This window comes from Anguilla rostrata, chromosome 8 (assembly GCF_018555375.3).
Source record: "Anguilla rostrata isolate EN2019 chromosome 8, ASM1855537v3, whole genome shotgun sequence".
Classification (NCBI taxonomy): Eukaryota; Metazoa; Chordata; class Actinopteri; order Anguilliformes; family Anguillidae; genus Anguilla; species Anguilla rostrata.
In genome coordinates this window covers 15,615,644-15,759,822 of record NC_057940.1, presented here as the reverse complement: position 1 = coordinate 15,759,822, position 144,179 = coordinate 15,615,644, and the positions used below count along the sequence as shown (strand labels likewise).

Here is a 144,179-nt window from a genome sequence, read left to right as displayed (position 1 = left end):
ATGGCATTCAACTTATTCAGCTTTATTCATTATAATGTATTGCATATTTTAATGTATGGCATTATATCACTTTTTTAAAATTGACATTTTAATCCTCATCTTCTCTAACATAATTCATTATATTGGATAATGGTTCCTAGGGAAAGACACAATATTTGAGGAATATTTTAATTTTGGATTACCCCCACACACACACAGCACGTTGTCTAATACTTGAATCCCTCAGTACTTCATTCTAATTGACAATGGATATAAAGCTACTCTTGGATGCACTACAAATGTGAAAAAATCAATTCATGTGTCAAAGGGAAATGTCAGACCTAATATTATACTGGTGTTGCTGCCACCTCATCAAGTACCCTGTTGACATTTTGTAGAATATTAGGCAGATCATCACTGGTAATGCTCACAGAACCATGACATTTGCATGTGCAGGTGCATATTAGCATTTTAATGTGTATTAAGCGACTCATGGGTAGATGGACACACCTGAAATGACCCAAGAATGAGGTCAAACACCAGGCGCATCTCAGAATTCATGTGATCCGGGATGAAGGCAAATATTATGTAGTTTATTCCGAAGAGCGGAATTAGTAACAGGGTGGATTTTGCCAGCCTCCTGAAAATAAGAAAATATATAATAATAAATATATGAGTACAATAATATATGTACATAGAACTCAATTCAAGGAATCCATATTTGATTTTCTAAAAAAAAAATGCACTCACGAATACTGGTTGGATTCATTTCGTCCTATATCTGGACAGTTTATCTTCTGGCGAAGTATTCGAATGATGCAGATGAAGAGGATGAAGTTCATCTGATATAAGAGAGAGGCACAGAGACACATTAGTGAGCATGCACTTTGCTTCATTTTGCCTATTACGTTCTTGACTGGTTAAAAAACCGCAAATTTTTTTTCACAATTTTCAGTTTTTTTTTTTCTTTTCTTTTTAGATATTATTTTGGAAACACTTTCTTTCTAATTCTCCAGTGTCCCTGTAAATCTTTACCATTCTTGCAATGTCCTCCAGCCGTTTCTCTAGAGCACAGACAAGCCCACGCTGTCCTCATGCATTAGATGCGTTCTGGAGGTCACTACTTCCCTTCACAGTGGACTGCAGCTCACTGCGTCGGAGGACTGCACTGCATGTGCAGTTGTGTCAGGCAGCTGAGCAGTCACTGTGTAGCAGGGCGCAGCCTGCTAACGGAACCACCACCTCCTTCCCTCCGCCCATCCCAACACAGCCCACAGCCAGCACCGACAGGACCCAAATCTGATCTAAACCACGATGAGCAGCACCGCACTCAACACAAGTGTCTAAAAAGGAAGCACCCGTTAGGAAACTACACTGAACAGAGTTTTTTTAAACTATCAGACACACTGGCAGAACACACTGGAGATTACCCAGCAGTCACAGGGAGCGAGACACAGAACGGAACTATGTGACCCCTCCGCTGGCCGTAAGACCTGTGCCCCACAGAGAGAAGTAAATCCAGATGGAGCCCTTACAGAGGATGACCTGTACCTAATCAGGACATGGCTGAGCTTCATAGGCTCCATCCCACTGTATCACATGAGGAAGAGGAGAACTGTGCGGTATTGATTTATATGTGTGCGTCAGGAGGGGGGCTGGGTTTGAGGATTAGGTGGAATTCATGGGCATGCACTCCATCAGAAGCCATAGGAAGCCGACTCTAAAACTTCACTGTGGATCCATTCGGTCTGGTTTCAGCTGTCGGGAGCATCGGTGTAGCACAGCGGTTAGGGTAGTGGGCTTGCAGCTACAAGGCAGTAAGGTTGATTACTTGGTGCAGCACTGCCAGTGTACCCTTGAGCAAGGTACTTAACCTGAATTCCATCACAAAAAATATCGGAATGTATAAATGCATAAATGTACAGAATGAATGTAAGATGTTTTTAGATTGTCCTCTTTGAGAGACAGACGATATAATTTAATCTGGAGAACTTGCTCATAGTTCATGCAGAGTCACTTTTGATTGCATTTTCTGTTTGGCATAAGAATGCTCTCTCTCTATCCCTTCTCTCCCCTCCACAAACATCAAAAGCCTAACAGCTGGAATCTACATTTTTAGAAGCAGTTCCAGTTTCAAACGAAAACCAACCTGGTATGATTTGTTTTTGTTACAAAGAAAATATTTTGCCTGAAGGTGGAGATTACTACTGGCTTGTTTTAACAATTATTTGTCTACAAATATCACCTCTGTTGTTAGAAGCAGAAGTAATTTTTTTGTGGTATTCAGTAGCTGAGTTGTATTACCTCCTAGCGTAGTCATGTTAGCATTGTCATGTTTGGTCTTGTTATAAAAAGGCTACAACCATGAATGTTTTTTTTATAATATCATATTGCTTAGCCCTGCTTCCAACAACATAAGGAAACTATAAAAAGTACATTTTCTAGCTTTCAGGTAAGACAGTCCTTGATTCACCTCTCTCCCACACCTACACCCTTCCACACCTCACCTAATCAGTGCAACCATGCTCCTGTAATCATTTAGTATGCATACGCCAGGAAAAGAGGGGGTGTTCACCCCTCTCTAGCAACTACATAATATGCGGTCCTCTCTTTACTTTATGAACACCATTTGGTGATTTACATCATCCAGTTAACTTGCTCTCTGACTTAGACGCTGATTTCACACATTGCCTGATTCAATCGCTTTCCACATCGGGCAACTAAAATCTGCGCTGTATGGGGTTATTGGCAGACATATTATAAACCTGGGAGCAAAATGGCAGAGATTTCTCCACTGTTTGTCACTCTGGTGGAATGGTGCTAAATGAGGCAAGGTCAGTGAATGTATCTTGCTGAAGGGCACCACCACAACACTGTCTCATATGGGATTATGAACCACAGTTCCCTGGTCACAAGCCCAGTCCCCCAGCAATTGCCACAAATGACTGTCTCATATTCATTAATAACATCTTCTCAAATGCACACATGTTTAACACACTTTACAAAACATTTTTCTAATTAATGAACAGTAGAATCTAAAACAATTAAAGTGACATGCTCCAAAATCATCTTTATTCGCACTCTTGCTATCTTTCATATTTTTTTATTAGCTGCATTTTCCGGCCAATTAATTTTAGGTCTAACTACTCCTACTGTTTTTGCACTATATTCAAACTATTCACACCAAAATGACCCGCTAGTTCCAGACATTGTTGCTTGTATTCAAATTTTTTGAAATATTCAAAACTTATTGAAATATTCTACTTTTTGTGAGCAATTTTTGTGGTCACTCCATAGAGGGTCACTCATAGACGTTTAGTGGAACGCTTTAGTAGGACGCATATGCAGGTGGTCACTCACTCACTTATGGACGTTTAGTAGGACACATGCACAGGTGGCCACTTACTCGTGGACATTTAGTAGGACGCACTTCCCACGGCACAAAATTTTTAAGCACAGCTTTATCGCCTAACGTTACTTTACCTTACCCTAACATGTTAGCGTTTCGCCTACTTTAGTTAACCTAGATAGCGTGTATGGATGCTATCCTGTACACATGAGTAGGAGCTACGGACACACAGCTACAACCCGTGTATGGATGCTATCCTGCACGTATGAGTAGGAGCTAATGACACACAGCTACAACCACCGATACACATGTATGGACACACGGATGCTACAACCACCGATACAGATCTATGGACACACGGAGGACAACAAATAACGTTACAGAGGTGAGGACCTGCCATAGCTAGCTAGCTATATAGTTAGCCAAGTTTTACTCATGACACTTTTAGGATATGACTAATCCCTGGAACATAATCGCTACTTGCTGATCCCCATCTGTATATGTAATGCTACGGTGTGCCGTGGGTCTGGATGGTTTCGTGCTTCTTCTGAGCTATGCGCCCTCATTGAAATGCATTGAGGCTTGAGGACAGTGCCAGTTGGAATTTGAAGCAAGCCCACACAATTCCTTCAGGAATTGTAACCTTTCTAGTTATTATAACTGTAGTTCACTTGACAGTGATCAACCACAAAGGTATTTTATGTCTGCCAAATGAATGTCTTCAGGATTCAGATGGCAAATTATTGTTCCCTCTCCATTAGCGGCATATGAACTTACGAGTATGGAGGCTAGAATTGGGGTCTTGATGATCCACCAAAAGTGGTCGGAAGTTTCAATGATATCCCAGCATCTATAGTAGAACACATTTACAGAACAGTTTACACCATATTTTTCACATATATTTTGCACAATATTCATTCTGACTACAGCAATTATTGTTGTAAAAAATGTATATTATTCGACCAATGCAACTACATTAATGCATGAATGCAATTATGGTTTTGAATCATGCGCATGTTATAAATGAATAAAAAAAACTGAAGATAGAATTTATGATATCCCACACAGACGTACATAGTGTGGCTTTAAATGCATAGTGTGCCAGCAATGCCAAGGATCTTCAACACCATCCAAAAAAAAGTGCAAAGAGTGATGTTTTTCTGTCTCTGTCTAATAAAACCAATTTCACATCTCAAAATACATTTGGCATTTAATGAAATTGGTGTACCACTCATGTCATGAAAGTTAAAATACTTCAGGGATTTTTCCAAAGGATATCTGCCAATTGCACAAACAATCAATTGCTTTTTAAAGTCTCCACAGAGACATTGTGTTCTCCAACACAGTGGAAAATATTTTATCCTTGGCCGTTATCTGTCAGTAGTTGAAAATGCCTTTACAAGAGTATGTTCTATCACGACATACTCAAAAAATCACTCAGGAAATAAATAAATAAATAAATATATATCATTAACACATTGAACAATCGCAAATCCTAAAACCCATGACTCATACAGTAGAGTCATCTCTATACCCACGAATAAAAAAAAACATTGCTTACTGTAAATCACCATTAAGCATCCAGGTAAATGAGAATTTTATATTATGCATTGATCATGAAAATTAACATTCCAGGTTCCATCCATTAATTCTGAGAGACCAAGAGCTCCAATTCATTTTTTTGATAAACTGGAGTACGAAACAACAACAGATTAATTCAGGTGGCATGAAATATTTTCTGGGGCAAGGAAGAGGCCATGCTGTACATATTAACTTACCCAATATCATTGAAGTAGGCCTTTGCAATGCTCCAGGCTGTGATAAAAACCGCTGGGCCTCCTGTCAGCACAAGACACCATTCAAAAATCAATCAGCATTGCCAGGGGAAGCCAAACGATTACCTATCAGTGTGTGCTCTCCAATAATGTGCCCTGAGTACAAAAAATATTTTCATGATGCACAAAAAGATGCATAATTTCAAAAGGAAGAAGAATCATAGAGGTACTCACCCCAGCCAATCAGAATGTAGCACCAGAAATATTTCCTCTCTGAGAAGAAGGAAACGGCCAACAGGGCGTGGAGATACAGGCCCTCTACTAAGAGCCAGAAGAAACTAGCCATGACGCCATATTGGAAGAACACCATCACGACTTTACACCCAACCTAGAAGAGAGATGGAAAACACATAAAACGGTTTGAGTGCCTGGTGATGACATGGGTTGACCCAAAATGTGAAAAACCAGAACATGGCAGGCAAAAACAAGCAAGAACAGGTTCTAACGTTTCCCTTGTGGAATACTGGTGGTGCTGGATTCAATCCAAATCTTCCCAGTCATTTTAATTAATTTAGTTATCTTAAATATATTTCTTTCACCAATCACAGGTATGGGCTGCAAATTAGGCACTAGAAGAACAGCAGCTGGGATGTTTTCATTCCTATGCCAAGCAGAACTGAGCCTGTATGCTATAGGTCATATTTCTGACCAATCCCCAATTGCTGCCATTTAAATATCTGTACAAGGGAGCCAGATAATAATTTTTCAGCAGACATAACTGAAACAGTCCACTTAAACTAAATACAATCCTGCATGATGTTGCCGTCAAATTAAATTAGCACGCTAACACCAGGGAATAAGCATGTGGTTTAATTCTCAAGATGCAGCATTGTCAGTGCCATTTACATAAGAGGAAGGTGGAGTGAAACCCTTTATATAGTGTACAAATGTATTGGTTTCTTTGGCATGTATATTGGTTTGATATGTGTATGTATTCGTTTGTCATTGACTCATCTACTGGTTTGTCATTTATGCATACTGTACATCAGTTTGTAATTGGTGCTTTTATTGGTTTAATTGTCATGCATATTGAATTGCTTCACATCCATACTGGTTTGATATACACACGTATGGATTAATAATTCACACACTTATTGGGTAAGCCATTTACATTTGTATTGGTTTGTCATTGATGCTTGTATATTGATTTATTATTTACACATCTATTGATTTGATTGTCATGAATATTGGTTTGCTTCACTTATTTATTGTTGTGCTATATGCATGTATTGAGTCAAAATGATCATAAAAAATACATACATTTAAAAAAAACATTTAAAAAATGGTTAATGTTAAAGGTTAAATGTATCCATTTTCTGCATCAGCACATTGATATGAATGGGATATCTTTATTAATAGCCCCATGAATGTATTCCTTTTTGGATGAACAGGACGAGAATACACCATCAAACTTATAGCACTTACAAGTGTTATAGTAAACATATTTTTGTAGAGAGACAAAACCATTTTCCTGATAACAGTAAATTAGAGCTCCTCAAGATTAAAATATCATTATTTTTTCTGATGGGTGAACCCCCATGACGAGGTGCCTCTGTGGCAGACTTCATTAATTTTCTTCCTGTATTCATTCATACACAAACAAAGCCTGGGCAGAGGAGGTTTGACTCTTACCTTGAGGCTGATTGACAGGTTAATTCTACATCCCTTCCAAAGTCATTCAGTGTTTGACACAATGCCTCTTTGATGAAGCACTCGTTCGGGTCATGGTTCACTTCTCATTGGATACCGTCTGAAAGGCTTCGTAAATGTTTGTTTTTAATTGGACCGTTCGGGTCTATTCAGATGCTTTAGGGTACGTCATCGCAGGAGTGCGCAATGACGTTCGCACAACCATAGAGGTTATTGCCCCGTCTTCGATTATCTAGCGGAAACCCGCGTGGTGATGAGACCAAGCGCCACCGACTGTCCCGCTTGAGCGGTGTCACGGCGGCGTTCGGAGACGGAGGAGCCGGGTCACCTGCCGACGGGACTCGGGAGCGGAGACAGCGGGAGAGCGAACGCGGAAGGGAAGAAAAGATTTTGTGAAACACAATCAAAGCGGAGGCTAAGGCGTCCTGGAGAGACGCAGGCCTAAAGTGGTGCCCCCGAGGCGAAGCTCACCGTGCGTGGTCTGCATCTCAAAATTAAATTAAGAATGTCTGAAGTTCTGGGCTCTGTCACTGAGAAAAAGACATAGATAAATCAATAAAAAAGGCCGAGCTGATATCTGAAGCTCAGTGTGTGACACACTGTAGACATTACCACTCAAAGGGCTTGCACCTGCCCCAGGGTTGCAGACTCACTGAGTGGACGCCTGTCCAGTGTGTTTGATCTAAACCCCGTCCATGCCATTAAAACGGTGGCTTTCAAGGGTTTTCAAACTTGAAGACTGGCAAAAGTGCTTTTAAAATTGAAACCTAAATGGACTGTTCTAGAAACACTTTTGAAACTAGTTCTTCTGCACATCTTTCAGGCTGTGATGGACAATGTGTTCAGTTTGAGCCAACTATGCACATTAAAATATGAAACTGAAAATCTACAAATGAAATACTGTATGAATTGAAGGATTTAAAAAGGCTGGCCTTTCTTCTTCCTCATCTTTGGTTGATGTGTTAATCCATAACTTTCACCACTTACTACTGTAACTTCTCTCCCATCACAATGCCACTGTGTTACAGTATGTATAGATAACATGCCATTTGTTCACGTTAAAAACCACAAAATGTCAAAAATGGCAGCATAGCCGCCATACCTATTCAACTGCATAATGAATTTTTGAATCCAAACACGCCGCTCACGCAGTACAACAGGCGTAATAAAATCGTGCATTTTACATCCTTTGTGCAGGGTGCATTACGGGAATGGATTCGCCTCTGTTCCCCGCGAGGGGAACAAATCAAGCGGAAATTGCCGGAATGGTGTTATCCGCAGAGCTTAATGTGAGAGAATCGCCCCTGCACTGCCCTGAGAGCCTCCGGGAAAAAAGGAAAAACAAAAAACCCTTCCCGGCCCCGACGGCAAAGCCTGTAGCGTGAGACTGATAAAAACCTCTCAGAGTGAGAGGCTAGCCTGGAGGGCAGGCAACACTGATCCAATGTCCCCATCGAGCGAACAAGTAAAGCACTCTCCGGTACTTCATTTTACATCCAATATATAATAATCTATCAGCGCGGCGGCTAATGTACCGCATTGTTCGCAGGGAACATGTTTGATGAGGCATGCACCCTGTGAATCCCCTGTTTCTCTCACCCTGAATACTTGGGCGTGTATTCAGGGTGAGAGAACGAAGAGATCAGCAGGAACTCTCACAGGCATAGAAGCCCACTGCTTCATTTTACAGAGTAGCACACTGAATTCACAGGCAAATTGAGCACCGGATATGAGCAAGCCTTTTTTATAATTATTATACAATAAATATTTCATACATGTGATTAAAAATTTGCCAAGCTTTTTAAATTGGGTTTGATAATGCAGTACGTTCATAATTAAATTCTGTTGAGGCCCTAAGAATTAATGGAAAATAAATGGTACATGTTGTAGCAGCTTATAATTGTTAAAAGGGCCGGATCACAATTATGTTCACTATTTGTTTCCAATTTAATTTTAATTTTAAGAAAATTGATTTGTGCTTAATTTAAAAGTAAAAGCTGTTAAAGTTAAACCAAGTAGAGCCAGTAATTTATTTTCCTGTGCCTTATAGTACTCATCCGCTTCCAAGAGTCTTATTTTGCAGAATTTTGATGAGATATACGCATTATTTTATTTTCAAATTGATGTAAAAACTGCTAAACTTTGATGCATTAAAGTTCAATGACAGCACAAATAAAGGAAACAGATTTGAGACTTTTTTACTAATAAATCTACTAACTATGCATGAAGAAGGCACAATTTTCAAAGTTTCTTCTTGAAAGTTTTGCTCAAGCTCTGTCAAGTTGGTTGGAGATGTCTTGTTGCAGATTTTCAAAAGCAAAAATAAGAGGACATTGACTAAACACCTCAAGGTCAATTTAACTTTATAGTGAAGCCACTTCAGTGAAAATTTGGCCTTACACGTTGGCTCACTGTCCTGCTGAAAGATGGATGATTTCCCTTCTACAGGTTTTTAGCAGACCAAAGCAAGTTTTCTTTTACTATTTGCTCCATCCATTTCAACCCCCGTTCTGGCAAGTTCCCCAGTGACTTCCGCAGAGAAACATCCCCATTACATTATACTGCCACCACCGTGCTCGACAGAAGGGATGGCGTTTGGTCGAGCGGTTGGGTGCCACTAATGCTTTGCATTTAGACAAAAAACAAAAACGTATATCACCCGAGCACAACATTTGCAGTGTAGCTTTAATGCTCTGTTTCAAACACAATACACAGAATTTGAGATTTTTTAACTCTCCATCAAAAGAAAATGAGTAGTGCTCTAGATCATGAGCGATTTGTGCAAGCTGAATCAGTGAGAGACATTTCTCTGCAGTGCACAGCACACGTGGGTTTGACTTTGGCGTGAAGAGTGGGGCGTTTAAGTGGCAAACGGGCAGATAGTCACGGTTTATGACATTCGTGCTACGCTACGGCGTCCACTCAGTGTGATTACAGGCCGGGTTCCAGCTGCTACCCCTCAGACAAAGGCACGCCTCTCGCGATGCTCGTGGACGAACGCTGGCCGGACGGGACTCTGCATTCTCCCTGGGCGTAAACATGCTGTCTAAGACTCCCCATCTGCCAAATGTAATCTTCCTGCACGTACCATGCTGAGCCTTCCACTTGCTTATTATGTTTACAGTTGACTGAAAGCCACTCCAAAGCACACATACTCAGGCCACAGTCCAAGTTTAAAGATTGCACAATGTTTTCATGCTGTAGTTAGGATCATTATAGAAAACAAAGGATTAAACAGCTGTTGCGTTTATTTTGATTTGTTTTTAAGTATTCCCTTATTTATCAAAATGAGAATCACAAATTTTGATCACACGCATTCAGAGCAAATGCAGTCCAAAGTCAATTGTACTGGAAAAATATTGTGTAATCCTCCCGGCATTGTCTGACTGCATCAGTCTAAAAGCCAAAGGATACATTTTCATTTATAAGAGACAGACTCTCATATATTTCATATATACTGTATTATCAAAATTTGATTTCATGTTACAAAAATGTTTTGAGACAAATGTGAGTGCTTTGCAGAAAGGTCTGCATTTTGTAGTTGTGTGTCCTGACATGATCATGCTTGTAGTCTCGCTTTCATTCTCATCTCTTTATTTCCAAATAAAGAAGCAAATAATTCCTTTTTTGCCAAAGAAATTTATGACAAACAAAATGCACGCAGAATGGCTAACCTTGACGTGTAATATTGCGTTACAATTCTATGTACGGGCAGATGAGGCTCTAGGACGGAAGTAGTTCACAGTATTCCGTGTTCACGGTATTCCGAGTTCACGCTGGGACCAGGGTCAAGGAATCGGCGCGCCATCTGAGCAGGGCGGGTGTCAGAGGATGACAACCGATTCTACGGTTCTGATGGATGCAAACATCCCTCACCACAACCACTGGGCCCTTGAGTACAAGCAAGGAGTTTGGAACTGGGTGGGCGAGCTCGGCGGGGATGAACCTGCGCAGGTGCGTAGAGTCCGATGATGAATGACGGGCAGGAGATACATGCTCAGAAGGCTGATGGGCAAACGCCAGGGCCTTGGAATTTAACGCAGGCTGCAATCCGTCAGGAGTGGCAAGTCATGGCAGCGGAAGACACAGAAGCGCGGGGGGGGGGTGGGTGGTTAAGGGGGGGGGGGGGGAGCAGGACATCGGCCCAGCAGCTGCGTTCTGAATCAGGCCCTGCAGCCCCGTGGTCCCGGTCCGGGAGATCGGCCCACAGGGGGGTTTCGGGTTCCAGGAGATAGCACAAGGGTGCGAAGCAGCAGCTGGGGAAACTACAGCCCTGAACCGGGCAGACGTCTCTGTCTTTAATCATAAACTGAAGTGCTATCAGACCGTCTTTAATCATATACTGTAATGGTGCTCTTTTATCATGAGAGGAATTTGTACTTCGTGCCACATTTGTACATCATTTACAATCTTCATTGCCAATAAAAACAAGAAAAAACAGCCGTGTCAAGAGCACAAAATAAAGTTGCAGAACAAAAATACATTCTAATCCATTCCATCTATACACTCAGTATATGGCAGTTATACTGTGCGATTTGGGTCTTCATAACGACTTTATCAGCATGAACAATACTCCAGGGACAAATCTATGATTAAACACAATAAACCTGAGAGAAAATGCTCGGATGGTCCCAGAAATGTACCCATCAGGCTGGTAAGACAATTCTCACTTTGTTCATTTCAACTGCACCCTGACTGTACATTCAAAAAATATACTATAGCAAGGCAAACTTGCAGTCATATTTCAAAGAAACGTAAAAGGACACATTTAAATGATCTATCTCTTCTGTGACTAAGCATCTGCTTCTCAACCTGACGGTGCCCAGTGCCCAGTATTTGGCAAACAAGCACTCCTTTAGTTTCCAGCTGTATAAATTAATTAGCATCAGTCCCTTTGAGGTTAAGAACTTGATAAATATAGCTACACCCTTTAATGACTTTGCATGAAAAGTGCACTTGAACATTTATCATGGGGAAAAAGTAAACTTGAAAAATAACAGACAAAAGCCAGTAATGTCTCATGGTAGAGTTTATCTACGCTGGTAAGGGTTCTTAGTTCAGTGGTGAAGAGTGTTGTATATCTCCACATCAAAATGTAGGCTCATACATTGAAAGCACGGTGGAGTACTTCTGAAACGCAATGCACATCTACTGTAAAATTACTCATCTAGTTACAGCTAACTACAATTTAATAGACAATGACCTCAAAGGGAACATATTCACAAGCATGGATTTACAGTACTATTGCATTTCTAAATACAGAACAAAGCAATGGTCTCTAAAACAATATTTTAAATGAACCATGAAATAGTTATATAACAAATTAGTAAACTCATACTGTACATCTAGAAAAATTCAACTCAAATAGGACATGATACTATTGGGGTTGTACCTGCATAGTCAGATACTATCTATAACCACACTTATGGGTATTGACCTGATGCTAAGATTGTGGCAGATATGTATTTCTACGTTTGGTACTGTAATACCTTTCCTGGCTTATGTTCTCTGCTTAATAACAAATTAAGCAAAGTGAAATATTTTGTTATGGAAATAAAAATGTGTAAAATGTTCACGCCTGTGCTTCGCTATCTCTTCCATGACTCTAGAAAGTTGGTTGCATTTGTGCTACAATGTAAACCAGGGAGGCATCAGACAACACGACCAGAAAAATACTGATTATTGATCTCGGCCCCAGATTTTCCATATTACGCACCCGTAATATAATGCATTGATTTATTATTGTTTCAAAAGGCAATAATTTCATAGATTAAAATGACACTCATGAAAAGGAGATTAAGTGTTTGAGAAGCATAAGAATCCACCAATATGTATTAATGGATTATGAATGCTTAAAATCATGCTACATACTGTCTGTAATAGCGGCACAGAGAGCATCAGCTTACTGATTCCGAAGAGCAGTTCTCCGACTCTCCAACCTCGTACAGCACGACATCCTTGATGAAGACAGTGACGGCTTTCAGGATGAAGGACACAAAAAGGTGCATGTGGATGTAGTTCCTTGTGCAGTGCAGCTTCCTGTGGATGAAAATGGGGACATTTAAATCAGCATCTGACAGCTGCAAGGGTCAACTGCATAGCCAACGTGAAATTACTGCACCCTTGCTGCAATGCAAACGAAATGTGATAATGATTCTGCACATGGCCGACTTGAATTAAACATTTATTCTTGATGTTGACACATAATCAACAAAAGATAAAAATGGTAATTGCACTAATATTTATTTGCAAGTCAGAGTTAAGGATAAATGTTCCCCAACTCCAGTCCACAATGTTTACACAGTGTTGTGATTCAAAATGAACAATTATGCTTTTACATTTTGCCTGTGGAATTAATCATGAAAAAATTCCAAGCAAGAAAATTTAAATATTGTTTATTTATTAAAATGTTTTGGCATTTAAAAGACATGGTCACAGCTCCCTTGGAAGCCATGTAATGATACTTGGCATCAGTTCAAACAGATGACAGTGTGCGATATTTAGCCTTTTTTTTTTTTCAAACCCCAGCATTAGGTTTGAGAGAGCCCTTGGGTTTTGTTTTATGAAAGTCCCCAAGCCCTGCGTTCAGCTCTTCCCATTTTAAGTTTCCCCTAATGTGCCATACACAGAGCCATAGAACATGGCTAAAACTGCCAGGGAACTGATGTTATGGACACGCTACGGTGTAATTCTAAGCGAACCAGTTGCCTCAGTGTTCCAGGCAGGACAATATCCAGTATCTCATCTCAATCTGCTCGAGTGTCCACACCGCTTATGATATCCAGGACCAGTCACGTTGTCCTGGAGAGTCCGGAACATAAACATCACACGCTTCTCCAGGCCAATCGCAACAGGAGTGGAGCCAGGAGCAGAGTGGGCCTGTTTATTCCACGGAGCGCAGAGTGGATGAGCATTATCTCGTAGCATCAGCCCGCTCTCTGGCTCTGTATCGCTCAGCCAATTCAGCCTCACGAGCACAGTTCACTGTCATGTATAATGACAGCTGACAATGGAAAGGGCGATGACTGAGAGAGTGGAGACACTGTGGCACTAGAAAAACATTTAAAAATGCATTTTTTTTAAAGAGCTGATGGTTTAAAGATTACAACAAAGGAGTTAATTTTTCCGCATCAACACTGCCGGAGTGGAACGCACAGGTGACGAAGCAGCGTGGAGCTTTTACAAAAGCTTTTGAGGGATGAGAGCCATTTATGCCCACTCACCTCTCCTCTCATGGGCTGGCTAAGACACATCCTGGTCATAAAGCAGTTCAGTTGTGACACTTTCATGTGGCGGTAAGATGGAATTCAAAGCCACAAAAGGGGGTCATTCAATCCCTGACCTTGTGTTCAGCTAAAGTTTTTTTTATTTAATTTTTTTTACCTTCAGTGTTATTGTGTTGCTCAAAGGATACTCATTACATTGTGGGTGGCACAACTGCTCAGTGGTTAGGGTACTGGACTCAACCAGTACAATGCAGTTCTTAAGATGAGATACAGAGCTTGTGCCCGTAATGGAGGATTATATCAAAAATGCTTGTTTTATCCTCACTAAATAATTTACCTAACTGAATAGATGGACAACACAAAGGATGCCCACTAAAAAAATCTTAAAGGGCTAATAAACACCAAATTACACGTTTTGATTTCTAAAGCCGAGTACCATGTCTCCATCAAATCACATTAGTCCTATAGTAAAAGAATCAAAAATCTAATTAAGCCAGAGTCAAAAAAGAGCCATGCACTGCTAAACCAAAGGAGAAAAGTTTTGTTTCGTTTCACCAAGAGCCCAGCCCAATTCTGCGATGTAGAAGTAGGTAAAAGCTTGTATGTATTCACACCGTTCTAATATGACAGCACAAATTGCCTAGCTCATTTCAAACCATCAGTGCTTGAGTTGTGACAGCCTGGACAGTGATTTCTTTCTCTTTAGATTAGTTTAGCTTGAAATCCTTTTTAGTCTTTCCTTGTACCATTACAGTTCCTTTTTCTATATTTTTCTTTAGATCTATATTTGACATTTTATTAGTTAATTAGTAGTAGTGAGTATTTTATAGTTCATTCATTGTTAAGATTTAGGTAGTTAAGCTAGTTTTTATAATTGTACATGGCTTTTCCAATTGAAACATTAGCCTTTTCTAAGTGTAGTATTTTCCAATTTTAGTATCAAGTAACAATTTCCGCAAGTAGGCTAAGTCCAGCTGTTTTCTAATTTTAGCTGAGATAGCTAGCACGGACTTCGCTTGTTGCGTCCACGGCTGTCAGTGCACCACCAAGTTAATCACATTGTTGTGCTTCTGCAGCTGAATGTTCAAAGTGAAATCGTTTGATTATGGTGACCAGCTAGCTAATGTTAGTCTACTTTCCATGGTCATGGATCATAATGTAGTTGACATGGTTTCTTGCCGGTGCAGTAAATAAGATAAAGGATGTGAGGGAATGATAAAGTTGGATAATTTTCAAGATAGTAAGCAAATCAGGGCAGATGTGGCCCGGAGTCACTTGCTATCTGGGTTGTCTACTCTGTAACCGCATAAAGACAGCATTCGAGTCATATTCAGTTTATTTTGCCGAAATACCTTTGCTGGTTTTTGGGAAACAATGATTCAAAGTCATTTGCAAACATTATGACAGCAAGTACAGCTAGCTTGAACAACAGTTTGTCCCTTTTCATAACAGTGACAGAAGCAGGACTCTTTTTTTGGATTGTTTTCCCTCTCGTTGGCTTCGCCTACTAGCTTATGACATGTTCTATCGCCCCTCCCTCCTTCCTCCCTCTCTGCTCTCACTCTTAACCCCAACTCCCATATTTAAAATTGTGAAGTGGGCAAAGACAGCTCAAAAGCTGATTTTGCTGTACACTTTAATATATTCATGTTTGAATGTTTCCTTTTAGTAAGATAAAAAAAATTTCAGTCAGGAAAATGTCCTGATTCTCCAAAGTGGAGCAATGAAATGAAAAGAACTTCATTCGACAGAAAGTCCATTTACACTGTAGAACTGGTCTGATATTTGAATAATAATATCCTCATCTCAGCTGAAGTGAGGGGCCAAAACAGAGCAATTTTTCATGAGGATAATAACCTGGCAAAAGCTACAAGCGGAAACAATACTTCACATACATTATGTGATAAAAAATCTTTGAGTTTTTTTTTTTTTTTGGCATTTTCAGACATGTAATTAAATGGAATTGTGTACACAATATTGTTGTGTCGCTTTTACATTATATTAATCAAGTAGAAGCACATCATGGCTCATGTACCGTATGCTGATTCATTGTATGACTTCTGTCCCGTTACTTTCAATGATTCACTTACAGCTCTGAATTTGAAGATGCCACAGTAGTCTTCACCCCCATTTTAATTCTACATGCATCTTTCATGAGAATGCACCCCTTACATATCATCCATTTACCTTGTGGCATGTGCACCAAAAATTAAATTGCTTATTTTTAATCACTCTGCCCCAAAAATGAATAAAAAGGAAGCAAGTGCTTTGATTAATCAATAAAAAGTGAAAACAAAATTTGGATATCATTTTTTATACTTATAGTTACATTTCTTTACTGAAGTTTATACATATCACTGTCAACTGAATGTTTTATGCATGTATTTCCTGTTCACCTGAATATTTTAATGCATGTGTTTCCTGTTTATTGGAAGGTTATTATGCATGTATTTCCTGTACACCTGAAGGTTTTAAAGCATGTATTTCCTGTTCACCTGAAGGTTTTAATGCACGTATCACTCATTCACCTGAAGGTTTGATGTATATATCACCTGTTCACTGGTTGATTTAGTGCAGGTTGAAGTGAAACTTACCTAAAAATACACAGAATGATGATGGCTGCTGTCAGGGATATCAGAGAGACGCTGTGGCCGATGGTGTAGCCAATCCTCACGGACAACAGAAAATTCCCCTGAGAGGTAGAAACAGCCACCAGTTATGTACATTACTTATCACACAGCAAGCAGTCATACAGAGAGAGGATGTATCTCTCATACTGCGAGTTTCCTGGAGACCTGCATATGCAAGCATCAGTCAGCAAACTACAAACCTGAACCTGACAGCCATCTAGCGAGAAACACAAAGGACAACTCTTTAAGGTTTGCCGTCTGTATTTATTGAGATAAACACTAATTCAGTTCTAGCCTTTTGCTCTGGAAAATATATCGAGGGATTTTGTAACCAGAAAAAAAATGTAAAAAAATAAATAAATACGAAATGAAATGAGAAAAACGTTTGATTGAATGAACCAAGAATTTATAAATAAGCCTTTGCACTCAGCATATGGAGCTGAACAAATTCCCTGCAGTTAAATTTGTACTTTTTAAAAACTTTAAAAGTAAACTTTTAAATGAAATAAATCTAAGATTAGATAACTTAAAAATTCCATTCAACATGGAGAACACGACACAGGTAACATCACAGCAACAAATACAGCTTGATATAACACCATGAGATCTGTGCAGTATTTTTTTAGTCAGAAAGCAATAAATAATAAGTAAATAAATGAAAAAATAAATAAATGATTAAAAACTCTTGCTTTGTAGTAACTATAAAATATTTTATATATTCCCTGCTGACTTCTGATTTAATCTATCCCCAAATCTTCACAGGCCACTTCAATGAGAAAGTAATGTCACATGTTTGATAAATGACTGTACCATGTTAGGATGAGAAAGGGTCCAAAGCTTTGCCGTAATCTCTGGAGATTCTGCTAAAGATTTATTTCAGAGCATCCAGCTCTCGGACAGAGTCAGGGTCAGAGCACAAGGTTTACTTCCTGCTCTTTATTGGGAAATTCCTCAATTTACAGGTCTCTTCTGCCAGCGTGGCTGAGGAGTCCTTCCCTTTACTGATCCGCAGAGGATTAACCAAGTTTTCCAAGTTTATGACCAAAGCTGGATCAAAGCCAAACTCTGCGAGTGTCCATTCAATGACACAGTGACTACTGCTTATGTAAGATAACTGCCACGGTATTCCTTTTTGCAATGACGGGTTAAGCAAGCACTGCAGTCAGATACAAAAGGACCATTGCTACAGCATGGTGAAAGGTTGCAGCCTTACCGCATCATCGCTGCTGGTATTGTTGAGATTGTAACCACAGTTCAGGGCGTAGCTGGTTGGATGCATCTCTGTCCATCCATCGCTGGTGCACATCTTTGAGAGATTCCCTGAGGGACAGAAGGAAATATTCATGCTCTCCATTAAAAGGTTAGAAGAATGCATATTGTAAAAATGCAAAAAAAACAAAACAATATTTTGGGAGTTGGATGGGGCTGAGGTCAGGGATGTGTGCAGGCCAGTCAAGTTCTTACACACTATTCTCGACAAAACCATTTATATATGGACCTTGCTGTGTATTCGTGGGAATATTCATGCTGAAACAGGAAAGGGCCTTCTCTAAACTGTTGGGGAAGCATAGAATAATCTAGAATATCATTGTATGCTGTAGCAATAACGCTTTCCTTCACTGGAATTAAGGGTCCTAGTCCAAACCATGAAAAATAGCCCCAGACCAAGGGGCAGCCAGATACTTTTGCTCATATAGTGTACTTGAAACCTTGTTAGGTTTTGTGCAGATATAACTCAGAGATGCCAAAGCCCTGGGCTTGCATTTGAATGTCTGCCCTTTGAAGTAAACTTCTTCAGGTCCTGAAAAAGCCAGAAGTGTAAATTTGAGTCAAAAGTTCCATGCCTTCTAATGAACTAATTAAAGTAAGTTTGGAGCTCCTCCAGGAATGCCCCGTCAAAGAAACGATTGATCCCCAATTCTGCGACTCTCACTTCAAGCAAACGGAAATCATTGCCACCGGGCAGCTGTCCCTCAGTCCTGCAGACTGAGATGTGATCGTGCCCCCGGGGAGTCCGACCGCTTCTCATGGGACACTAATTAGCTGGGTCCATACTATATGATGAAGGGAACTTTATTAAAACAAGCTAATTTTACTCTTACCGGCTCTTTATTTATGTATTTGTTTTGGGGGGGGTGGAGCCAATGATGTACCATTCCATGGATATCCATACATAATTGACAAAGGGGGAGTAGAACCTCCAACCTTGAGTTCTGCCAGCACTCCTTATTGCAGAGCAATGAATGTCAGCCTTTTGGGGAGCTGCCCCAAGAACGCATACCCAGCATGAACGTATCCGCAAGCTGGGAAAGCCAGCGGGTGAAGAGCAACTCTGAAAGGGATCAATCACTGCGGCAAAAGAAGGGCCAGTACCACTGAATAAAAAACATGGGAATAGGAGCTAGGCTCTCCTGTGAGAAAATAATTATTTCAATAAGTTATGAGATCGGAAATATACTGTAATCATTGCATGTTTGGACATACTGTACGTCAGAATGTATGAGACAAATTTGAAATTCAGTTCAGACCACACCTATATTTGTATCTGTTCACGTATACTACACAAATTATACTGTGTGTGTATATATATATATATATAACTGTACATTATACTTACAATTTACATAAACGTTCAGTATCAGTCATCGGCATATTCAGAGAATCCTAAGAATTTTTCCTTTGGTATTAACCTGGGCAAAACCTAGACAGACGTAGACACAGCAGAACACCTAATCTACTAGACAGCAAGCTGCAGGATAGACCATTTATACCCTCGGAACAAACAAAAGAGCTAAACGTTCAGGTGCTCAGATTATACTCCAATTAAGGCTGTTGTAGCGATATGAAATGGGATTGCCATATTGATTTAGTTCCTGCTATTCATGGAAAAATTAAATGTAAAATGGATGAGTATTGACCCGGGACATGGAAAGTGAGTCATCCTCAGAGAAGGTTCCACAAAGTCACTTTGGTTAATAACATGTTCAACATGCTAATTTTGCTGAGTGTAATTTAGCACACAAAGAATGCCCTGTGAGGCCTGTTTTTTTATTTTTTTATTTAATGCCTGTATCAGAGGTGTGACCCTTTTACAGTAAGCGTGAAATGTGACTGCGTCTTGAATTTTTGGTTTTTCAAACCAGCTCCAAAAATGAAAACATCAAGGTGTCGGTACGCGTCAACGGGTGGAATGGGAAACACCGATGCACAACTGCTGCTTATTATACCGATTAGTATTGATTGATTCAAACCCTTCACAGCTCAGCTAATTAAGGTATACAATGCTTTCGGCATGAAATTAATCAGGTCTGAGAATTAAGAAGAGGGATGATTTTATTGGAAACGTGCAACATCAGAACTGAGAACAGTTTGGGTTCCTGGCTATTGAGCAAACCGAAAAACAATCCAACTCCAACAGCTGTGAAACCAGAAATCAACGTGAGGCTTGGAATTCTGGGCAGCTCCAAAATGTAGAAGACCTTCTGTATCAGCTGCTCACCTGGAACTATTCATGCTTAGCTTTACTGAGCGCTGCAATATTCTGGAAACAGTTTTTCACACTAAAATGCTTTTGATAAGATACGTAGTTTAGTCTCCAGAGCAGGGTTGAAGGGCATACCATATTGATGTGGGCCATGGCCACATGCAGGGACATACAGAAGTGCCTTTTGTGTTGCAGCTTGCCTTGTAGTAGCTAGTAATTTAGATCAGAAAAGAAACTTTCGACACATATCCAGAGCTGTCTCATTCCTTTTTAGCTGTATCATTTTTCCTTTCCTTCTAAGCGCAGAGGTGTCATGGAAATATCCCTCACCTGTCAGACGGGACCCTTAAAATACTCTGCAGCTCAAGACTTCTACTCAATCAGACAATAAGCACAATGCACTCATTTCCTTGAATATATTATTTGGAGGTAAATTAATTCCCTTTTTCTTTCATGAAATTAATCCTTAGGATTTTTTGTTCTGTGAATTTTACCAGGCACACAAGGTAGGCACTGCTTAACCATATAATGATATTTTTGATACTGTAGCTTGGCACAAGCACTCACTTTCCTCCCTTTGGTTTGTGGTTTCTATTTCTCAGAGATATACATACTGTATATATAAAAAAAAAAAAAACAAACCCATCACTGGCACAGATGGATCCCCCAATATACAATGCAACATCCAAGGAAGCCCCTGCCCCCTCAACCCACCAGTGACACAGTGCAAGCGGAGTATTACACACTGCAATGTCATCGGAAAGTTCTGAACTCCTGCACATTAAATGTAAGTCAATGGCAACAAGTTTTTTCTTGTCTCCCAATATGCTGATTTGTTAAGTTATTGTGCTATTTGGACAAGCCGGTGAATATTTTGTGGACGAATCCGGGATTCACTGTATCACATGCAGTGAATCCCGGAACTACCGATTCACTGTATCACATGCACTTCGTGGACAACTGGACCTCAAGTCCCTACTGCACAATCTCTGGCTCCAATTTGTACAACATGACGGCGTCCACGTACTACACCTCCCGGGCTTCAAAACCATTTTCACCAAGCCCATGAAGAGTCAATGGGTGGCGTGACTCCATATTTTTCTACAGTCTATAATTGAAACTCAGTTTCATTAGTATTCAGTTTTCTAAATCAGTTACTAAAATGTGAATTTAATTAAGAATGTCAACAGTAATAGTCTTCTGAAAATTAAAAGACCATCCAAACAGCTCCAGTGGACTACCTGACTGAATGAAAATGACACAGCCCTGGGTTTTAGAGAGTCTGGCAGGACCCTGGAGCAAGCCAGACTCCCTAAAACCCAGGGCTGTGTCATTTTCATTCAGTCAGGTAGTCCACTGGAGCTGTTTGGATGGTCTTTTAATTTTCAGAAGACTATTACTGTTGACATTCTTAATTATTTAAAATGCCGAGGCTAAGTTAACGCCAGTGGAACCACACTCAAGGAAATTAGTGTGGCGGGCGGGGTTGGTGCATACAGGGGAAGAAAACCTCCAGGACCGTGCTACTTTATGAACCTGTTACTCAGGAAAGCGCTGGAGTGTTTGAGTTGAATCTCGAGCACTGCCTTGCCTTGTGCTCTGCAGCTGGGGGAGAGTGTTTGGATATGACTGATAATAGATCATTGACCTTGCACAAAACTTTGGAAAATGAGTTTTAAATTACTGCGCATACAAAAACTAGAATAATCTCAATCTGGCCACGTTAATACCGCTCTCATGTTAAAAGTTTATTTCCTAATGCTATAACTAAGGAGTGTGTCTACCACTGTCCAAATACTTATTGGTTGAACTGTAATTGCATATGTAAGTTCCCTTTTAAAAAGAGCAGTCAATCTCAGTGTGTTTTTCTGGCTAAAATAAAGGATAAATAAAATAAAATATCTGGGTTATATCCGTATCGGGAGGTAATATCTTAGAACGTAGCACAATGCTGGCCAACAAGACAACGCAACATATATGCACCAAATATGCTACACATTTAAATCACAGCTGATGAAGTGAATAAGTCATGATAAATGTAGTATTTCATAATACATATAAAATCTGTTATGTTTTTCCTCTATAAATAGACTTACATGCTCATCTACTTCTTTCATTAACGTGGAAACTCAGTTTGCATTTGTCTTATAACATAAGCCAATATGGTCAGATAAACATTGATGATTGATACCAGCCCCATATTTTCCATATTGTTCACCCCTAAAAACAGCAATGACGCTGAGAAAAATGTGAATATTAAGGAAAGCATAACAACGAGAAGAATCTGTCCAGTCAGCCTCCTTCCACTTATCCCATGACTCTACTTATCTGACTCAAACTGAGAACTCATCCCACAGAGATAATTCCCAAGGCTGGCTATGCCACTGGAAGATGAATTGCACAAATTACTCATGATTACACATAAATTACAGTGTGTGCTGCGCATATCCCACTGCCAGTTACCCGAGGCCTGAAGCAGAGCCCTCGGCAAAATGGCTTCTCATCAGCAGTCATCTTAATAAAAGGAGAGCTGCTGAGGGGGTGGACGGAGGCCAGTGACCTGAAGAAAGAGCATAGCCTCGTGTTTTTACTTACAATTCCACTACTCAGCAACAATGCAAATCCTACTTAAGCCCTTTCCGTACAGGCAGTTTGGCACTTGCATGATCTTTGAGATTTAGGGGGCGGGAAAAAAAAGTGACACATCAATGCCGGCAACGCCTCCAACCGCATGAGTACCTTAGATCAAATTTCTTTGTGTTCAAGTGATTTTTTCTCCCAGGGCATACATCCCTCACACTGCATATTTTTCTTCATTTTGCACATGAGGCATTTGAGTGCAGTGTGTCTGAACACACAGGCTTGTTATAGGTATTTAGTATGTGATGGTTAACATTACCAAACATTCTGACTCAAACATTTTGCTTGAGTGCAAAGAAACAGTATTATCATTAATCTTACTCCTGGACTAATATTGACTTTCAACCAAAGCCCATGCTGTTTATTTTCTGATAGATACGCCTATTTTGCCCTGGTAGAACAGTTTCTTCAAATATTCTTGCAGTCGTACACCTCTGGTTCTTTTCGGCACCTATGAATCCTTTGGTTCTTGTTTTCTCTGCCCCCTTAAGTTGAGCAGATCAGTCAGGATGCAAAACATATCTGGAATTCCTGCGGTAATCATCCTCCCTTAAAATCACATAAAAGAATGCCCTTCCCATGACTACCCGGTGTGCTTTGGATAATGCATCATGGTCAAGAGTTAATTAAACACAGACGTTTGCCATTACATCACGGTCATGGCTTCCAAAATCTTGATTTAAAGATGTGTTTTTAAAAACATCTCATGGATGTGCAGCTAGTTTGTCTTTGGCGCGATAACAGCCTACCAAGAAAAATACCTAAAAGCGAAGGTTAGTCAAACTCTGATCTTCACGTTGGGAAAAGTCCCAATTAATTTCACTCACTTTGGGATGAAGGGCTCAGTCAGAAGAAAGACAACCTACCCGTTACCTGAAGCATTCCCTCACCGCTCTTGGACTGCCAGTGTAAACTATACCATGGGGAAAAAAGAATCAGGCCAAAAGCCAGAGTGGAGTAACAGGGGGAAAAAAAACAAAACACCACTATTGGTAAGAAGGCAAGAAGGGCCGGTCATCACACTGCGATGTACAGTCTAAAAATGAGCAACATACAGTGGCAGGCATACATGATGACTGAATACATGGACATCTACAGTATACTGTAAGCATATACAGTAACTATAAGCTCATCACCACTATGTGAACACCAGTCATGCCAGGGATTTGAATGTTAATGAATAAACAAACGGTGTTTTGATACATTTATATATGATATAAGAATAACATATATAGCCAAACAAGGTTATTTGCATCAGTGGACTAGATCTAGATCCTGTTTGATCTCAAGCTGGCAGGCTAGCTAGCTAAATTTACAGTTCAGTAGTTCAGTATGACTAGTGTTGTCTTTGCACTTTGATAAATTACAAATAAGAATTCTACTTTTGTGTTGCAGATCTTTCTTGCAGTGATATACATTATGTCATGCCTTAGGAAAGTAATGCGTGTTTACTCGTGAGTACATAAAATATGTAAGTGCACATATTTAGTGCCATATAAACACAAGTACAAACATTTGGTACATCACTCCCTTTGACCTTATGACTTCATGTTTATGTAGAGTGCATTTATAGAACTTCCTGATGTTTCCCCAAAGAGGTTATCATTATTTGACAATATTTTTACATCAAAGTGCCAGTACCTTTGATCTTCTTTTCTTTTTTTTTACAAAAAGCAAATCATGCACTTCCTAAGAGGCTATCAATATGTCTAGTAATAATTCTGGTGGAGTATACTAAGAAAAGAAATTAATTAAATAACCACTCATGTTGGTCTACAAATTCTTCCTTTGCCACTTTGATCTGAATTTAAAGTAGTACTAAATCTATCAATAATTATGGTGCATGCTTCAGTGTAAACTATGATTTTCTGTACTCCAAAGTGCACAGTAATACTTACGTCAACACTGATTACCTTACAGTATATTATTTTTAAAATTACTTTTCAATATGGAGTGCTAGGCTTTTTCTTACTTGTGCTCATAAAACAATTGCCACAATGCCACTCATGCTTATTGGCTGTAGCAGTGGTTGAAATGGTCAGTATACATGTTCTGCTTTAAAAAAACTGTTAATACTTTAAAATGTAAAAGTTGTTGCAATAAAGTAGGTAATTGACATAATGGAATTAGGTGTGAAGGCTTCCACAACTAACAAAGAAAAATAATTTTCAAAAAGGGATAAAAAGGTTAAACCCCTTTCTGGCCCCAGTTTGACAAACTATGTTTGCTCAGAACAAGGCAAACATAGTTCTTTATTATTATAATAAAGAAAACAGAACAAATTTTCATATTGTGTATAGTATATCAACGGTATGTTGAGTTCTTATCCAATCTTGGAAAAAGGTTCACTCAGTAATGAGGGGAGTATTTTTAAAAATCTTTTACAACTTCCCTGAAGAAGAGGCCCTCTCTCATAGGAGCACATTTTCTTTGCTTTGCTCCAGAGTCATTAAATCTCAGACACATACTGAGGTAAAGGCTTTAGAAGCCTTCAGCACTTCCATACAGCAGAAACTCATGGTGTACGGCTTCAAACTTGAGTCCTGAGTTTTTATAAACCATTAGAAAATTCCTCCCCATTTGGTGATGGGAAGCCTAGATACAAAAAATACCATTAATTTTGCCAAATAAAATTTGCATTAAACAGGATTAGCCTTTTCTGAATTTTTCCAGAATTCTCTCAAATATGACATCATTGCTTTAACCACATTTTATACCCGGGACCCAGAAGGTTCTGTGCCGAGTTTGTAGGAGAGACTCGTCCAAAGGTAGTTGGCAAGCAACATCAAAAGCTAAAACATTATGACCGTGTGATAGACAGCCTGCCCTGTGTCCTGCCCTGGAGCATCAAGCAGTTTCAGCCAAACAGATGTCAGGGTAAGCCCAGGCCCACAGACCTTCAAGGAGTGGGTATGCTTTCATCATCTATAAGCCATGGTGCAGAACTCAAGCATTCAGCTGCACTTAGAATTCCACTATCCTTGCAGCCATATATAACTTGAAAATCATACAGATACGTTTAAAAATATTTTTTAAAACTATATTCAGGCCGATATCAGGGAATGATTCATAGTCTCTGAAGTGCTAATTGGCTTAAATCCAACACTGCTCAAAAGCAAAGCATGACTTGCATGAAAATGAACAGCTGTAAAGACCAACGAAGGCCATATTGCCCTTGTCATCTGCGCATAGGGTGTGAACAACCCAAGCGGGACCGTTATAACTCCTCATTTATAGGGTCATAAAAATGAAGGATCGTCACTGTAAAACAAACGGTTTCACACCTGAACAGTAAACCCAGCCCAAACCTCAAAATAAAAGCCACAATAAAAGCCCATACCAAAATGCAGCAATATGCTCCTTGCTTCCTTTCTTGTTCCAAATTGTACGTCCTTAGTGTGTCTGGTCCCTAGGAAACATGCTACATGCCCTCAACTCCTGATCCAGGTTCTGATTAGCCACGTCTAATCATGGCTACCATCACTATATCAAAAAGCTTGAAGCTGATCTGGGGTCTGTAATTAGTAGATCCCATTGACACCACATGAAAATCCAGAGGAAAAGCCAGAGGACAATTAAAGACTCTCAGCAGATACCACATGACAGGTTTATCTATCACCTGATCACATGATGACTTCAGTCAGATGATAGGGCTTCTCCCATGGGATTCTGGGTAATGAAGTGCGCAATTTACTAGCCCTTTCGCCCGGTAACTACAGCTGCTGAGTTCATTCCTGTTTATTGTGCAGAAACTCCATATGAAACTGCAAATTCCCAGTGGAAATGAGTTGCCAGTTCAAATGGCCAAAACAATGAAGCCAGATTCATTGTGCAACACAAAGAAAAAGATGAACTGAATAACTAACCTAAAAAGTTAATGCAACTCACGCAACTAAAGGCAAGCCTAAATTAAGTGTTGTTTTTCTGAATATTCCAGAGACAAAAAGACATGACATTTATGTAAACCAAAAACTAAGGCTGTTAATGTTTAGCAATTACTACCCTTATGTACCAGTGAAACACCTGTATAAAAGTGACAACTGGTGCAAGCAGACTGGCAGCGCTACTGCTCTCAGTGCAAGTTCAGCATCTGTGCCCCCATGAGGTCATGTGCTCCATGCAAGAGAGGAAAACAAGCGGACTGCTGATCAGTTACTGCTGAGGCTCATGAATTTTATTTTCAGTTCATTTCATTCTCCCTTCTTTAAATTGAATTGCTCCATACGATGGCTCACTGTCTGTCCTTCATATCGCACGTGAACCTGCATTCGTCTTTAAAGGGGAGGTGATCTATCTGTCATTTTTAAGATACCCAATGTGCGCTTTTTGGTTCAGTTCCTTTCATGCCTAATTGAACCGTTTTGGTCACGGGCCAATCTCCACGTGTGAGTTCTGCCGCAGTGTCACCTGTGCCGGTGCAGCCGTGTTCATTCGGCGGTGAGGTTCCGGCTCTAATCGGACAGCCGATTGGCTCGTAAGGTTCAGGTGCAGCAGCAGCCGAGCAGAAGGGAGACCGCAGGGATCGTTTTCAAATGGCACAACAGAGAGGCAACAGACTGCCAGCATGCAAAGACACCTGCCAGCTTTTGAAAGCTCAAATGTTACAAAACAAGGGAGGTGGTTTCATAAACAGGGATTTACCCATTTACTTTATGCATATCTGCCACGCAATCACAATTATTTCAGCAAAGCTCCTTGGCAAAAAGAACTGAAAACAAAAAAGACAAGAATAGTCTCCTGAAAGTACTATCACCATGACTGCTAAACAGTAGTGTAAATCAGATAATCTGCCCAAAGGGTGATTGCATTTGCAAGCTGTGGCTAGGGGTTTTCCAAAGTCGTTAGCCACTCAAGATTTTCACCAGCCAAATCCCCTCTCCTTAAAAAAAGTGAAAATTATAGGTAATTGGATAATGTAACTGCATGCATTTGTTTGGGCATAACATTTTATATTTTATCTGAGAAGAAACCATTACAGCTATCCAACCTGACTAAACTGTGTGTGTGTGTGTGTGGGTGTATGGATGTGTGAGTAGAAAAATCTACCCAACGGTCACCCACCAAAGTGGCTAGTGAGGGCAAACAAGTTACATGCCACTGCTGAATTCTACCCATATTTGGCAGGTGGTGGGTATTAATGTCAAGCCCTGCCCATCTGACTGTGAAATCTGCAACGGGGGACGGGCTGAGGACAGATAAGCTTTGTGCGTTTTAGTCCATCTTGTCCATGTGTGCCATGAATACAGGATTGCCCAAAGAATGCTTTCATCAGCCGGCGAAACGAGGGCATGAGGATTCTGACATTCTATGTGAGGGCCGGGCGGCTCAGAGGAGCTAATCACCCCAGTGCGTGTTGTTTCAGAGCGTTCTCCTGACACAGCAGACCGCTGATCCCTGCCAGTTTGATGGTTTAATTAGGAATTTGTTGAACAAATGTTGTTTCGATGAACGCCCATCACAAGCGAGAGCAATTACAATGTCAAGCTCAACCAAAGGTCAGAGAAGAGTAGCATTTAAAGTTTGGTAGCACCAAACTTTAAAATGCCTGCCAACTCTCAATCACAGCATAACAGCTTCATGGTCCCACCATGTCAACATTACTGTTTTTTTTTGTTTTGAGGAGGATTTAATGTGGTAACTAGTTATGTGCCCAGTGTCCTATGCAGAAAAATGTACAGAGTACTGTACAGAAATTGAATGCAAGAGTTTGAATATATTGTGCAAGTCTTTCCTTGGCAGAAGTAACTTTAAAGGAGAAGATTTCTGGCTGATACGGTGACATTTTGAGTTCTCCATTTGTCACGCACCCTGTTAAAAGACGGAGCTACTCTAATCAGTGAGCAGCAGTTCTGTTATGATAAGCAAGCCAATTTCAATCCTGTTTTTAGAATGTGCAGTCAAACTGAACCCATTGCACCTACCCAGTCCTTAAATACCTCCATGCACAGTTATTCCCATCGGTAGCAACAGTGCGTAAAAAACAGGGCGGTAGGGGTGGTCTTGTGTTCATCTCCCCCCCTCCATGCCTCAAACTGGTGCATGTACGAGAGTCAGTCAATGTCAACCTGCATTAATGTAAACAAGCCCTGAAACCAGAGAAGAGCAGAGTGACATATAAAGACAAGAACAATATAACTCAGTTGAGGAGAACAGATGTGGCAAAGCCACCTTGCTCCAGATCATGAGGTAAGAGGCAGATAAGAAGAGGGCTCATTGCTATTCATCAAACTGAGCCCTTTTATTCCAGCTGTGTTTTGCTCTCACCAAACTAGCGTTATGTTGGGCTCCACGGACAGAAAGCACAGACTAAATGGGCTGTGATAAATGCCTAGATAAAGTGTTACTGGAAGAATGATTTGATTGCGCTTTAATTGATGTAATTTAGTCCTACATCCTTTCTCCTGATGGAGGTGGTTGGTTGGACCTCATCTCAGGACATATTTGCTCACTGACGCAAAGGAAGAGATGAGGCAACGATTACAATCAAAGTTTTTTTGTTTGTGATTTTATTTTCTCCAGTGTTTCTATTGGAGAGACTCCAAGTTTCGGAACAGGGATGTGTAAACAGGAAACTGTGCCAGAGTAAAAGTGCAATGTAGTTTTGTCACAAATGAAACAGAATTTTACTGCATCACAGTGAAAAGGCTCCTTCAGCCATAACAGCTGGTATTAATATTGCATTGCCATCCCTACTACTACCAGCACCAGCACAGCTACTCAAACAGTATGGTTAAGCATATTCTCTAATTGGAATTGTTAAAAAAATCCAATATAATTTTATTAAACTCAACTCTGTTGCAATCATAAAAAATAAAAAGTTTTATTTTTCCATTTCTGAGCCTCTCAGTACCTGGAGTATCTATGCATCCATCAATGTTTGTTCTGACTTCTTGAAATTGATTGGAAATTACCCAGAAATGCGCATAGTTTAAAAAGAAAACTGGCAGGCGGGCAATGTGACTAATGAGGGGTGTCAGATTGTCACCAAAAATAGAAAAATAAGCTCTTATTTGCTAAAGTATGTGGAAAGAGAAGTCATGGGGCCAAACCCATGCACTGCTTACAATACACCACCTGCCTTCTGTGGCACAGCCATTTTCCATGCCAGAATCAAGCGGGCTCTTTAGAAATATGGGAATATGTAACGTCCTTTACATGACCACATGTATTTGAAGTATTTGAGTCATAAATAATAATTTGGCACTTTCATGATTTTATTGCAACACTGACAGCACGCCAAAGGCTGATACATTTTTCTTAGAATGTTAATTATTGTCTTGAGTAGAGGGATTTACATTGAACTGCGTGCTTACATGTAGCATAGCACATTAACTACAAAAAATTGAGGCTTATCCTTTCTGAGAAAACAGAAGCTCTGAAGCTCTAGATTAACAACTCATTACCACAGCCCCTGTGGGGGGAGGGGGGGGGGGGGAGTGGTACTCCTTCTCACATACAGACATACAGGCCTATCCTCAGCCCATGCTTTTGTTTAGTAGCTTGATAGACTGATGAATGAATGAGTTCTGCAGCCTGTTAAATCTAACCTGCGGGACCCGGTAGCATCTGTTAGATGGCATAAGATGCTTCTCTCCAAATAAAACATGGGAGGTGTCAGATGAAATACCACCAGCTGGCCTTAACATTCTTTTTATGTATGCAGCTTGAAATACTTGAAATACCTACAATCTTTCAATGGCTGGACAACCCAACTTTAAGCTGTACAGAAAAATAGCTGCACCAAACAGTGAACTTATATTGCATGATACTCTCTATGATGGATGAAAAAATGTAAATATATAAAGAGTAACAAACCCCAGGCATTGCCCATTATTGTGATATTATAAAACTATCATGATGCTTTAGTGTAACTATCATGATGTTAAATCAATCTGGAAAACATCTTTACTGGCAATCCTGTGCAAGCACTGGTTGCTCCTGGAGGGCTACGTGAAGGCAGTATTCATCATCTGATTGGAATTCTGGTTACATGGCTCAATCCAAGCCATGCAAAACAACAATTTAGAACCTCCCAAAAGCTTAACATTGCATTCTAAACCAATGACCTTCTCTCGCCTTCTGTTCATTGTAATCATCCTTCAAATTACTCACCTCCTACGATGGCGTTCTCTTGAGACACCGCACCAACACTGACACAAACCGCCTCCTCTCTAACTCATTATCAAGGGGGCTCTACTCTTTCGATCATTTCTCGAGACATCTCACAAAACAGCTTTAGCTCAGACATGCCGCTCTTGTTTATAGTTCAACACCGTTTAACTGGCAGACATTTGTCATTTTTAAATAAGTAGAAAAGTGAGAAATTTGCTTTTATCTCAGAGTAATTACTAATGTTCTGATGGCTGTACTAGTGGATTCAGGGTCCTGATGGTAATCTCTGAACTATGAATATATTTCCAAAAAAAATCCCAGGTATGACAACCCCAGCTGCTGTAACTTTATTTCAGAAAAAAATGGTAAGTGGTTTTTATTTGATCCCAAGTTATGGAACTAGACAGAAATATTATAAACTTTGTCATTACAGAAACAGTTGCTTGGGCTTTTGCAATTTCTGTAGCACCATAAACATTACGAATGTTCTACTGGTAATGAATGGTGAGTTGCAAGATTTCAAACAAAAAGGCTCCTAAATCATTAGATCAGTAGAAGAGTCGAATACCCTAGTGATACATTCTGTTGACAGTAAATTACCAGCAAGAACATAAACACCATCCATCCATCTATAGAACATAAACACAAATAAGATCTTTATTGCAGTTTAAAAAAAAAATATTTTGTATACCTTTCATCAACACTGTAAAGAAAAAAACAAGGACTGGGCTACTTTTGAAAAATTTTACATACAATTACTGTGAGATTTCAAATATGAAATACCCAGGGAGTGTTTTACTGTAGGTATTCCTCTACCCCGGTGACAGGTCAACATATAGGCATGGCCCAATAATCTGCCATGAAAGCCAGTGTAGCGTTAGGTAATCTCTTCTTTCTGGGTGTTTGGCTTTTAATTTTTATTGCAGCTGTGATTTGTCTCCTTGTTCAGGCAATGTGTTTTATGGCCATTTCATTATGGAGAACTATTGCAGTAATTACTACCTTGTAATTTATGATTGTTTTATTTTACCAATAACTCATTGCAAAGTAGCAGTTTCTGGACGTCTTACACTACGCCAGGGGTGTACACTGTGTATCACTACTGTGAACACTGCCTCCTGCTTTTAAAAATAAAATAAAAATGAAGCCATTATATTTAGACCTTGAGAAAAGTAACCACAAATTTGCAGCGAGAGCCAAAATTTTTATTTATTTATTTATTTATTTATTTGAACACCATGTTACTACACAGTAAAATGTTCAGTGTTAATTCAATTCTAACGGTGTTAATTCAACTCTTGACAGATAATTGGGACCAAATAGATAATTGGTACTATCTGTTAGAACTGAATTAACACTAGACATTTTACTGTGTAATATAGCATTCATTATGCCTTATCCTTACGCCACAGAGTACGGCCTTACTGAAGCAGCTCTTCACATGAACATCTAAATAGAAAACTAAACAGAAAGACCAATTTCCAGCTTATTGTTAATAACTGCCAGCTGGGAGCAGGGAGTGAGATGTGAAAAGCATTTGATCAGTCCCTTTTCTGGATGCTTTATTGGGAGATGAGGCGTGTTGGCACATTGAACTCTATAATTATTCCCTGTGCAGTGAAAAATGTTTCAAAGCAACAGCACATCTGCATCCCTGCTCACATTTCTGTGGCAAGGCTGGAGTCTAGAGTCCAGCTGAACCATCAGCTCATTTAGTTCCATATTGGTACAACAACATCATCCAATCAAATGTGCAAAAGTGCAAATGCAACATTTGGAAATCATGCACAGTCCATGAGGAAAGTGTAGAGTAACCATTTAAAGAGCAAGAAATCCATTTTCTTTACTTTTGATATCTAACTAGGACTTTTTGCATGACCGCATTGCACACACGTACAAGAATAACATTGACAAATGCTTTTAAAAAGCTTCTACCTTTATGCTGGCTGCTGAAGTACTTGAAGTAGTCTGGGCAGGGTATTGTCACCACCTCTCCAACCCTGGCAGATGGCCAACAAGTGATAATGTCCCACGTCCCCCTGCAGCCTGCCAGCAGAGGAAACACACAAACAAAAAATGTGGTAAAAAAATACAGCTGTGAGTCACGGTTGGTGAAAAAGGACTCAGATGGAATGATTTATGAATTCTCATTGGCTCAGAAGATAATGTGATATGATTAGATATGATTATTCTAAAGGTCTCGTCAGTGTCTGATCTTGACACATGGAAATGTGGATCTTCAGAGGTGATCAGGTCATTAATTTTCATTACCCTCCCACCCCGCCCCCCCCATTTTCTTTCATTCTATTGCATGTTCAGAAACTCCTAGCTAATGTTGCCGTGAGCAAACTAGCAAGCCAGATTAACATTACTTCTGCCAAGTTGCCAACTAACAGTATAGTAACATTAGCTGTTAATGAAGTGAGTCATCTTTGACAAATGTTAATTAATTTATGTGAAAAAAGTAAAATTAAAAGCATTATTCTTTCCTGTGCTGTACACCCATTCACTAAGCTTTATTAGTTTTGCCTACGTCATTGCTTGTGGACTGTTTGTTGGTTGTTACTATGTACATTAGTATATCAGTGACGTATCTTCATGGCATATTGTTAATGCTAGGACAAAGCATTCTGCAACAAAAGCCATTATATACATACAGTATGTACGTATTGGAATATGTGGGAGTGTGTGCAGTGGTGTGTGCGTGCAGTGTTTCCCATGTGTTGAGAATGTATTTGTAGTGATCTGTGTATGTGTACGTGTCCGGGGGCAGGTTTATGTTGTTTGTAGTGTTTATTAAATTATGTTGTAACTATGAAGAGGTTACTAAATTTTGTTCACATTTTGTGCTTGGGCACTTTATTTATTTATATTTTGTGTTCATTCATTTATTGTTTTACTGTGGCCGTATCTCCACATGGAAATGAAATCTGTACGGCACTTATTGCGTCAAGTCGTACCAGTGACAACAGAGAATAAACAGAATGCAAAAAGAACACAAAATAAAACATTTTTAGCAATAATGGTCGCAGTTACTGACGTACATGTATGTATCAATCTGGAGGATAATATAATCACATACAAATTCCAAACATAAGTTAAGGGCTTTAGAGTCCTGGGTCCCTATTATCCAAAATGCCCTCATTTCAAAAACAATGATTTTCATCAATTTCAATTAGAGTAAGTAGGCCTAAGTGTTAACCGTAACTATTACAATAACAGTAATGTTATGGTAAGCTATCCGTGGTGCAGTTTCTCTCTCCTTCTCCTCTAGTCTTCTTTTTTGAAAGAAGAACTTTTCTATAGGATACTCATTTCTGTCAGGAGTGAAAAGTTCATGTTTTCATTCATCCAGCTATCTAACCTAAAATTAGCAGGGTGAACACTCATGCGTGCTAAATGCTAGCTAGCTACACCTGTAACATTAATCCAAATAATGTTGATAACTTTGCCGTCTTGGTAAGGGCAGAGGACACGAAACAATGCATAAAAACGGCAAAATTTTACCAATTTTGAAAAACTTAAAATATTTTGTTACCCGGCACAGATACGGTCACACAACTGTCCTTCTAATTATGTTCACTTTCAGGCACTGATCTGTCCTCCCTGCTCTGTTATACTTATGCCGGCTACGAGAGGGAGTGCTGTGTGTGTGTGTGCGTGTGTGTGTATTTTTGGAAACCATGGCACATAAGCAATATCATTTGGTTTTGACCCACTGGAGCAATTTAAGTTGACTGCTTGATGGAAATGACCTAACAGAGGGGAATAAACAATTTCAGGGCAGGACTGGCTGAAATAAAAAAAATCAACAGATAGATAAACTATTTAAGGAGGCAATAGCCTGACTTTCCAGCAATACTTCATATTTCCAGATACCGGAACACTTCTATTTTATTTTCAACAGAAAAACAATTGCCAGTGCTGAAAACCATTTGGCTCAGCAAAATGTGATCATACCCACTATGGAGGTGTTTCTTATATTAACCTTTGCATCCTTTTTTATAAACCATACAACTTCATTCTTAGATGCAATAGTTCAAAGAAAGTTTCAGAGGCGATAAAACATCTTTCCAGTGTTTTTTAGGTGTCATTCAATCCTATTCTCTGTGGTACAGAAGTAGATGCAAGAACGGAAGTTTACATTAAATGTCTGATTTGCTGAAGGCATTAGCACATGTTAAATGCTTTTGCACTTGTAAACCACTATCTTGACCTGTTCAATTTTACACATGCTAAAATCTATGGAAAACCTGGCCTTCAATGCATAACATTGCTTATTAACTGCGGTACAGCACAACCGATCTCAAACGATTGATCTGCACAGACTGAAAATCACACGTCGGTCACAAATGTCTTGTGTCAGACGAGCCCTGAACTTTACCCAGCTTGGGCTGCCCACAGCCGCAGGGCCACCGCCCAGATCCGGGAGGTTTCTGCCTCACCCAGGCACCACTAAATCTCATTCAATTAATCATCATATTCACTGAACCGTAAAATGACCCTGTCCAGTTCTGAAGAAGGCGCTGAGAAACCTGCTGGACTGTGGAGCTCAAGGCTTAAGGCTTCTTAGCTCAGTTCTCCAGCCTCAGAAAGATTACATTTCCCTGCCACAGGTGGAAATTCACATCAGAAATGAAATGGGCCTGAATTTTAAATGACATTCAAAATGCAGTTTTTGGGTGGATTTTCACTTACGTCATGCTGCAATTCGGTCTCACTCCAGGATCTCAGCATTACGCAAAATCCAAACAGCAAAACTACTGTAATTTACTTTGATTTTGTTTATTTTTTCAATCCATTTGAACCCAGTCATGAAAAAAAATGTATATTAATAGCATTTGGGTTTGGACATCAAACATCAGTTTTGTGCACCTCTGAATTTTTTTTTTGTTGCGGGTGACTTGAATTAATACATACCCTGAAATATAGGTTTTAATCCAAGATGTTATGCTCATAATTTAAAATACGACGGCCTTACACACTGCCTCCCCAAGAGACCACCCCCAAAATAACTCAATAAAATATGTCATGTTGCTTTGCTCACACTCCAACCATCATTTCTCCACATAATTAAAGACATATGGTGGAAGAAGCCTTTTCACTGAACATATATGTGTGGCAACACTTTCTAAGAATGGGCTTTCAAATAACTCCTTCACAAGTATGACATAACACCTCTAGCAGTACCTAAAAAGAGTGCTTCTGTCAATAACAATAAATAGGCATAAGGTGCAGTCATGTTATGTCACCACCAAAGCAGCAATTTGCATTACCATGACATGCCAAGTGGCACGCCGTAATTTGTGGTTATTGACATTTATCAATGTCCATGTGGTGCACAGAGCAGAAAATGTATTAAACCATAAGGCCTATCAGTGAACAGACATTGCGTGCTGCAGAGGAAGCACAGCGCCTGTTTGTACATCAACCACTAGCCCTCTACCCAACCAAAACCGTATTTATCTCAAGTTGATTTCTACAGTCTCCTACAACATGTTTTAAAGGGCTTGAACCAAATCTTCTTGACTGTTCCACTGATATAAAAGTGGGTGAATCATATGTTGTAAGCGACAGTAAGCAGTCAAAACAATTATATAAAGGAATTGCTGAGGTGGACTAGGTTAGTGTTTTTCTTGTGTTGCTGTGGTGGACTAGGTTAGTGTTTCCCTAGTGTTGCTGTGGTGGAGTAGGTTAGTGTTTCTCTAGTGTTGCTGTGGTGGACTAGGTTGGTGTTTCTCTAGTGTTGCTGTGGTGGACTAGGTTTGATCTTCTTGATGTTCTATGTGGTGAGCTAGGTTAGTCTTTCTCTAGTGTTGCTGTGGTGGAGTAGGTTGGTGTTTCTCTAGTGTTGCTGTGGTGGACTAGGTTGGTGTTTCTCTAGTGTTGCTGTGGTGGACTAGGTTAGTCTTTCTCTAGTGTTGCTGTGGTGGACTAGGTTAGTGTTTCTCTAGTGTTTGCTGAACAAAAAAAAAAGATTTACCTTTCAGCAGATGGCATGTTACATTCTGGGATATATTTCCATTGTAACTGAGTGGTTATCATGCGGTTATAATCATGCAAGAACTATCCATGTTCTGCATCTAAGATTTATCTAATGTTTTATTAGACATCAGAGCTACAGACAGGTAAAAAATTAAAGGAAAAACCTGAATAAATGAGTAGAAAAACAAAACGAATGCAGATGCTTCCATTCAGGTGTACTGCATCATACAATTAAGCAATTAACATCCTATTATGCTCTGTGGCATGTATAAAAATGCTGAGCAAGTCCAGTAGACAATGAGGGGGTCTGGTGGCTCTGTTATGCTGTGGGGGGTATTTAGGTCCACTTGTTCCCTTAGAGGGAAGGGTCACTGCAAAGTTATTCTGAGTGATAACCTTTATTCTATGATGAAACATTTCTATCCTGATGAGAGTGGTTTCTTCCAGGATGACAATGTCCCCATCCACAGGGCAGAAGCAGTCACTGAATGGTTTGATGAGTAAGACAATGATGTGAATCATATGCTATGGCCTTCGCAGTCACCAGATCTCAACTCAATTAAACACCTATGGGAGATTTTGGACCGACGTGTTAGACAGTGCGAGGGAATATCTTTCGGGAGAATGGTGTTCCATCTGACCAGCAGAGTTCCAAAGACTTGTGCAATCGATGTCATGGCACATTGAAGCTGTTTGGTGGCTCGTGGTGGCCCAAAACTAAAAATGAAGACACTTTATGGTAGTTTTTCCTTTAATTTGCCACCCGTCTGTTTATATCCCAATACATGTAGTCATTATATTCCGATTTATTACATACTCATTTTTGCAGACATTTCTAACGAACATCCATTACAATCCGAGGACATGCGCAGTGTTTACAAGCTACATAAATACAGGGCCTCACATCTAAACATCAGTGGCTTTTGAAAATGCATCTGCATTTGTGTAAGATGGGACTGTAAGTCTGTGGAGAGAGCTTTAAATGAGTTCAACGACCTTGAGTATTTATTCAGTCATCATCATGGTATGTTAAACCTAAACAAAATCAGGATATGTCCTCATCGCAAGTTAAAACATAAATAACTATTTTGTTACAAAATATTAAGTAAGAATTCTCATGCAGTGGACAAAGCAATGATTTATATAATGAATGTGATTACATTAATAAAGAACTTTTTCATTTTTTGAATTTATGAACCTGTTTGGGGAAATTAGGAAACATGCACATTTCACTGTTTCTGACTATGCAGTAATTAAAACACACATTTGATGGTGTACAAGCAGTAATCTCACAAATATGACTTGTTTTTCTGTAGTGGGCCTTAATATAATTTGCAATGTGCATAATTTTTGTTTATGCATTCTGTTGGAACTCCACTACAGAGTTCCTTACTACTTATAGGGGCGACATAGCTCAGGAGGTTGTCTGGCAGTCGGAGGGTTGCCGGTTCGATCCCCCACCCTGGGCATGTCGAAGTGTCCCTGAGCAAGACACCTAACCCCTAATTGCTCTGGTGAATGCGAGGCATCAATTGTAAAGCGCTTTGGATAAAAGCGCTATATAAATGCAGTCCATTTACCATTTACCATTTACAGAGAGTAAATTCTAGTTAAATAAAGAAATTGGAAAACTGCTATAATTTTACCTTGTGATACATTCATTATTATTTGTATTTATTGAAAATAATAAAATTCAAGATTATGTATCATTGGATTAAGCTTTAACAATTGTTTCAACAGTGTACACATCTCAAGTAAAGACAAGGCAACACTTTTGGAGCCAGTATTCAAAAAGCAGCCCGTCAAGTTGGACGATTCAAAAGGAATGTGAAATGAACTAAATCTGTAGCATTTTGACTTGATTCACAGAAGGGCAGTCTTGAGCCTCACTTGGCAATGTTAACATTTAGCACTTCTATTAACTTAAGAGCAAAGAGAGGATAAGAGTCCACTCACTCAAGACTGCCAGGTGCTGACAATTTAATGTGCACTCAGTCAGAACTCAGAACTGAACTGTTAGCTTATATGTGCTGTCTCTCTGAGCACAAAGGGGAAATGGATGTTAACAATTCATCTAGATCAACAAAGGCCAGAGTTAAGACTTATATGGACTGAGAAGAGCATACCGCTTGAATCAACTGGCAACCATGGCAGCCATCTGCTGTCAAATCAAAAGAAATTTTTGGATTATTTATTTCACCTGCAGGAAGGCAAACATTCATTGCCTGCAGGATGAATGCAGTGATTGCTGGTTTCACCCAGTTGCCAGGTTTGTTAGGAGGATTATTAGGGGGAAATTGCAGGACACAAGGATGGAATGACTTCACAGAAGAGCTAGTTGACATTAGCAATACTGTATATAACAAATGTAAAAAACCAAGCATTTTGGATCCCAAAAATTAACCAGTGTCCACAGGGATTTGTGGTTCCTGTTCAATCAGTGGACAAATAACTCTTTGAGAAGGTGCGTAGATTCATTAACCAATCAACAACTTAAATGAATCACTGGTGCTGAAACACCCTGAAAAATAGCAGATACTGCGGGCCCTTCTGGACTGGATTCCGGTGCCCATGCTCTACACGTTTTGGCACAAACCGAAACGAAATGGTGTAGAATATATCATGTGATGGCAGGAAAAATAAAAATAAAAGAATAATAATAATAATAATAATAATAATAATAATAATAATAATTTGGAAGTTCCGAGTTCCTTTACAAATCCACATGTAGAAAACCATTCTCCTCTTACCAGCATTGGAAGGAGTAATGCATTTTACCGTGCCTTATAAAATGATGACATTCAATGTGGATATGAACACTGACCTCCGCCATATAGACCAGCGGAAGGACTTCAGACACTGTTATGTTCCAGGACACATACGTGCCAGACTGATATTTATCCAAGACATCAGGGAAGAAAAGGAAGTCCTTCAGGGTGCTGCGCATCATCCAACGCGAGCCACGGTACGAAAGTCCATAATGACACTTTTTAATAAAACAACCTCTCTGCCAGGGGAGGCGGCAATCACTGCGGACAGACCCACTTCAGGGATCCACACTGGGTCCAGTTCTGACAAAATCTCTCACACACCCATAAATCACATGGCCAGTCATAAGTGTTCCTCGGTTTCTGCCTCATTAATAAATGTGAGAACCACTGACATCACGGCAATATTTATGCAAGTGGTTGTGGGAGGATGGGAGTTGCGGGGTGGGGGACGGGGAGGGGGGGGATGTGGTGCGGGGTTGAGCGGAGGGGGTTGTCAGGTTTGCAGCAAATATGTGACCTTGCCTTCAAGAGGACATTTGGTACATCATTGGGTGGGACTTGCTAGGGCTGGTTTTCATCTTCTGGGAAATCCTCCGCAACTTTCAATCAGCTTCAAATGAACTAATTTTTCATCCCTGGGGTCCACTCACAGGCTAAGGATAAATCTCCCACTAGTCAAGTAGTCAAGTATAACTCATTTCATATCTTACTGAAGCTTTAGGAGTGGTTGTGTTAAAGGCAATACTTATTCAATGACTTATTCACAGTTATTCAATGACAGACTGTTCTGGAAGGGGAAGCGTTCCAAAAAATCTCTGCACCATCTCTGCCATTGCAGATTTCATTATGCTAATCATTACAAACAAGGGTTTTTTCAAGGGTAAAAGCAACATTCAATTGAGACAATATATAGAGGCTTTCTGAATCAAGCATTTTTATAGACGTAACTGTCGCATTGTTTATATCTCTGCGAAATCAAGGAGAATGATGAGCTACAATATTCATAAAGTACAGGGGCTGCGTTGGATCATATTTGAATGGCAGCTTTACTAATACAATTATTGCTTGGGTTGACTGTGACAACAAAAGGATACCCAATTACAGGATCACCTCATGTTGCAATTGATATTTTACTATTAATTTTACTTATATTTGGGATAGAGTAATGCTTACAGAACCAAATTATAACTTACCTGAAGTGACATTTTCTGATTCTGCCTGTGAAATGCACTGATTTCTTGCCAGCTCAATTTCGATTACAACATCACACATCTGAACAGACAGCACCTGTAAAAACAAAAAAGTACAAAAAGGCCACAACCTGCAGTTAGTGATCCTAATCACTTAATCATTCTGTGCTTTTAAGAGCAATCTGTCTTTGATTTGGTCCCCTTTCTTGTTCTAGCAAAACTACTTTCTACATAAATACTAATGCACAGTTATTTTTCTGTTTCATTTTCAGGAGGAATGAGGTGGTGGATTTTGTGTTTGCTTGGAATCCAAATCACTGCCAGATTCTGGGCCACATGAGCAAACATGGTACAAAAAGTATTTGTTTGCTGATAACTTTATTTATAACTCTGCTCGTGGAACAAGTGCCCGCCCAAAATGCAGAGCAGAACGCGATAAGATGACCAATGAGTAACACCAGGGCTGATCAAAGGAATCCAAATTTTCTGATAAATACATCCAGATAATCATCATGTTTATGTGCGAGACAAAACAAAATGTGAAAGTCTCAGACAGCTGCAGAACACCACAGAAGACAGAAAAGAATCAGGACGCCCGCTTTCAAAACCCAGGCACTTCTACAGACAGACACCCGCTGATGTCCTTTTGAAAGTGCATCCAATTAATTCGCTTCTTCAGCTTTTCGCCACAGCAGGCCTCCCACTGAGCAAACAAGACCAGAAATGTTCATCAGAAAAAGGGACGTGTTCACTTTTAATACTCTCAAAGCTACCTGAGAGCTTAATGCTGCCTTCACTTACCATCAATTATCTAAACTTGGGCAGTCTTCTTACAGCCAATTAAACACTTGCTGTTTGGAGTGATAAACTGGAAGCAACATACTTTGAGTGTTTTCAAACGTAGCATCACGTGTAATGATTTATATTTGCTAAAATTATTGCGCAGCTTGCAGAGGTCCCCACAGGGGTGAAACTGAAGGAGTGGATCACCTCCATTATAAATTAGGACAGTGACACAGGAGTTCATTCCTCACGTAAACCACACCATTTTCCAGAGGTTTCCAATTATACGCTTGGCTCATTATCATAAGAATGTCCCTCTGCAGAGTCACCACTGGGAACATCAGCGGACGTGAGATTTACAGCGGTTACTCTGTTGGATGAAGAAGTTTATAGGGGCTGCATTTAATCAAGCTTCACTGAGAGTGATATTGTTAGCATCATATATAGCCTGTGCCTCGCTAACCTCACGTGGAGGTCACAGAGACCATGGATCATAGTTTTGCTGGGCGGCTCTGTTGAACCCGGGTGATGAAGATTTTTCAGTTATTACATTTTAAGAAGTCTGTCATGATGCCTGGTTACTGAGCATGATACTACCGGAGTTTTTCTCACCCGTGTGTAAGGTCTCAGGGCCCTGCTCTAATTTGGAATATCTGTGCTATCTGGCAAGGCTTCAAAGAACAGCCCATGTGATCCCACCTTAACAAATATGGCCCTGGTGCACATACAGTTATACTGAGTTTATGCTGTAATGATCATATCCCAGATTTACCCTTCTATTGATCTATTATCACAAATGTAAATATTAATGTTTTTGATGTGGCAACAGAATTATGTACTAAAATTGCTCACATGTGGTGTGTGTGTGTAACAAAAGTTGCTCCTGAAAATATCTTAACCAGAGCTGACAGCTCCAGGTAAGGAAGAATAACAGTCCCTCATTGCAATTCATGACCTTTCTTGTGACCAAACAATTTTTTAAATAGGCAGACAACATCCATTTAACATTGATTGCTACATTTGATTTATGAGACCCGATTGCCCAAAAAGGAAAATACATTCTGTAATGAAAAACTAGATTATCTACACCGTTATGGTTCCAGCTGCCTAGATTTCATTTTATGGGGTGGAAAAAAGAACACCTCTTTCCCTCAATCTTAGAAAATTCACTGCACCGTGAAAAATGGACACAACAGCATACTGGGAAAATCGTGCTTTGTGCTACGGGAGAAAAAAACATCTGCTTTCAGTGCGGCAAATTAAAGTGAAACAGAAACTGTTACCTTAATAACTATCGCTTGGTAGCACAGTTAGTTTTCAATTTCGGATGCAACAAGTATGACAGTTGTATTACAGCAATGGAAAACTGACGAAAGTGAAATGATAAATTTCTTCGTTTTTAAACTTTATCTTTTTCTTCTCCAAAGAATGTGAAGCTGAGAGCCAGAGTTGAGCACATAATTCAGATCCACGGCCAGGAAAGTTTTGACAAATGCAGGCTTTACTGTCCCATTCAGGTTCCTAGCGTCAGACAAAATATTTCAGTTCTCGGAATTTACTGTGTAGGATTACAGTGTTATCCCAGCCAAAGAATGATCACAGTATGAAAGCTAACACAAGATGATATGCAAATATATACAGCCACCAGCTTGATAGTACGGCACTAGTCAAAGGTTACCTATGCTACTCCTGACCTTTTGATCAGCCATTCTACTAACAGAGTCAGAGAAGTACATGTTTAGTGGAAATTTGGTAAACAGTGATTTAGCAAGTGTGTAGCTACAGGTGTGCATGGACTGGATTTAAAGCAGCCATTGTTACCTTTGATTTCCAAGTGCTAAATTGGAAGACCTGTTTGTGAAAAAAATGTACCACTGGTATTACTGTATTTTACATATCACTGCATTTAACATATTATTATTATTATTATTATTATTATTATTATTATTAATAATTAATTAATCGAACTGCAGATCAGAAAATGAAATGTTACCAGAGATTGCATCCGATGCCAATTAAATGAATAGACTTTCAAACATTACTTTGTCAAAACCATTTTATGATATCTCCTGGGTGTGCTAAAGCCTGAGTTAAATTGGCCATCACTGTGACAGAAAACAGTCTGACCACAGTATATCTGTGTGCATTTGCCGGTGAAATATATAGCTTATTAAAAATGGGTAATACAGTTGTAAAAGGTTCAGGTTCACATTATGAATTCAATTAACCCTCATTATTGAGACTGCTGCACAAAAATCCAAGTATCAGTTTCTGGCCTGTCATTTTATTTTAATATTTTAAATGTCATTGCCAGACACAAAAAAGCCTACAATCTCCTTACAGACACCCAAAGGATCCGGTGACTTTCCATTTATGTTGTGTTAATGGAGCATGATGACTATCATTATCATCATCTCACTCCTCCTCCTCCACATCATCATCACCTTATCCCTGCTCCTCTACATCAACATCATTATTGTCGTCATCTTCTTCCTCCTCCTGCTCATCATCATCATCATCTTATTCCTCCCAATCTCATTCCTCCTCATCACAACAGATAAAGAACACCATCTTTAAAACGGTCCACAGGGAATTAAAGTAAAAATATTACATAGGCAGAGATTTAAATCTTTTTTTTTATTTTTTTTTTTTAAGTGATTGTGGTATGCTGTATGAATCACTTTGCTCCATTAAGGTGGAATGCTTCCAAGGGCGCTGTTGAATGGACGTAGACAAAGAGGGCTGTTGCCATGGCATTCCGTGAAAAGAATGCCATTCGTGCATCTGAGCTTACTATGTAAAGACACCCCCATAAGGTGGACAGTTTGTCAATAAAGACATTTTCAAAAAAACAGCCCATCCTTTATTGTCTACATAATCTCGGGCAATACAGGATTCAAATGAAAGAAAGGCTGCAGTGACTTCATGTACTTGCTGAAAGCCCTTTGTCGGCGTAAAATTCTACCAATTCCACTGAGTTCAAACACCAAAATAAATAAAGTATGAACTCCTAAGCGATGCTAACAGGTACTGAAAAGCAATGGAAGCATTAATATAGCCAATTATAAGGGTGCGGGGCCAACCTGTGTGGTCAGGAGCCTGGATGCGCTATGATATAGGGTCTACCAATGTCCCATTCAGCAGAAGGAAAATTGCTCTACCCTTCTACCAGGAAGTGAATCAGAAATTAAAACGTATGTTTCAGGAATCATTTGGGAACACATCATAAATAATTAACTGGGTTCAGACCAGACTGAAACCGCAATGATTTGGATAAGATGTCATACTCCCAAAACCACTGGGCTATTTTGAACTCTCTGGGTGGGGCATTGTCATCTTGGAAGACGTATCTCTCCAGAGGAATTGAATGCTTTCACGTGGAGTGAAGATGATCACTCTATGACATTAAATAAGGAGTACCACTGACCTTGTCTTTGATGGGTACATGTGCATAGAGTACAGAACCATCATAACCCTTCAATTTTTGAAAAGCTCCAATTTGCCATTTAGACATACTTATTTAAATGCCAAATCATTGCACTTATGATTTTTGGGGAATTTTGCAGGCCCTTATCCACAGCAACTTGGATTACAATGTAACTGATGATTTTACTGAAGCAGTTTAGGTTAAAGGCACAACAGCAGCCCATCACCTGGAAATCAAACACACAGACGTTAAAGGGCAAGCACAGTTTCCTAACCATTAGGCTACACTGCCACCTCATGCTGTAGATTCATGAATGTCTAACTGACACCACAACACTGTTTTCATTCATTTATACCAATTTCTTTTGCAGTTGAGAAATCACATGGCTACCCCCCAAATACCAATAATAAAAATTTGTCACATGCAAGAATGGTTACGTTTTATGCAACCAAGCTATATTGGGTGGGTGACCTATAATATATACTGTACCTTAATGTGTATTTACAGCAGTCTTTTCACATGTTTTTTGTATTTTATTTTAACCATTTAATTGTTATCACCATAATTCTTGGTTTCCGTTCATCTCAAAAATGTCAAAACCAATTTCTGTTAGCCCTCTAATATTGATTTGTGGAGGAATTCAGTGGAAACATGGCTGAAAATATATAATTCATACTTCCTAAACTGAGATTAGAAGCCATCGTATTATGAAAATATCTTCACAAAGTTCTATGATATTCTAAGATCTTTTGATGATATTAAACAGCTGAAGATATGCATTCCATTACTGGAATGACATTAATTTTAAAAAATTGCTTCTACCTGAAACTAATCATTGGTCTGGTGATTGTGTTGAACTTTATAACAAGCAATATTTTCTGGCCAATGTGTCTTCATTACCTTTTCCCACCTTCTCCCAAATTCACACATAAATCCCGATGTGCTCATTAAAGCAAGAGAGGATTTCCATAAGGGTTTGTAGACCACTTCCATTTTTTAGTCACAACAGCCCTGCCCCAGATTTGAAACTGGTAGCGTGAGAATAACGTCCTGTCCATGCCATGGGGACAAATACCATTGCTGTATTAATCACAGCCTGATGGAAACCAAGAGAGGCCTCAGTTAGCTCTCAGTTCCAGTAATCAGTGTTTTTTTAATTAATAATTCCCCCTTGGCCGCTGCCAACTGTGGCCAGCTGATTATGAGCGCAATCAATTGTAAAGATGAGCAGGTTCTCATACAGACTCACAGGGTTCTCCCCAGGGAATGCCACTGACCCTAAATAAGTGTGACCCTGTAATCTTTACAGGATGGGGGGGCAGTGGAAAGTTGTTGTGAGTGGGGGGAGGCCTTTCCTCTGACATTTTAACCATTACGGCCACTGGGGGTCTGTCCTGATGTTTCTGGTCTGCAAGTGGCAACATTCAAATGACAAAACTAACTATAATTTGAGACTGGCTCCAGGGACAGAGAACACACCTTCTTAGAGATGTCTTTTCCTCTGAAAACAAAGGAAACAGGGGCATAGATAACCTTTAAATGTTAGCATACTGTATGTGCATTATACAACTCATACACAAGTTGATGGATAGCTGTGGTTCTGCACTAACAGGTTACCGATTGAGAAAGACTCCGCTTCATGACATTGCCCTTTTGGCTCATACACGGAGTTCCCAAATCTTGAGTTATACAAATACGGACAAAACTGTTTACTTGGGCAAATTGCGGAGAACAAATAGGAACATTTTTGCAGTTGACATTTAACATGTCAAAGCAACAACTTAATTTCAGCTGCGAAAAAATAAAACTTAAAGCGCAGCACGCAGTTTATGTAGCATTACAACTGCAAGCTACAGAGTGAGAAGCAAGATTGAACGGGAAGATATCCTTACACAATGCAGAGGCATGAACCCAAGCAATCCCAGAATGATAGTTCCTTGTGGTCAGAGTTTTCCAAAGCAATGATGCTGTCCACTGCTGAAACTTTGCAATGACAAATCTACCCAGCCAAGCCATTACCTCGACTGGAAGGAAGCCAGCTGGAAGACCTGAGCACGAAATGATCATTGAGGAAGAAAATGGCCTTCAGACACCTCCCACCACTTCCTGTGCTCCACCCAAAACGAGCATTTATTGGCATTCCAAGGCAGCAATGAGCTGCTAGACGGCACCGGCTTGAATCAATGAGCATTGAAATCACTATTAACCCGAATTCAGAAATTAGCTAAGGAAGCTTTATGTCATTTTTAAAGGCATGTCTTGCAATACAATTGCATGTGGGCCCTTTTTAAATCTGGTTAAATCTCTAGTCATTCTGCAGCCTGAAAAGTCTTGCAAGGAATTCAGTGTGGGGGGGCATAACTATCTGAATTTTATAGTTGGTGGGTTTTCCTGTTCATTCATGATCAACTTCTGCATATTTTGTTGCAAACCTGAAGAAAGGGATATAAAGTAATAGAACAATTAAAAAATTCTAGGATATCATACTTAAAACACTGGTTTACATGATGATCTAATTCTAATGCAATGATTGCTATCTAGCTCAAGTCTATTCACTGTCTCTACCCTTGAGAAAGCATATCTACAAGGGGCAGCAGTCCCAGGTTCAATTCCCAGGCAAGATACTGCTGTTTAGTATATTTCTGGTTGTATAAATGGAAACATAAAAGCTGTTGCCAAGTTGCCAAATATTTTTTTTGTCAATATAGCTCTTACAGTTACAGTAAGTCTGGCCCAGAACACAATAGGGCTAAACAGTAGCGACTAAACTGTGGTGTCAAGAGGTGTTAAGTCTAAATTCCAGCATTGCCCCTTTTCTACTTGCTATGCACAATATCTCACACTACCAAAAAATTTGTGCCACTGCGCGTCCTCACGTCTTAGACCTGGCATAGCCGATTCAATTCTGACAGTGATAACTCAATTCCATTTTCTTGCATTAGTGACGGAACAGCCCAACAGCAATATGTGATGGTTTTGGGTAATTGTCATTTTGACACCTTGCAAAAAAACACACTTCAACAGGCTCTCGTCCCCGACCATAGAAAATACACTGCGCTAAACATTACTCAACCCACACTCACTCACGGCTTTGCGACAAATCGACTGACCAAACAAAGGTAAAAAGAACAACAAAGTTAAACGCCGTAAAGGGAAATAACGCAGTCGCGAACAATAACCTATCAAAAAAAATTTTTTTGAAGATGATATCATGACTGGCATCTTGCAATGGCAGGCTGTATACTGTATGTGTGTGCATAGAACGCACCAGCACGGCGCTCCCCGGCTGTACTCCTGAATCTGATCCGCATTTCCCCGTCCCTTCAGGAAAGGACGCTCCCGTTGGGTCTTGCGTCATGTTTCTTGTAACCACACAAATTCAGCATTTTAATCGTAATTGCTTATAACCCCATTCCATTTTAGTTTGTATATCTCTGTTCAGAATAATATTAAAACACTGGTTTTAAATAACGAAATATTTAAAGTATTAACTCGTGGTAAGCGCATAGGAGAGTCAACATAATATCCCCGAAAAAAAAATTAAATACATTTAAAAAAATAAAATTTGACATTAAGCTTATAAATTTGGACTTTTGTTTGACACGGATACTACTGCAATAGCCTACATTGTTTGCTTTTAGATTATTTTAAACTAAGTTCTCCATCGCAATTACAAATACACTTGATACAAACTAATTTACGCAACAGAAAATTTCTCATTTGCATTGTAAAAAATTCAAACCAGGTGTACCAATTTCACCTCCATGAACACACATGGCATTAATTAACAAAACGTTCAAAGGCCATGTTAAAGTTTAAACGATTTAACATTACTTGATGGTCGGATCTTAATTCAAAAGCAAATGCCTGTATATAGAAAATTATACTCACAGACGAAAACAAGACGTTCAGCGAAAAAACAAAGAGAGGTTTTGAAGCATCCATCGCGTTTCGAAGAACTAGATCTTAGAAGCGTTTCCTCTTCTAAAACTGTAAAATTTACAATCCGCGCTGCGTCAAGCAAATTTGACTGCCGTGTAGGCACTTATTCAAAGTTTCAACTGATCGGCTCTCAGTGAACTGACTGAAGCCTTCAAGTTATTAGATTGAATTTGTCGGTTCAAATATGTGAACTAGGCTACTCGCCCGCGTTTCCACTGCGCGCACTGCTCATCTGTCAGACTTCGACTCGTCCCATTCACAAATCTGGTGGGCTCGATCCAAGTGACAGAGCACAAGCCAATGGACGAAGCGCCTCCCTCACATGCACTCCGGCGCTAAACGTCTGTGGGTAGGGAAAGAGCGGAGTATACAGGTAGTGTTCGTGTTCACCCGTGGGACGCTGTCATTGTAAATGAATTTCAAGGATGTGATTATAGCGTGAATACAGACATACACGCGAATAAAGGGAGCGGAAATCAGCCGCAGAAGTTGAATGACCGAAACGAAAATCATTCTCCTTATTTTCTCCTCTGTGCGTGCGTATGCTTTGTTTCATTTGACACCTCCCAGCAAGAACAGCAATATGTTCAAAACTGGGGGCACTTCGCTGTCGCACACGGTGGAAAGAGTACCATTATTCTTAAGAAATGCATCGACGAAATACTTTGACGTGCCTTCACACTTCAGAATTCATGCTGCTGCTGCTGCTATCAGCAGTTACATCATCAATGAAAACAAGTGAGATACGACCTGTAGCAGCCATACATGCTTGAACCATAACACTCCCACCACCATGTTTCACAGATGAGGGGGGATTCTTTGGATCTCAGGCAGTTACTTTTGGCCTCCACACTTTGCCCTTTCCATAACTGATACAAATTAATGAATCTGATACAGTCATATGTCCACAAGACTTTTTCTTGAACTCTATTGGCTCTTTTAGGTAGTTCTTAGAAAACTGTAACCTGGCCATCCTGTTTTGTGGCTTACTAGTGGTCTGCATCTTGCAGAGTAGCCTCTGTAGTTCTGTTGAAGTCTTCTGCAGACAGTAGTCACTGACACATCCCCTGCCCCCTGAAGAGTGTTTCTGATCTGTCAAACAGGTGTCTGGGAGTTTCCTTCGTTATGGTGATAATTATTAGGTGATCGACTCTAGAGGTCTTCCTTAGCTTACCAGGCCCTTTCTGATTACTGACCTCACCTGTGCTGTCTTCTTAATGATGTTCCGAACGGTTGGTTTTGGTAAGCCTAAAGTTTGGCCTATGTCTCTGACTGCTGTTTTTTATTTCTCAGCCTCATAATTCCATAATCCATGACTTTCATTGGCACAACTCTGGTCCTTATTGGCAAAAACAGACTCCAAAGGCAATCAAAAGCCTAAAATCAAGACTACTAGATACTGAAAGCTCTAGAATACCTGCACTGAGGAAGCAATTGAACACAGCTGACTAATCAGAGGCACCTGTGAAGCCATTTGTCCTAAACATTATGGTGCCCTGAAATGGGGGGACTGTGAAAGAATGATAATGTGCACTTTGACCACATGTGAATTGTTTGTTTATGAATCTAAAATTGTGAAGTACAGAGCCAAATCAAGAAAAAATATGTCTTTGTCCCAAACATTATGGAGCTCACTGTATGTATACACTTTAAGCATCATTGTGAAAATGGTGAATATTTGCATTATTCTTTCTGCATACATTTGCCATATATATAGCTATTTAACAAATACTGTAATTGGTTATTTAAAAATTATTCAAACTCTGAATAAAAGTCCTGCTGTAACATTAACTCTTCACATTCAAGCCGATCTGTCTCCTGATGGTCAGATGACATTTTAAGTAAATTAAAATGTCAAAGATTTTAGCCTTGTGTAGTTACATAAGTGTAATTTAAGTAAGGTTGCTTTTTTAGGTTATTCTCTTTTTGTGTGTGTCAGCCTAATGTGGTGCATCAACCTACTGTCACAGGAGCAAATTACAGGAAGTCATAAACACCGACATCATAACCAAGTAAATTTAATAAAACTTCATTTAATTGATTTTATAATACTTTCATTATAAAATCAATGCTGGATGGGGACAATTGCTGCATTCATTCATTATTAAGGGAAAACATTCTCAATGAATGTATCAGGGCTGCCTGGATATACAGATTCAGTTTTTTTCAGAATGTGGGTGCGTCATCGTTGTGTACATTTATGCGTTGAATATTGCAATTCAATAGATGCCACAAACAAAGAACTCTGGGGCATTATTGGCAAGTTTAGAGAACTGTAAATAGGTCTTATATAATCATGTGAAAAAAAACTAATTCAAACTTTTATACAGTGTAATGTTTAAATCCTAAACAGTAAGTCATTTTATATGCACACACACACACCTCACACACAGTCACATAGTCACACTGTCATACTTTTGCGTTTATTTAAACAAAAACAAATGTGCTGGCAGTCAGGGAAGCCTGCCAGTCCTTTCAGCTAGTCCTTTTGAGGGCACTCCCATGTGTTTTTAGAGGTCAAATTACACAATATTTTATTGTAGCTATTATAAGTTTTAGGAAGGAACTACCCTTGTCACGTGCACAATTTAAGGCCTTAAAAAGTTTTGCTTCCTTTCCACTGTTAATAAGTGCAAGTCATTCATTAACTGCAAAAAAAAAAAAAAATAGAAAAGATTAGCAAGCCAGGAGCAGCCATAGCCAGGTAACTGTGAGAGTGTTGGGTACATAAGAGCCTAGATTCAATCAACATTTGTCTTTAACAGTGATCTATAATAAAACACACACAAAATTTTTTTTTTCAGGTTGGCGAGTTCAGAAGTCTCTCAAAACTCACTCAGATTACAACATCTATGGTGACTTGTCAAAATATAGGACACATATTGATTGAATACAGGTCTAGTTCAGCATTAAAGTGCAGTCACTTCCAGACAACTAATACATCAATGAACTTGCTTTGACTTCAAACATTTGCGATGCATTGGCCACAATGAAGGCCAACACATCTCAGACATCAGTTTATGGTAAAAAGGATAGTGAAGTGTGAACTAAAGAGTTGCCTAAATTATGAATAAATTAATGAAACGCTGATTTAAAGAGTGATACTGGTGGTAGGGATGAACGTCTCACGAGAAAGCATTTTTTAGCATCATGGCAGAAAGGCTCATTGTCTTGTTTGGAAAAGAAATCATGGGACACAGAAAGAGGGGGCTCTTTTGGGGAAGCATTTTGTGTGTTCATTTAAATGACTCTTAATATAAAATCTGCTCAATATGCATGGCATGCAAGTTTTATGCCAATGATTTGTGCTCATATCAATGGCTAGGGCTTGAACTTGAACTAGACTCTTTTATCATCCGTGCACGTTGTCCAGTTGAGGACTTTGAGGGCTTGAGATTGCAGCACCCGGGCCATATAGAATCCAATGGCCAGCCTAAATGGATGCATTGTAATAACTGGACTATTCAGTGTTCTGCCCCGTTTTGCATAGGTTTTTGCTAAGTGAGTAATATTTCCTTTCCAGCGAATGTATACTAATCTGGCGCAAGCATACATTTGCATAATTGGCTGTTTCTCGCCCCCAAGGGTCACCCTAAACTGGCCCTTTGGAAGATGCGGTTTTCAGTGGGAAACAGCAGGCTGTTTGTGTGATATATAAAGAGGAAGGGGGAGGCAAGATGAGAACCCATAAGGAAACCGCAGCACAATCAGCTTACTGCATGTGGGTTTGACTAAGACCAAATTACCCACGTATATCAAACTACAGCCCCACAAAAAGCATTAGAAATTCATAAGCCCATGACAATGCCTACAGGTTGTTGGCATAGTTGTGCAAAGAATTGGAGGTACTCTCCACCAATTAATTTTGCTTGTCCTGGGGCGCAATTTAGCCCCGGCACTGGAAATGGCTTGCAGGTGAGTGGGAGAGTGAAGTTCTTGCATTACAGCCGCAGTGCTTTCTGTGCGCCTGCATGGCAGGGCGGCAGCACCACAGCCATTTACAATTCCAAACGGGAGAATAAAGATTCCCATCATCGGTTATTAAAATGCGGCTCGATTTAACTTAAGCCCTACAAAGAGTTACATTTCTATATCCTTTCCTTCAAGCAATCTTGAATAATGCATCTCCAGGGAAATTTCACGAGGAAATGAACATTTTTGCGGATGCCCGTGATGGAGCTTTTCAGCGCAGTCCTGGGAGAGGAGTTGTTTCCAAAACCTCATGCAGCTAACGTACAGGCCTACATTGCAAAACAGCTTCTCCCCATCCGTTTAAGAGCTCACCAACGCTCTCTGCTGAGTGTTGTCTCTCCGATTTCCCCTTCTTTTTCTCATCTGTCCAGCTGGTCTCAGAGGTTTAAAGATCTTTTAGTTCAGCCCTGTTTAAAGGTAATGTTCTGGGCCCCATGCCAAGCCAAGATATTATATTCAATCTATACGCATTCAGCAATATATAAAGTACATGCTGTATTCTTTATGATAAAATAAACCACAGGTAAAGTTTATTAGAATATAGCAAGTGGTCCAGGCTGCCTTATAAGAGTCTTAGCTTTGACATAGTGTGTCAGCCTGGCAATATACTCATTGATTTTAATTTCAGGCACTTGTTTCTTGTCAGACCCCCCACCCCCACCCCCGCCCCCATAGATTACTGATCATTATTCACAGCAGACACAAATCAATAAATAGCAAATCAATCGATAGCAAAATAAAACCAGCATATGAAACCCATTTCAACAATCTTTCTCCATGGCAACCATTTTCCTGGATTTATAGAATATCATAAATTGATATTTCTATGGACGCAGTCCAGGTGATTTTTTCCGATGGGCACTGTGTTTACCCACAAATCACACCCACAACCTTTGGTTTATAAAGCCAAATCCTGAGTCGTGCCAGTCTTAGATATACTGTTTAAATAAGCATTATCACATAACTGTTTGCATAATAAATACAATTTTCCAGAAAGTGCATTGCACAATCCAGTCTCATAACTCACCATTACAATGAGATTGTTTAATTATGAAAGACAGGTTAAGCCTATCCATACTACGAAGAAAGAGTACATAATTATGGTCATAGATATTTACTTGGCAAACACAGCTTTCAAAATGAGTGATGGAATTTCAACAGTCCAAAACCGTAAATGTTAAACTTTAAACCAGCACACCAAAGCAAACATGAAAATGAACCACATTTGCTATCAGCCCTTGAATATTCTCACACTGCTAAACATGTCCACCCCTGAGATCTTATGTTTTTTTAATTGACAGGTCTGGCGTTCATAGACAATAGACAAATGGATAAAATGTCACTATATCATAATAATGTTTTTCAGGTTGACTGCCAACTGTTTGCACACACCTTTTGATGTATCCAATGAGAAAGGCAAATTTACATTATTTGAGAAGTTAGCAATGTAAAGATATGGGGACATTTTGCATAAAAGCCCTTGGCAAGGTAAGCATAAATTTGATTAATTGTAATCAAAAATTGATGGGAAATATATATTGGAAGATGTGCTACAGGGCTACAGTATGTTTATGGCTAAAAATCCATTGACTAATGAAAACATCAAAATTAATTAAAAACAGAAGGCAAATATTATATTCTACTATAAGTTATTGAAATCTGACTTCAGTAGTGAACATGCAAATGTTACAAAATGTAACAAACACTAATGTGTGTAGATTCAGTAAATTTGTGCTGGACTGGGCCTGATTAAAATGGCAAACAGGACCACATGAAGTGTAAAAGTGGAAAAGGTTTGGAAAGTACAATGTTTTAGTTCAGTCAGAATAAAATCCTGGCAGGTATGTAATTTAAGAACTGTACTGTTTTGTTTTGTTCATTCAACACAGCCTCAGTAAAATCAATTGGAGAAGCACTCTCCTTGTCAGATAGAGACTGCGAAAATACACTGCTGTGTTGTACACGGCATACCAAACAATAAGCACTCCCAGGGTGAGCCAATTTGGAAGCTAAGTTTTAAGACCCTGCTCTGCCCAAAAGCAGAGGTGGTTTCTCTTTCTAATCCTTGGTGGCCAAAGGCATGGAGATGCTTTTCTGTGCAAACAAAATGGAGAGAGCCTCCCTGCCCAGTGTGCTGGTGAACAAGGCCAAGGTGAGGGAGGAGAGCGAGAAAGAGAAAAATAGAACTTCAACAAGTCCATCCATCACAGTGACGCTCCTGTTCCTCACACCACCGACAACATGGAGAGGAAAGTTGGGGTTTTGGAGGCCAAAAGGAGTGGACATTGTGGGTCTTGTCAAGATGAATTAATGGCGGGACACTGGATCTCTGTTATTAAAATCCTTCAGAGTAAGGCAAAATACGAGGTCTGGGACACATAATAACAGTTTCTTCAGTTGAAAGTCAGATAAAACTGACTAACCACCAAAGCCGTAATATTGGATGAGAGTGATGGTGAATTTACCACCTGAGTCAGTTGCCTTTTCCAGACCGGTGCCTGTTGAAATTCAATTTCTCCACTGAATAGGGGAGCGAGCGAGTGAGCGAGCGAGCAATTCGCTGTGACGTCCACTCTTGTCACCACCTCTCCCTTTCCCCATATAATTCTGACCAGACATTCTTTTCACACTGATTTTGAGATTCAAGGCAGTGTGAAAATAAAATAAAATTCCCCAGGCTAAAGGAGCACCCGTAAAAAAAGTAAGGCGTAACCCATTCAGGTATGTGACTGGGGTAGAATAAATCACACTCACATGGACTGAAGCACTGAAAGCAGTCAAGGTTTTGCTTGTTGGTACTGTGGCTTTTATATTAACACAGTAGATTGTGGACATTTGAAAATAGTGCACATTTTTTCATAATTGGCAATGCTAAATGTGGAAAAATTGAACAGGGTTGCAGAATGTGCAACATTTTACAGACAGCACCTCATAATATTACAGCCTACATTTCATAACAAGCTGTGTTATCTATTTATACAGACAGAGATTTACAGAGGCAATTCAGGAGCACAGCAGCAGTATCCACACAGGGTCCAAACCGGTAGCCCCCCTTCCGGTAAAGAATGTGGCAAAGATTAATCACCAAGAAATTAAATCACAATTGCAAATTGTCCTATTAAAAAGACATAAACAAAGAGCAACGGGAGCATTTGTTTCCCAACAGTTCGCAAGGCACTGAATAAATTCCGGCATGCCTATGTTAAAGCGAACATTGTCCAAGTGAGCATTCCTGTTCCTGTTGCATTTTCTGGGTTTACCCACCTCAAGGTGTCAAGCAATTTAATCTTGCTGCTTGGATAGGTTTAATCCAGGAAGCATCAATGAACTCCACACTTAAAGAAATCCAATTAAGATTGGCGGCAGAGCGTCCCCGCATGCCTGCTTTGCTGCAGGGCTGTTGCAGTTTTAACATTCGTGTGGTGCCTCACTCCATTACGCAAAACCCAACATGCAAGTCATGTGCCAGCAGTGACACCTCCGAACAGGTTTTAAACCCTTGGCATTCCCCTAAAATAAATGCCATTTTTGTTTTTGAATGTCAGATGATTTCAGCTACGGATGTCTTCTATGTTCCAAGGGACATAATGAAATCTTATATGGAGAGACGATCAGCCAGCAAATCTGCTGAGGGCTACATTCAGCCCTATGGACATGTTTCTGGGATAATCCAGGAAGAATGACTGGCAATTCAGATCTTTCACAGATACTACTGAAGCATAGTCATGTGGACCATTTTCACTGTTCATAACATTTTATCATCATTCATTTGAACTGAAGTACGAAACCAAAATCCTGATTTATGTCCCACAACTGTGATGAATGTGAACATTTCACCAAGCCTACTTTAAATTGGGAAAGACTCCAGCCTCTGACTAGGTTGCACACTTTTAATAAGCATGATTGTCTTCTTTGTTCACATACCGTGGTCACAGATTGGCTCAAAGCTAGTAATATTTTCAGAATTGAGCCAAATACAAAAAAACGTTATTTACCCGCTCTCTCATACAGCTTTAAAAAACAAATTACTTGTTGTTAAACTGGATTATTATTGATGTCATTGTAAAACCATGACTTGAATACTTTAATATCTCAACAATAACAGAGCCAGTGATTATAATGGTGAAAGTCAGGCAATTTTGGTATTTTATACAGCTTCTGTGTTAAACTCCACCCATTTACGGTTTACACCACGCCCACTTCAGGTTTATAGACAGTATATATATATATATATACTGTACTGTGTGCCTCTGCACATGTGTGTATAGCTGCTTTGACACAGGCTCAGGCTGTAGGTATACCACCTGAGAGTCTACCATGTTTCATTGCTCAGTAAAGCAATAAACAAGGCTATTACATTCAACCAAAATAAATAATTGAAATTCAGTGAATGTTATTGTTAAACCTCGCACAAGAACATTACTGCTTACTGGGTGTAAGAATCAGAGAAAAAGTCACGTTGGTATTTTGAAACGTGCATCCTTGGTTCAGATACTGGATCATAATGTTTGCATAACAGACCAACAGTTCATATGCACTTCAGACTTTATGCAAAGCTTATTTGAAGTCTGGTTCCTGTATGGTCGTAATAACCTTTATGTTTACACTGAAATAATTCTGTGTAAACATACTTTGCTCAGGTTCATCTAGTGGATATCTGAAGTGCTGTTCACAATGGTAGTAGTGCAGTTTTATAAATGACATTGTGAGTATCTTACCAGGATGGTGTGGGGAATGTGGAACGATCAGGAAATGATCTGTCCTTGGATTCCCGATTAGTCAGAATGATTCATATCCTGTTTGAGCTAAAAGACCTCTGGAAAATTATAGCTATACTATATTCATCCACAAATAACTATAAAATTTACCGAACTTAACAAGATTTAACAATAATATTTCACAGTAATAGCATTGTATGCAACCAATACCTGATATCAAAGTTAAAAAATAATACAATATGGGAAGCAGGCTTTTTGTGATTTAATATTATTTTATACAGAAATTTTGAACCATTATGTGAGTTTAATTGAGCGTTTTACATCTGCAATGCTTCTGACAAGCCAGGTTTATCAGCTTGTGTTGTTGTGTGATTAAATAAATGTGGCATCAATCTCACTTGGCCTTCAGGAATTTTCTTTGTTGTATTCGATGTTTGAAGGAAAGAAAGATTATTTCATGTACCTTGGAGAAACAGTGCCTATGTCTATGAAACTGAAAGCTTTTGTCTTGGCCTTTTGTTAACAGGTGCTTCCTGGGTATCAACCCAGAGAGGGGCTCTAAATCAAAGAAGAGGGTTCAACCAGAGAGTTAGTACTTTTTTGAGAAAACTAGTTGATTTTGAGGGGATATCAGCGTAAACATACAGTCATTTTCTCCATACTGTGTTTACACTGGAGGTTTTATAGCTGCATTGTTGTTTATTCACTTCCTCTCCACCTTAGCTGATATTTGATGAGCGTCCTGGTGCAAAATGGCTTTCATGCATTACCCATGTGGGTGCTATACATTGGTGGTGTTTGAAGTGAGTTTCCCATTCACTGTGTAGGACTTCGTGCATGTGAAAAAGTGCTATAAAAATGAAATGTTTCATTCATTCATTCATTCATTCATTTATTCATTCATCAGAGGCATTTAAATTGTTGATGAAAATCTTTGCTGATGGTCTCAGTGTTATTGTACTTTTACATTTACATTTTAAACAGTTGTTTATATTGTTTTGCATATTAAAATCATAAAGAAAACGAATTGTTCGTATGCAGTTGTCATTGTGTCAGCTTCTGATAAAATTTTCATGGTGTTCTATGCAAATACATTTTGGTAGCATAAAAAACTGCTTAATATGTAAAATGGATATAATCCCCAGTCCAGTGAAGGGGCCACTATGTAGTATTAGTTTTTAAACTGAGGTTCTGACTCTCTGTGGTCATCAAAGACCCTGTTACAGTAATACTCAGTTCAAAGAATAGAGGGTGGTGTCCTGGCTAAATTCCCAACCTGGCTCTCTCAACTAGCCACCTAATCATCCCCGTATTTAATTGGCTAAAAAATTGTTCTCTCCCGCCCCACCAGAGCTGATGTGTGGTGGACATTCCAGTGCAAAATGGTAGCTGTGCATCACCCAGGTGGGTGCTATTCATCTCAAACAATACTGTTACAGTTCACTCAAACTACACAATCACCAGCACTGTCACAGCTCAAGCTGACTGCAGAATCACCAGCACTGTCACAGCTCAAGCAGACTGCAGAATTCACAGCACTGTCACAGCTCAAGCAGATTACAGAATTCCCTTTCAATGCACATGTTTTAGAAACTATTCTTTGTCACAAAGGCAAAGACATGCAGATGTTTGTTATTTCATTAATTTTTGTAATTCATTCAAAAGACAGGTGTATACATTATCTCTAAATATGAGATTATAACTTACATTTAACAGCATAGACAATCATTTCAGATTAAAAATGATGCCCAGAGAGAGAACACTTTGGTTTGGATTGCATTAACACTATCCGCCTAGCAGCTACTTCCAAAACATTCAAGCTTCCAGGCAGAGGTTTTGCAATAGACCCAGACAACATGAGAAACTCATATTGGGTACTTTCATTATAGTGATTATTTTATACAGATGGAATGTGTGCAACTGGAGTGATAGCCAAACGTTCTGAAACTGCACAAAAAAGCTTTTAAAACTTGGAATAGTGCAAAAAAAATAAATCTATGCTCTTGACGTAGAAGCACTTCTGAGAATGAAGTAATAGTAGAAACAGGCCACCCGACTGGTTTCTTCAGCAGAAGATTTAACCATCTGGAGAATTTTCTTCACCATTTCAGTACCTGCCCCAATACAAAGAAATCTAAAAATGCAAGAAGTACTGACAAATGCCACTGACAATATGACTCATTTCCATGATTTTGGGCCAAGAATAGCTTTTAAAGAAATTAGATGTGAGATGGAGGTCAGAATGCTAATATTGTACGAGACTGCACTGCAGGCCACTAAACTACCTGCCATTGCTTGGCGCATCAATCATTGTGCCTGACAGTGGGTTCGATTCATCCAGGCTAATAAAAGTGATGTCATATTGCAGAACTGCCCGCTTCCTTTTCAAAACATGCTTTTCCATCAGAGGTGCTATAGGTGAACCAATACAACAAATATAATCTCGTATAGAAGAGCTCCATTCAGCCATTGGATGCGGAGGGGTCGTAGAGGTTATTGCAGTGACAAAAGCCAAGTAAATAAAGAGCATGAAGTGAAGAATTACCATGAGAAATGGGCGAGCTGATGAGAGATTCAAGGTCAGCTGTGCATGTATATTGTAGGCATAATGGAACAGTTAAGCACATGGGGGTTTAAAAACCAGTTCACTGCCAGTTCAGTTTTAATTAGGTACTGCTGCACAGGAAGTGACTTCTGTAGCTTTTTATCCTGCATGGTTTCAGTTGTAGTGGCCAGTTGCTTGTATGGATGCTTGTATTCCATATGTGTGATGTTGAGCACGTTTGAGTTCAACGCTTTAGTGCCAGACAGGTACTGACCTTGCTAACATAAAGTGGATTTTATGCTAACAGCGGCCAGATTTGAATTCTCATTACAGAAATGCAATTTACAAACTAGAATATTTTATTATTTTAGGTCCATCAATACAGAAACCCAGAACCACTTCTGGATGACTTTTGATTTGTTACCTTTTTCCATTTGTTATCTTTTTCCACCGCCTGGGCAGAGAGGATTCAGTTGCTCCAAGCACTTCCCATCCTTGAGAAACAAGCTTTTCTGGAGAACCGTGGATATCTACACCCACCCCAAATCGGCATTGGCTGCAATTGCCCAGATAATTGGCCATTCCAAATTGGAGGGGGAATTGGATATGCTCAGCCCCATGGTAGGCACCAAATTGTTAGATTAAAAGGGGGCCGGTCTACCTCTATCTTCAGCCTACTCACAGAGCATGGCTTGCCCACAAAATACTGTCATCAGCCCTGAGAGAAATATTCCCAGGAGTCTTTTCCAGGAATGCAAAGGGTCTAAGTACTGAAATCGCTCAGACTTTAGGCAGGGTTTATTGAGTGGGGTGGGGGATTCCATTGTTTCCCCACTGAAATTGTCCTTTTTGCTCATCTCGTCAGTGAAAGCAGATGTCAGAGTAGCCAGCGAATATGGCACACTGTGGCTGGCAAAGAAAGACAGACAGATGCCGCTTCACACAGAGCAAATTAAAGATTGCTTGCTGAAATAGCTCCCAGTGAGAACTTGAATAGAATTTTTGGTAGAACTGTACTTCCAGGCAGTACAGACTGACCAAACTGTATTCATGAAATGCACTATTAAATGTTTCTGCTGTTTTGTGTGGACATCTGCCGAACTGCCATCCCCACTCTGCCTTGATCTTGAGCCTTTATCATGTTGGCTGGTCATCGTGAGTTTCACATTTCAGAAGGAATTACAAATAAATCTTGTCTTTGATTTTTCTGGAGCTGTTTGAAAGTTTGTGTTTGCCATTTAATATAGTGGACTCTAAACTCACAGCAGAAGCTCCTGACAAATTAAGATCCTAGGAGTTAAAGCAAGGCCTGAAGGAGCATTGATTATTCCCCAGGGAGGGATTTCTTTAATTAGTACTAATTAGGCTTGCTAACATTTGATTGCATGTTTTCAGTCTCACGACAATTGTGTAGTTCTGATACCTCCATTAGCCTAAATTTGTTAGGGTATGAGAACCATGCTGAAGTCTATATAAAAATATCAGTAACACTTTTCCAATACTGGACACAAATTAATTCACTAATACTTGAACTTATGTGTAAATCCTGATGAATTAATGCATAAATCATAATGAATGAAAGAACAGACTAATGCGTAATACATCAAAAACTAATGAAGCAGTCACCAGAATCATACATGAATAATAATAAAAAATGGTCATTGTTATGTATTGATTGCCTGTTAACATATGGTGTCAATTACTACTATGAATTATTGAATGAATTAATAGTCAGTTGTAGACGTAATCAAATGAGGTATTTGGTGTAAAACTAAGGATGGCAAATTGCGATAGGGATCACAGAAGGGGGGTGGGGGGTTTCGTAGTAATCACAACCCAGGGGAGGGGGGTGGTCAGTCGTTTTTTGCACATGCAGCTATTCACTAACATATGCCAGTTGTTTGCTAAGGCATGGCATAGGCTACCCAACTGCTGTCCCTGGACTGATCCCCATTTGATTAAATGAGCCATCATTGTCCTTAAATGGGAATTCTCAACTGAGTTTTATAGTACTTTTAATGTCCCTTCTCACCAAAAATCCAGAATAAGACACATTTTGACATGAATTTGTAAAGCACTTTTCTGCATGGCTCAGTGTGGTGTGACTAATTCCCTGTTCTTAAATCTTTCAGAACAGGAAGAACAGCTACTTATAGTCGGCTGCCCCTCACCTACCTCATGATTAACCTTCATCCTGCACAAAACCCACTTGATGGTACTGTAGAAATGGTCTTTATGAAAGCCTAGCAGTCAAAAAATGAGAGCTGTGTTTCTGAATGAAAGACAGGGTGGTCACCAATGGCAACAAATACGCCAATGTTTGAATAAGTCTGACGTGGTAATTCATGATAAACTTCATATCCTTGCGGCCCGGAAGTAACTGCAAAGCGTTGAGATGCTGTATTGAAGATCCCAATCTTTTTTCCAACTGCAAATATTTTTAAAAGTTCATGACACACTCCTTTGTAATCACAGCATTTAATTAAATTCTGTTTCTCAAAAACCTTGGCTGCACCTACTTTTCAATGACTTCAAGAGTGACTTGATACACAGAGAACCAAAAAGTAAAAATGTTTCTCTAACAACCATTCACATCAAGCACTCTTCCTTGTTCATTTGATACATTTTGAATCATAGTGACGAATCGAAGTACCCAGGTACTTTTCAGAGACTGATAGTTGCTTAAGTCTTATTTCACATGCTAGCTTATAATAGGCTTCAAAAAGAGTAAGAAGCAAAATTTCAATGAGCGACATCCAAAAATCTTTTCTGGAGGCTTCAACGCATCTGTCCTTCCAAAGAATGCATTTAGTGTTTGTAGATAACAGCTGTTACACTCGCAGTTTCCTCCTTGTTGCCCCCCAGCAGCCTTGGAGGTCTTCAGAAAACCCCTGATACAGGTTTTACAGTTTAGTTTGGTGGAATTCATCCCAATGTATGGTAAAGCTGTTCTCCCTGGTATCCATTGGTGAACTCAGGGAGGCTGTTGATGCCTGCATCATGGAGGAAGGAGTGTAGTACAGTGATGTTTAGTTTCTTTAGTCTATGATTATGTATTTGTTATTTATTTGTTTATTTTCTGTTATGGCTTCATCTTGGTGTAACTTTATGTTCTATGTCAACTTTTAAACAATTCTATATTTTCACTTAATGTATATGTCACATAAAAATTTTCTGTGTTATGTAGCCCATCCCCATCCCCTGCAAAATAGATCTTGATCACAGTGGGTCTTCCTACTAAAATAAGGAAAATATATAAGGATATATTATAGATCTCTGTTATGAAGACATTCAAGTCAGGGCTCCAGAGTTAATGTCATATATATAAACACAAAAAATGATGCATCAAGAGAGGGACAGCAGCACACCAGAAAGAAAATCCAATGGATTGACTCAGTGGAATTGTGGACAGTGGTTCCACATGATTTGCTTGCTTTAAATGTACCTGACAGCTGTGTTGTTTGCATGTTCACAGATTAAACATTAAATAATTGCATTGAATAAATATTATCTGGTACATTACTTTCAATAGATGCTGATTTCCGTTTTGTAGTGTATGTAGAAGTACAACTGATCAAAGGAATTTTCAGAATATTTTCCTATTGCATGTGTGTATATAGATAGTATAACAGTTATTTTCTTAGGTTGGACTCAGAGAGCTCTGAAAAGTCTTTTCTAACTGTGCGTGCAATAAGTGATGTCATGGAACAGAGCTCCATTGTACTTCCTCATATAATGCAAAGGTTTGCAAACACTATTTGCTGAAGACTAGTCACAGGCAATAATTCCACGGCAAAGCAGCAGTCAGTAAACAAACACCCGTGACCTCATTTATTAGCAGGATGTGGTGTGACGAGAAAACAAGCCTTAGCCTCAGTATAGGAAAATGTTCCTCAGTGCCTGTGCGCCTGTATGTAAATGCATCTATGCACATTTAAACTTTCCAGAAAATCTCATATCGGCTCTGCTGTAAATGTAATATTTTTATCTGTTGTGTAGTGTTTACGCAAGAGTCACATTTTAGCATTTGGAACGTTCCGCAACTGGACAGCTTCTCCTGCTATATCATTATATGGACCAGTATTGTGTATGCTAGTATTCCTTACGTGAGAGGATTAATACACTGTTCGTTGATGTATACATTTATTTGATTGGGTCGATTATTTTTATTTTATTGTTTTCTAAAATATTTTACAGGTACGACGGTGGAAATTTTTATCTTAGTAATGAGTAATAAGTGAGAAATGGCACGTTCTGGATTTGATTCCAAACCATAGGGCTCATCCATGCACTGAAAACAGTGCCTTAAATTCCATTTATTCTGCACTTTGATGGCTAAACTAAAGGACCAGAACACAACAAAACCACGGGGAGTATATTCATGTACACAGAAAGATTTGGGATATAGCCTACATCATTTCTACATTGCAAAAAACAAAGAGGTCTCTTTCTCTCAAAGCACCAATGGGTCCATTATTCTTGCCATTTGGTTTGAAAGCAGAGAGCACCCACTGTTACTGAATGAGATATAACGTCTGGTGCCACCTATTGCTTCCAGATAACATTTTCAGCCCACAGAGGCACTAATGGCATTGTAGTCAGCAGCAGGTAGTTTCCCAGGCATCGGTCCCCACACTATGAGGTTTGTATAGCCATGTTAAATATAAAAAACAGATTCATCAAGGTGACATGACTTCCCTCAGCTTTTTATAACCAACGGGACAATTGACACAAAGCAATGGCGACAACGGTACAAAGTCCAAAATAACAAATGTCAAGTACCTTGGGAATCCACCCCACAGTGAAGTACACCAAGGGACAAAAGTGCATATTTGCCTGTATTTATTGTTGTCAGTGTGCATGCAGTGCAGAGCACATAGCATTGAAATTGAAGGCATTCTTTAGCAGTGGGGATATTAGCATCTTCCCCGAGCCTCCATTCACCAGTAAGCCTAAATTTAGTCCATATGCCTGAAGTCACTATCAGATCTGGAGATGCATGAAAGCTTACTGTCAATTACTGAGAGATGCCTCTAAATCCTCAGCACTGTTCACTGGTACATCTCTGCTGAATTCTGCATCTGGTGCTATAAAAAAACTGATGGGATATTTATGGGAATTCTTGCAAAGCTTCTCTTATTCTGTGATGTGTACTTCCAAGTAAACCCTCTTAAACCAATCCTCTAAACACACACACACACACACGCATGCACACACACACACACACACACTGCCATCTACCAAAAAATTCCTTTTTATTATGCCCATCTGTCTTGTTTGCCAATAAATTACATTGTGGAAATGCAATACAATGCTTCTGAAAATACAGCATTATGAGCTGGGAAAGCACATGGCGCTGGGCATTTAATGCCGCCTTGACGCAATTCATTCTGACTGCTCTCACAATACGTGCACAGCATTGCATTTCGCTGAAATTAGAGTCAGGGTTAAATCTACTTCATTATGACAAGAATCCTGGAACATGAGCGCAAACTGCTTTGTTACCCCAGTGACAAAGTGAGTCACCAGATGAGAAACAATTTCAGCCCCGGCATTTGTGTCATAAATCAGAGAGCAGCTCGTTTTTCAATGTGCATTTAGATCTGCGCTCGAATACTTTCGTGAGAACACCGAAACCTTAAAGACATAGCCTGTTTCACGGGAAATTAGATTTTAATTTTGTGTTTGCAATTATGTGGAGTGGTGGCTAGACCTTTGGGTCACGCATGAAAATCCTGGGTCAACGATATTGTAAACAACATTGCCTGTTTTTATACTGGGTTGCTTTTTATTTTTACATTTTCCTCCTCATCCAGGACATCAACAACTCAACATATCTTACAGTTCATCATGTTGTTTTGCACCTCTGCATATTTACTGAAACTGAAGTAAAAGAAATTCTGCTTGTGGGTATGAACCTTGCAGCGTTCTGGTTAGAAAGACAGCTGCTTAAACCCCAAGCCAACGTGCTTCGCCATTTTTTCTCAAAGGGGTCCAAAAAACTGAAAGGAATAAGTCTCCATGGAGAAGGCCATCTGCTGAACTAATTATAACATGCAATAGACACAGGTAATGAGTTCTTACTTATAAACAAAGTAATGTATGTGAAGTATTCCAATAAGATATCGCATGAATTGCTTATGTCACCAAGGGTGCTGCAGTACGTCAATGTAATTCAAGTGACAGGCGTTGAGATGGCCGATTGTTGATCGTTTTGCAGGACAGTGAGCTTTGTGGCTTCTCTCACTGACAGCTCCAGCAAGATGGATTCAAATTTTCAATGACGGAGAATGGCTCGCACGCAGTGCTCTCCTCACACTTCACACAAAGCGCCTCGCCTGATAACAGTTTGACGTAAAAGGATTTGCGCACGCTATAGCAAACAGCCCATTGAGAATGTGCTATTGTGCTGCCTCTGGGCTCTGACAGGCAGCAGTGCGGTTCTCTTGTCTGAGGCTTCAGGTGTAATGGCTCCAGCAGCCACCATACCTGCATGAGTCACGTCTTTAATATGCTCCTGCGGTACTTAAAAGCTGAAAGCCAGCTAAAGATAAAAGGTCTCCATCAGTCTTCATGCTGTGTGCAAACAAGTACTGGGAAAATAGCTGCACTCCGACAGCCCTGCTCTGTACAAAAATCTAATGCAATTAGACTAAAATCTAAACTTCACACCCACATTGCTTTTAGAAGGAGCCCTGATTTGCTTTGAAGCCACAAGCTACAAAGGCAAAGTTAAAGTTCTGAAAGAGTTGACTTGTTGACACAGAAGGGCAAGAAAAATCATTGACATACACCAGTACTTGGAAATTATGCTTGTCTTTTCAGTGTAATTGTCGTTTTAAAAAAAGCCTCATTTCCATCATCCATTGCGAATGCCTAATTTTAGCAATTATTTTTCTGTTTAGTATTTATTAATTATGAATAAACATCGAGACACATTGCACACTATATAAGGAAACATTGTGACAGATGGTGCAGGCAGAGAGGGGAGATAAAATATGAAAATGCAACCACTTGACACATTTACACATTTTGCGCACGAAGGGGCACATTTTGGATTGAATCGATGCCAGCGGTTTAGTTGAGAACTGCATGATAAATGTTTACTACTGTGAATTGATATTTTTCCAGCATAAGTTGCAGCTTGTTGGGGGGAGGAGGGGTTGAACAAAGATGAGCTCCACTGCTCATTTTTTGACATATTGAGCACAAAGGCTGCTCAGGATATCTCTGCTCGTACTCAGTGGTCTGGAGAAGGCCAAGTCATGTGGCGATCTTTGGTGAGAGGCTGGTGCAGGTCTCTTTTTTAAAATACTGAAAGCAATACAGGAAAATAAAACTCTTGGGCAGTAGTAGTCTGTATGGATAAAGGACAATATGCTGTCAGCCCTGTCACCTATATTTTAAAAATGTCTGATGAACAAACGTTGACAGATACACACACACGCACGTAAACACACACACGCACACACACATGAACATGCACACACACCTACCTCAGTCATATCCTTGCCTCAAATCTTCCGATTGGTCATCTTGTCAGTTCAACTCAACATGGACTGTCTGAAAGCCAATTAAAGAAACAAAGCCAAAAAAGTGGCTTAAGGAAAAGGCCAGAGGAAGAGAACTGGATTGCAAATAGTGTCTGAATATCAAAGCACTCAGAGATGGGGAATACTGATAACGGAAGGTGACAGAGGAATTTGTCCTCAGACAGCCGACACATACGTTTGTGGAATGTTCTTAATCTTGGGACTGTCTGGAAGCATGAATAGGATAAGGAGCCCAGAATACGGTATATTGTAAATTAGACTATGAAAACAATCAAAAACACATGTGCACAAATACTTTATAGCAATCAAATCAACAAGTTTCCTTCAGCAGAAAATTTTGTTTGTGTTGCAGCTTGTCCAATCCAGTTAAACATAAACCATTCAGACTACTTACAGTAGCATAAATATGCACTCAACCAGTTTATGATGTAATATTCAGTGAAATTGCACAGGCAATCAAAATAAATAGTTCTGCAGTGACAAAGGCAGATACATAAAGTGCATCTGAACATTCCCCACTGTACCACGAAACTGCTTGAGGAGTTATGAAAAGGAGTCCTAAGACAGATATCCACCAATAAAGGATTATTAGAGAAATAAAAACTCAGCTCTCAAAACAAGGGGAAAAACCCTGTCCAGTTGCCCTTTAACTGAAATTTGTTGTGCACTTGTAACTTTTATTCTATGTAGTTTTATACTTAAACTTGTCACTGTTTTATTTAGTTGTCCTCTGTCGAACTTCTTAAAGTTATCAAACTACCCGGCAAAGCATAGCAGTCACCTCAAGCAAAGCTCCCATATGCAATGTCAATCTCAGTCAAATGAACCAGCAGGCCTCTGTTTGATCAGCCACGGGTGAGCCAAATCAAATCAACTCCAACTGGGGGCCTCTAGTGGCGCAGCCCTTAGAGCGCTATCCACATGCTCAATGCGAGCTGCAACGTCGACCACCGACCTTTGGCATGCGTCTCTCCCCGTCTCTCTAAACTGTTCTCTCATATAAAGCCCAAAAAAACGTCTTCTTTCAAACCGACTCCACCTAATTAGTTTCCACAAACAAAAGAGAGGCTCCTCCTCACTAGCCTCAGACTTTGAGAAGATCACTGTCTTTGGGGAAAACAGCCACTAATTTTGAGAATCTTGAAAAAGATTTTTCTGGGTAGCCATCAGGGGCATCGTAGTGGGAGGAATAGTGGAACTGACTACCCAGGACCTGAAGTCAGGAGGGCTCTCAAGGCTCTCTCAGGCCTGGACTGAAGTTTGCTTTGATCTACAGTTTTAAGGGGGCCCACAGCGACTACATTTGCACAGGGTCCAGAATTTCGGGTTACACCCCTGGTAGTCACAGTCACCCATAACAATACTGATTCTGCCAAACATCACTGTTAGTATTAGTGGTGTCATGGAAAATTACCACTCTCTCTTTGGGGATGTAAGTCTTCTGTATTACATGCAGCATAGACAGATCTCTACCGTATATTCATATGCATGAATGCAAAACAATTCTATGTAAATACCCAAATTATGTGATAATCTGTGATGAAATAAAATTGATTCTACTGGATTATCATTAACCTACACAGTTTTTGCCTATATGTGCAGAAACTGAGAAATAAAATTCTGAAAAACCTTTTATGTTGTCACAGGGTACAAATAACACTGGTGACCAAAAGGATGGTGCAAGCATTCTTTGAGTGAATTCATAAAAATGCATTTCAAGACATGCAGTATGGCAATCCCAAAAACCACTGTTTATGCAGAATAACACCTTCCATTGTGTTAATTATTCAGTATAGGCTATATTTCCTCCAATTCTACCACTTACAAAGTGCAACCCTTTAATAATTGTTCCAATTTCAAATTTTTGCCATGTTTAATTTTTATAGCCTACATCTCAATGCATTGTGGTGGTCTCTTGAAGACTTTAGAAAACTTGACTATTTTACAGAACTTTAACTGTAGTTAAATACGGGGAAACAGCGCATTGAGTTGACTGTGGCAATAAAGCCAGATGGACCACAGTCACACAATGTCACCACCTAAGCCCTATTTTGAGCCAGGAAAAACGCTTAAGGGCATTGCAGACTGTTCAAAAGGGCACTTTCAGTTGGTGCAGGTGGATAAACCAAAGATTTACCTGCTTATCAAATTCCACTTATCAGTAAATACACAACATATACTTAAATCTTACCGTTACGCATGCTCTAGGGTCTTGTCTGTTCTTTGTTCTCTTACCACAAAGTTATACAATCAGCAAAAGCATATACTCACATTAAACTTCCACAGTGGGCTCATCTACCTATGTTTAATTGTGGAAGAAATATGTAGATAATACCAGCACAAATAGGATGTTGGATATGCTTTGATATGCTGAATCAGATGATGTTTTCAGCAATAGCTGCCAAGCCCTGCAAGGAAATCATCAAAATTACAAAACTACATGACCTGAAATAAATTCTAATTATTCCAATGAATCTCAATCTTACATTCAATAAAATTATTCACTTTGTCTAATGCTTGATTTTGGTCTCGCTTTTAAGCATTCATGAAATGGTTAGAATGGATTTAGCATGAAAAACCCAATAAAACGTAACCCTAAATAGCATTAATCCAGCACGGCCGTGACTAAAAAACTATTTCATTAGTCATGGTGGGGATAAGCTCCCTGTGTTCGACTTCCAATGAAGCTGGATAACCCTTCATCCAAATAATTTGATTTTCAGTTGAAGGGCACTAAATCAAACTTGCAGTACAATTTTTGTAGCACAATCTCATGCAGCCAGAAATCAATCTTTAGAGATTCAACCTTAATGGGTGCAGTAACAAGTATCCTACTGTGACATAATGCTCAGAAAGATGGGGAAGAGCACGAGGCACAGTCTGTATTACATTAAATGCACCATTCATCTACAAGTTTCAAAAGTGACGCAAACGCGTATCAGTTTCCAAGTATAATCATTCAATGCAGTGATGGCTGAGTAGGCAAAATGCTAACTTGAATTAATGATGCATTTAGCAACATAGCAACAAGCAACATAGCGACCACAGGCTTTTGCATGCCTGGTCAGATACGTTAATGCTTAGTTTCTTTAACATTTTGCAACTTTACATAGATTGTTTCAGCATTTATATTTTGTTTGCATTCTGCATACATTTACGTATACACATTTAGCTGATGCTGTTATCCAGTGGGACTTACATTAGTGCACACATACAGGGTGGAGAAGAGACACGATTGAGAGGAGGGCCTCGTTAGGGAGAGGACAGTAAGGCCTCTTGTGCAAGAACAAGAAGGCCAAAACAAGGAAGTGGAACACATTATGTCCAGTAAATTAAGCAGAGAGAAGAAGTAAAAGAGATCCTCCTCTGGCCTTTCAGGTTTACTTGGTGTCATGGGGTAGGGGGGTGTCGGACTGGAAACAGCAAAGAACAGAGGCAGTGAGGATATAACGAAAGAGGGCTGTAGAACACCAAAAATGTTGAGTAATATCACAAACATTTTATCTCAGAAGCTGAAGAAGAACCACCCCCCTTCAAATACGATATGTTTACCCCGATCAGGCAAGCAAAGATGTTTACAGCATCCTTTTATCTAGTTTCCGTTGTTTATTTTGGACAGCATGCTTCATATTTTATAGATACTTTTGCCTTTTTCCTTCCTCTGACCCTATCACAGAGATATCTGGTTGGTGTAGTGTCTGTACAGATTGGAGGACCTGCTGGAGGAAGGGAAGACTTCCATTATTATTTCACTGAACATAAGGATGTGGGCAGTTGATCACATGGTCAGGGACAAAGCTTTTTTTGTCATTCTTCTCGAGGCTGGCAGAAAATTCACTGTCTCTGGGTCTGCATCAGAAAAGAACGGGATCAACAGTGAATCATCCACTTGGCTGGGGTCCCGTGGTGAAGAAGCATTTTTACAGCATGCTCTGGCCCTTCCCAGATGCCCTTTCGGATGGCACTGTCTGCGGCACCTTATGAAAAATCATGTATTTTCCGTGTGACTTATTTTGGGAGTCTTGTTTGTCACCCCACAGTGGTGTTTTTTTTTTATGCGAAGACTCCTTGTTTATCAGTGAGGTTTCCACATCCAGCAGTCTTAGGCAGGGGAATTTTACATCAAAATGTTTCCAAGTGTATGCGCTTATAATAAACAATGACTGGACGATGTTGTAAAAGGTAATTTTACTACCAATTTTATTACCATTGGATTTAACTGAGTTCCTCCAAGGTTTGGAAAAACTGATTGGGTGGCAGACAGAAATGAAAAATATCCTTGCGCATTTGGCATCCACAGGACAAAATGTGCAGGATACTTATGAATTATGACAGTAAAAAACACTTTCAATTCTTCTCAGCAGTAACATATTGACCACAGATGCCTTGGAATTGCATGGCTAATCTTATTTTTCTTTTTACCCTGAAAGTAGCTTGTCAGTTCAGTAGACATGTGATATTTTTAGTGGACTTTTTTGTGGAATGTCATTTCTTAATTGCTAATCTCCACAATCAGCATACTGACAGCATTGTGTCTGGAGTCAATCAGTCTGTTAAAGCCATCCATCCTTTTGAAGCTCTTAACAAGAAAGAGGAAACTAAGTTTGGAACTGGAAGTTTTATATCTGAAAACACAGGCGCACAGACCCTTTGATGCATGCCCTCTGCCAGATCGCCCTGTCGATCTCAAAGAGTGATCTATTTCTTTAGATTCTGTCTCTTTTTAAAATTTGAAAACTTATTTTACCCACTTTGTTTCCCTTTCTTTAATAAACCTAGTTTCTGCTTTTTCCCCCCACTATGGAAAAAAGCGAGGGGAGGTAAGGTTGCATAAGACAGCGGAAACTCTTTTTTGGTTTCACTGATGATACTGTCGGAGTATGAGTTCTGCTTTATTCGATGTTCAGCCATGGTTAGGATTTTTAAGTGGTCTAAAAATAACATAGTGTACCATTCAAACTATTACTGTGTGCTCTGAGCATTCTTACATATACGCTTCCCATCTTACAGAATATTAAAGAATTCAGAGCATTTTAATTTTCTTTAGCATTTAAACCAGTGACTCTGAATGATGAATTATTTAACAAATCATTTTTAACTGAAGGATTTATTAAATCAATAAACACCCTTGCCTAAGATAACCTTAAATGTTCAAGTCTTTTTTATATAGCATACTTCATCAAGCCCCTTATTCATACGTACAGAAGGAGTCCACCTGGGATTTGAACATGGCAACTTTGTTTACAAGTATAGTTATTCAACAATCACGCTACGCTGCCGTTTCCGATCCCGTTGTGACATTAGTGCAGTGGTAACGCACAAATGCTGCTTTGCTTTTGTGTGCTGTATAGCTGACCCGGAATGTGCACTGCAGGGCCTGATTTGCACTGTAGGTTAAAGGCAGAGACTGAAAGGTAGCAATGATGGCCTCGCTTTGATAACTGTGGTGAGCGGCTTGTGTGGGACACAATGGCAAGTGTCTAAACTGCAGCTCATAAAGGCCACAGTGATCAGTGTTCCTTCGTGTTCATTGCAGTATATTGTATGATACCGATTTTCCCTCTTCATTCTGTGTGCACCTACTTGATATGAGTGCATGTCTAACTGTGGAGGAATTCAGTGGATATGTTGATTTTGCCAACTGCAGCTTTAAAGTGTTAATTTCCAAGCATTCTGAAAGTGTCGAACAGCAGAAGCTACTTTGCACTGCATGTGCTAATTTTTGGCTAATTATTTCACAAATTTACAGTGCATTAGGACTGTTCTCTCCTGGACTGATGGAGCTTGTAGAAATGGGTACCAGGAATAACTGTGATCAGTCCTATTATAATTTCTGCTCATCATTCTCCAAAAAATAAAAAAAGCCTGACTGACCATTAAAATAGCCGCTCATTTATACGAACTTCTAATTTCACAGAATGAGCGCTCCCAGGTTAGATCTTTCACTATTTTAATATTCAGATGTCAGTTCATATTAATGGGCTATCTCTGTGGCTCATGACCAGTTAAGTAGCAAGAACCAAAGGAACTAAATTCATGACTTTTCAAATGCAGCTAATTCACTTGCTACTACCATTAATAAATTACAGTATAAATGACCCAAGGCCCAGATGTAGACATTACTGAGTGTGAAGTGAACCCACTGCAAGTGTAGATTATAGTCTTTCTTTTTATTTGAACAGATGAGAAATTTCCCTGGTCACCTCTTTTGGCTGCCCAATGCTTTTTATAGAATAGCTTCTCCAATCAATTATTTTCAATGGCATGCTGCAGAGTATGGTGCTAATGCTTGTTCCAGCTCTTTTGCTTACAACCCCTGTTGCCACTGGCTCCGGTAACGACTGAACTAAATGAAGTATGACTCGGAAGTGTAGCATGCAGGCTGATTTGCTATCAAAATGTCAAATTTGGACTGCTGAGCAGTTAATTAACTAAAGGCTAGACAAGGAATTTTTTACAGTTAGGGCCCTGTTGTGGGTAGATTGTGGTTTGACTCCAATGGCTTCACACTGACTATGAAATGTATACATTCATGCAGATAGGTATACTGTTCCATGGTGAACTACAGTAGTATATCTACCTGCATGAATGTTTACATTTAAATGAATGTAAATGTAAAAGAATGTGTGATGTGTAAGTTGCCCTGGATAGCTATATCTGCTAAAAATCAAAAAATGTAAATTTAGATTGGGTGAGCACAACAAACACCTCCTGCAATAACAAAGACAGTTTTACAGGGCCAAATTTTTCATTTAATGTGGAAAGTACAGCAATTGTACTGGTATCAGGAGCAAACTATGCTATTTGTGTTGCACTGATTTATACTGATGCTGTGTTCCCCACAAATGTGTACGTTTTTGTCGAATTTAATTCTCTTTCAGGAAAGGTTCAAGAAGGCTATCTTGTTTTTATTATATGTTTGAATTACACTGAAAGCCTTCAGGGTAGTGATAGCTATAATCAGCGAAAATACTCTTTTTTTCAGAATGATGCTATCAGGAAACTTGTAAACTGTGAAACAGCATCATATGGTAAAAATACCAGGAACAATTGCTAAAATACCAGGAACATTTGACCAAAAATAGTAACTAAAACTGCCTTGCAGCTATTTAACAGCATTTGTACGTAAGTGATTTTTGTGAAGCTTTTCACCTTTTTCTATTGCTCTAAATAGAAGCTTACACTCTGCTTCACACCACACAAGAACACATAACTGCTAACACAGTTTAACACAAGTCAAAACAATTGGTATTGATTTTAATGCATAATTTTATTAGTCCAAATTGGTAATAATTGCTAAAGTGTCTCAGTAAGGTTCAAAAGCTAGAAATGTTCACAAATTAAACATATGTTAATAGAGCTATAGTACATTTTGTAACCATGTGTGGAATTTTGTAAGTCTGGCAATGTTTAAAAAATGAGACCATTGCCTCCTCTTAAGTCAGGTTCCAAATATTTTGGCACAGACAGTTGATACCTCAAATAGCTTGTTTGAAAGACATGGAATGTAGACAAATAATAAATAGATAATAAATAGGGTGTGATTGTCAATGGTGTATGCAGGGAGGTAGTGCCCGACATGCAGTGCATTTCTTGCATGTGAGATATGCATCGCACACAGGGCCCTGCGACCTACAAAAAGGCCCATTCTTAGCTTAGAACCACTGTTCAAATATGCCCTTCCCCAAGTACAGTATTTCAATAATTTGTAATAAGGCAAAAAACAGTGAAATAGTTATATTAATAGTGAAGTAACCTAATATGTCTAATAGCTGAGTTATGAGCTCGCTTATATTGTCTGCAGTCAATAAGCAACAGAAGGAGATTGTAAATGTTGATCAGTAAAATGTTGTATGTAGCCTGTAAATGAAGGCCATAAATTCCACTCTAGTTAATCACAGTCCTAGAACACCTGCCGGCTCATCGCAATCCTTGCTGCCCAGCATTGTGTGACAGCCTGTTTTTTTTCATCTCACTCTCAATACCAAGACTGTCACTGCCTGTCTCTTCCAGAGGGCTCAGACAGTGAGGTGACGTCACTGCTCTTCCTGCGCACAGCGTGGAGGTCGTTTCTGAAGGCTCGTTGTGTAAAACTCGATGCAAGAGCTTTACGTCACATGAATTACTCTTACTCATACTCATGCAAATCTGTAATTGCGACTTATGTAACGTAGTACTCCATGAACACATAGAGTGTGTCTCATACATAAATACACAAGGAAATACTGTAGAACCTCAGAGTAATGGGCTACTCTGTGAACCACATGGGATGAACGTAAAAGTAGAATATGCAATTATAGATTATAGATACAAAATTGGAGTAGCCTATTAGAAAGGCAATCATAATGTACAGTAAGTATATATTGTACAAAACGACCTGGACATGATTTATAAAATACATACCCAATCACAAACAGAATGAAAAGTCTGGGACACACTGAAGTGCCAGTCTGTGTATACATACCAGCAGGAGGGTCAAAGGTCAGAGAGACTAAGTCAATCTGTAGGACAGCCTTAATGAAATGAGTGTTCCTGAAATCTGTAGCTTTAGCTATTTGTATTAAAAACTGGGGTTCAAATCAGGTTAGGTTGGGTTGGGGGGTGGGCGTCATTGGGGGAATGCACATGTTGTGGGGTGCATATCTCCCCTCCTTTATCTTCACCTATGACGATCAGCTAAGTAATATGTTGAATAGTTGGTTTGTTGGTTAAATGGCAAAGCTACTGGTATAAATTTGGCTCAAACAACTGAGACAAAAAAACTACCATTAAGAAATTCAACTATAAGCACCTTCTCAAAAATGAGTCTAAGAAGAAGTAGAACTTCTTTATTGTTCAGACCAATACCTTTCAGAAGAGCTCCATGTTCATGAAAGGAATTGTGAGCAGAAAAGGGATTTGAGCATTACTGATTGAGAAGTCAAAAGGTCCTCTCTGAATACAAGGAATTAAAATATAGTGAAAAAGAAATAATTGGCAGAAAAGCATTACTTTGTTCCACGTCATTAATCATTTCAGGTGTATGTGTGGGGGCATGCTTCCCAGTAATTGCAGCATCACAAACAAGCATACAATTTATATACACTTTGGCACTGTGTGACAGGCAGATAGATCCAAAGATGAATGGCAAAATGTTCTGCCTTTAGCAAACTAATTAGCAGCCAAGTAATCGTATCATTGTGGGGTCAAGTGAAGGTTTTTCTAAAGGAAATTACAAAATCAGCCTACACCAAAAATCAATAAAATGACTAAATCTCTTTATAATGTAAGGAATAAAGACAATTATAAGGTTTAGATTCGATATGACCCAAGTTACAGTGCCAACTATTTGCTTCTGTAAACAGCAAGCTTGGGCCCAGCGTCATGTTTGCTAGCTAATGAGATATTCTGCTCTAGACCTCTGTCCCTGCATTTCTCCCAGTCAGCTTGGAAATATCTCTAACAGAGTGTTTGAACAAGCACGGCCATTTGTTTTCCAATATTGACTCATCCAGCCTGACAGACAGGCCCAGATATTGGATGTTGTTTCCCCGTCTGTCCGTGGAATATGCTCACCGAGGCACAGAGGTCTTTTCGCACGTTGATTTATGTTGGAAAACCGCAGTCATTAAATATTTATCTCCTTGCGGTGCATCTTGGTAGTATAGCTTACTGAGCCTCCCTATGGAATGCTGTGTAATTGGGGAACTCTGTTCTTGCAGTTTTTCTTTGGTACTGGGATTCCTTGTCTTCAACAAGCAACAGCTACACAAAAAATACAGGTGATTACTGAAGGTAGTTAATTAATGGATTCATATAGTAAAAAACTAATTAACTGGCAGAATAACACCCACCCTCTCCATCTTAACTGATAGGTCCAGAGAGTTCTGGTACAAAATGGCTGCCGTGCATCTCCTAGGTGGGTGCTGCACAATGGTGTTGGCTGAGGGTAATTTACCTGTTGCTTTAAAGCACTTTGGGACCTTGAAAAGTGCAACATACTGTATGTAGGTGCTATCCATTGTGCGTGGTTAGGGAACTCATTAGTTCAAAATCTTGGAGCCCATTAAGGATGTAACCTTGGCTAAGGTGTTGGACTGCTTCACTGAGATGTAAATAGCAAATCGAATGAAAGCCATGCAAGTCGCAGTGGACAATGGTGTTGCCTAAGGAAATGAATAATGGAGTCTCGGTAAGTGTTAAATACATGATGCATGTGTCATTACTAAATTATTAATCCATATTTTCCTTCACAACCAGTCTGGGATTTCCGGGTTGTATTTCTAAGACAGTCTTATCAGTGCGACCCCCTCTGTCCAATCTGGGGGCCACAGACAGGCATGCGCGCCCCCCAAAGCACATGATACCAGCTACCGTTTTTCCTCAACCGCAGAGATTGCAGCCCAGCTGATATAACTGGATGTAACTGATGTGCAGATGATATATGGACAAACCTGCCAAGTGAAAACTATCTTCCTGAAAAGACTCTACCCTTGTAGCACACTGAAGGGCTGTTGGCTACAGTTGGTACTGGCATGGCATAGAATTGACACCAGATGACAACAGTGTCTCAAAAGGAATTAGTCTTATTTTTTGTAGTATATTACATGTACATGTTACAGTGCAACTAGCCTAAGCCAAGGAGTGAGAAAGAAATACTGTATTGCAGACAATGGAAAGTCAGTCATAGTCCATTATCATGCAGGCCATCCATGCCTTCAGCGTTTCACTCGCAAGAGGGTTAGTGACGTTGAATACCCGATGGTCACTTCAGACACCTGCAGCTGCAGTACGCCTCATTAAAAGCCGAAGCTGTGTGTCATAAACCCCACGTTGAACAAAGACAGATGACTGTGTCTACGCGTCCTATTCCGCTGTTCTTTAATTTATCATCGTTAATGCCGGTTGCCATGTGACTGTGGAAACCTCTGGGGTACTGCCGAACAGGCAGAGGAGATGGGAGGATAGGTAGGCCTACTCCGCAAACAGAAATCACTAATCTCTCTGCCACACAACATAATCTCTATGCCTGCTACTCCTAATCACTTAAAGACGGATTAAATGGATGAAATAGCATGTTAATATATCCTTTATAAGTGCATTTGAGGAATATATGTCTAATGAATTGCTATAGAAGATTTAATAGCAAATACAATACTATACATACTATACATAAATAGAACAGCATACTTTCATAAAAATAATTTTTTGTCATCTAATATGTTTATGTAATATACAGTACAAATACTCTATATTAGACAATGTGTATCAGCAAATGCATACATAGTATATTATTGTGCACAAATACTTTAATTCGGCTATTATTGTAGTTATTAGTTTATTAATATTTTATCATACATCCTGCTGTTGTTGTATATGAATACTATTTCATATGCTAAATTATAACTAATTGTCCAGTGTTAATTCAACTCTAACAGAGTACATATGGTCCAATCGGGACCATATGTACTCTGAAAGAGTTTATGTTACACTAGACATTTTAGTGTGAACATGATAACTATGTATTTATTATGAGTGGATGCAGTATATACAGTATGACATCCCAGTTTATTTATTTATTATATATTTTTAAATGGCATGTTTTTGTATGGTCTGGTTGTTTTCCATAAAATGCTTTTTCTTTAACACAGCTGTGCTTCAATGCCTTTTGTGTCATTATTTACAGGTACAATTATTGCGGAACTATTACCACGAGGTCAATCACAATAGGTTCACATGTGATCAGTCATGATTCCTTTTTTCTTGCTAAATGACCCTCGTCTTGAAAGGCACCCATTTGCTATGTGTTTGTACACACCCGTGTAATAATGCCATTTATGTGGGGGAAAAAATTACCGTCTTCAGTTGGCCCCATAATAGGCTGTTTGCAGTTGTTAAATAACGGCAGGCCTGAACCAGGAGTGCAGGAACATTACAGAAACAGCCAGCGGGTGAGTTTGGAGATTTGTCTGAGCTGTAATGGGTGGGCTACCACAGCTATAATAGCAGGCCAGACCGCGTATTGATTCAGAATTCAGAACCTGCAAGTCTGCTGGCCGACAGAGATTTTCCTCAGAAATGGAGCTGTCAGCATGGCTTAGAGAAACGAGCGTGGCTGTGAGATCAACAGATTCAAGGGTTGGGGTTAGAGGCAAGCACAAAACCGCAAACTGCCCGCACTACAGTATGTCTTTGACCGCCTATTGGGAATGCTTGCTGTCTGTGAACAAAACCGCAAAATCGCCGTGCTACAGTATGTCTGCAATCTCCTGTCGGGAATGGTTGCTGTCTACAAACAAAAATCGCAAAATCCCCACTGTGTGTTCAACAACCTAACAGGACCGCTTGCTGTCTATGAACAAGAACATGAGCTCTCTATGAACAAAACTGCAAAATCACCATAATATGTCTGCGACTACCTATCTGGAATGCTTGCTGTCTACAAACAAAACTGCAAAATCACCATACTATGTCTGCGACTATCTGGAATGCTTGCTGTCTATGAACAAGAACATGAGCTCTCTATGAACAAAACTGCAAAATCACCATAATATGTCTGCGACTACCTATCTGGAATGCTTGCTGTCTACAAACAAAACTGCAAAATCACCATACTATGTCTGCGACTATCTGGAATGCTTGCTGTCTATGAACAATCCGCGAAATCACCATACTATGTCTGCGACTATCTGGAATGCTTGCTGTCTATGAACAATCCGCGAAATCACTATGCTATGTCTGCAACCACCTAACAGCAGCTGCAAACGGAGGCCTAACAGAAGAGCAGTCTTAAAAGGAAGATGCCCACCACACTTCAAGCTAACTAAATATGGAGGACTGAATAGGAGCTAAACAACCAGTACAGTCAAACTAGAAAAAAGCTCCATACCGGGGTACTTCACAGGAAAATAATAAACACTGGAGCACCCTGCGCTCAGGAAGACGTTGTAGACAACGTAAGTCTACCCTCTTCACAGTGTCTTTTCCCTGAGCTCAGTGTGCTCCAGTTTCCAAGTCACAAAATCACCAAACCACTCAAGCGCGTCAAAATATGAGGAAAATACTATATAATACTATACTAAAATACTAGCCGGAAAACAGAGCCCCTACTGTCAACAAGGAGTTAGACTGAAAATCACTGCAAGGTTGCATGACTGCATAAGGGCCCAACATCTATGATTAGAGAGGAACTTGTTAAGAAAGGTTTTGGTGAGAGGTGGCAGTCTAACATTTTAATAAGTATGATTATTGTAGCTGTCCTATTTACACAACCTGCACTTATCTGACACTCTCTGTTGACACTCCTTTGTCTTTACCCAAACTGAATAGGCAGGCTATAATTACTGTGTAGGCCTACATTGAGCTGGTTCAGTACCAATCAGGCACAGCAGGCTCTGAAAAGATTTTTTTTATTATATGGCAGCTTTGAACCGCCTACTGCATGATAATAAAATAAAATCCTTTGCATTTAAGGAGTACTCCTAACTCTCTTTTCACTCTTTCAATTAAATATGTTATTTTTTCACATTTCCCCAGTAATTTAGCAATTATTTTAACATTAGGAGAAACTGTATTGAAGAAATTCAGGTTAAACAGAATCTTATGTAACATTTCAGCAACAATATCTATATCCAGCAGTCTTCATAATTGCAAATTGTACACTGTCATAGGAAAACTAATATACTGTATACAGTAACTTGCTAGCAGCAATTAGCTTGCAAGTTGTTGTAATACTTTTCACAGTATGTTTACTGAAATAATAATTACAGTACTGAATTTTTACTGTAATACTGTAATTACTTAGATGGGCACTGTAATTGTATTTACAGTTAGCATACTGTGAAATGTATTAATGTAACTTATAATCTAAGTGAGCTACACAAGTATTTAAAATGATATTTCTTAGTTAGACCAAATTATATCCATCCATTATCCAACTAGTTTATTTCTGGACATGTCACCAGTCCATAGCAGGGCACACAAGCCAATCACTCGTGGGCAATTTCGAGTCTCTAATTAGTGTAATCTGCTAACTGGAAACTCTAAATTGGGAGTGTGAGGTAACTGGAGTACCCAGAGAAAGCCCACGCACACATGCATATTCCACACAGATCCCACACAAATTCAAACCTGGGACCTTCTTGATGTGAGGAGACAGTGCTCTCCACTGCATCACTCTGCCGCTCCTATTTAATTACACATTATAAAAAACAGTCCATCCATCTTTTGTCCTTAAGGGGGAATTCTTAGTAGGGTTTCAACTGCCCCTGTCCTTTGACTGACAGGTCTTTTGAATTTGATAGTTAAGGAGGAATTTGCATTATTATTTGAATTTTAAATCAGGGTAGATGCGTGACAACATGGAAGTGAAACTACCAACACAAGCCCTCTCCCACATAATAAAAATATCTCTGTATCGACACATACAAGTTTCTGTGATTAAAAAAATAGTTCTTAATAATTCACAGAGAGTAGTCATTGTGTGAAATAGCCTGCCAGGTCACATAGCAGAGGCAGAAACTCTGGGGATTTTCAAGACTAGGCTTGTTACGGTGTCTGTAGTCCAGGTAATCTGTAGGTAATCAGAGCAATAATTTAGTCAGGAAAATGGCGAGCATTGTTGGGCTAAATGGCTGGATCTCATCATTATATTATGTTATGTTATGTTATGTTATGCTGTGTTATGTTATGTTATGTTATGTTATGTCAATCCAGAGCTACTTTAATATACTAGTGCAGAGATGTTCATGTGGTGAATATATTTTACAGATATTTTATCTTCTGTCACACCGAGAATGGTCAATTGCTAAATCTATAATTACACAGTGTTCTTGTACAAGAATATGTTTCAAGTCACGCTTATCACATTCACTGTGACATATTGCCCCCTGTTGGCCAAACTATAATAAACTTCTTAGAGAAGTAGTTTTGGAGACGGTTGATAATTCAATATTGCAAAAAAAATTAATTATTACAAAAGCACAATTTTATTGTGCTGGAAGCATACACCATGAGTAACCCTGACAAGTAACAACTGTAACTTGTTATACTTGCGCACAACTGTCTGCCTGGTGAAGCAGAGAATGAGCAGGGAGCCGTAAAAGCTGCAGTTTGCTGCTCAATAATTTGATGCTAGATAACCTGTGAAAGAAAAGGAAAGGCAGTCACATCTTACTGTTATGTCAGACAATAAATCTGTGCATAAAGAATTTTACAAACAGAGCTGTGTGAAGCCAATATGCAATTTTAATACATTTCTGTAAGTACTGAAAAATTTTCTGTGACTGACTGATGAAATGACTATACCACACTGGGCTTTAAATTTGCATGTGGGCCCTTGGCCTGAGTGGCAGTAATTAAATTAGGATTTATGATCTAAAATTGGTTAATAGCTCATTATAGAACTCATCATATTGGCTAATTATACATTACTAGATTATATTCATTCACATTGTTGATGTTTAATTAACACACTTTTAACCCAAACACTAGGAATTAATTATAGTAACACAGGTTTCAAATCATATTTAATTATTTTTCATACCAGACAGAACTGCTCACTTGACTTTAAAAATACAATAGCAATTCACAAAGGGCATGTCTCCCATAGCAACGGTCACGTCAGTGCTGAAAATAATCATAATAATCTTTCTTGCAGGCCAGCCATTTTGACAAAGTTTCAGCCAAAATGACATTGCATTACAATCACTTATACAAGTAACTCTGGATAGGAACACTTGCTAAGTGGAGAAAATCACTCACAGGAATATAAAAGTGCCCTTTCACCAAGAAGGCACAGAAAAGATCCATTTATAGCCTTCCATGTGAGCATACATGGAAGATGTGCAGGGTTTCTGTGGTCCTCACCACAGTGGGAAGCTGGGTATTAAAATGACAGGAAGTGGGGAAAATCTTTGATAAAAAATGATAAAGAGTAATAATTAATGTGAAACAGCCTTTTATTGATTGCACAGTGGTGGTTCAGCTTGTACCGACACATTGGTACACTCTGTGACTTGTCTCTGTGACATTTATTAATGGTTGAACTTGACAAGCTTAATTATTGGTCAATGTTAAGGACAAATCTTTAATAAAGCCTGGCCTGAATTTATCATTTGATTTTGGGAGCTGAATTTGTAATCTGGGGGGAAACCAGAGAATAATACATAAGGAAGTCCAGAGATTGCTCTATAGCAGAGCTGCCCAATCTTATCTGAAAAAAAGCCAATGTGGGGGCAGGTTTATGTTTTAGCCCAAAACTAGGACCCCTGATACAACTAATTAACAAACCATGATCTTCAATAAAGACCTTGTTAAGTCAAATCAGGCGTGTTACTGCTGGGTTAAAACTGGTCCCACACCAGTCATTTTTGGATAGGACTGGATACCCCTGCTCTATAGTCTTTAGATAACAGTTGGCTTGTCACTCAGCACTGCTAGCTGTGGGTGTGAGCTGAGAGTATAAACTCAATGATCCAGCAAGTCATTCCGTCAGAGCAGTGGCACCCATCAGACTACTATTCACTCTCTTCTGGACTTGGAGCACTACAATGAGGGAAATAGTTCACATACAAGCAGGCCAGTGTGGAAACCAAATTGGAACCAAGGCAAGTTGAGGTTTAATTAAGATAACTAGCTGTTCATGTTAATGCAATTACCTCCAAAGTTTTATGATTTTTATCAGTGGTACAAATAGTCTATTTATTGAAGTTAGTCATAACTGTAATATTTTCTAACTGTTTGAGCAATTGAAATTACACTCAAAAGACCAATTATCTTTTAGTATATCAACAACAGATATGGCCTTTTCTTATGCAGTGCCAATGACTGCAATATACTTCAATCGGGAAATTTAAAAAACACTCAATTATCCAACATTTGTTTATTTATAAGAAATAAAAACCCAGCTTCACAGCTATTGCAGTGCAACCCTAGATATTCGGAATATGCCTGCTTTTCATTTTAATATCATGCAGTTCTGGGAGGTTATCAGCGATGAGCATGGTATTGACCCAACTGGGAACTACACTGGCGACACAGACCTTCAGCTGGAGAGAATCAATGTGTACTATAACGAGGCGTCCTGTAAGTCTACAGAGTTTTTCTGAGTGAATCCTTCTTTTAGTCTTCCTCTCATCATGACATCTGCTGATTTTTGAGTATCCAGGTGCTGAAGGTACAGCACAATGTTAATATTAAGCAGTTTTCTGTCATTTTCTGTCTTACTGTTGTGAGTCCATTGGTGGCTGTTATACATTTTGGGAGTACATTTATTCCGGATCCTGACTTTCTTGGCGGATGACCTGCAGTACGACTCCAGTGCATTGTGGGATTTGTCCTGTAGCCCACAGATACGTCCCGCGGGCTGTTCTGGTGGACCTGGAGCCCGGTACCATGGACAGTGTGCGCTCTGGACAGTTTGGGCAGCTCTTCAGGCCGGACAATTTCATATTTGGTGAGCTAATCCCATTTTCACAATGCACTCTTAAGAAAAATATTTTATGTTAAGTTCCACAGTATATGAACAGTCCATCACATGCTGTGGAATTGCCATCACTAAACTGCATGTTTGTGGTATTGACCAGGCCAGCTGTCATTCTGATGGCCTTTCCTCATGTCTAAAGAATGAGTACCACACGGACCATGGAGGCTAAAGGGGACATGGCCTAATTCTTATCTACCATGCCTCTTCAGCGCCCTGGGCTCGAGTGTTTGCCTGAATCTCTGGCTGAATCAGAACATAATCCCCACTGCCCTTTTGTACCAGTGTTCAAAGAGAGGGGTGGGGATAATGAATGCTGTCGACTGGAGTCATGTCCGAAGGATTAAACCACCTCACGCCGCGCTCAAAGTTCCGATAAGATCCATCGCTGTTGGCCACCTACGCTCTGGCATGGATTACAGCTTCACTCATTTTATTTTAAAGCTAAAGGCAACTTGGAGGTTTTACAGATATTTTATCAATGTTTGTGCGTGATGATTTCGATAGATGGTAGCACACAGGCACCTTGATTATTTTGACATAGTTAAAAAAAACGCGTGGGTTGTACAGACACTAAATGAGCATGCCTTTGTGTTACAGACCGTCAGTTTAAATACTCCATACGAGGAGGCTTATCGCCGTCGCTGTTTGTTCAGTTGACACTTCCATCCGAAATGGCTTGGCGTGCTAAATTTGGAACACACTTGGACAGCTGAAGCCGAGGGATCAGTGGATGTTTCCAAGACTGGAGGACATAAGATTAAGGAGACAAAACCCTGCTGAAACCACAACAGCCCACGGCTGCTGGAGAGATGATGAATGACTGGCATTTGGTTTGGTGGCAGTTGGTTTGGGGGGGATTAGACTGTGTCTCTCAAATTTCTTCGTCTTCTTTTTTTCTTCTGTTGCCATGCAGGGCAAACAGGTGCGGGTAACAACTGGGCGAAGGGACACTACACGGAAGGGGCGGAGCTGATGGACTCGGTGCTGGACGTGGTGCGGAAGGAGTGCGAGTACTGCGACTGCCTGCAGGGCTTCCAGCTCACCCACTCCCTGGGCGGAGGCACGGGCTCCGGCATGGGCACCCTGCTCATCAGCAAGATCCGGGAGGAGTACCCCGACCGCATCATGAACACCTTCAGCATCATGCCCTCCCCGAAGGTGTCCGACACGGTGGTGGAGCCCTACAACGCCACCCTCTCCATGCACCAGCTGGTGGAGAACACGGACGAGACCTACTGCATCGACAACGAGGCGCTCTACGACATCTGCTTCCGCACGCTCAAGCTGGCCACGCCCACTTACGGGGACCTCAACCACCTGGTGTCGTCCACCATGAGCGGGGTGACCACCTCCCTCCGCTTCCCCGGCCAGCTCAACGCCGACCTGCGCAAGCTGGCCGTCAACATGGTGCCCTTCCCCCGCCTGCACTTCTTCATGCCGGGTTTCGCCCCCCTCACCAGCAGGGGGAGCCAGCAGTACCGCGCCCTCACGGTGCCCGAGCTCACCCAGCAGATGTTCAACGCCAAGAACATGATGGCGGCGTGCGACCCGCGCCACGGGCGCTACCTGACGGTGGCCGCCGTGTTCCGCGGGCCCATGTCGATGAAGGAGGTGGACGAGCAGATGCTGTCGGTGCAGTGCAAGAACAGCAGCTACTTCGTGGAGTGGATCCCCAACAACGTGAAGGTGGCCGTCTGCGACATCCCGCCCCGCGGCCTCAAGATGGCCGCCACCTTCGTCGGCAACAGCACGGCCATCCAGGAGCTGTTCAAGCGCATCTCGGAGCAGTTCGCCGCCATGTTCCGCCGCAAGGCCTTCCTGCACTGGTTCACCGGCGAGGGCATGGACGAGATGGAGTTCAGCGAGGCCGAGAGCAACACCAACGACCTGGTGTCCGAGTACCAGCAGTACCAGGACGCCACCGCCAGCGAAGGAGAGGAGACCTTTGAGGATGACGAGGAAGAGCTCACAGAGTGAATCTTTCCTTAAAAACTTTTTTTTACAAAATGTTTTCATCAGCACTACTTTTTCTGAACTGTATTGTGTGTGTACAAGTTTTTTTTATATAAAAGTTTGATTTTTGTAACTATTGTTACTGTGGAAATACTGATCTGACAAGACCACAGGAGTGGCTGCAATAAAAAGTACATTGAGGATTAGCTTGGATCTGTGACTTTTAACCAAGTGTTCCCAGTTTCTAAAAAATATATGACAGTCATGTGCTGTGGCTCACGTCCAATAACTAAGAATGTGTTTCCTCAGTAGTGCAGGCTACTTGTGTCAGGAGATCCCAGGGCATCTGACCATTCATCTGTGAAATTACATTACTTACACTTGCATGCTTTAAAGAGCACTAATTGAACTATGACCACCCAGACCAGTAATGCTGCCCCAGCTCTGAAACAATGACCAAATTCTAATTTTTCAGCGCATGAAATGTTCAGTTACTACGCATAAAATCACACAACAGCAGGCATTTCTGGATTAGTTACTTTTTTCATTACTTTAACTGGAAAGAGTATGCGCTCCTGTTCAGTCATGTGACTGTCCACATGACAAAGGCTTATTACAGGACTGATCTCTCAGGGCTATACACACTAGCAGATGTAAGCTGGCAGCTGTGAAAATAAGGAATAACCACCTCCCCCTCCCATCCAAGTCCACAGCAGAAGCTGAGCGTTCGGTCCTAACATACCTAATATTCCCCGCTCCTTAAACATGCCATTCCCTGAAGATGTGCGGAATCTAAAGACGTAGATCACAGAGGCAAGCCCCAGCCCTCATTCATTGGGGTTTTAAATATGTATTTTCCATGTTTTGCAGCCAAAAACATTTTCCACCACGGAACAAAATGCACAATTACATATTATTACGTAACTGCAACCCGGAAAAAATTAATGACAGAAAAACAAAGATTTTGCACTGAGGCCTCATCAGGTGTGTGTCTCTGCGATATGTCAGACACTGACAGGGCAATGTCCTGAAAGATTATCACAGTAAACACTGCAGCGGAGCGTAAATATCACATCGTTTGGCTTTGGCACTAAAAAGCAGAACAAATGTTTACAAAGGAGGCCTGAGAATGGAGTGACCACACCGTCAACCAGTGCCACAAACACTCAGACTGCGCAGTAAACCCTGCTAGGAACACAGTCAGTGCCCAGTCTGCACAGTCAGAACCCAGTCAGCACAGTCAGAGCACAGTCTGCGCAGTCAAAGCCCAGGCTACAATCAGAGCCTTGCCTGCACAGTCAGAGCACAGTCTGCGCAGTCAGAGTCCAGCCTGCATAGTCAGAGCCCTGCCTGCACAGTCAGCGCAGTCAGAGCACAGTTGAAGAAGTCAGAGCACATTCGAAGCAGCCAGAGCCCCGCCTGCGCAGTCAGAGCACAGCTTGCTTTTTACCTCTGTGACAATTTGGTTAACTTGCATATTATTAGCTGCTTTCACATGACATGCTCTTATTTTTGCCAGGTTTGATAAATGACTGCTCACTTTGGTGATTCAAAGCAACAAAGTATACTAAAACAGCACAGTGATCTACACCTAATGATATTTGATGCGTGTTTTAAACCAGTGTGTGCATTTCACCCCAGATTAACACATCCACTTCACAGAAGCAGAATAAATCAGTAAATCGCCAGGGCTGCTATTCAGACAAATATATTACTCTGCATCCCTTTTCCTATGGTAGCCAAGGAATTCATTATTAATATTTACTCATTGCAAAAACAGTCCTGGATTACCCTCTAAACCTGCAAGGCTGAATAAGCTCTTCGGCCCTCTCTCCTTCCTGGTCCTCAGGAGCTCAGCAATGGCAGCCAGGTGTGGCTGGGCAGTGGCAAACCTGAAGACCCGCTCAAACCCCACAGACACACACCCCATCACTGCAATCCGGAGACCCCCTGCAGAACAGTTCGCCCACACGTCCGGCACAGGAGTTTGCAGTTGGGAGAGAGGCGGGGCGGATCGGGACGTGGGCGTAAGCCAAGGCTGGGAGGAGGGATGGGGGTGGGGGGGGGGGGGGTGCAGGGGGGTGGGAGGGATGGCTCAGAAAGGCATCCCTCCTTTGATCTGCCGGGCCACCTGCTCCTCGGTGGACTCCTCCTTGTCCGCGCCGCGCTCCTTGTTCCAGTCCTTCAGCCCCTCGGGCAGGCTGGTGTCCTCCTCCAAGCTGCCCGTCCCCTCCACAAAATCCTCGTAGGTGGACTTCTCGGCGAAGGGCCGCGCCCCAAGCAGCTCCACCATGTCGTTCTTGTCCAGGACCTCCTTCTCCAGCAGGCGGAGCGCCACCTGGGGGCGAGGAGGCCACATTACCATGCACAGTATCGCACTTACCCTTCACTTAAAAAGAGAATAACTGACAAAACAGAAGCAGATAGGTTTTCCAATATTCATTAAGTTCAATTTGCTACACATTAATACAGATTCAGCTTGTCTTTTTCCCCTTCTGTACTGAAAACACATTAATGCAGTTACACAAGAGGAATATAAGTTAAATTCTAACTGTTCTATCTGGTACACCAGCCGTACCGCACTGACAGAGACTGTTCCTCGGCCGTGCAGGCCTGGGGCCTTACCTTCTCCACCTCGGGCTTCTTCTCGGCCAGCAGGGCATGGGTGCGCTCGTAGGCGGAGTTGATGAGGTGGCGCACTTCCGTGTCGATCAGGCGGGCGGTGGCCTCGCTGTAGGGCTTCTCCAGAACCATCTCGCCCTGCCGAGGGAGGTCAAAGGACACCTGGCCCACCTTTTCGTTCATCCCGAACTGCACGATCTGTGGGCAGAGCACACGCACACACACACACACACCATACAGAAAAGGAATGAGCAAGTTTGAACCTGAGTTGATCTCTCTGCTTTAATTTATCATTTTGAAAACAAACACTGCAACAAACAGGCTTGATTTATGTTTAGCCAAAATGCTAAAGTTTATGAATAAATAATAAAAAAACATAGTTACAAGTCTCTCAGTTTCTGTGCTTATTCAGCTTTAGTTGAAAAATTAAGTAATACTGCTGACTATGACATTAAGATTATAATATAAACTTCAAATGTAAACAAACAATTTCTTACTCCTTTAATAGGGTTCACCATTTGTTAGAAAGATTTATTTTCTTAAATCTGCCCAATAAAACACGCGAAGCCCCTCCCATACCTGAGCGTAGGCACTCTGCGTGACCTTGCGGAGGTCATCCTGGGCCCCGGTGGTGATCCTGCCGAAAAAGATCTCCTCTGACACGCGGCCCCCCAGGGTCATGCACATGCGGTCCAGCAGCTGCTCTTTGGTGTACAGGTACTGCTCCTTGGGCAGGTACTGCGCGTAGCCCAGGCCCTTCCCCCGCGGGATGATGGACACCTGGGGGCAGCCAATCACAGACAGACAAATCACAGACATGTTAGACCAGTTACACCCCCAGAACAACCCGTCGGCCAAAACGGTAAAATTCCCAGATTCAAAAATAAATATCTAATATGGAAGCATTTAGTGTGTAATGCACTTCTAAACAAAAACGGTAAGGTAAATGAAGAGAATTTAGACACATCACTTATTTAAGGAAATCATTACATTTTATTTCAGCCTCAAAGGGCACTTGAAGTCTTTCGCTCTAACTCGCATCACTTTGTGCAATGATCTATGGTATGCATGATATAATATCATCCTGAGCAGTACCACAGATTTTATGATATCTCCAGGCTCTTGGAGACATCATAAAATATATCTCCTCAGGATGGACAAGCGTAAACAGCGTGAACATTCTGTCCGTGGTATTTGGGGGTGCTGAAAGGGGCGCACCTTCAGCAGGGGGTCGGCGTGCTCCAGGAACCACCCCGCTACAGCGTGTCCCGCCTCATGATACGCCACCGTCTTCTTCTCTTCCGGCTGGAGCACCTGGGTCCTCTTCTCCAGCCCTGACAAGGCACAAAAACCTTCACTTAAATACACACACCAGGGTCTTCTTCTCAACACATGCCAAGTCACAAATACTTCACTCAAATACACACACCTGGGTTTTCTTCTCGAGACCTGACAAGGCACAAAAAACTTTACTTAAATACACACACTCAGAATACTGAGGTTCACTACACTGCAAGTTGACAAACAACCGGGCGTGTTACTTTAGGTGATTGCTGACCCCACTAAACTGTGCACACGAGGAAGAAGAATAGAACAAAAGGCTGCATTTGATCCAGAGCCAAACTGTAAGACAAAACTGACCCGAACCCTGACTTGAGTGTCCTCTCATCAAAAACTCATTATTTCCCCAGCTGTGGCGCTGTTAGCCAGCGATGCGTCCTGCCGAACGTCACGTCTGGCACGTTTTGGGAAGCTTGTCCCCTGCTGACCCTTATCCCATGCTCACCTCCAATCACGCGCTCGATGGCCTGTTCAAAGTGCTTCTGGTTGATAGAGTCGGAAAGGTGTCGAGCCGCTATCAGCGCTGCTTCATTGCACACGTTAGCGATGTCAGCACCTGCCACAACAGCACAGGAAAGAGACACTTCTGAACGTAGGCCCTGTGACATCATTCTCCTGTGACCGTTAAACTATACATATCTGGGACAGAGCACAACAGGTCTTATTATTTACAGAACTATACTTGAGCCCTGAGGTGCTGATCCATTACTTATGTCTGAACAGGAGTACAAAGAAAACACATAATGGACCACCAGGACTGTTTCATGACAAACGAAACCCCAAGAAAAGCATTTCGCAAACACTAACTAAACCTGCCTCATGAGATTCATGTACTATATCCTACGCGCTTGGTGTATGTACAGCATGTCCCTTTCCAAATTCATAATGATGTTTTAATGGCAAACATGCTCAAATTAGAAATAAAGTAAACTATTTTTCAGATACACTCCCCAGGGTTCCCGTAATGACGTTTATTTTCATTTTGTTTTCGTGAGCAGGGTGTGGGTTTGGCAGCTGAGCCGTGGGAAGGAATGGTGCGGAATCTGCGGGACCTCGCAGGCCCAGCCCTGCCTCACCTGAAAACCCCGGGGTCAGAGCCGCCATCCTCCTGGCCAGGGCGTTCTTGTCCATCTCCAAGTCCAGTTTGAGGGGCCGAAGGTGAACCTTGAAAATGGACGCCCTGCCCTTGATGTCCGGGTGCCCTACAATGCGATTGTAATGTACGCTGTAAAGGCTTCAGATAATTTCCGTCCTCGATACCTCTGAATTCCAGGTACAAAGAGTCAGTGCTGAACTAAGCAGGAAAGTGTTTCACTGCCTTGCATCTCAGTCCTGGAATAACCTGCAGAACACAATGAGCCTGAAAAGCTTAATTAAACTGAAATAAAAACCCAGGAGGCCCTGCAGGAAGGCTATAATGGTTTTAACAATGGGTCAAATCCTTTGTGTATCACTAATGTCGGCTATCGTATTGATTTACTGAGCAGCTCTCCTGGTCAGGTCTTTCTCGTAAAAGAGATTCTGTAACTTGGTGGGAGTGTCTGGTCAAAGAAATGTAAAAAGAGGACAAATATGAAAAGAATATAGACAAGAACAGCAACAGGGCCAATATGACTAGTTATTAGGGAGTGCACATGAATTCATACCAATATATATCTGGCGGTCAAAGCGACCGGGCCTCATGAGGGCAGGGTCCAGGATGTCGGGCCTGTTGGTTCCCGCCAGCACCACAACGTTGGTCGCAGTGTTGAACCCTGGGAAAGGAAAGGCCCAGGCATTCAAGAAGTGTAGTTCTCTCAGCCTCTGACTTGACTGCTTACCTACTTAACTGATTTAGTGCTTTAGGGTCAAAGTCTGACATATACCGATACAGCTAAATGATAACAATAAGTTGCGTGATTGTGATCTCATATTCAAACAAAAATTAACACACAATCTCCCCCCTTACCCCTCTCTCTCCCACGCCCCTCTCTATTTCTCACCCCCCCCTCACCGTCCATCTCCACCAGCAGCTGGTTGAGTGTGTTCTCCTGCTCACTCTGCCCCCCGAAGTTGCCCCGGCCTCTCTTCCGCCCCACAGCGTCGATCTCGTCGATGAACAGGATGCAGGGAGCGTTCTTACGCGCCAAAACAAACAGGTCACGGACCTGGAGACAAAGTAGGGGTGAGGTTCAAACTGACTCTAACCAGCAGTCACCAGACCCGCAGAACAATCGCATGCACAGGGCACACCCCTTCCTGCTCAGAGTCCCCTGACCTTAATGCCCGTCTTCATTAGGCCAGACGGGACAATTAAGAAAAATCAACTCAACTTCTTAATGAACACTTATAGGCCCATTCATTCAAAACAAACCCTTTGTGCTTACTTTGAAGCTTTATACAACATACAAACAGGTCAACACTGAGAATTATGTCTTTTTCTTATCACTAATATATAAAACTCACATACATTTAATCTAAATGTACCTAATGTGATACAAACTCAAAAATGTACATGTACAATAATTCACCCATCAACTTACCAACTTACCAGTTTATAAATGATTTGATTCCCCAGGTCATCACTGAGAAAGAGAACCGAGTTTTCAGGCGACCCACATGATTATATAAAGGTTAAATTATATATTTTTAAAATAAATCCCACTCACTCTGGCCGGCCCCACGCCCACGAACATCTCCAGGAACTCGGAGCCGTTGACGGTGATGAAGGGGACGTTGGCCTCCCCGGCCGTGGCCTTCGCCAGCAGAGTCTTCCCCGTGCCGGGAGGCCCGGTGAGGATCGCTCCCTGAGGAGGAGGAGAGATAAGGAGGGAAGAAGAGGATGACAAAAGACAACAGGAGAGGAGGGTTGCAAAGGAAATGAGAGTGGCTGTCTGGGGACACCAGCTGAACAAGAACTCAGAAATCAGTGTGTACTGTATGCGTCCCCGTGTGGTGTGCCTGTGCTGTTCTCAGTGTCAGGTGTTTTTGCCTGTGCCTAGGTGTCCTGTGGGTTAGCTAGGGCTGTCTGTAAGGTTGTGACCTGTTGTGCTATTGTGTGTTGTTGTCATTGTGTGTGCCTGTGAGTGGCTGTGTCAGTGTGTGTGTGCCTGTGCGTGTCAGTGTCAGTGTTTGTGCCTGTGTGCGTGAGCGTCAGTGTCTGTGCCTGTGTGTGTCATTGTGTGTGCCTGTGTGTGTCAGTGTCAGTGTGTGTGTGCCTGTGTGTGTCAGTGTCTGTGCCTGTGTGTGTCAGTGTCAGTGTCTGTGCCTGTGTGTGTCATTGTGTGTGCCTGTGTGTGTCAGTGTCTCTGCCTGTGTGTGTCAGTGTCAGTGTCAGTGTCTGTGCCTGTGTGTGTGAGCATCAGTCTCTCTGCCTCTGCACATGCAAGCCTCGCCTCTCACCTTGGGGATTTTGGCTCCCAGGTCCTGGTACTGCTTGGGGTTCTTCAGGAAGTTGACGAACTCCATGATCTCCAGCTTGGCCTCCTCGCAGCCCGCCACGTCCTTGAACTTGATGTCGATCTCGTCCCGCAGCACCTTGGCGGTGGTCTCGCCCACGCTGAAGAGGCCCCCCATTCCCCGCCCGGGACGTCCCGCGCCAGCGGGGCCGCGGCGCAGCGTGAACAACAGGAAGCCGATGATGAGCACAGTGGGCAGCATGCTGAGGAGGAAGGACCTGGGGGGGGGGGGGGGATTATTTAACCCTTTAAGGTGTACGATCACAAATATGTCACAAGAATGTCCTTATCTGAACATTCCGATGCTGATGTAGCAATCACTAATGCTAATTGAAAGCAATGGAGTTCTACAACAGTTCGAATATTGAACAAGCATTCCAAAACACCTACCCTTCCAAGGGATGAGCACCATAACAGCACAGCCCATTTCAATTTACAATGCATAGTTGCTTTTGGATATGACGCCTTAAGTGCTCACTACACTTATGACTTCAATACCCACTATACTAAAGTATGACTTAAGTATTTGCTCTACTTAAGTATGATTTAAATTCTCACTAATAAAACTTTTTGTGCAAAATGTTTAAGAATGAGGAAGGTTGTGAGCACCCAGTCCCAGTCAGACAGGGTCCCAACAGATTCTGTACCATGCAGCCAGTGGACAGAATTTGAAGGCAACATAATCAATTTAACATTGATCTAAGTGCCTGGTCCAAACTACTCCAAGCTGCAATCGACAATGTTTGCTGCATGCTATAATTAACCAGAGATCGATGTCCACCGCAAAGCTAAGCTTTTGGCCTCGACAGCAGTGGTGGAACAATTCAACCCAAGAGGACACTGCGGAGGGAAAGATCATTCAGCTGGGATTGTCATTAGGGGGCTGCAGGCTCAAATCTTGGCAACTGCTTCAGCCGATATACCTCAGGTTGAAAAGGTCTTCATTCTAAGTCTCACTGTCGGTCAAGACTCTTATCACGATGGCACAGCCTTGTCATACAGTGATCCACTAAACACATGCCGAGACACTACACCCTACTGACAAGACTCCAATTTAAACTAAAACTGGCCAAGCGGAACGGAATTTTCTGTAAGAAAAAGGTGAGATGTGTGATTTTGAAATGTGTGGGAAATGTTAATGCTAAAGGCCTTTAGCATTAACATCTCCTTCACTTTTATCCCAGTGAAGTGCAATACTGTCCCTAAATAAATAAAACCAACTGTTATGATGGTAGGAGGAGGCAAAAAGTCTTTAGCAATTGCGATAGAAAGAGTGAGAACAGTGCTGCAGGGCTTATTTGTGAATGAGGACTGATGACTTGATGGATCACTAACACCCCCTTGTGGCGAGTGACAGGTTTATTTCTCCACGTTCATAGGGCTCTATTCTGGACCTAGGATTACATTTTCAGTGCGTTCAGCTGAATTAATCATTTATGTGCAAAGAAGCACAAAGTCCGGATGTTACCTCAGAAGGTCAGTGGGGTGAACGAGTCAATAAGGATACAACCTTTCATTGAGGAAAATCAGAGACTCTTTAAAGAGTCATTTAAATATGCTATAACAAATTCACCACAAGCAAATCTTTACTACTTTACTACTCCGCCAACTTCAGACCGGGCCTTCAGTCCCCAGCTCCTCCCACAGGGGCCCTGACTCTCACCCGTCACTCTCAGTAGAGTACACCACTGGCAGTTTGTTCTCCCCCTCGATACCCATCTCCATCTGTGCCGTCTCCAGGTTACGCTCAAAAGTGTCCACGCTGCCGATGTTGAACCACACATATTGCTAGGAAACAAAAGGAAATGATGTCAGAGAGAGGAAGAGTTGCGTATTCATTGCTTAGCAACAGCCTGGAAGCACCTTCTCATTTGGCCCAGACATACTGATAAGACACATTATCAGATTCGAGCAAGGGCTCAGATAATGAGACGAGGTGAGCTATACTTTATTAATAGAGAAGGGGAAATTAGTTTGTCAACAACGCAGCCCTCAACATAATCACAAAAAGCAATATTCATTAGTAATACCAATATAATTACTTCTGAATTAAAATGTAAGGAATTAAGTCTTCGGCTTTACTAAAACACTGCTAATCTGAATAGCAAAAGATAAATATAGCTGAAATTCTTTACATTCTGGTTAAATTTGTTATTAAGTCAACAAATCTTGTCAAGTAACCACTCGCAGAACGCTGACAAAAGCAGGCAAAAGATTACAATAAAAACATTGCAATAAACTCACTCCATCAAATGGTGTTTTTCCAGGGGTGAAAATGACTCTAACATAGCGCTTGTTAATCACTTCCAGTCTGTCCACCTGTAGAGAGAGGAGTCCATGTTGAGAATGGCTGTACTTCAGTTCACAGGTCAAGTGCAAGAAACTCAAAACAGGACACACCTATTTCAAAGCAGTCAGGAACATTTATCACGGTGTGGCGTCAACGGCAGAAACGTTGAACAACAAAAGGCACTGCCCAATGCTTACAGTTCCTTTGGAGAGGTAACTGTTGACAAAGTCTTTCCAGGTGACCTCTCGTCCGCCATTTCGGAAGAACAAATAGTAGGCGACAGCCGACCAGAAGGCTGCCCCGGCCAGGAAGTACATTCGGAATTCCTTGTCGTCCCAGGGCACATCACCCTACGTAAAATGGGGGCAGAGTGTGAGGGCAAAGCTGAAACAAAGGCCAATCGAGTTGCTCTCTTAGTAATGGTACGTACAAGAGTGTTTAGAATTTCTCCCTCACTTAGAACCATATCTCACCTTCTGCAAACGGTTCCACCAACCCGACTCATCTTTCCTCCCTCCTCTTCTCCCTCCTCCTCCTCCTCCACCGCCCCCACTTCCTCCTCCTCCGCCCCCTCCACTTCCTGTTGTCTTTCCAGTGGCTCCCTGTGCATTGGTCGGCTTTGCCTCTGCAAAAGCACATCAACAAGCAATCAAATCTCTCTATCAGCCTCATGCCTTGTAAAGATGCCATATTACTTCTGAGAGAAATCTGATTAATCAGAACTTCCCTAAACTAAATACAATTAGGTGGATATAGAATTCAAACAACAGATATGTCCTGGCAGAAGTCCAAGCTGGGCAAACAGTGGTGCAAACATATGGACAAAAATAGGCCATTCAGCCCAAAAATGCTCACCATTTTCCTACCACAAAAGGGTACCTAGTGCTCACTGTTTGATGTACATACCTGTCAAAGCTATCTGTGCAGAATGAATGTAAAGGCATACCTTTAGCCTCTGCATTGGCTGCTTTGGGCTCAGAGCTTTTAGGCCCATTCTTGCCATTAGGAAAATACTTCTCAAATCCTGGAGGAAAACCATAAGAACAGGAAACAAAGTTATTGCAGTTAACAACAACCAAACGTGAGAGACATCGCACCCTAAACTTCAGCATTATGTGAACTAAGCCAAGACCTGCTCACACAAGTGAATCCTAACTGATGTGTTAGGCTTATGTCATACCTTTTGGGTGCTTGGAGCAAAGTCTTCCATAGACGCCCAATGCACTGGCAAGCAGGGTCCCCCTGTCAACCGTGACCTGACTGTCAGCTCCTCCTGAGGCCTTCACGTGAGGCAGAAATAAAAGTAATGAATAAACATAGCACAGACTGCTAGAGTACTGCATCTCTCTGGAGCTGTTCAGGGATTCTATCAATCTAGTAAACTCAGTGATTCCAGTTCCAAAGGGCATTTTATTTTATTTATGTATCAGAAATCGAAGATAAATTAGCCTAATGCAAGGATTTTATGATTTAAAAAAAAAAAGCATTTTAAATGCAAACCCCTTTCAATCATGCAAACGCATATTGCTGTGTGGATTTAGTCAGTTTCCCCTGAAACACCACTTACTTTTCACAAGGACTACCTTGCATTTTATAAATAGCAGCAGATAGTGTCTTCCATGTGTTTCGTCAGTCTTTCAACAGTACAAAGGTGCAAATAAATTTGCTATCTTCCAAATTCACCTGAATGTGGGGTGACCTCTGAATAGGAATCAAAATAGGCTAAAACAACAAATGACAAATGAATGACTAGCTTCAAAAGGTTATGAATGTAGGTCTGGTAGTTTTTAATTGCTAATCTATTAAACAAGGTGTAAATTTAACTTAAGACATATTATACTGATGTCACGTCAGTATAATATGTCTTGTCAGCACCTCTGTCCCTGCCACTAGTTTAAAATGTAGCTTATTGAAATGAATTTGGTAAGTAGTGAAAAACAAAGAGAAAATTACAAAGTATAAGTTGAAACTCACACGTGTTAGTAATATTTAGGCAAATTTAATTGGAAGCGTTCAAGACCAGTAAATGTTAATTATTTAAATCGCTACCTGCTGACAGAATGGCATGACAACTGTTATGTTTCCTCAGATGAGTGACACCACGGAAAGCCACTGATCAAAATAATGTTAATTAGATGGCACCGCAGATAACGGTATCCGATTCCGATACCAGATTGCATTGGTTACTCAAAAAGTTTAGGCATTATTAAAATGAAAATAAAAAACATTACAGAGCAACGTGTTGTCAACATAGTTCGCTAATAAAACGAAATAGCCAAGTTTGCAGGCAAGCACACACCAGAAAATGAATATGCACAAATAAATTCTACAGCTGTTCATAGACACAAAAGTGTTATATAGCTAGCTACCCAACAATGTCACTCGCAGGCCTGCCATGGTCATATTTATGCAATCTTACAGTAGCTTCAATCCAGCAAGACAAAGAGATAGACAAACAAACTTTGAGATGGATAATACACAACAGCCAAATATCATCGCTTATTTACTCGCCTCGTTCCCAATATTCATACAAAGTTGACAGTACCAGACTGGCTAGCTAGCTAACTCCGTAGTCACAGTAGAAGAGCTTACCAGGTATACACTAGTTGTCCTTACTACATTTGGGGGTAACGAGCTTTGGAGAATACGCCTGCAGCCTCTCGATATAAAGAGGTATCTGTGGGCCATACTGACTCCTTTTGCTGATACCCCCAATCGTTTAAAATAATTTAAAGTCAAATTTTGGTACAATCGTTCGCTCTGGAATTGTGGTGGGCTAACGTTAATGACACAAGACCCACACACGTATCCGCCATTCTGTAATGCAGATGCGTCATGACGCAGCACGCACTGCACGCCTGCCGTGATGACAGTATTTGTGAAGAACGCGGTTTAAATTAAAATAAATCCTGGTGGTTGTGAAGCCTGTTTGTTTCATATTGAATAATTCGGTAATTTATTTCTGTAATTAAGATAAGGATAGTTGTAGCACTGGGAACACGCCGTCGATATTTAATTTACAACACTTGTCAAATCGAATTGTAAAGGGGTTGTTGAATAAGTAAAAAAGTGTAAAATAATTGCCGAGGCATGCCTCTTAGAATGTTCGTGGAGTCCGGAACTAAGGCATGTCCCTGCCGTACGAGTTACATATGCAGAATTGATTAAAGTTAGGCATATGATTCTGTATTATTATTATTATTATTACAATAAACGTTTTCGTTTCCTTGGCTAAGTATGTTTTATCGCTGCTAATTATGATTATTGTTCTAATTCCATTTAAAAGGTAAAATTTAAAATTTGTGTGATATTTGTGTGACAATGGGTTTTAATCAACATTTACAAGTTCACTGACAAACTGGATTTTCAATTATTCCAATTTAGAGAATGATTATTCCAAACAACAGGTCTGAACAGGAAATGGAAATGGAAGTGCCCTCTTAGGTAGTGCAGAGGAATATTCTTTTTAATTTGCACAAAGAGTTTGGCAGCATTTTGGAACATTGCCTTGAATCAGAAAAATACAATACTGTGCTCCATAAGTGAAGCATGACATGTCACATTCAATGAACAATGTTTATTTTCTGTATTATGTTTGCGAACCAAATTGTTAAAGACAGGGATATCTAATTTCAGGGCTGGTTTTGAGCAGAAAAGCATTACTGCACATGGAACTCCTTAACCCCCTACGTCATGAACAGATAACTTTTCTGGGGGTGAGACACCAGCAGTGAGACAAGGGTGTGAGACACAGAAAAGTGCTTCAGAATAGAAAGGAACTTCTTTGCGTTGAACTTTCTTATTGAGCGCTGGTGGAGTGGGAGGAGCAGACCCAGACACAGAGCCCTTCCACACAGGAAGCAGGGAGGGAGGGAGTGAGGAGGAGTTCAGGAAAGGGGGGCGTGAGCATGTGTGTATGTGAGTGAGAGAGAGACAGAGTGGGAGTGATCAAGTGGGAGCAAGCATGAGAAGCAGACTGGGAGAGAGGCAACACCAGAGTTCGTCCTCAGATGGGGATGGAAGGTCCTTCTTTCTAGGAGGCTGTATGGCCAGTTGCCTTAAAGGGGCGCATGTTTCCAGAGAAAGAACTGGTGGCACAGCAGTCCTGAAGACCTAGGACTGGGCAGGAGGTGGACCCAGGAGGCCATGGGGTCACCGTGGAGGGGCTTTGCACTGTGGAGGCTGGGGCTGAGGACCCGCAAAAGAACAATCCTGCTGCTGGCCCTCTTCTGGTTTGGAACGTGGATGTTCTTCAGTGGTGTGGTCTTTGTGCACAAGACAATGTTCTCTGACCTCTGCACAGATAAAAAGAGCAAGCAGATTCTGCAGGGAGTGGTAGGAGTTTTTTTTGCTACTTTTCTTCTGTCTATTGTTCTCTCATTCACACACACACACACACGCACACGCACACACACACACACACACACACACACATACAGGAAATATTGACTGCAGTCTATTTCCACGAAATCTTTTTCCAAACCCAACTTGCACACTGTTGTTCAGTAGGATGCAAAGTCTGTGTGTGTTTGTGTTTGTATATTTATAACACTGGAAATACCTTGTGTTGGTCTATCAAGTGGATCAGGAAACAAGAAAATGACATGTGCCTACGTGCCATGTGTATACTTTATTTTCAAGTTTACAGCGACCATGACAAGTTTCTGAGTTGACATTGCGATGAGCAGGTGAACCACAGTAAAATCGCGTATTGTACATTTCTGTACATTTACAGCTGAAACAAACAACTCAAAACAAGAGTTTGAGAAGTGCTTTGCATGAGCTCAGTCCAGAACAGATTCAGAGAGCAGATAGAGTACAATCCAACAGTACAAATCCCGTCTCTCATGCTAGATTCTCAACTTCTTAAGTCTCTCAGGAAGGGAAGGGACCGGTCTGTGAGAAGAATACTAAAGAGACCGCATACTTTATTTACTGTACCACCCTTTGTTCTCTTTATCCCTTTAAGGTTACAAATATCTAGTAAAATATCTAATGTTGATGCAATAATCATAACTAGTAACTGAAAGCAATGGAGGTCTAGAACACACACTTGGAATTTTGAAAAAAAAAAAAAAACATAAAAAAACCTAATTTTCCAAGATTTATGCAGACATTAGCTTTAATAACCTTAGCATTGTTTGGCACATTTTGTACTTTTGAAGAAAAGATTATACATAAGAAACCGAATTCTGGCAGCCGAAGGCCATCAGGATGAAAATTAATGCAACTTAGAGGAAATACTCTCAGCGAAATACTTTTTAAAAATTCTCGATTATTTAAGATAAAATAAATTGAACAAAGATAATCGCAAGGAATCATGCAATGAAAATATTTGACTTTCTAATGACTTTTTACCTACTTTTAGCATTAAGTTAATTTGTGTCCAAGTATCGAACATTGCATTAGCACTATTTCTGCACTGGCGGTCATGAGAAGAGCTTTCTGAGCAGACACTGGAGCACTGCAGTATGAGATACTGGACCAGCTACATATTTTCAATAGCCCAAGGGAGGGGAGTAGGATATGTGTGGCAAACTGCTTATATGGACAAATTGTAAAAAGTTGCTTGGACAAGAACCGGGATGGATTTTATGTTCTTTTGAACAATTAAAAAAAGGTAAATCCTGAACACAGGACAGCAATGCCTTCCCCTGACAAAAACAGAAATTATAAATATACCAACCCCAGTGCCCCTTGTCTATTCATAAAGCATATTACTCCTATAGTTACCTGGAAATAACCCTGAACATTTCCCACTGCCTTGGAAAGAGGCTAATTTCACCCATACACAGAAGCAATTATCAGTCTATTGTCTCTCTAGTGTGATCTTGGAGAAAGGGAAGAGGTGATCGGATGGTTTTGTGTTTGTCCTTCCAAAGCAGAATTATAAGTTAGACACTCTGCCTCAGAGGTGATTGGATAGCTGAGAAGAAAGAGAAGGGAGAAGCAGCGGAGAAAAGGGTTTGAACAAGAAACCATAAACCAGGAGAAAAGCTGCTTGAGGAATAGGCAGCTGGTTCCTTTTATGTAATTGAGTTCAATTTAGTAACATTCCCTAAAGAAGACTGGGTTACTATAACTACTTTCGAGTGATCAGAAATAAGTTTTTACATCAAAGTGAAATCAAGTTTAATTTTTTAAAATTAATTTAAAGTAATTTAAAGGCAAAAAAATGTATGCTGCCATATTAGCCCTGTTACGTGTCATGATCCAGATATGTGGCCCGATTTTCTACTTAAATTCAACTTTTAATTCATTTAGATTTTTAAAATTTCCTCATCACTGCTTTTCCTTAGATCTCTGTCAACACAGAGGCTAGTTTGTTGTGTTGAGTGAATCTCTTTTGATTCTTTTTCTTTTTTTTTCTCTCTTGGGCCCTTCAGAAACAGGTGGGAAGAAATAAATATGAACAATGCTTTTATGTGACAGATAGGCATATTTAAGTAAAACATATGATTGGTGAATACAAAATCCAGCAAGCTTGTTAATCAGGGAAACAAATCATAAACAGGTTTAGTAACCTGGATTTGAGTCAGGGATAAAATGAAGCCTTTGGGGGTAGTAAGCACTGCACAACACTACTCTATTGCTGCAGCATATAGCACCAAAATATAAATCAAGTTCTTGTGAAATGGAGTCATTCAGAGTTGCACCTCCTCCAGAGTTTTTCAGGAATGCTTGAACCTACGTGGCTATGCATTGCACTTGCTCTTCTAATTCCAACTTGGCTTGGCCTGAAACATAAGGGCATCTAATGACAACCGTCTGTTTGGCAGGGAGAGGACCATTTTCTCTGGAAAACATGTCTGAATGATCATATTTAACCTATGTTCCAAAAACAACGGCATCTGGAATCACAGGCGGGTAGATAAGCTCATTTAAATAGATATCCAGGGTTTTCTTCCGAAAAAGTCACAAAGACAAAGAAGTAAAAATCAAGTCAAAAGCATTCAATCATTTTACAAAGAAGTTTCCAGAATACACTTTCTTTACCCAATTCTATAAGATACAGACAGTGTGGCCAGAAAGTCTATCTCACACATAATCTATGGTTCAGATATGATTTGCTGAACTTGGCACTGGTCAAATGACCAGTAAATTCACTGCATGGGAGTGTTTTCCTCAGAACTGTCTCCAGACCTGCTTACTGTCTACAGTAAATCTGTGCTTCTATTCTTGGCAGTAAACTGGTAGTTTCATGCCGATAATCATCTTCAGCATTTAGTTGCTCTATGATTAAAGTTTTCCAGGCCAATTTGGGTACATTATGCCCACTGTAGGCCCATAACCACATGAACTGAGTGAAGATAGTAACTTCAGAGTGTAGAGGTGGATTTGAACCCAAAAACGGAAATGCATAGGTAATATGCAGGTTGTGTACAGGTACAGATACTGATTTCTTCATTTCTGCATTATCATAAGCAGAGTGCCACTGGGATTCAGAAAAGGTCACATTTTCTTTGACGTGTTTCTGGATTGCATGAACCAGTGCTGTAGATTGGAGACTGGACAGAGCTGCACGCTGACTCTAGAGATTAAATCTTTGGAGTGCAGTTCTGTGTGTAATCTTCTGCAAGTCAGGCAGTCTGTGACTGTAATTTTGGTCTTATCATTGTTTGGATCTGTGAATTTTATTGCTCAGAAGAATCAATCGATTGCCGTACTGGCATGTGAAAGCTTCTACATTTCAGCAAACTGTTTTCGAGGTGTTCACAGTCAAAGCTATTTGGCATCAAGCCACAGAGCTCAAGAATATGCATCATACAACTGAGCATTTATATAACTGTTTTAACTTGATATAGTCATCAAAATCTTGATAAATATTTGAATGTTTTGTACATTACATCAATAATACATAACTCTCTGTTAACAATAAAAATAGGCAGATTCCTTTAGAATATTGTGTATGTGGACAGCAGGTGATTCAGTCAGTTTTGATTCATCATTTGCCTTTGCTGGATCTAAACATCAAAATTAATTTTAGAAAAATAAAAACATTTAAATTTCTATTACAATTCATTCACAGTATAGGTTTCAGAACCAGCTTACCCAATGTTGGTACTGAACCATCTTTTGAAACTTACAATTGTCATGGTTCTGTGTTTCCGTCTGTCTTTCCTTGTTGGGCCGCCAGATGGCGGCACTTCTGTTTTGTGTCCTGCTCCCCCTGTTTAATTGTATTATTGCTTTCAATTATTCTATTATTGTTTTTGGGTTGTCTCGTTTTCCCTTCCCTCTCTGTGGCCTGATTGTTCATGGTGCCCTCCTGTGTCTCTTCAGTGTCTGGTCTATTTAAGTTCCCTTCTTCCTTGACTCAGGTGCTGGATCCTTGTTTGTTTTTTGTGTGCATATTGGATGGTGTTTCGGTTTGTGCTCCTTCTTGTTCTTGTGACTCAGTGTTTTGCCGTGAGTGTCTTCCTCCCTGCCCGTGTTCTGTTTTTGCATTGTTTTTTTGAATTTCTGCTTTTCTCTGTTTTTGCGCAAGTCCTTTTTTGACTTGCCCTGCGCAGCTTCGTTTTTGTTCCCTTTTGTTTTTTGTTCTAATTAAAAGCAACATTCCTGGTTTTGCGTTCACTCTGTGGATTTTGAGTGTTTTTTGACTCTGCGTTTGGGTCCATTCCCTCGCCCACCTTGACAACAAGGTCATTAAACACCTTTATATCAGTGCAATATTTGCTTAATGTACTGTATATTGTATGTTGTAAAAGAAGTCCACCTGCATAAAATCAGATGAGGCAAATTTTCAGCTTGTCTTTTCACATAGTGTGTGTTTTTGTTATTTGAGTGGAAAGCATAGGTTTGTATTTTTCTCCTTCCAACTGACTGAATGCTGTACATTCCATCCAGAAATTTCTTTACACACCATTAAGAACATTCTCCTGCTGGTAACAGACTGCTCCCAGATTATCATATATGATATGAGACTCTCCTAAGACTGTCCGTGCCTGGCGAGCTGAACAGATGGCTTGAGAATGGTCAGGTGCACTGTGTGCCATTGTTGGCATAATTATGAAGTAGCACAAAGCGCTTCTCGTGTTTACCTTTATCCTGTAAGCTTGTGTTTCAGGACTTCTGACTTGCCAATATTAACTGTTTCCTAGCTGGTATCGCAACTGTCAGTGTCATTGTCACCGTTTTTTTTGCTGGAACAGCTCAAAACACCTTGTGTGGAAATAGTAGGGACATTCAGTCCACCCTATACTACAGTTTTACTTTCATTCAGACTTGCATGTTTTAAAAAATGGGATGTGATTTAGAGGGGTCTGACTCTTTTTAGGTTGTGCTTTTCAGATGTAACCGTTATTTATCTTTAATATCAGGAACATATTTTAAGCCTTTTTTATGCTATTTGTTTATGAACTGCAGTGTCCTAAAGACAAGGAGCCAATACTGATCTAGGCAATTGATGAACCTTTTTTGAAAGCTCTACCTTCATGTGCTTACCTGGCCAAAAATGAAGTGCTGTGGGATATTTTTTTTCCCTCTTGAAGCTGAATTGACTTCAGTGAGGGAGCACATAGAGCAACTTCATAAGATATAGCTGGGCCAAGAAAAATACCATTGATTTCAGTGGACTGTAAGTAAATGACCTCATTTGATAAAAAATAATATCTTTCACATTTCCCAGTCCCTTGTTTCCTTCTGTGGAAGTATGAAGGGTATAACCCATATGATGTCATCGTTTAAGGAATGAATTCTTCCAACAGAAGAGTCCCAACTAGGATATGAACTGACAACCTCCAGCCTCCAAAACTCTCCTCACATACAGGTCCTGAAAAAAACTCTTCACTGCCATCCACATGCAACTTTATAAACAACTTGTGCCTTGTTGGCAAGTAACCTGTAGACTCACCATATACTGTATGCTATCCTGCAACCCAAATTTGAAGATGGTCAGTTTTATGTTTGGTGCTGGACCGTGAAATTAAAACAGAATCGTTAACATCCGGAACAGCGGGTTCCGGGAGCACAGCCTGCAGCCCGAAAGACAGGTCACATGAGAAGCCCTGGGGTTTTACACGAGGGATCCCACAGAGGAAGGGAGAGCTCATAAAGCATTTCAGCTGGGCAGCATTCAGCTGGATAAAATGATGCTTACCTTTTCCACAGTACAAACAGCCCTGCAACTTCAGCACTACAGGACTGAACTGGGATAACTGTAATTCTTATGGGGTTCAATTTAAATGGAATATACTGCATTATACATTGTAAACATGTAAACTATACTATGAGAAATATTATTATAATAAATAATTAGCAGGCTATAATTCTGCTGTTTTATTTAATGCAGGATAGCAGAAGGGAACTACAACATTCATTTATAAAGTTTCAGATGGCTTCACTACTCTGGATTTTAATACTGTAATGCAACTAAAAAGGCTCTAGAAATTAATTCACTAGAAATTATCAACACATACAACTGGTTAATGCATAAGAATTTATGATTTTTGCCAGAAGTTTTGATTTTGATTGGACGATTGTGCATTTATACATATATGAATATGCATTTTTCAATTTTGTATATCCATACAGATTTTATAAATATGTTACATCTATATGTGGAGGACTCATATGAGGAAGAGAGCCAGTAATGATGTATGTTTATGAGTAAGTTTCAGTTGTGATTGAGCATCTCCCTCCCCTCTGGCAGTGTGAGGAGTACGGGCATGGCGTCCTGGCGGGGGACCTGTGTGAGGAGCTGTGCGTGAGCCACAGGGTGGAGTACAGACGCTGCCTGTACTACGAGCACGGCAAGAAGGTGATGCAGGCCGACTGGCGGGGAGTGCCCATCGTGCTGAAGTCCAAGCTGGAGAACTTCTCCTCCTACGAGGCTTTGGGTCCACTGGACTACCAGGAGGGAGCCAGCCCGTCGCCCTGGGACGCGGTCCTGTACGCCACGCTGGAGATCAGGAGCTCCCTGGGGCTGGAGCTGGGGGGCGCCGGGGAGGCGCTCCCGGGGGGGTTCCCGCGGGCCTCCACCCGGGCCGAGCTGGCCTCCCTCTGGTCCCTGCTCCAGCAGGAGGAGTACACCTTCTTCAGGACGCTGCAGGACCTCAGCCGGCACGTGGTGAAGGTGCTGGGCTCCTGCGGGCACTTCTACGCCGTGGAGTACCTCGTCGCCGGCCGGGGCTGGAGCCAGAACCTCTTCTCACAGGAGGCACTGCTGGGCCTGGAGGGGGGTGCCGACGGCAGGTCGGGGAGGGACATCGTGTTCCGGATCGCCCTCAGCTTCCTCGACATGGTGCGGCACTTTGAGAGCGACTTTCCCCACCGCCTACACCTCTGCGACATCAAGCCTGAAAATTTTGGGGTCCGGGGGGACCTCACGGTGAGTCCCGCCCCGTCTCTATTCTGACTGTAATTGATATAAATTTGAGGTCCGTGGGTCTCTGTTACAGCTTCAACATCTGCCGCAAAGGCTTAAACTTAACCGAACACACAGGCATCCAGACACAATCTTGGCCAGGCCGTTATAAAATGAGCTCACACACAATACACGTTATGCTGGATGACAGAGGCAGTCCAAGGTTCCCTGCGCAGTGAACCCCAAATTGCACATAATTTTCAAAATACAACATACGTAATTCGTAGCACTGCCAGATCCCTTCATGTTGGAAATAAAGCACAGTTTACTGTGAAACACAAGTGAATCCACTGGCTTATCACCATTTACTCCATTAGGAAAAGATGTTTGAGTTTTCGAAAATGCCAGAAATTACTGCATTGAAGTTTTCCCACTCGTGTACTGAATAAAGAAAGTGTGCCTAAGTCATGTCCAGCTAGCCTTCTGAATTTGTTTTAACAGAAATGTGAGTCCCCAGTGTTGTACTGACTGTGAAACACCATACCTCCTGCAGGTTGTGGCCATCGATGTTGACATGGCTTTCTTTGAGCCCAAAATGCAGAACATTCTAGAGCAGACCTGCTCCAGCGACGAAGACTGCAACTTCTTTGACTGCATTTCCAAATGCGACATGAAGGAAAACAAATGCAGCTCTGAGCGAGTGAACAGCAACTTGCAGGTGCAGCTTTGTTGAGATGCTTTACATGGTGCAGTAAGTCTGTGCTTAGAAGTAGAGGGAATGGAAATATAAAGCAAAACCAAATGTGCCCTTTCATTAAAGTCTCTAATACTTGGGACTAATCGCACCACCATTTGCCCTTTCTGTTCCAGGTGATCTGCAACAAAATCTTTAGACACTGGTTCCGTCCTTTGCTTCCAGTTTCCAGGGTGGAGCTCCCCCTAGAGGTGGAATTGCAGCGTGCGGTGCAGGATTGTGCAGAAATGGATGTCGCCAATGGTGTACACGCTCAAACTGTTCATCTCCACCTCCAAAGCCTTCTATCCCAGCTCCTGCAAAACGTCTCAGGACAGACGACAAGTTATGCCCGCTGAGCTATAAAATACTAACACCAGCTATCCAGCCTTCTGCTGAGTATAGGAGTATAGTATAAGATTGTGTTGAATGCCAATGTCTGCATTGCCAGTTGAACATTGGTTGGTGAAACGATTAAGTCTTTTGGCAAGGCAAATAAAAACAATGTTCAGGAATTTACTTTGATCGATTTATCTCTGTTGTTTGGACTGGACTCTGGCCCTAAAGTGCCGCTTGCTGTTGTCTTTGGTTACAGGTGGGAATAGCTGTAATCTCTGTACCACACTGAATGCACATTTCTGCATAACTTCATGTTCTCCACACTGATTTTTTGTGCTGTTCTACATGCACATAGTCTCATAACTCATAAGCATAAAGAAAAAGGAATTATGAGTTAGAAAGAGAAGCACAAAAACATTGAAAATGAAGACAATGAGAGCATAACCTAGTTTATGCGTGTAGGTAAATGCACTTTGTGAATTAAATGCATGATTGTGCATCATGTGAATGGCTCCTCTGAACCCTAGCATCACCTGAATCATTTTAGCCCAAGGCTCAGTGCTTCTTTCCTGCTTTGACTCTTTAATCCTGCTGGAGACCTGTCTTTCTCTATTCGGGTCAACAGTATCACAAGACAGGAAAGGCCTCTCCCATTTGGAAAGGCAAAATGTGTGAAATAATGGCTATAATTTGTGGTACATCTTAGGGTCTTGAATCTCCTCATCATATTTGTCAGTAATACTCTTTGAAAACGGACCACCTGTGTCAGTGCAGTTCCTTGCATATGCCAGACAGCTGTTGCTGCTCTGGGTTGAGATACACATCCCCATAGTACCGTGGAGGAGATTTTGGTGGTCACATGACTGTGCAGATGGACATCAGTAAGGCGTGGGAATTTTCAGCACTCTGGAAAAATTCCTGGCATCAGTATATTCTCAAGAGGAAACAGTACCTGTTTATTTTGGAGCCCAGAGACGCAAATGCTGAGATTGATAGTGCGACTCCACAGAGCCATTTTCCTGCTGAAGTTCACGAGGAGATTATAGTTTGAAGTCAAAACACATAACTGAACTGTAGTCATGGCAGAATGAAAACTGTATCTGAGTGCCTACCAAGAACTCACACTGTATAGGCATGGACCACTACATAAGAAGCAGTGTGAGTATATCTCCCTTTACAACAAACATAATATCAGTAAGACATCCCCTGCAAAAGAACCATTTTGTATTTGTTGGGATAAAACTGTTTACAGCAATTAACATTCATCACTCCGATAAGCACCACAAACTCTGAGACTTAATACTGTTACTTTATCTAACTGCCCCTTGATGTAATGATTAATCTTGAACAGTCAAGCCAGTAAAGTGGGTATTAGTACAATTCTGAAAATAAGCAAACAGAATAATCTACAAAGGGTTACTGTGCGTGATGTAGCCAATCTTTCACAGAAAAGCTAATTGAAGCCATGCAATTCACTGGGTTCAGAAAAATTTCTAATACTGAGTCATTGATATATTAGTTCATTTGAAGTACCCGATGTGTTGAAACATTCATGGCAATGTGCCATTATTTTCTCTTTCTCATCATAAAGCAGAATGACTAGAATGATTACATACAATGACCAATCAATGTGCAAGGGTGACTGGATCACATATTTTGTTTTTTTTAATAAGAATTTGCATTCTTGAATTAAATTCCAAATACCTGTACAAAAAAATTAATATCTCATTCAGTCTATTTTGCTCTTGTACACTGTTTGATTATTGCATGGACTCGTTCTAGTCGTTCTTATTCTATGCCCATTTTTATGCGTGCAATTATAAAACTGAACCTGTCAAACATTCATAAGCTATAATCAATAAATGCTTGCCTGCTATGATGCATGCTTATATGTTATACTTGCTATCTTGCTCAGTTAAATGATTAACTCAAGCAAGGTAACAGCAACAAAAATCGTATGATTCTTTGGAGAAAAGTTTTATTTTGCAGTAGATGGCAGCAAAATACAATTGTCGCAATATCCATATTTGTTTTCATTGTCCCATTTGCATTTTACTGCCATCTGCTGCAAAAAAAAAAGGTGTTTTGCATAACAAAAAAGGTTTACTTTTAAGCTGGACACAAAACTGCCACCTCATGCAGCTGCAACCTTACAAGGCAGGCTCACTATCTGCCATGATACACAGCCACACATGAATTAAAAGGATTAAACTTTCACAAGAAGACACCTGTCATTTTAGTGGCCGCTCACACCATGGCCCATATGAACTGGAAAACCGGAACCAATGTATTCATCAGGCATGCAGTACAAGCAGACACCTACAGGTTTGCATCATGGACAAGAGGTGTTTGAAATGGCACTTAATTCTGCTCAGCACACGCTCCTGTTTTTATTTTTCTTGAAATGTATTCGAAACTATATCAAAACCTAACTTCTTCAATTGCTCTAAACATATAGTCCCATTGGCTACAGTAAGAGTATATAGCTATGGAGTCCCACAAACTGGCAATGCATCAATGGGCAGCCATTGGCTAACCACCATCCCTCCATATTATAGTGTATTCTTGGTTCTAAGTCTCAGAGTCCAGCCTTGATCATGATCATATTATTGCGATGGAAACAGACCATGTGAGAACAGATACCTCTCCCAGGGGCACAATGTTTTACCTCAGGCAATAGGAGGTGGTTTCATTCTGTGTCAAAGCTGGGAAGACAGATCCAGCCAGCTGCAGCTGGTGGTACCCAGTCTGTCTCATCGAAGCCATCTCCAAAAGAGGAGAGAACATTCATCAAAACAACAGCATCTAGTTTAGGTGACCTTTTGAGATCCAGACCAGACAGCTTCATGCCTCCGAGTGATGTGTGTGTATATGTGTGTGTGCGTGTGCATGTGTGTGTGTGTGTGTGTGTGTGTGCGTGTGCCTGTACCTGTGCGTGTGTGTCTGCAAGTGTGGCTGATACATTGATACGGAACAGGTTTTTTAAAGGAAATCTAAAGAAAGCCCAACCTACAAGTGTGCTCTAAAGATTACTTGTGAGTACCTTTGTCTCGGAAACATCCCAAATGATTCTGCCAAGAAAAGCTATTTTACTGCCAGATATGTCATATCTCATTATCTGAACATGTTTTTCTTTTTTTTTCTCCAAAAGCAGTTTTCAGCAATAAAACTGTATAATGAGCATAGTGTTTTCATAAGTGTGTTATATTCTAATTTACTGTCGTCCAACTAGCAGCATCTGGCTTTTCAGTGATTTGTTGTCTGTGTCAGGAGGAAGGTTCAAACTAGAGCGCAGGTCTGTGTGATTTCACAGCTGACTGTCCTTGTCAATGAACTCAACCACAGACAGGGACGTAGAGAGGCCTTCAACACCAAGTATGCTGCCACTCTGTGTGTGTGTGCGTGCTTGTGTGTGTACGTGTGTGCGTGCCTGCGTGTCTGTGTGCGTGCTGGCATGTAAACAATGGTTGATAAGCACAGGAAACACAGCAGTTCCCAGTCATTCTTACAGGTCCATGAAAACTCTTCACCTAGCAGTTCATCCCCAACTTAATGACACTGGAAAAAAAACTAAGAAATAGCAGGAGGGACATCAATGTTTTGGCTCTGATAGTTTAAGTCTACAAGCAGCCATTGCATGCCCCCAGATGACCCAGAGAAAAAAAGTCCAATGTCCTTTGCTTGCAAACCCTTCTGAGTGGCCGCTTCAAATTCAAGTAATGAAATATACCCGTGGATCAGCAAATGGACCCAACTTCTTATCACAAATTACAAAGCTACTTCAAAGCATTTATGTTTTTCCAAATAGTGTGCCAAATGATTAAAAATAAGTAACTCAAAAGTTACATATTTTTCTTAAAAACTTATAAAAACTTAACCTTAAAGAAGTTATGAATATAGCTACAAGGAGATCCAATGCTCAGAATGTTTTAGAGAATACTTTTTAGAAAAATATCAGAAAACTCTCTGAGAGAGAGCTGGGAAATTGATAACATGCCATGAAATGTTCTCTTCATGGCCATGAACAATAGATAACGTTCTTTTTTTCCATTGCTTGGACAGTTGGTCATGGCCCAGTTTCAAGGCTGATCTGACCTTTGTAAAATAATGACAAGGACATGGTTGAGCTTCCAAGTGCACAGCCTTAACATGTCAAGGAGTGTCTATCTCTGTGTCATCTCTTGTGAGGATATTGAAGGAACTGGCCTCGATATAAATCAAAACACTTCAGGACACAAGCACTCCAAGACACCCGTCTGAAAATCTATATTGTGCAATTGAGAGTGGGTGCCTGATGATCTCTTCATGAGGAGCTGGGTTCATGTGAAAAACTGAAATGCTGAGTTCATATACCTCTTTATACAATACGTATTTACTCATGTAGAGAGTCATATGTGATGTTGCTGCAACTTTCTGGCAACAATGTAGTCCAGAGATTATGATTCTAACATGGTAATAACAAAGTGGCAGATTTGAATCCCAAGTGTAGCACTGACACTATAATTTGGGTGGAAAAACAAGTCTCATTCTTTACACGTTCAGATAAACACAGCTCTCAAAAATTCAAAGTGCAGTCAGACTCTGCTCTACTTCTCAAGAGGGAATTCAGCCATGGTTGAGGACACGTCTTACCACTTGTTGATTTAGGCCCATGAAAGGGAACTGAGGTGGGGGAGTGTCCTGCTTCATGTCATGTAATACTGCCATTAAATTTCTAAGTGTTTTGACGTATGTGCGTCCCTTTTTTTTCTTTTTTTACAGAGAATTCCATATATCAGACCTATTGCCACTTAAATAAGTATATTTTCTTAAAGCGGTCATTTAAAAAAAAGGGGTTATATATGGGCTTTTTGTGCCAATGGGTAAGCGCTAGTATAGCCTATTCATTCTTTGTGGAAATATAATTAGCGCGATATGTGTTTCTATATGGATAAAGAACGTTTAATTCGGGTAGGTAACCTTCAGGTACGAAATGTCGGACTGACATAAATATTTGTCTAACGTTCATCTGTACAACTTCCGAGAAAGAAAATCAAAGCCTTGCTCGAGGCGGTGCTCAGTGCGAACTACAGAACATACAGTAGTAGCCTACTTCCGAAAGTTGGTTGCGTGACTATCGATATTCGTGAGAAGGAGCTCAGAAGTTGAACTCCTGGACTTCGCTGAACTATCACCCAGTCATAATACGTGCGATGTCTATCGCGCTCGGTAAAGAGTTTGAGTGGCAGTCGTGTTAACCAATGGTGACAAGACAAACATTGCACTAACCAATCATGGTGTCTTGTAGAGTGACCGTGGGTAGAGCTCATGAGTGAAATAGATTTCTACACCCAAGGAAAAGTGCTGTATTCATGTTGCTCGACATTAATATAGTTTTGCTGAGTGTACTCGAACGAAGGCTAATTTAATAGCGATCTCTAAATAAGTTCATTTCAAACACTCTGATCATGAGTGGCACCGAAGAGCAATCGGTCACCCAGACGGTAAAATACTACAGGCTGTCAGAAGTGGAGGAACGGAACACGTTCAAGAGTACCTGGATTATTATCAACCACAAAATTTACGATGTTACTAAATTTCTGGAGGAGGTGAGAAATAAAACTGAGAATATATTATGGTATTTACCTCTTTTGCTCTTTTGAATTAGTAATAATCGTTGTAGCCTGGTTAGCAGGTGTCCTCAGATCTTCTGTTTATCCACAAGAAGATGCAAAGTCCTCTTCTCATTTAAATTAGCAGTTTTGAACTCACTTTTTGTCACACAGCTGACAGTAATGAAAAAAGTAAAGTTGTGTGTACGCATTGGGAGCATGTAATGCATTGTTAGTTTCTAAACTGATGTTACCTCAATGGCACTTCCTGTGTCGGGCGGATTGGCCAATCCTTCTAACGAGTTTTACGCAAACTGCTTGCTGTGTGTTTGCATATGTTAAGGTTTACAGTGATATGCTTATTTCTAAATATTCTTAGAGTTGTGGCTTATTTCCCCGCGCAGATCGCTTATTATGCGTGCATTCGATATGGACCAGGCTGTTCTTATTCAAGCCAGTTGTTTTGCAACCACTATTAATGATTTATCTTGTTTGGACCCGAGGATGTCAATATAATCGCCTTTAGTTAACTTTTGATGGTCTCGACGCTTCATAGAAAAATGACCAAATTGTTTATTGTCTGATCTGATTTAGTTTGGTGTTAATGTTGTAGATATAGCTAACCGTCTGCAAATAATATTACAGGTAATTGAACATTCAAATTGCAATGTTAATCGACATCATCTTTCAGTGACCCATGGATTAAGTTAAACCTTGATTATCAAAACGGAGGTAAATTTGACCAGACAGGGGTCTTAAGTTCTGAAAGTATGGAAAATAATTTCACACCGCTAGGTATCTTTACATTACATTATAATCCATGGACTAAATCAAATTATTATATATTATATATGATTAATATTATACATTATATGTTTTCAGAACTAAATATAGGCTAGCAGCACACACGTGCAGGCACACACACAGTTATCATTTATTTGTAATGTAATTGTTGAACTTGTGGCAGTAATCTTATCAGTGTGCGTGCGGCATGGACTACCTTTACCTGTCCCTGTGTGCTCAGAGAGTGCTGTTGAGGAATTCTCTTTTTGACCCTCAGAGTTCTCTTGACACTTGTTACATAATAGACTATAACCAGTAGCAGTGGCCTGCAGAATGTTTGCGTCCATGGATAAACATTTAAATGCAAATTTTAACAGTCTTTTTCTTCTTAAACTGGTTGGCAAGTTCAGCAGTTGGTCAGTCCACCTGTCTGAGCTGTTTGTGGAAGAAAAAATACCACTGAATTTAATTGTGGGTCAGACTGAACCCCGGCCAGTAATTAATTTTCTGGAGGGGGAGAGACGGGATACACTTAGCTGAGCTAGACGTGTCTGGCTCTTCAAGAATCTGTGCAACCTCCACCCCTCTCATTCCCCCTCATAGGAATGCATTGAATTCGAAATAGCAGTACTACTTCCTGGTTCAATCTGGGTCAGAGGCCCATAAAGGGATAGCCCTGAATTCATCCATTTGGTTCTAAGAGGTTACAAAACCACTGACAAAATTGATTAAATGAAAATGTGAACTTTGTTGCCTGATAGTGTATTTGGTACTTTGTTCAGTATTTCTGGATTATAGCCCTATGTGTCAGAAGTACTGGACTGTTAATATTAACCTACTTCCAGCTATATTACTAAACAAACATGTGGAATATTACCTTTTAATCTACTGTAGAATAAATAATATATGGAAAAGCATCTCCACCGCACTGATGAAAAATGTGTGTAAAATATTTCATGCCACACCTTGTCAGTGTATCACACCACATCTTCTTAAATGACTCTGAATACAAGACTCCTTGTATTCAGATATTTACCTTATATTTAGCCTACCTTATAAGGTAAATATCAACATACTTATGGTGTAAAAGACTGTTTCATATTTAGCAGATGCTGTTTTTCATTAACATTAGCTAAATGGTACAATAGTAGCACCCCAACGTGGAATCAAACCTGCAACCTGGGGCTTACAAGCCCAGCCCCCTAACTACTATGCTACATTGATGCCTGTATTCCCGTTTCATTTATCATGGGGCAGCTGGGGCATATGAGGTCTAACGCTGAAATTCATTCTTTTCAAGGAACAACGGACACAGGTCTTATGCTAGCTTTTCCATTTCGTCTGCTGAATAGGCCAATATTTAGACAAGAGGAAGCACTAACTGAAAAAAAGTTATTAAAAGTGTGATTTTTCATTGTAGCTTCTGTTGCTAATAAATAGATCCTGTCGTGTTTCTTTTACTCATGAACTGATTCTGCTGATTTCACAAAATCTTGGTTGAAGAATTTTTCTTATTAGCAAACCCAGGTGATTGGAACAAAATACTGGGGAGGAGTTAAACATTCTGAGCCTGGATTTTCCATTTGTGCTGCTAATGGCATTGTTATTAATGCTTGTAGATAGTAACAGGAATAACAATTGCAATGAATAGACTAGAACCATTAGTTGTAAGTTAACTCTGTTTGTGAGGTAGTCAATGTTGAACCACACTATGTTGAATACTTTATACAGTGCGTTGACTCATAAGTGCTTTATCAGGAGCTGCCATCTACAGTACTTGTGGTGTGTCTTTCCCCTGAGAAATAGGAAGTTGTGTGCTGCCAGAAAGATCATGTGTGCATACCACTCTTGCATCCTTGCATTTCCTATGCATGTGCAAGAAAGTGTGCACATATTTCTTTTTATGATTATTAGACTTATAGTATGTTTCTCTTGATGTAGCTAGATAACAGTTCTATGCTGTTTTAATGCACTCTTGCATGCCCCCATGGTACGTACCCCATTGCTCAGCCCTCTTCCAAAGAAGTGGCAAGATTTTTTAAAACCCAAAAACTTCGACTTAAAATTTTTTCAAGTGACTTCATGGGGGGGGGGGGTTTAAGATGCGTATTATAAACAGATTTGGCAACTCTGCAGAGCATGCATGATTCTGTCACCTACATCCCCTTCTGAGGGGAGGCCAAGAGCTCCAAAATGAATGGTGGGGGATTTGAGAAGTGGGAAAATTCCTGAAGGGGTGGGTTCTGGTAGGTTGTCTGTGGTTGCCAAACCGAGAGGGCTCTCTCTCAGCTTCTGGCAGTCTAAGGTGAAGATACTTTTGCCTTTAGCCTCAGTTAGAACTGCAAGGCCTTGGATGAATGAGGATTTGGCAGGAAAATAATAAGCCAGACGTTTTGACATTTTGGCTAAGTCGTTATTTTAGGTGTCGAGCCAAGCTGTGACCTGCTCAGGCAGTTTGCTTCCTATAATTACGTCACTGATCTATTTGATTGGCAAATTAATTGTCATGTAAATAGGTGGTAGGTTGTAACTGCTCAGTGTTTTCCACCTAACACCCTGAACACTGCAGCCTCAGTGGGACACCATTTGACCCCTGATCCCATGCCTTGGCCCCCAGCACCCTGGCGGCGAGGAGGTCCTTCGCGAGCAGGCTGGAGGTGATGCGACGGAGAGTTTCGAGGATGTGGGACACTCCACCGACGCCAGAGAAATGGCCCAGAGCTTCCTGATTGGCGAGCTGCACCCAGTAAGAGAACACCGCTCTGCCTGCTCGCCTGTTATCAAGTACTTACAGAAAACCTGTATGTTCTCTGCCATCACAATGAGCAATATATAAAACAATAATACAATACATATCTGAATGTGTAAATGATTCCTTCAGGCACTGCTTATTTTACTCACTGATGAGTCTGATTGGTTACTTAAAAACCAGGTATATGCGTGATCAGCCACAGTTTAAATGATTTTGCTATAAACCCAGAAGAATAGGTGAGAGGTTGTTTGTTTTTCAAGGGCAAAGAGCAGTGCCAGCTCTGTCCTTGAGTGAAATGATTTTGGCAAGTTGTTTAATTGCTAAGGACAATGTAGCTGAGTCATGCTTGTACATTTAAGGCTCATTGCCTTTTTCTCAGAGTGAGCCACAGAACTTGTATTTCGTTGTGCTTAAATTTAGCTTCATTTCAGTTCTAACTAAGGGCCCTGAGTTGTTGTAAAGAATACATTTGTTTTGTTTATTTAACTTTTAAAATTGGTTTCATTCCTTCACTGTAATAGGACTGGGGGTATATATATTGCCTTATTGGTGGTAAGCTGCCAGTATAATTGGTGAAATGAACTTGTAATGAACTAAATTTCTCAAATGGGTACATATGTTGTTTCAGTGTTCTTCAATGGCAAATGTTGCGAAGCTCAGCCAACGGAGGCAAAATATTTGTGAGAAACGGGCATACAGTAGCTTCTCAGATGATCCCATCTACTCTCATAGGCCTCAAACTGAGTGGTGTTTTGAAACTTGTTCAAAGACCTATGGACTAGCCTAGTCTCTCTGGCAAAAGAGATATTTAATGTCAAGATAATGTTTTTTTTTTAAATAATTTATAGAACTATATAAAATATGTTCTTGTTCTTTTTCTTATTATTCTTAATTTACTATCATTATTATTACTGCAAACAATAAATCTACATAGTTTTGTTATTAATATAATGTTATGTTATATAATATATTGAAAATGCATGCTTTGATAGGCTATTATTTCATTAAATTGATTTTAAATTTAGCAGAAAATTTCCCATTTCATTTTATTTACTTGTGGAAATTTGATGATGTTGTACAATCGCATGTGGGTCATTGTGCTGTCATGCTGATTTTTCCGCACCACTATATAACTGGTGGCCCATTTCCTTTATAATCATGGACAACAAAGATTGCATTGCATGGTGAAGAGAGTTTGCTGAAGGTAACATCAAACAGAAATTTTGATTTGGTTTGGAAACACATTTGAAAAAGAAGCAAACTTTATTTTGTGATTAAGGTACAGAAAATGTAGCATATTATGAGAAGCAGACCCACAAATCATCTTGAAAATAAATGCATTATTTTTACACTGGCAACTTTTTTCAGCCTTTTGAATTATGTATTGTACGTTTATTTGGCTTAAGTTATCATTACTAAGTCATTAAAGCCAGGGTTTCCCCCAGAAAAGTTGTTAGGCCCGGTGGCAAGTATCTTTTGGCTGGGCCCAGTGGCCCGGCGCGGCCCGGCGGCCAAGTGTCTTTTTTGATGGGGGCCCGGCGCGGGCCAGCAACAGACTGATGGCAGCATAGGGAGGGCCCTATAGTTTCTGTGATAACAGAATCATGGATGGAATCGCGGAATTGAGAATTTAAAAAAGCTATAACACAGATTCCATAGGGCCCTACATTAAGTCAGTGCTAAAAGCTGACTGGAGATTTGAAAATATGACTACGTAATGTGAATGTTGTTATAAATAAGTCATTTATTCAACACACATTTTAAAAAATCAACCACTATTTACAGCATAGCAGAGTCTTACAAAGAATCTGACAACAATGTACAGTCTTGTACATTGTTGCTGGGCACATTTCAGCAACAAAAGAAATTAAATTAAAATAAATAATATCAAGGTTTTTGCACTCTACAAAAAACTTGTATTCAAGTCCTTGGCTACTGAATCTTACAACAAGCCTTGGAATGCTGGGCACATTTACACATTTAAAAAACTGTCTAAGGTTTTTTGGCTTTTACAGTAGGCTACCTTTCCTCCTTGACATTATTCCTAAATGGCACTAAGTAAGTATCTGTGTTACTGACTGTTTGGCTAGCTAGCTAAGTTTGCTGCATGACCACGTCGTCATAAAATTTTTCCCAACCGTGAAAACTGCCTGACTTATTTACATTTTGGACAGATGTGGCTTGGCAGTAAATCTATCGTTGTTTCCGTCGCAGCACTTTAGACACAAGCAATATCGAAAAAATCCTGAAATTTCTTCTTATCGTGAAGAGTGCCCGGCCCTTAACCGTAGCGTTTTTCCCCAAAGATGGTATTTCTAGATATAGCCTAATTTTGGCGCTGTGTTAACACATTTCTACGGTTGCCAGTCAGGCACTCTTCACCATAAGAAGAAATGTTAGGATTTTTCCAATATTACTTGTGTCGAAAGTGCTGCGATGGAAACGATGGATTTACTCCATAGCCACATCCTTGCAAAATGTAAACAAGTCAGGCAGTTTTCACGGTCGGGAAGAATTTTATGACAACGTTGTCGTGCACATCAATCATCAAGCTAACGTTATTAATAAACAAGTGAAGTTCTTATTTCGATGGCGATTAATAAGTCATGTAATGTTACAATATATTGAACGTTACATTCATGCTACTATTTTAACGTTACCTACACACTGCTTAAGTTAATATAAAAAGAATGTACTTACCGACGAGATGAAGTGATAACGCAGTTTGCAACAAGGTTAGTTAGCCTACTAAATAAGAAATGGTGGCTTGCTAAGTAACGTTAGCTTGTTATAGTTGGAAGTGTCAAGTGTCGAACGTCACTCTACGCAAAACAAGGGTAAAGAACACTGATCTCAGACCTGCTTTCCTACAGTGCATTCACGTTTAACCAACAGATGTCACTGGTGAGCTTTTCAACCAAGCCGCCCATTGTAACTGTAGTTTAAAAAACATCTTAAAAAATACATTATTTATTTATTTATTTATTTTATTTTTTTTTTAATTCAACTTAGGCCCCGTGGGCCGCCGGGTTTACAATACACTGGCGGAAACCCTGAAAGCAATTTGGCAGAATGTCATGCTTTTGTGTGATTCTTAAGTGTTGTTTAGATACTTAACCACTGTTCCTGATCGAAATCTCTGGGCCCCGCCTGCCACTAAATGTAATCAGAGAAGGAAGGAAAGTCTTGGCATTTTTGTGTAAAGGATTGACCGGCTCTCACATAGTAATTTCATCTGCTTTGTTTTTCTGTTCACAGGAAGACCGGCCTAAAATTGCAAAACCTCCAGTAAGTAAAATAAATCAGCGATGGAATTTCATGTTTAAAGACAATGAATACCCTGTCATTGTTATGAAACAATTCAGCTACTATATTAACATTTAGGTTTAAGCATTAAGCAGAAAGTCTTATTTCAAGAAAACTACTGGTTTACAGCCTCTGGTACAAAGTGCTTGCTGGGGCAGGTTCAGTTTTTGGTTTTTACCTCTTTTTAGAGGAAGAACATTATGCACCCACATTGTAATGTGCCTCATTTACAGAACTGAGGACAGCCTTAGTATGATGTTAATGGGTAACTTTCCAATTTTACCTAATTTTAGAAATAATTGTCCTGCAAATTGAGGACAGTGGCAGATACCAAACCTTTTTAATGTAACTGATATCGCAATTCACGTTTAGTCATCTATTTTATTTTTAAGACTGCACTCTTCATCACTACATGTTTCTTACATTGTACAGTGTAGGCTCGTCAGCTCTGTACTATTAGGAGAAAACATTCCCAGAATCAGTATTATATGTGAACATGAGAAGCTTCTCTTTGATAAAATATTAATAAAATATTACTCCTTTAGAATAGGCTGTATGGTTCCAAATGCCAGTTATGTGTGTGTGTGTGTGTGTGTGCGCATGTGTGTTCTTACAATCTCACACTATACCTTTTTTTTGAACTGCAGTTCATATTTTTTTTATGTTTTTCTTCCTCTCAGGAGTCTAATGTTATAACAGTGGCAGACAATACAAGGTATGCTCCCCAATGGTAGTTTAATCATGTCTGATGTTGATTGAGTCTATTATGACCACTAATGCTCACTGTTCATGCTTGTGAGCGTTCAGGTATGCACCAAAGGTAAAATAAAGCTATATTTCCACTTATCCAAACTACCCATCTACCCATCCAGATTAGTAGTGCCCCATAATATTTGTGTGATTTGGTTGTGATTTTGCGGGGATATACACAGTTGGCGTACTTCAGCAGAAAGTAGTTTTCGATGAAACTTTGCACAACAAGACCTCGTTAAGTACAGGAGCTAGAGGCACAGCGAAATAAATCCCTCACTGCAAAAAAAACAAAGTAAAAATTGAAGGAGAGCAGAGGTTTTAGGTAGACCTTGCAGCCCTCTAAATACTGAAATGATGTTTTTTTACAGAATGTCTTTCCTTTCTGGTTTCTACTTTGATATTAACGTGTTTTCCCTCTCTTCTCCTCTCCTCTGCCCTCCTCTCCTCTTTCTCCACACATCTACAGCTGGTGGGTAAGCTGGGTGATCCCTGGCCTCGCTGCAGCCATTGTCACTCTTCTGTTCCGTTTGTTCACGTCAGAGGACTGACCCCTGTCCCCCCCAAATGCAAATATTAACCACTTCCTGTAGCGCTAGTACTATGCTGGACAGAGCTGCAAAACCGCAAGTGTCTTGCCGAATGTGAAGTTCAAAAGCAGTTCTGCCAGAGTTTCAACTAATCCAGCCAATCACTCTGCAACTTTGTAAATTCTGCAAATTAAGGCATTCAATTTTTGTTGTTTTTGTTGTCGCCAAGTGGTTTCCCTCTCAAAGAGATTTAAATATTGATGTAGAAAATACATTGTGATTTAGCCTGTATTTTAGGCTTGTTCATTCTGACTCTTGTAATTAATGTGTAAAGTGATAATGTAAATGTCTAGATTTTTATGGCCAGATAATAATCCCAGAACCAATACATTCCATAATTTAGCTAAGAGAAGGTTTTATATGAGTCCATTTGCACAGCAGTTTGAGTCATTGCTCATCTTTAAGGAACCCTGGATATTTATGGGTCAATTTTAAAGGAAATTTTCATAAAATGCGCAATCAATTAAGAGAATTGGAATTGCCAACTTTATGCAGCATGTAAATGATTAAATATTATGAACATAATATGTTAATGAATATAGAAAAGGCCGATTCAACTCATTGACCAACAGCAGTTATCCTGGTACTAAAATGGAATTATTCTAAAGGAATAATTGTGATAAATATGTGAGCCTTGCCATTCTGGAATTAAGCCATGACTGTCCTCGTTCTGCTTTAAGTGAAATTGAGGATCATTTGGATGTGAATCTTCTACAGAAAGTGACTTCATCCACTATCAGGACAGAAGGACAGTAGGCTCCTTTTGTGAGGGACATGGGGCTTTAGCCCAATTACATCATCACATTGTTCACTGTCACGTGCACAAGGAGGGTTATGGTTAAAAGCCACAGAAGGCACTCCTCCGTTAGGGATTCAAAATGGAGACTGCGGTTCAATGTGTGTCTTAAGTACAGGGTACATTACCCAGTGTTCAGTGTTTTAAAAGCAGGGTTTCAGCTGCTCTTGTTCCTCCAGGAGAATGGCTTGATTCCAAACAGAGCTCTCTCTGGACTTGGATTACGGACTGGCGGACTTTAATGGCATATTTCAGGGGACCTGTGAGCCCATGAGTGGACAAGGGTGAAATAGGACAAGACTTCTGACACCACCCAATACAGTAAAGCGCTGGCGAGTGTTTCCGAGAATATTTAACAGGACAGCTTTAAAATAAGTGAATGACTTTTGAAAGGAAAATTATATGAAAGGGGGGCAAGTGAGGAGAAAGCGAATATGTTGTTGTCTATTGCAAGCAGTGTTATACAATTGCAGCATGAATAAGGCTGGGCATATTTGTCAGGGAAAATATTGGCTAACAGTAGTCACAGCAAAGTTGTTGGAAATCAATGAGAACTGAAAAAAGGCAAAAATCAATGACCAAGTGTTTTTAAAACATTAATTTATTAAATTATCCAAAATTTCATGGGTAGCACTGGGAAATGATTGAACTAAAATGTGCAGCTGCAGTGGCCTTGAAAGTGCTTGAAGTTTCTGAAAAATTAGCTGGCAGTCAGTTGCCGCAACGAACACATAAAAAAGAATAAAATGCATTAGATAGACTGGTGCATTTAATCAGTTCAGTCCATCATGGAATGCAAGTGCATGTTTTTGTAGTTATACATGCAAATCATGCCCCTCATTTACCTACTAAAATAATAATAATGCCTACGTCATTGACCTGAAATGAATTTTGGGTCATTACCTCGGTCAATGATGTGGAATTAACGAGAGGGTAGCTAGAGGGCGCAAAACGTCTGCGCAAAAGTCACTCCCAAAAAAGCTGTTTTGACAATTGGACAGTCCTAAGCCCTCATGGACTTGATGGGAACATCCCTTTGAGTCCATGAGTTCCCAAGTCCAGAGAATGGGATTCAGCCAGTATTACAGGAAGACTTGTGCTGGAAAATGAAAGTTCTTCTCAGATGCGTTTGCTTTCCTGTCCCTCAGAGGGTGCAGTTGCAGCTCAAGAATAAGTGCTTTGCATTGGATTACTGTGCATTTTAACTGGGTGTAGTCCTACTGCTAACTATCCTTTAAGAGCAGAAGTTCTTCAGATAGTGAATCTGTTCAGGGGACATGGCTGAAACTGCTGTTCGGTGGACTCCCTCATTCCTGTCCCAGGTCTATCACTGTGTGAAAGCAAAACTAAAGGCAGTGACAGTAGATCCCCAACTGGTCTGTGTACAGTCCTCCCTCTTGTGATAATGTATCTCTATTGCTTGAAATTTTATACATTATACAATAAATTGTGTCTGAGTTGCCGTGAAGTTCTCTTGATGTTTTTCCTTGGTTTGCTTTCGAGATTCTCGAGAGGTTTGGTCTGTAACCTGAAGAATTAGGTTGGAAAGGTAAGAATCTATAATATATGAGATCAGATACTATACTTAGGAATGTTTATTATTAATGCTATTTATTCTTGGAAGAATACACAAGAAATGTACTTGACTAATGACCATGGTCTTAACCAGGTAATATTTAAATGGTGAAACATTGTGTGAATACGCCACCTAGTGGTAAAATAAATCACAAACAGAAAAATGGAAATGGTTTTTTCCAGGGAATTTTTTTTTCTTGATTTTGTAGTACTTGCCATGAAGTGTAATATATTCAAAATAAAGTGCAAAAATATATGTATTAAAGTAGTAAGATTATGAATATGTATTTTAATTATGTAAGCAAATTGCAAGGAAACTCTTATTTCTAGACTGAAACGTAGTTCTTATTTTCTGATGCTAAAGAGATTCAAAAGACAAGTTTTAAAGTTTTGAAACCATCAAACTGTATTACATCAATGCAGACTATGTGTTTATCAGGTGTCAGGGAAGTGAAGATTAAGTGGAATATGTTTAGTTTCTGAATCCAGCAGTTACAATGGCTATAAACACAAGTGCTGAATCTTAACAACCAATCAGGACAGCTCTTTGCCAAGCACCGGAGATTTTCATCATTTGGAAGTCTAGCTTTAGCACTATCTCTGCAGTAACTTTAGAGTAACTTGCTAACTCTGTTCTTTTCTTAACTGCGTACTATGAATACACAACAGGTTGGTTGACAGGCAGGCAAGGCTTTGTTGTTAAGATTCAGGTGCAGTGATATTTGGACTGGTTGATTTCAGTGCCTGTGAAGACCATAATTTATTTTAGTTTATCGATATCTGTTGGGATGTGTGGGAAATTTAACCAAATATGAACAAGTGTTTGAACTCACATACTGCAGCTTTAACATGACTGTTCAAGACCCTGTGGACATGCCTAAAATGGTTAAAATTAATGTAAGAGCATAACGTGGGTATTAATGAAACAGATACGTGAGAAATTCAGAATACAGTACAGAATGCAAAAGTTCAACTTTTGCATGAAACAAGTCTAATTACTTTGCGTAAAGCTCCTTTAACACATTCACGGTGAATAAAGGACAAGAATGAGCCATTCATTCACGCCACCTCTATCTCTGAAATCAAAAGGGTAATGTGATGCACCAGGTAAGTATAATCTCTGGTCAGTTAGTCACCTTATTGTACTATCAGGCAGAACATCAAACCAGCAGTACTACTGGCCCCTAGGGCCAGGTTTGAATACCTCTGGTCTAGGAAGTGTCCCACAAAATTCTTAGGGTTTTAATTAAAATGATTTACATTTTTATAATGTTTTTTCCAACATTGGTTTAGGAAAGCACTGACAACCTCATGCATTTCCATGTCTTATAATGGATAAGGAACTGGCTTTGTAACCTAAAGATTGCAGGTTTGATTACCAGTTAGAACACTGAGTTGTACCCTTGAACTCGGTATTTAACTTAATTCCTTCAGTGTATATCCAGCTGTGTAAATGGATGTAATGTAAATGCTATGTAAAATAATTGTGTATAAGTCACTCAATGTCTGCAATGTAATGCTTTCCCACAAACGAGCTGAGCTAGTTGCAAAGCTCTGAATTTACTGGACATTTTCTTAATTTTGCATTGTAAATATGTACTTCTCTTGGATCTGGCTTAACTAGATCCAACTCGTTGTGTTAGAAATTTGCAGCACAGTAGAGCAGTGGTTAGCACTGTCTCACAAGTAGGAAATTCTGGGTTCGAAGCCTGGGAGGCCGTATCCTCTCCGTGTGGAGTTGACATGTTTTCCCTGTGTTCACATGGGTTTCCTTCGAGTACTGCAGTATCCTCCCACTGTACAAATACATGTAGGCTCCAGGGATCACTTGCAAAAGAGATGTCGATCTTACAGTGACTTCCCTGGTCAAATAAAGGTTAAATACAAAAAGAAATGTGCTCAGGTGATCTGCGCAGATGGGTCTATGTGCTCGCAGTCCAATGGAGCGTTCATTCCTTTTACCACATCCAACTTCTTGTATAAGTACTCCACAGGCAAGTTTCTGTTAATATATGTTCACCTCCGTTATATGGAACATATTGGCATACAGTATATGTAGAGTACATTGCAGGAACTTTGACTACCTGAGACTGAGAGAAGCACATCATGACTAAGTGAAGGGCAAACAAACTGGTTCAGGTATATGGACTGATAGAATTAATACCAATTAATAATTCCTCCTAATCAGGAGCTTTGGTCAGTGTGCATTCGGAAGCTAGCGTTCCAGACAAGCTGCTGTAAGACAAGCGCAGAAATGCTGGAAGACACATGACTCCTGTTGAACTCTCCGTATGTGCTCTCCGGCTTGAAAAGAAGGTGGACTTCATCCTGTTCTTTGATTTCAGACATTTTGGCATTTAAATACTGAAGCAACAATACCACTGATTGGTGGTTATTTCATATAATATGCACATGCAGAGATGAAGAAAATATGATTGGAATGCTTGTTTTGCTATATAAAGTTTTTATATACAGTATACAGTATATCTAAGGGGCGACATAGCTCAGGAGGTAAGAGCGATTGTCTGGCAGTCGGAGGGTTGCCGGTTCAAACCCCGCCCTGGGCATGTCGAAGTGTCCTTGAGCAAGACACCTAACCCCTAACTGCTCTGGCAAATGAGAGGCATCAATTGTAAAGCGCTTTGGATAAAAGCACTATATAAATGCAGTCCATTTACCATTTACCATTTACCATATCAGTAAAGCCTGTCAGAATGTCTTGGTTGGACTGTTTTTACTGCTGTGTCCTGATGTAATGATAAAAACAAGAAAAAAAAAGAAAATCACAAAATAACAAAGACAAGCTCCATGCCTTACTTTAACAAATGGCATTCATTATTAATACTGAGGGACACCAGTTTATCTAGAGCAGATTTCTTCCCTGTAGTTCCGTCAGAAAGAGATTGACAGAAGGTTCTTGTCTGTCAGTTATCAGATTTCCCAGTCACAGTAGTCTACGTAAATTGGCACTAATAGAACATGGCTGATGGTTAACAGCAGTACACTGTCACTTGTTGCTTTCAGTATATTGAACCACAGTTGTGTGGCACACAGTTTTATAGTGTTGAGCATTCACATTCCTCAACTCAATTCACATTCCTCAAATTATATGTGCATAACCCCTGCTTATATAAACATACCCAGTATTACAGATAATTTGCAAATAGATCCACCTGTTCCACCTCCCTTTTCAGCTTCTGAATAGAAGGTCTCTCTACTGCCTGCATTTGTGGCCATGTGGTTGTATAAAACTGCTGAGAAATATTTTTCTGTTCCATCTTTAAAATCAGATCCCTCATGTATTACCATCCTATAATGTTTGAAAATCAAGGAAAGGATATGTGAATGATACACATAATGTAGCGTTACATGTAGTTTCCTACAAATTGCAATCTAGGGCAAGAGCTGGCTGTTTCATCAAGTACAGTCTCTTGAGAACTTCACAGTGAGGGATACTGTGGTTGATGTTTCCTATATTTTGGCTGTTACCTCTATACATTGCTATCACTTTAGCATTAAATTACCTCATATCAATCAATTAAACAAAGTTTATTTGTGTACTGATGTATATTGCGCATGTGAGAAAGAACTGTTAAACATGGAGGTGGATCTTTAATGGTATGGTATGGACAACTATCTCATGGAAATCAATAGGTCTGATGACTGCACTATATAGTCATATAATTGGCAAAGGCAGTGGTTCCAAAATCTCTCCTCATATTCTCAGGTACTGCCAGGAGGATCCAGGAATTTGATGTGTTCCACCTGAGGCACACCTGACACTACTAATCAAGGTGTGCCTCAGGTGTACCTAGATGCGGCTGGGGGTACCCAAGGAGAGGTTTGGGAAGCACTGGGCCAAGGAATATGAAGCCATTTCAGGGGCCCAGATTCACCCTCCGGTGCAATCACTATCATGATGTCCCCATATTCCAAAATGATAACGCCCCCATACTAACAGCTACTAGGGATTAGGTGTCTTGCTCAGAGACACTTCGACACGCCCAGGGCGGGGGATTGAACCAGCAACCCTCCGACTGCTAGACAACCGCTCTTACCTCCTGAGCTATGTTGAATGGTCCTACTGCACACCATTCAGAACCTGTATGACTGAATTCCACGAAAGATTGAAGCTATTCCATCATTTGGTCCAGCCCCTGTAACTACTAGGGCAGAGACAGCGAATTTGCAAGGCCAAATTCCCCAGGGAGCCTACTTATGAAAATGGGTCATATATTCTGAGCAGAGTATTTGCCATGTAAATGAATGTTGGATACTCCCCATTTATGAAGCCCTCTCTCCCCTTTCAAGTCAGGAACACAAAGGTTGTTTTGAAAAAATATTGATTGATTGTATCTATGTTGATATCAGGGAAATAAATTCCACACATGGGTTTGTAAATGTACTCTGGCACTGCAATGTTATGGATGAATAACTAATGAAGATTATTTTTAACCTGCTGGGACAAATTAGCTCACCTAAGAGAATGTTCTTCCCACTCTCAGAAATCTGAGATATAAGAGAGAGATATAATAGAAGAATATTATTATATTTGTAATAAATGTAAACCACATCATCACAAATGCTCCAGGCCCACAGACACCTCCACATTGGACACTTAGCTACATCAGCCAATAAAAACATTGGACATGTATGCAAAATGGGCATGCATATATTTTAAAGAACGTAATGAATTTAATGAAAGATGATAGATTAAATGGTTAGATGAAAAAACACAGGGCCAAGTTACGTTAAATAATTTAGGGTAGCAGCATTGCTTTATAATATGGCTTGTTTAATTTGTGTGAGCTAAAATAGCCTTGTAACTTGGCCTAATTTTGATATTGCTACTTTTAATGGCAGGCCTAGATTTAGAATGTTTTAATGGCTTATAGACAGTGCTTTGTATTTGTGAGTAACTTTTTTTTTTTGTATGTTGAAAACGTGTTTTTCTTCAGGTCTCGTTTTACTATAGCAGATGCAGTTATTTAACAAGTATGTGTGATTTATGCATGTATGTCTGATGTCAGTTAAACACAAACACATCAGTGAGGAAGTGCTGTAAAAAAATATGGAATTTGAATTTATCGAGCCACGTCCTGACGGAAGCAAATTACAGCTGGAAACAAATTACCTGAAAGAGATCACGAAAGAAAGAGAGAAATAGAATGAGAGGTGAGTTTACCTGACAGTCGGTTCATGTTCTAATTCAAATCCATCTTACATTAAAGTCACAAGATATTTGAAAGAGAGGAAGCCTGATTCCATGACTACATAATGATATGTGTTCTCCCACATAATACAACACTATTCATCTGTGATGAAGAAAATTTTTTTATGCCAGGGGCAGTGCTGTGGCACACTTAGCATGGGAAATACGGAATTTAAGGAAAGGTATTCTTTGTATCTGAGTCACCTACCCTTTGAATGCACCTGCTCTGATAAAATAACCTTTTTTGGTACATACACAATGCGTGAATATTTTCCATATTACTGATGTCTTCAGGCTTTCAGGTTTGCTGAGTGCATATTGTAAATGTTCTCACCACCCTGTTCTTTTATATTTTGAAATATTTTCATATATCGCAATGACATCACTACTATGACAGAGTGCCTGTTTCAGCCACTTTCTCAAAAGTTCCAACATCAGTCGATGGAAAATGGACACAGGAAACAGTTATGAATCTTGCCAAGAGAGAAAGTAACAGCAATATCTCAAGACGAATACTAGAGAGAAAAATAAGACATTGTGGATACCTGTTTACATTGACAATTCTTTGCTTATGCCGATCATTTCCCATTCAGTATGAAAATATGAAAATTAGCACATTCAAATTGCATATCCTTTGGGGATACAGGTTTTAAATTCCAGACAAAGCATGTTGAATGCAGGTTTTTTAATTTTTTAGAAACAGTCACATGGAATTTCTTGCGAATTGTTCCCTCCCACAAATTGCAGGAGGTGACACATTTCTAGCCATATATAAGTAGATATTCAGGTAATTTCAATTGCCAACACAGCACTAGTGTCTAGTCTAGAGTTTAGTGTACCTGTGGTAATTTGTCCAGAACGGATTGACACCAGGCAATTCGAGTTTGAAAGGTAATATTCTTTTCTTTCCTACTGTTGCTCTATTCTACTGTTGGTCATCAATGTATGATAAATCTATAAATCATCCTCAAATAAGAATTGTGTTGTATGTGTATTCATAAGAGTACATAACGTTGAAAACTGAACTGGTTTCTAAGCTTTTATAAACAGTTTTACCCTTTGCATTACCCCTTTAAATCTCATTCAAGAAAATTCAATAATTCTGGAAGGTTGTGGTAGAATTCACCATTCTAATGGCTTTATCAGACATTTATTTATTTATTTAGATAAATCTTTGCTTTTTTATTAATAGCTCCAGATAATTGTTTAACTGGACCTCACACTACTGATTTTTTTTATTCTCACAGATGTGGTTTCTTAAAGAATCATCTGAAAGGTAATTTATTTTTAACATTTAGATTGTCTGTTATTATGCCATAGCTTTTCTGGGTACTCAATTCTGATTGGTCCATGATCTTTCATTATTTTTGTATATGACAGATGTGTAATGACCGCTGTGTCACAATGATTATATACCTCCTTATTATACATAGCCAAGTACACCGGTCAGCACGCACGTTCTCATTAGTAGCTAACGTTACAGTTACCTCGGCGATATGGGGTAAAAGGTTAGAACAAAGCTTTTGATTATGCTGCGGTAACAGCTGGCACACCGAACTTGGCCATCAACCCTCCATAAGTAGCTAACTATAACACACACTATGCTAAATAGAAATGTCTTGTTTATTTGCTGTACACTGTTTGATTTACGCAAAGATTTAAAAACATTGTGAGCTAGGTTTCATGCTTGTGCTTGAGCTGAAGCAAGAAATGTAGGCCTGCAAATAAGCACACTAAATTCAATTTAAACATAATTTTATGGCAGAGGACTAATGTCTTTGACAAGAATTAATTGCTATATGAATGTAAATGTACACACGTATACATTGTTAATACGTTTTCAGTGTAGTGTAGTTGCTTATCTTTCATATGTCAATTTGCATTTAAATATGTCTTCAAATTATAAAGACTGTTGCTCAATATAAGCTCCATAATGTTTGGGACAAAGACTTATTTTTTGTTGCTCTGGGCTCCCCAATTTTAGATTTGTAATCAAACTATTTACCCGTGGTTAAAGTACAGATTTTCAGAGGCAATAAAAAGCCTAGAATCTAGACTAGATACTGAATGCTCTCTCATACCTGCTCTAAAGAAGCAATTGAACAGACCTGACTGATCAGAAACACCTGTGAAGCTAAGTCCCAAGCATCATGGTGCTCTGAAATGGGGAACTATGTATAAAAAGTGCTGTCATTTCTACATGGTGAAACTAAAGTGTATAAAAATGAAGGAAATCAAGGAAAAATATCTTTGTCCCAAACATTATGGAGCTCGTTGCATATTGGAGCATTGATGAGTGCATTATTCTTTTACCATTTTCAAGTTTCATTTGTGTGAATTCCTGTCCCCTAGCAAGGAACGTGTTCGGCTTTCTAAGTCACTCAGTGAAGGAGAGGTTAAATATGTGCAAGAGAGAATGGTGATTGTTGAGAAATGCCTAAAGGACCATGGAATCAAATGTGGATCGGTGAGTGTAAAAAGTATAGTTTGCCCGATCTCAAAATGCTTTGCATGTTTCCTACCTTCCCCTAAAGTTGCCTTCAGGCAAAGGCAGTCCAGGAAGAGTTTTTCTGGAGTCTTCTGTAACACCCCTTCCCTTTTTTCTCTCCCTTTCTTTCAGAATAATGTCCCTCGCATTGCTGTTCTGGGTTCAGGTGGGGGGCAGAGGGCCATGGTTGGCCTACTGGGCTGCCTGGACCAGATGTATCATGCAAAGCTACTTGACTGTGCCCTCTACCTGTGCGGAGTCTCGGGATCAACCTGGTTAGAAGCAGTCCCCTTCTGAAGTTCAAATTCCTCTAACCTGTCTGTCACATGGTGTCATTGCTCATTTCTCTCTCATAAATGTGCACCCATATGTGTCATCACAGGTGTATGACCTCAATGTATGAAGATCCTGCCTGGTCCACAAAAGTTCCCAGTATAATTGAAAGTCTGGTCAAGAGATTAACAGAGACTGATATCGATCTGTCAGAATTAACAAATTGGTTGTCTCAAGCAATTGAAGATGAAAACTTCTCCCTAACGGACTTCTGGGCTGCTACTGTAGTTTATGGCTTTGTGAAAAAGGTCAGTAAATGTGAAAGGAAATTTGACAATCGACATTGAACTTATAGACACTGATTTCTCTTAGTTCGTTCATTAAAAGAGATGTAAAAGAGACATAAATATAAGCAGTGTAGGGTTGTGGCCCGTGGCCATGCTGTAGAAATGATCATACTGCCATTCAAATAAATAGAATGAACTCTATCCACTCTTTCTCATCCTTCAGATAAACACCACCTGTCTCTCAGATTTGAAAAATATGAAACCAACAAACCCATACCCCATCTACACGGTGAATGACCAGGGTCTAAAAGACAAGGGGGATAAAGTAGGTATGTTGGTGTTACAGTGTGCGGCGCAAGCACAAAAGCACTCATACTACTACTGCTGCGGCTATGACTATTATCTTTAAGCCTTTTATCTGTTCAGTTTTGTTCTGTCATAATATCATGATTACTGTGAGGCACTGGTTTCAGAATATTTTGATTTGTGCTGAGCATCACATTAAGTAGTTGCACACATAATATATTCTTTCACTTGTTTTGTTTGCCTTAATTCAAAACGTTTGTGCGTGTGTGCGCGCATGCACGTGTGCGTGTGTGTGAGTGAATTTTGCATTTCTTTCAGAGTCCTTCTATATTTGATTATTAGAATGCCCGAAAGTGCCAAATAGGCCATCATTTGCATTCTCACCCTGCAGTGCAACAATCTAATTAACATGCTAAGCTTACCTTGTTGTTATTACCTGTTCGTAAATATACCATGAAGACTAAGGCATTAAAGCACAGGCCATAATGGAGAGACAATAAACGAAATAAACTGCTTATACAGTGCAATACAAAAGTATGTGAACGGTATAGTAACATTTTTATTTTTTTTGTTATATACTTAGGCTGAGCTTGAGCTGCTGAAAACTGGGGACATAACACAAAAATAGCTGTTTTTGTAAAATGGTAAAACATATATGCATGTAAATACAATGGGATAAAAGCTAATTATCTGTACTTTTCTTCTCATGTTCATCTTTTGATCTCAGATCCAAACTCCTGAAGTATACAGGGCAAATAACAAATTTCACTTGATCGTTACCATACTTTTGGAGGGCACTGTAAATATGAATTTCCTGTCTTTCAGCCTGCTGGTTTGAGCTCAGTCCTCATGAAGTTGGTTATTCTCATCTGGGCGCCTATGTGGACACGTCCACCTGCAGGAGCCAGTTTGAAGGCGGGGTGCTCAAGCAGAGAACCTCAGAGAGGGACATGCTGTATTTGCAAGGTGCAGTGCTGCTGATAATTGTACACTTGCACAGTAAAATGCCCAGTGTTAATTCACCTCTTAACAGATAACATTTGGTCCCACTCTGGAATGTGGGACCAAATGCTACCTGTTAAGGGTTGAATTAACGCTGTTAGAGTTGAATTAACACTCGACATTTTACTGTGTGTGCTCAAAGTGATGCATCATTAAATGAGTGCTGCTTTTCTAATAACTGTTTGCTTGTGTGGTGGCCATAATAACCGATTAACAGAGATTTTATTTTCTTTTTACGTGCAGGTCTGTGTGGCAGTGCACTGGCAGATGGGGAGGAAAACGTCAACCATATTAAGAACAGCATTTGGCAGTGGCTTAAGGGTACGTGTAATATTTACATTATAACAGCTTTCTTTCTTTATATGAAAGTTCTTATGTATACTCTATAGAACCCTGAGAAATCTTACCATGGTCTGATCCCTCTCTCCTTTCAGAAATTTACAAATCAGGAAGTGAACAAAAAGCAAAGGATTCTGCTGAAAAAACAAAAAAACAAAAAGGAAAACCGAAAGGAAAGGGAAAAGGAAAAGAGATGGAAAAAGGGAAAGAAAATGAAAAGAAAAAAGGAACGGATAAAGAAAAAGTTATAGAAAAAGGGAAAGAAAAAGAAAAGGAAAAAGGAACGGATAAAGAAAAAGGAACAGAAAAAGGGAAAGAAAAAGAAAAGGAAAAAGAAAAAGAAGAAAAGGAAGGAGGTGAGAACTACGAACGATGTGATCGCTCTTTTACAGAAGTACTTCTGGAATTCTGTTATTTCCTTTATCAATCCTTGTCTGTCAGTCACTCATCTCTTATGAATGGAGAACAAGAAAAATACAAACGAAATAAGACAACGTTGAAACTGATAATGACATTAACCATAATTGCAATATGAATATAATCAAGTGTATTTTCTTGATAATATGATATATAGTATATAGTACATATATAGTAATATGCACATATCTGCATAGACTATTTTCTTTTCTTTTTTAAAAAGAGCTAATGCTGTCTTACATCAGAAGCATAAGGGGCTGTTCTCACAGCTTATGGCCATTTGGATATAAAAGCACTGAGCTGTTTTTCCACAGGCGGTTGTTCATGGGGACGTGTCCAATACTTTATCTGGCAACATTATTAGCAAGTCACCAGCTGTGGAACGTGAAAACGATAACATTGGTGGGAACTTAATCCCTTGTGAGAATGGGCCCTAAAGCCTTTTTGCTTATGGTATGAAACAACACATGACTGATGTGCTGAGGTTCTGAAGACTGATAGCATTACAGCTGAGGTTAGACCATTAACACTTGAGACAACCTTTCACTTGCTGTACAGTGAAAGATGGTCGTGCATGTTCTGCTGAACTGGGTATTCCCACAATCATCTAATGCCAGTTCCTTCTGTTACAGGTTCCTTCTTCGGTCACCTGCTTGGGTATGACGATGAAGAAAAAGAAAAAAAGGAAGAAAAAGAAGAAGGAGGTGAGGCCCATGAATGATGTGATCCCTCATTTTCAGAAGTGCTTTTGAAATTCCCCTGTTATATCAGCAGCCATACTTTCACCTACCCTGCTCCTGCAAAATGGCTGAAGCTAAGCAAGTATAGGATTGATTAGTACTTGAATGGGAAACTTCCTGCAAAGCTAAGTTGCTGCTGGAAGTTGTGTTGGTGGGCCAGTAGGGGGCCAATAGTGTCCCTGTGATGTGCTGTGGGAGATGGGATGAGACATTACTGAAAACTGAGGCCCTGACTCACTGTGGTCTTTAAAGATGCCATGACACTTATCATAAAAGGTAGGGGGTTCCCTGGTGATAAATGGATACAATGCATATGCTATGAAAAATAAGTTGTATAAGTCACTCTGAATAAGAGTATCTGCTAAATGCCTGTAATGTAATGTAATGGTGAGCGTTCTGGTTCAAAATGACTGCCATGCACCACCCAGGTGGGTACTACACGTTGGTAGTGGTGTGGGTGGGGTGAGTTTCGCTTTGAGTGTGAGAAAAGCGCTATATAAATTAAAGGAATTATTTATTATTAGATTAATTGATAACTAATTAACTGTGTCCTAAAATGGATTCCATAGCGGAGAGGAATTCTAACTTCTGTGTCATACAGCATCAGTTCAGGGCTCCAGTGACTCTCTTCCCCTACATCAAACCCCACAGGCTAAGAGTATCACTCTTCCTCTACAGTGAACGATGGTTGTGAATGTTCTGTGGAACCCTTGTAATCAGATAATCATCTAACGCCAGTCCCTTCTGTTACAGGTTCTTTCTTTGGCCGCATTCTAGGGTATGGAAATGAGGAAAAAGAAGAAGAAAAAGAAGAAAAAAAAGAAGAAAGCAAGGCAGAAGAAAAGGGAGGTAAGGACCGTGACAGATGTTACTTCTCAGAAATACTTCTGGAATCCTGCAGAGAATATTAGGAAAAGTTAGAGCAAGAAAAAAAAAGTTAAATAAGGCTATGATGAAACTAAAAATGATATTAGCAGTATTTCCGTATGTTAATTAATTATCATTAGGGAGAGGCTTTTATCCAGAGTGATGAAAAGTACTGCAGAACATCAGTTTTCCTCTCAGGAATACAAAAATGTGATTCACAAAGAAGGAACACATGCCCCCCCCCCCCCCCCCCCAACACTTAAACTTGTCCCCCCAATAATTGTACCGGAAAAAAATAATAATAATTCTGTGCACTTTTATTTTGAAAGACATGCTGCGGGAGTGCAGGAAAAAAGTCCAGCCGGTACAGCAAATATTTGTTAAAAATCATCCCATTAAAATCCCTGTGCAAAAGGCAAAAGGTACCTACTAACCAGTAGGCTCAGTAAGTTGAATGGCAATCGCCTGATTGCAAGCCCACCCCTAACTTATGTCTAAATTATTCCTACGCCCCTGGTTAGCACTCCTGCTGTAAAGTGAAAGATGGTCGAGAATATCCTGTGAAACAATGTAATTGCACAATCATCTAACATCTGACTATTCTCTTGCAGGTTTCTTCAGTCGTATTCTCGGGTATGGAGATGATGAAAAAGAAGACAAAGAAGAAGACAAAAAAGAAGAAGATGATGATGATGAAAAAGGAGGTGAGGACCACAAATGATGTGATCCCTAGTTTACTGAAATACTTCTGGAATTCTCCTGCTATGTCCTTCATAAATCTTTGTCTTTCAGTCACTCATTTCTTATGCATCGGAAGAACAAGAGAAATGCAAGAGAATGCATAAGAAGAACAACAGAAAATGCTAAATAAAACATTGATGAAACTAATAGTGATATTAACCATAATTGCAATAGAAATATAAGAATGTGTATTTTGTAGATAATATGAAGTTGCAGGTATCCGCACAGACTGTCTGATATCCTCATTTATAAAAAGTGCTGATGCTGTTTTCCCTGAAAAAAAGAGACATGAAGGCTTTTTTGGTTTAAGGAGGACACATTACATGCCTGGTGCAAAGAGGTTCTTAGGACTGATAGCTTTTCAGCTAAGGTTATACAATTAATAACTGGGATTGCACTAAAGAAGATTCCATAGCAGTGAGGAATTGAAACTTCTGTGTTATACAGAATCAGTTCAGAACTCCAGTGACTCTTTTCCTCAAAATCAAATCTAAGAGGCTATGGGTATCACTCTTCCTCTGCAGTGGAAGATGGTTGAGAATATCCTGTGAAACAATGTAATTGCACAATCATCTAACATCTGACTATTCTCTTGTAGGTTTCTTCAGTCGTATTCTCGGGTATGGACATGACAAAGAAGAAGACAAAAAAGAAGAAGAAGATGATGATGATGAAGAAGGAGGTGAGGACCACAAATGATGTGATCCCTAGTTTACTGAAATACTTCTGGAATTCTCCTGCTATGTCCTTCATAAATCCTTGTCTTTCAGTCACTCATTTCTTATGCATGGGAAGAACAAGAGAAATGCAAGAGAATGCATAAGAAGAACAAGAGAAAATGCCAAATAAAACATTGATGAAACTAATAGTGATATTAACCATAATTGCAATAGAAATATAAGAATGTGTATTTTGTAGATAATATGAAGTTGCAGGTATCCGCACAGACTGTCTGATATCCTCATTTATAAAAAGTGCTGATGCTGTTTTCCCTGAAAAAAAAGAGACATGAAGGCTTTTTGGTTTAAGGAGGACACATTACATGCCTGATGCAAAGAGGTTCTTAGGACTGATAGCTTTTCAGCTGAGGTTATACAATTAATAACTGGGATTGCACTAAAGAAGATTCCATAACAGAGAGGAATTGAAACTTCTGTGTTATACAGAATCAGTTCAGAACTCCAGTGGCTCTCTTCCTCAAAATCAAATCTAAGATCCTATGGGTATCACTCTTCCTCTACAGTGGAAGATGGTTGTAAATGTTCTGTGGGACCATTTAATCAGACAATCATCTAACGCCAATCCCTTCTGTTACAGGTTCTTTCTTCAGTACCATAACAGGCACAATTTACGATTATGGTAAGTACACTGCGCACTCTCCATAAATATTTCTGGAGCCTGCTGATACTTTCTGCATTGGCTCCTCTCTTGCTCTCACTCCCTTTTTAGTCCATCTGGACGACATGGCAAGTGAAACGGTGGAAAGTATACTACACCTGTTTGACTGTGATGATGAGGAGGAGAGCGCCCAGCACGTGCAGAAAATACATAAGAACATGTCAGGTAGGTCAACTACCTACCACCTACTATTTATGTACAGTTTATCTACTATATATTTACTATCTGTCTTGGAGATGGGAAGGGGTAGGGTGAGGGGGGGAGGGTTTGGGGGGATTCAAAAGCACATATTTTAGGAAAGCAGTTCTGGCATAGTTGCCTGTGTATGTGTGTGTTTGTGCATAACGCATGTGTTTGCCTATAATCACGACCCCTTGTATAAATACATTTTTATTAGTCTCTGAATGACAAAAATGGTAGGATCTCTGCAATGTGTTTCTTGACAATGTCCCTTCATAAGATTTGTACAGTGCAAAAAAAGTGAATCCATTAAAGCTGAGTCTATGCCTCCCTTCCTTTCTTCTAGGCGTAGATTCGGAACATGCCAAGAAACCTGAGAAAAACATGGCGGGAAAGAGCAAAGAGGAGAAACATGAGTCTCTTGCAGAGTATGCTGTTGATGCATTCAGCGCATTCCAAAATTTTTTGCCTGGTTTATCAAATGGTAAGTGAGGCCACCTGCTGGCGGAAACTATTATAGCACCTCACATAATTTCATCTTCACCCCTCACCCAAATGACTGTTGTGCCAAAAGTGTTTACTCATAATACAAAATATGTCTTTAGTGATGTCATATTCATTTTTTTTTGTTTTGACACATCTATACTTACATCCTGGAGGGTGTTCTTAATCTGTTCAACAGCTGATAAGAGGCTTTTCTTCACAAATGTATGTGTTCTGTCATGTTTGCTATTGCTGAGCTCATTAGTGCGTTCTTTTTTCTTTTTTTTTTTTGAACAATGTGTCAAACCATTGGTTTTTATATATGTGTATTACAAACCATATTTTATGCTTTTGGGTACTTGGTTTCATCTGTGCATAAGTAAGACACACAAACAGTCTGTGGGAATGTTCATATAATTAGAATGGGGACAGAGAAATGTACACAATCCTAATATCTCCTTTCCTTTCCAACACAGTTACCAAGGTCACTCTGAAGACTATGTCACTGTTGAGCACCTGGACCTGGGGCACGAAATATAACTTTTTGTACAAGTTCCCCATGACCGGCAAGTCTCTCTCTCTCTCTCTCTCTCTCTCATTCTCTCTGTAATTCCCCCCCATCATTGTTCACAGCCCTCTGCCTGTGCTTAGCCGAGTTTACCCACTTACGTTTATGTGCATCATTATAGTAGTTTAGGTTCAATAGCATAGCTAACGGTCCTGTGGGATCTTCTGCCACAGTAAAAGATAAAGATGAACAAGCATCCACAGGCTGGCAGAGCTGCAGTCCCTCATAGAAAGGCCTGTGTCTGTGTCACTTTAGAAACCAAGGTTCCAGACGATATGCTGTCAGATGAGCGCAGTTATCTGGAAGACGCGGGGCTTGTGCTGAACTCTCCGTATGTGGCTGCTCTTCGGCCTGAGAGGAATGTGAAACTCATCCTGTCCTTTGATTTCAGTGCCGGGGATCCATTCATGGTAAGATTCATTTAGCTTAATCAAATCATAAATTCCCTTTCCTACCAGAGCAGGTCTGACATTAAAGTAGCTGTCATCCAGCACTTTGCCATGAACAGCTATAGAACATTTGAAATGAATCACATGCACATGGAACTAAAGGATGAAGGAGTATATTCCTTTTTTGTTCATTTTGTTTTTTAACTACTTTCAGAGCCGTAGCACTATGTGCTAAAACATGTTTAGCATGTCTGATGAAAGTGTGTCATGAATCTCTTCTGTTCACACCATTTCGCTGATGTATTACACCAGGGATATTACACTCAAGTCAGACACCCATGCTGTACCCCACCATAACCCTAACCTTAATCCTCGAAGACTAGAGCCTGATATTCCTAGTGTACCCCACCATAAACCTAACCCTAATCCTCTAAAACTAGAGCCTGTACCCCACCCTGACCCTAACCCTGCAGCACTACACAGTAAAATGTCCAGTGTTAATTCAACTCTAACAGATAACCAATGGGGACCAAATGTTATCTGTCAGAGCTGAATTAACACTGGACATTTTACTGTGTGGTGTCTGACTTCCTTGCAATACACTAAGACTAAAAGCAGACCTATAGAATACACAGAGAACAATTAAGTGCAATATACTGTCTTCGTTAATGACATAATGTTTTACTCATTATGTTTTACTCACCGTCACTGCTCAGGTAATATACTGGTATGTAGAGGAAAAAGCTATCATCCTATACTAGATGTCTGACCGTCTGTCCTTGTCCAACGTTCCAGACTGTGGTTCAGGCTGCTGAACACTGCAAGCACACGGGCATTCCCTTCCCCCCAGTGGAAGTTCCAGACGAAGACAGGAAACATCCGAAGGACTTCTATGTGTTCAAGAGTGAAAACACTCCCACTGTCATCCACATTCCACTCTTCAACATGGTCAACTGCAAAGGTCTCCATTCAATTTCATTCACCGGACATATGCGGCCCTTGGTGCACTGTTTGTTTTTCAGATCAGTTCTGAATGCTGTGTGTGTGCGTGTCAGCGTGTGTGCGTGCGTGCGTGCGTGTGTGTGTGTGTGTGTGCCTGCCAGCATGTGTGCCTGCGTGCGTGCATGTGTATGTGTGTGTGTGTGTGTGTGCAAGAATGGGCCACAGTGTCGTTGTGAGTAAAACTATATGGATGCAACCAGCAAAAGAAAATGCTAAATATTTTTTGGTATTAAATGGTATTTTTTAATTTAAGAAAGTGGGGTAAATAAAGCAAGTAAGTGCAAGTAATGTTTTCAGTACACGCAACCAAGTTGCAGTTATATTTGAATGCTGTAAATTATTCTTGCACTGCTGAGAGTTTGATAAAAATAACCCCATCGTCTCTTTCAGCTCCAGATGTTCCTTTTAAAGGTTCAAATAATGTAATTAGAGGAATTAAAGAAACTATCAATCTAGCCTTTTCCCCATTTTTTGATTTCATCTCATCTCTCTCTCTTTCTCTCTCAGGAGATGTCGATAAGTGGAGGGAGACGTATCCAACATTCAGGCCAGCCTACGACAGAGAAACGATGGAGGAATTAATACGGGTGTCGGGCCTGAATGTGATAAACAACAAGGAAAAAATCTTTAAAGAAATTGCAGCTTTGTGCAAGTGAAAATCCATCTAACAGGCCTCAGACAGGGAGGTACCCTAATTTAAAAATAAAGTTAATAAAGTGAGATCAAACTAATTCAGAATATACAGCACCACCATCTTTTGACTCCACTCACTGTTTGTAAAAAAACAGCTAGCTGAGTATCAGTGTTTAGCTGTTTAGCGAGTCATCCCTCATTCTCACAGGTGGTTTTTAGTCTTCTTGTCTTCCAAATCCAAGTAGTCTTTACACTTCCTTCCCTGTCAGGTTGATCCATGAGTACAGATGGAACACAGTGACAAATTAAATCGATAGTCTGAAGAGATTATTTTTAAGTATCTAATAGCTTAATTAAAGATGGCATCCTGCTGGCAATCTATTCTTTCTTTCTTAGCACTGGTGTCACTGTGTTTTATTTATATTTACAACACAGTTTTTTCTTCAGAATATCAAGCATTTGCAAGCAAGAACCTGAACAGTTGAAGTTCTTCACAATCTTAAGTGAAAGTCTGGACCTATGCTTTGCCCCTGAAACATGTACCTGAATTTCTTTCCTTGGGTGTGTTTATTCATTTGTGCGATCCATAGTCCTTGTTAGGGAAGATTCTTTTCTACTGCTGTATCTGACTTTGGATTGTTACATCTGACTGGAAGTGACTGCATTTCCCTGTAATCTTTCACATTTGATACTCAATTAATTGTAATGGTCTGTGCAAGTCTAGCCTGGTAACTTCACAGAAGCACTCATCAAGCGCTTGTGAGATTTAATCTGGTGAATGCCACAGCCAAAAGTTCATGTAATTAACTTCAACTGAATAAAGCATTTTATTCTACCAGAGTGCGGCGACTCCATAGTTTTTTTCATTATGCAACTTTCTTGAGGCAGCAACTTGATTTTACATTGTTAGATATGCATTACAATTCTCGAGCGCTGTCTTACCACAGCACTTCTTATGTTTAATATTGTTTATTACTTTATGTTACGTGTTGTTATTATATCACTGTGTTCTGATTATCTTATCACTGTTAAGCCATATGCACGTAATCATGTGAGGTCATGTGACATAAAATGTAAATACACTTGTAACTCATCCATCAAGCCGTTTTATAAGATGTTCTCAAATATAATTATGAAATGGATTATATTTATAATAGGTCCTTATAAGCCTCACTGTGTCCAAAGATATTAATCAGAGGCCTTAACTAAGAACACTGGGGACCCACCCATGCAAATTTGGGTCCCAATCGTGAACATTGGGGACCCGACCATCAAGATTACATTGAGGATCTGTCTATGAACACTGGGTTCCCAACCAAGTGCAACAGCAGGAGCAGGCTGGTGAAGAGATGCATACATGAAGAGAAGAGAGCTGAAGGTCAAGTGAAAGTGGTTCCCATTCAGCACAGGTGTGGAAGGTTCCTAATCAGCCA

The 144,179-nt window shown here is 40.2% G+C and overlaps 6 protein-coding genes and 1 long non-coding RNA gene across 9 annotated transcripts in view; 4 read left to right on the top strand and 3 right to left on the bottom strand.

Moving 5' to 3' along the window:
- LOC135260938 (vasoactive intestinal polypeptide receptor-like) overlaps positions 1-50,086 on the bottom strand; it is a 56,005-nt gene extending 5,919 nt beyond the window's left edge. The window contains exons 1-11 of one of the 2 annotated variants that reach the window (XM_064346693.1): positions 49,994-50,086; positions 40,855-40,948; positions 32,841-32,951; positions 17,883-17,989; positions 16,634-16,731; positions 12,720-12,852; positions 5,338-5,491; positions 5,107-5,167; positions 4,106-4,178; positions 730-821; positions 490-619 (exon numbers count right to left, since the gene is read on the bottom strand). In XM_064346693.1, the coding sequence (XP_064202763.1) occupies positions 490-619; positions 730-821; positions 4,106-4,178; positions 5,107-5,167; positions 5,338-5,491; positions 12,720-12,852; positions 16,634-16,731; positions 17,883-17,989; positions 32,841-32,951; positions 40,855-40,933 (1,038 nt within the window). In that variant the 5' untranslated portion in view covers positions 40,934-40,948; positions 49,994-50,086. Of the gene's footprint in view, positions 1-489; positions 620-729; positions 822-4,105; positions 4,179-5,106; positions 5,168-5,337; positions 5,492-12,719; positions 12,853-16,633; positions 16,732-17,882; positions 17,990-32,840; positions 32,952-40,854; positions 40,949-48,952; positions 49,490-49,993 lie in introns of those variants that run through there. The other variant, XM_064346692.1, reaches the window with a different exon arrangement.
- Positions 50,087-84,142: 34,056 nt separating this feature from the next.
- LOC135260934 (tubulin beta-6 chain-like) lies at positions 84,143-87,409 on the top strand. The gene is made up of 4 exons (XM_064346687.1): positions 84,143-84,377; positions 84,747-84,855; positions 85,115-85,225; positions 86,169-87,409. The coding sequence occupies exons 1-4, from the start codon at positions 84,321-84,323 to the stop codon at positions 87,230-87,232; spliced, it is 1,341 nt and encodes a 446-aa protein (XP_064202757.1). The 5' UTR covers positions 84,143-84,320; the 3' UTR covers positions 87,233-87,409.
- A 629-nt stretch (positions 87,410-88,038) lies between these two features.
- LOC135260933 (AFG3-like protein 2) lies at positions 88,039-99,749 on the bottom strand. Its single transcript, XM_064346686.1, has 17 exons — positions 99,491-99,749; positions 98,079-98,178; positions 97,845-97,922; positions 97,372-97,523; positions 97,096-97,248; positions 96,853-96,927; positions 96,272-96,396; positions 94,553-94,826; positions 93,820-93,957; positions 93,165-93,318; positions 92,818-92,925; positions 92,248-92,373; positions 91,617-91,727; positions 91,049-91,164; positions 90,410-90,610; positions 89,834-90,028; positions 88,039-89,546 (listed from the first exon to the last, which is right to left on the bottom strand). The coding sequence occupies exons 1-17, from the start codon at positions 99,584-99,586 to the stop codon at positions 89,304-89,306; spliced, it is 2,445 nt and encodes an 814-aa protein (XP_064202756.1). The 5' UTR covers positions 99,587-99,749; the 3' UTR covers positions 88,039-89,303.
- Positions 99,750-100,842: 1,093 nt separating this feature from the next.
- Positions 100,843-110,642, top strand: LOC135260935 (divergent protein kinase domain 1C-like). Of its 2 annotated transcripts, none has more exons than XM_064346688.1 (4): positions 100,843-101,233; positions 107,553-108,230; positions 108,760-108,924; positions 109,077-110,642. In XM_064346688.1, the coding sequence occupies exons 1-4, from the start codon at positions 101,045-101,047 to the stop codon at positions 109,296-109,298; spliced, it is 1,254 nt and encodes a 417-aa protein (XP_064202758.1). In that variant the 5' UTR covers positions 100,843-101,044; the 3' UTR covers positions 109,299-110,642. The 2 variants fall into 2 exon arrangements, with proteins under 2 accessions (XP_064202758.1, XP_064202759.1); XM_064346689.1 differs by having other exon boundaries at positions 108,760-108,957; positions 109,077-109,209.
- LOC135260937 (uncharacterized) lies at positions 110,086-115,317 on the bottom strand. The gene is made up of 2 exons (XR_010331782.1): positions 114,904-115,317; positions 110,086-112,044 (listed from the first exon to the last, which is right to left on the bottom strand). It is a non-coding gene; the product is annotated as an uncharacterized LOC135260937 (long non-coding RNA).
- On the top strand, positions 114,522-125,314 carry LOC135260936 (cytochrome b5). The gene is made up of 5 exons (XM_064346691.1): positions 114,522-114,866; positions 118,270-118,398; positions 121,663-121,692; positions 122,391-122,425; positions 122,930-125,314. The coding sequence occupies exons 1-5, from the start codon at positions 114,726-114,728 to the stop codon at positions 123,009-123,011; spliced, it is 417 nt and encodes a 138-aa protein (XP_064202761.1). The 5' UTR covers positions 114,522-114,725; the 3' UTR covers positions 123,012-125,314.
- Positions 125,315-129,420: 4,106 nt separating this feature from the next.
- LOC135260317 (ankyrin repeat domain-containing protein 12-like) lies at positions 129,421-143,586 on the top strand. The gene is made up of 20 exons (XM_064345561.1): positions 129,421-131,524; positions 131,881-131,909; positions 132,986-133,100; positions 133,254-133,396; positions 133,504-133,702; positions 133,905-134,010; positions 134,813-134,953; positions 135,233-135,310; positions 135,424-135,684; positions 136,378-136,449; positions 137,239-137,334; positions 137,964-138,056; positions 138,692-138,775; positions 139,411-139,452; positions 139,543-139,656; positions 140,018-140,155; positions 140,631-140,638; positions 140,902-141,132; positions 141,907-142,072; positions 142,621-143,586. The coding sequence occupies exons 2-20, from the start codon at positions 131,881-131,883 to the stop codon at positions 142,767-142,769; spliced, it is 2,265 nt and encodes a 754-aa protein (XP_064201631.1). The 5' UTR covers positions 129,421-131,524; the 3' UTR covers positions 142,770-143,586.
- Positions 143,587-144,179: the final 593 nt, after the last annotated feature.

Coding starts and splice junctions, on each gene's coding strand:
- LOC135260936 (XM_064346691.1), top strand. CDS start 114,726: ATGAGTGGCACCGAAGAGCAATCGGTCACCCAGACGGTAAAATACTAC. Junction 114,867..118,269: donor TTACTAAATTTCTGGAGGAG/GTGAGAAATAAA, acceptor CTTGGCCCCCAG/CACCCTGGCGGCGAGGAGGT. Junction 121,693..122,390: donor CTAAAATTGCAAAACCTCCA/GTAAGTAAAATA, acceptor TCTTCCTCTCAG/GAGTCTAATGTTATAACAGT.
- LOC135260317 (XM_064345561.1), top strand. CDS start 131,881: ATGTGGTTTCTTAAAGAATCATCTGAAAG. Junction 133,397..133,503: donor GGAGTCTCGGGATCAACCTG/GTTAGAAGCAGT, acceptor GTGTCATCACAG/GTGTATGACCTCAATGTATG. Junction 133,703..133,904: donor TTTATGGCTTTGTGAAAAAG/GTCAGTAAATGT, acceptor CTCATCCTTCAG/ATAAACACCACCTGTCTCTC.
- LOC135260934 (XM_064346687.1), top strand. CDS start 84,321: ATGAGGGAAATAGTTCACATACAAGCAGGCCAGTGTGGAAACCAAATT. Junction 84,378..84,746: donor GAAACCAAATTGGAACCAAG/GCAAGTTGAGGT, acceptor AATATCATGCAG/TTCTGGGAGGTTATCAGCGA. Junction 85,226..86,168: donor GCCGGACAATTTCATATTTG/GTGAGCTAATCC, acceptor GTTGCCATGCAG/GGCAAACAGGTGCGGGTAAC.
- LOC135260933 (XM_064346686.1), bottom strand. CDS start 99,586: ATGGCCCACAGATACCTCTTTATATCGAGAGGCTGCAGGCGTATTCTC. Junction 96,928..97,095: donor GTTACCTCTCCAAAGGAACT/GTAAGCATTGGG, acceptor CTCTCTCTACAG/GTGGACAGACTGGAAGTGAT. Junction 92,926..93,164: donor GCTGCTGGTGGAGATGGACG/GTGAGGGGGGGG, acceptor TTCCTTTCCCAG/GGTTCAACACTGCGACCAAC.
- LOC135260935 (XM_064346688.1), top strand. CDS start 101,045: ATGGGGTCACCGTGGAGGGGCTTTGCACTGTGGAGGCTGGGGCTGAGG. Junction 101,234..107,552: donor AGCAGATTCTGCAGGGAGTG/GTAGGAGTTTTT, acceptor CCCCTCTGGCAG/TGTGAGGAGTACGGGCATGG. Junction 108,231..108,759: donor GGGTCCGGGGGGACCTCACG/GTGAGTCCCGCC, acceptor TACCTCCTGCAG/GTTGTGGCCATCGATGTTGA.